This window comes from Acomys russatus, chromosome 28 (genome assembly GCF_903995435.1).
Source record: "Acomys russatus chromosome 28, mAcoRus1.1, whole genome shotgun sequence".
In the NCBI taxonomy this organism is placed as follows: Eukaryota; Metazoa; Chordata; class Mammalia; order Rodentia; family Muridae; genus Acomys; species Acomys russatus.
Genome location: NC_067164.1, coordinates 35416633 through 35521039, shown reverse-complemented (window position 1 = coordinate 35521039; position 104407 = coordinate 35416633). Strand labels below are relative to the sequence as shown.

Genomic DNA, 104407 nt, shown 5'->3' with positions numbered 1-104407 from the left:
TGTTTAACCATTTTCTTTTCTTTCTTTTTTTTTTTTTTTAATTGGTTTTTTGAGACGTGTGCCACCACGCCTGGCTCTTTTTTTCTTTTTTTTTACTAGAAAGGGGAATTGTGAAGGAATGCTTTGAGTAGATATAGCAGTTGTCAATAAAGCACTGTTTAGCCAATTAGCTGGGCAGAAAGACAGGAAGTAGAAGGCGGGGCTTCCTGTAGAGGAGGAGGAGCCAAGGGTTTACAGTTGAGAGTTCAGTTGATGAAGAGAAGCTGCCCAAGAAGGGTCCGACTGGCAAGTGCTTGGGATATGGTAGGTTATGAGGATTAGAGTAGTTTACTTTAGTTTACTAGCAGATTAGATTCTGCCCATCATAGTGCTTGCAGCTTTGAATTATATTTCAGTCTCATTGTGTCAGTTATTGGCTTCCTAGGCCAAACAGATACAATAACAGCAACACCTGTGTACCATGTGCATACCTGTTGTATACCTGTGTATCATATGCTTGCCTGGTGTATGTCTGTGTACCATATGCATTCCTGGTGTATTTCTGTTGTGTATGCCTGTGCACCGTGTGCATGCCTGGTGTTTGTGCACCATGTGCATGCCTGGTGTATGACTGTGCACTGTGTGCATGCCTGGTGTATGTCTGTGCACTGTGTGCATGCCTGGTGTATGACTGTGCACTGTGTGCATGCCTGGTGTATATCTGTGCATTGTGTGCATGCCTGGTGTATTTCTGTTGTGTATGCCTGGTGTATGTCTGTGCACTGTGTGCATGCCTGGTGTTTGTCTGTGCACTGTGTGCATGCCTGGTGTATGTCTGTGCACTGTGTGCATGCCTGGTGTATGTCTGTGCACTGTGTGCATGCCTGGTGTATATCTGTGCACTGTGTGCATGCCTGGTGTATGACTGTGCACTGTGTGCATGCCTGGTGTTTGTCTGTACATTGTGTGTATGCCTAGTGTATGTCTGTGCACTGTGTGCATGCCTGGTGTATGACTGTGCACTGTGTGCATGCCTGGTGTATGTCTGTGCACTGTGTGTATGCCTGGTGTATGTCTGTGCACTGTGTGCATGCCTGGTGTATGTCTGTGCACTGTGTGCATGCCCGGTGAATGTCTGTGTATCGTGTGCATGCCTGGTGTATGTCTGTGCACTGTGTGCATGCCTGGTGTTTGTCTGTGCACTGTGTGTATACCTGGTGAATGTCTGTGCATTGTCTGCATGCCTGGTGTATGTCTGTGCACTGTGTGCATGCCTGGTGAATGTCTGTGTATCGTGTGCATGCCTGGTGTATGTCTGTGCACTGTGTGCATGCCTCGTGTTTGTCTGTGCACTGTGTGTATACCTGGTGAATGTCTGTGCATTGTCTGCATGCCTGGTGTATGTCTGTGCACTGTGTGCATGCCTGGTGAATGTCTGTGTATCGTGTGCATGCCTGGTGTATGTCTGTGCACTGTGTGCATGCCTGGTGTTTGTCTGTGTACCATATGCATGCTGGTGCCCACCAAGTTCAAAGCGATGCTGGGTCCTCTGGTATTGGAGTTACAGATGGCTGTAAGCCACTATGTGGGTTCTGGGACCCAGACTTGGGTCCTCTGCAAGAACAACAAATGCTCTTACTGCTGAGCCACCTCTCCAGCCCTCTTTTCTTTCTTAACATAAACCTAGTAACAGTAACAAAAATATTTGCCAGCTTACCTGGAGACTCTTTGTTGAGTTCACTGACATGAGGCCTCACCCAGAAGACTCATTCTTCATATCAGCTGAACACATTCCTTCAGACTAGTCCTGTTGACTGGTAGGTTGTGCCCTGGGAACAAGGGTCAACAGGAGACAGAACACAGTCCTTTCTCAAGACTCCTGAATGCTGCTGGAGAAACATCGGATTTTGATGAGTCACCTTCTGGTATCTTTCAGGGCTGCAGAGCAGTCTAAGTTCTCTTAGAACCCAGTGGGTGTGTTCTGTAAAATACACCTCAAAATTAAAAAAAAAAAAACCTGTCATGAAGGTAGGGTATTACCTCCTCAGACTGATCTAGGGAAAGCATTGTGGCCTAAGATGGTACACAGAAGAAAATAATTTTGTTGTCTCCTCACACAGAAGAGGAGTTCATGTCTCGCCACAGAAGAAGAGGGTCCAGCCATAACCAGAAATAGCCAAACGTCTTTTTGCTCTCTCTCAGCATCTCTCAGCTTCGCCTGCAATGGCCACCATGGCGGGCACTCTTGCTATTCTGTGCTAGAGTAGGGCATGTGACATTTTGGTTCACTAGGACCTTTTAATCCTAAAGGTCACACATTTTTGAAGAGACAAGCAGAAGGTACATGCCTACAACTGTGGCCCTGCTGAGGCAGGAGGCTGTGGACAGGGCTAGGGCTGTCTCCAGTTAGAGGACCGACAGTAAATTTGGTAAGAAGTTCTCCAACAGACACCAGGGTTTTTCAGTTGTTGACTCAGGGCTATTACTGCTGTGGTGAAATAATGACCACAACAACCTGAAGAGGAAAGGGTTTCTTTGGAGTACACTTCCTCTTCTCAGTCCAGTGAGACATCAAAGGCAGCGAGAGCAGGAACTCAAAACTGGACAAGGGCCATGGAAGAACGCAGCTTGTTGGCTAATCTGTGAATGGCTTAGCCTGCTTTCTCAAGCACCCAGGACCACAAGCCCAGGGGTGGCATTGGTAGATTTTTAATTCAGAACATGGCTGCTCTGGCAAGAGATCACATCCCGAAACCTTCTAGGTCTGTGTGATCCGTCTGGAATACAGACACAGCTTTAATCTCAGAAGAGAGAGACAAGCAGACCTCTGAGTTCTAGTCAGTGCTGCTCAGGCAGTTCAGTTGAGTCAGTGAGCTGAGAGGCTGTGCAGTGGTGCTGAGTTCATGGCACTTTAGTTCGTGGAGTTCAGAGGCAGTTTTTACCACCAGGAGAGTTTTACATTTTACAGAGACAGGTTGAAGAGAGAACATCCTAGACACAGGTGAAGATAGAATGAGTCATCAGAAGGATCCAGAAGAGTAGAAGAGTCTTCTAGAGTTAGTTTGAGACCAAGCAGAACGATTTAGTCAGGACTGAGAGAAGCCAGATTGAATCAGTCCAATCGGAGAGGAGTTTGAGCCAGAATAGCTGAGTTGAGCCAGCCAGCCAGCGCTTAGAAAGAGCTTATTCAGCAGTAAGTCTCAGAGGCTAAAAACATTCTAGGCCTAGGTTAAGTTGTACCCAGGCTAGAAGCTTCCAGGTTAGCAGGCCTTGATTAGCAGATGGAGGCAGTGAGCCTCAGAGATGACAAAACAGGTAAATAAAAGTAACTTTTGCAGGCACCACTCCTGATGCCTGAACTCTCCCACATTAAACACTAATTAAGATCTAATGGAGGCATTTTCTCAACTGAGGTTCCCTTCTCCCAAACGACTCTGACTTGTGTTATATTGACATGAAACCAGCCAGCACAGAGGTCCACCTGGCACGTAGTCAGAGGAGTTTCTAGAGGAGAGACGAAAAGTCTCAAAACTTACCCAATTATGACAAATCAGTCAGTGGTGGATACGTGAAAGCAATGGAGATGGTATTTGTTGGAAAAGGAGTCTGGGGAGTTAGTGCAGGGGTGATGAGGAAAGAAAAAGAGGAGGAGCTCCTAGGATGGTCCACATTCCCACCAGTAGGGAGAAAAGACAATGGATGTTGGAGTGATGTTTTTGTGCACCATGTTAAGGTTGTCTTTGTATGTTCAAATGCTGAGTTACGAACCAGCAGAGAGCTGAGCGCAGACCAGGACTTTGGTGTTGTAAAGCATCATCTATCTCAATGTTTTGAAATCACTGCTCTCTGGTTGAATAAAGAACTGACTGCCCTATAGCAAAGGCGGGACATGTGGAGAGACAGGAACTCAGGGGAAAGAAAGAGAAGTGAAAAGATTCACTTACCAGGAAGTCAGACAGTTGAAACAAAGGAAAAGTAAAGAACCACAAGCCAGCACATAGATTAAACAGAAGTTATAAGAGCTAGTTGGGGAGCAGGGCATGGTGGCTTATTCCTTTAATCCCAGCACTTGGGAGGCAGAGGCAGGCAGATCTCTGTGAGTTCGAGGCCAGCCTGGTCTACAGAGAGAGTCCAGGACCAACCAAGGCTACACAGAGAAACCCTGTCTCAAAAAAAAAAAAAAAATCTAGTTGGGAACAACAGTAAGCTAAAGCAGAAAGCTATTACAAATAGATATAAGTCTCCATGTCATTACCCAGAGCTGGGGCAGACATAAAAAGTCCATACAGTGTAGGTACCACAGCCTGTCATCAGTCACAGGCTGCCGTCTGGTCACAGGAAGGGGTTTTTGAGGTCTGCAAAGGGGAAGAAGACGGGGCTGGAGATTTCCGCCTTTAGGGCCTACAGTTGATCGCTGCTAAGGGTAGTTAGGACATAGGGTGTGTGGTGGAAAATTTGGTGGCCTGTAATCATTGCTTGTGGCGCCGGGCGGTGGTGGCACTCGGGAGGCAGAGGCAGGTGGATCGCTGGGAGTTCGAGGCCAGCCTGGTCTACAAAGTGAGTCCAGGACAACCAGGGCTACACAGAGAAACCCTGTCTGGAAAAACAAAACAAAACAAAAAACAAAAAAAAAAAATCATCGCTTGTGGCCAGCCATCACATGGAAGGGAGAACAAAAAATCCAGCTGCACAAGCTGCCTTCACTTGGGAACTGTCATTGTTCAGCCAGAACCGAAGAACGTCTCAAAATGCTGTGGGCAAAGCTAATAACCGCCCTCCCCGGCCCCCCCACTCCCAGCATCTTTCCTTCACTCCTGCTTTAAAGCCTTTCCCCATCCATATTTCTTAGACTGGCATCTCATTGACACAAGGGAATTTGGTAAATAAAGTTTTTCCTGCCACAGATGGTGTACAGGCACTAGCGGAGCCAAACAACGGCCATCTTGTGGAGTTCAGCTATGCCTGCTTGAAAAAGATCATCCTAGCTGGGTTTGTGGGTTGTTCACATCCCTTCATAGATGGGCAGGGTCATGAGCCCCTCGCCAATGTGTACAGCAGTGCTGCCTTAGGAATGTGCCATATAGAATGGGGGAAAACGGGAGGGAGGGGGAGAGGCCTCACCCCCGCCCCCAGGACTTTGTGGTGTGGCCTTTGGGGTAGGGGAAGCACCCACACTCCATAGGTAAGTCCTCATCTGTGCTCTGTAAAGAAGCTCAATAAACTCATTGGCTCCCCAGAGTGAGCTTTGGTGGGCTTGTACCTCGGTTTGTTCATTGAGACCACAGGAGGAGCGGTTGGCACTGCTTACGTCTTCCCTGAGCAAGAATTCTAGTTTACATTAGGAAACCAGGAGGGCATTAGGAAAAGACTGTAGTGGCTTCTAAATACACCAGTGTGCTTGGAGGTTGGATGGTCCCTTCTCTCCCTACCATGTCCTTTCTACTGAATGGTTCTGAGGGTGTCTCAATAGTCCATATCCATGGTTTACACGCAAAGTGCACGGGAGAGTTGAAAGACTTCCTGCTAACTTTGAGAAGGAGAGCTGCTGACCTGTCGCCAGTCTGCCCTGGAGCCAGTCCCATTCATCGTGATAGCCCTGTGGACTGGCTAGCCTGGCCTCCCCCGCTCTTCTAACCACTCAGTCCAGGCAAGCACTTGTTAATGGAAAAAAGCCAGCAAGGTGTCACAGTGTCACACAGCCACTTGTCATGCTACAGAATATCCTGCTAGATTCAGAAGGGATGGGTTCCTGGCATCTGCTGCTGCTTGCCCTGAGGCCTACTGAGCTGGGGCTTCAGCCCTTAGCCATGTTTTCTCCATCCAAGGAAGTGCTTACTTTGTTTTTATGTGTTAAACAAGCCTGTTTTCAGGCTTGGTGGCACACACCTATGATCCCAGCACTCTGGGAGGCAGAGGCAGGTGGATCACTGTGAGTTCAAGGCCAGCCTGGTCTACAAAGCGAGTCCAGGACAGCCAAGGCTACACAGAGAGACCCTGTCTCAAAAAACCAAAGCCAAAAGCAAAACAAAAGCAAAAACAAGGCCTGTCTGTATCATAGGTATTTGGAATATTTTCATTGTAGTTTTATCTTCTTTGAGTAGAGATAAGTTTCTTTTGGGTGCAATCTACTTACAAACATTATTTTTAATACAGAAAAGGAATTATACTCGGCCAGGGAGACAGCTGAGGCAGTAGAGGTGGTTGCTGAACAGACCTGTAGACCTGAGTTTAATCTCTACAGCCCACATAAAGGTGGAAAGAGAGAAGATGGAAGGAGGCGCAGTGGCTAAAAGCACTAGCAACCCTTCATAAGGTGGCAGTTCCCACCTGCCAGCTTCCTGTCATCTGCAGTGCCAGTCCCCAGACACCAGATGCATGTGTGCAAAGGCATACAAGCAGAGAAAACACCTATATACATAAAATAGGAAAAAAATTAAAGATAGAGAGAACCAATTTTCCAAAGTTATCCTCTGCCCCCCACATGCATACAGAGACACATATACTCTCCTCCAACAAATCATTTTTGTTTTTGTTTTGTTTTTTTGAGACAGGGTTTCTCTGTGTAGCCTTGGCTGCCCTAGACTCACTTTGTAGACCAGGCTGGCCTTGAACTCACAGTGATCCACCTGCCTCTGCCTCCCAGAGTGCTGGGATTAAAGGCGTGTCCCACCATGCCCAGCTCTGGCTGTCAATTTTTATTGAGAGTTTAGTGTGAGATTTTTCTAATACATTATTGATCCAGTGGACTTGTGGGTTTTTTCTTCTTTCTTGTGGCACCGAGATCTGCCTCACAAGGAGTTTATAGACGGCAGGGGCTTGCCTTCTTCTCATTTGGATTTGCAGTCCTTTTACAAAATGAAAACCATTCCTGCAGCAGGGACAGATGAATTTAGGAGGTTTAAGGGCAGATGGGTGATTTTAGGGGCGATCTTCTTTCCAGTGTTCAGTCTCCCCACATTTAGAACACTTTGAATTAGACCTTGTTGCAACTGCAAAGGCTTGGGCGAGAGGGGAGACAGTGCCAATGTCATTTGTCATAATGTTTGTGTTTTAGTCACTGGCACGCCTGCCTGTGCTCTGGGGCTGCTCCTTCCCAGATCCAGTTGTTTATGAGCACGGCTGTTGCTGTAGAGTTAGTCATTTTTCTGCCTAAACTGGCTTGCCCCCTTGATATAAAATCCGGGAGGGTCTCCGTTGGTTTTTGTTTTAGGAAGGTCAGTAACAAGGAAGTCTTGCCAGGGCCCTGGGGACAAGGGGTCAAACTGTCCCAGGCCTGAAGTCCACATAAGGGAATCAGCTCAAAGCAGCCAGGAGGAAGTAAGGAATTCCTGTGAAGTTACCCTAGCCAAACAGCTGGTCATGATTCCAGCTCCTAAAGTATATGGGAGGGTTTGGCCCTTGTGGTCCTCTTTGTTGATGATGCAACTCATTTTCCTAGCCTGCATCTGACATTTATCTGTAAACAGGGCTTCGCTCTATGCAAACTGAGGGCTAGGGAGGGTGGACCAGCATGTATCTCTCCAGTCTTGGGGTGCTAGAAGGTTGCTATTGAAACTTTGTAAAATAGACTTGGTCCCAGGGGCATGAATTCCGTCCTCACAGACAGAATGACGTTCTGCCGCTGGGAGAGAATACCACACCAGTGGATAGTGCCTTGTTATAAGTAGGTTAATGAGAAGCGTTCCCATGGGTGGAGGTTTCTGGATCCCTGAGTCATAGAGCTGATATGGCAATTGTTTCCAGTGTCTGGGAGATACAGAGTTGCTACATGGTTGTGGGGGTGGTGTATGGACATTCTTAGTTGGGGAAAGGCTTATCTGGGCATCTTTAGGACCTTTGGTCTTAATTTCTAGGCCTTTATCCTCTGTAGCCAATGAAGGTTTGTAGGGGGCGAGGAAGGGAGGGGGCGGGGATGGGGATGGGGTGGGGGCGGGGAGAGGGAAGAGAGGAAGAGGGGGGGATGGTTGTTGTGGGTCAGGGAGTAACTTTTCTCTGATTACATCAAATGCCTTTTCTAAAGTGGCTTAATCAGCTCCTGGGCAATCCTTGGGGTCTGCCTGTTATATAAATAAAGGCCACCACACACTATATATATGGTACAGGGACATTAATCTGATGGAAGGGAAGGGGTGTTAGGGCCTGGAGAGGGAGAGGGAGAGGGAGAGGGAGGGAGAGGGGGAGAGGGGGAGAGAGGGAGAGAGAGAGAGAGAGAGAGAGAGAGAGAGAGAGAGAGAGAGAGAGAGAGAGAGAGAGAGAGAGAGAGAGAGAGAGAAGGCTGGCAGGTCCTTTTTATCCAGTATACACCTGGAGGCGGCAGGTGATGACATCAGAGGTTGCTAGGCAACCCAAAAACAGAAGACATGGTAAGGAATGAGGACACTGTGTTCAAAAATGGCTGCTTCCTGCTGACTTGGGGGGAACAACATCTTTGGTGATCCTAAGAGAATTGAGGGGGTGGGCTGGCGAAGTCCTGTGAGAGCCAGCTGTTTTGCTGCTGTCCAGGATCTGTGAGAACATCTAGAAAGTGCAGGCCCAGTTGCCGTCTCTGAGGTTAGACTGAGTATCTGAGGGTAGCAGCTTCAGTGCTGTCCTGGATGTAGGAAACACCTGGACCTGACAGGGCACTGGAACATATATATATATATAAAACAATGTTAGGTGGGAGAAAATTTTTTATTTTATTTATTTATTTATTGTGCACATTTGAAACTTTCAGACCCATGGTTTTGTTAGTTGAGGGATGGGAGTCCCAAAACTAGGGAAAGGGGGAGAAACCCCACCTTCCAAAATAGGCAATAGTTGGGAAACCTAGGCTGTTGATTGGCAGCACTTATCTGGAGTCCATTTGACCTGAGAGGTGGGTTTCCTGAAGCTTACAAGAGACCTTTGTAAGTTTACAAAGAACATAAGTTTTAAACATGTTTCATCACCATTGTTTGTAATCTTCAGTGGAATACACATTGTAGAAAAAGGCAGTAGATATGCGTCTTTGTGTCATGGCATAGCAGAAGCTTGGTGTCACAGACATGAGGACAAGTCATAGAGGCCTTGCTTGGCAAAGTTCCAGAGACCGCCAACTGTCCCGCACAATCTCTAGACATCCAGAGCAGCTGTTGAGGCTTTGCTTGACAAAGTTCCAAACATTTCCAACTGATCACCACTGCCCCCAAATATTATGTATGGTCCAAGTGTAATGCTGTTTAGAAATCTGATATTTCTCCTAAAACTGCGTTTTCTCTTTATTTCTCAGCCCTGAGGAAAATGATACAGGGAAAACTTTTTCCCACAGAGAATGTTGGAAGAGGGCATCTGGCCAAAGGCTTGAGACAATGAGACAATGATAGAGTTTTTTGCTCTGACTGTGAGCATCCAAGCAGAAACTGCACGAGACAAAGTTAAGACCTGGATGTAACAGTACCTGGCTAGATACTGTTAGCTGTCGAAACACTTCTCTAGGATCTGCTTTGAGAGCAATAAAAGGTGGGCTTGGAATGTCATGCTTTACAAATATTTTACAATTAAGGACCCCTTGACAATTAGCCTAGGCTTGGAGAGCACACCTATTGGTTTGGGACTGGGAGTAAGTCAAGTGTTTTTCTTTAGAGAATATTTAATTCAAGTCATGTTGCTATGACAATCTTGTAAACACATTGGCTTTAGCCCGGGGAAATTTATGATTAAACATTCCTGTGTATTGCTTAAAAAATAACAATCAAGCCTTTAATCCCAGCACTTGGGAGGCAGAGGCAGGTGGATCACTGTGAGTTCAAGGCCAGCCTGGTCTACAGAGTGAGTCCAGGACAGCCAGGGATAAACAGAGAAACCCTGTCTCAAAAAAACAAAACAAAACAAAAAACAACCATCAGCAATGACCATTGCTTGAAAATTGCTTGATTTCTGTCATATGCCTTGTTGTAGGTTACAGAACTTTTTGTATTTCCTTATTACGCTGTTGATTTTTTATTGCCCTAGTGATTGTAAAAGATGGGCTTAAAAATCATGATGTAATCTGTAATGAAAAAAAACTGAACCTCATTTCAATAAAATACTGATGCTGGCCCAAGGAGAAAGAGCAAGCAAGTAACAGACATGAGAGAGTGACCTAGAGTGAGATGGGGAGCAGCAAGAGAGACCGAGATAGGGAACAAAAGTTCTCCTGGGCTTTCAGACCTTCAGCTTGTACCACAAATGCCTGAGTCTCCGAGTTTTTCTTCTTCCCCTGTTCCTCAACGTCTCCTCAACAGCTAGTCCCTCTAGCTAGTTGTTCAACCAACGGTTGGTTTCCCTTAACCAACTGTTCACTGCCTGCTCAATTCTCCCTACCGCGGATCCACCTCTCTTCTCTCCTCTTCACCGGTCCTGGGGGAGCGGCAGCTTGGGAAATGATTTCGGGTTAACAGCATGAACACTCTTTGAGGTGAGTTCAGGCAAGACAGAAGCCCTCCGTGAAGCAGAAAGAGCAAACGTTCACTTGATCTTGATTTTCAGTATGATTTCACATCATGATAGAGGGGTTTCTTCCTTCTGTCCAGAAGACTGGATGTATATAAATTTAGCACAATGAGAAACATTTTAAAGTCCATACTTAAAAGACAAGTCAAAGGAAATTTAAACTCTTGATCTTGGAACTATGACAGTGGATCATACAGTGGATTTTTTTTTTTTTTTACCAGAGTCAGATTAATAAATCAGGGCTCCACTTATTAATGTCAAAGCTCTGAACAGTCTCAATACAACAGTTAACATAGATAGCAACAGGGAGAGATCCAAAGCATCACCTTCTTATAGCAACCTAGGCTTTCACTTATATTTGTTAACCTTGAAATACCTTCTTAGACCCTAAAATACTTTCTTAGGTCCTCACAATTTAAGCTTCCGCATCCTTAGGCCTTATATAAGCTTTACATCTTTCTTCCTTTCTAGTTATTTACCATGAGACACAGGTGAGATTGCTGGGAGCAGTCACCGCCGCTCTGATTTCTTTACACTCTGCTCTCAGAAAATGATAGCAGTGTTATGATCTTACTTTCTGTTTAACTTTGAAAACATGTATAGGAGTCCAAATGAAGCTTAGCCTTGTAATTAATCACACTGGTTTTTAGCATGACTTGAGATATATTTCTGACCATGTTTAAGGATTTGATCATTTTAAGATGACTGTTAATTTGCATTTTTAGTCATTAAAGACTAGGATTTTAGGTCTCATCCCTGTTAAATTGGAGCCTTAAAAATCATAAACAGGGGCTGGAGAGATGGCTCAGAGGTTAAGAGCACTGACTGCTCTTCCAGAGGTCCTGAGTTCAATTCCCAGCACCCACATGGTGGCTCAGAACCATCTATAATGTAATCTGATGGCCTTCTCTGACCTGCAGGTGTACACACAGACAACATTGTATACATAAATAATAAATAAATAAATCTTTTTTAAAAATCATAAACATAGTCCATAAAGAGACTGAGAACCTTTTTGACCATTTTATGGTGTGCCAGTGTAGAGCATAAGAGTTTCTTGTACGATTTAGTTTATAAAAAGTCTATAGCTTATAAAAACCTAGGGCTGGAGAGATGGCTCAGAGGTTAAGAACACTGGCTGCTCTTCCAAAGGTCCTGAGTTCAATTCCCAGCAACCACATGGTGGCTCACAACCATCTATAGAGCGATCTGAGGCCCTCTTCTGGACTGCAGGTCTACACGCAGATAGAGCACTCACATACAGTAAATAAATAAATTTTTTAAAAAAATCTAAAGCCATAGTATAGATTAGTAATATTAGCAAAAACAAAGATAAAAAATTTTCAAGATTTATTTATTTACTTATTTATTTATTATACAGTGCTCTGCCTACCTTTACACCTGCCTGGGAGAAGAGGGCACTATATCTCATTATAGATGGTTGTGTGCCACCATGTGGTTGCTGGGAATTGACCTCAGGACCTTTGGAGGAGTAACCAATGTTCTTAACCTTTGAGCCATCTTTCTAGCCCCCAAAGGTAAACATTTTAATGCAGTGATTTTTAACGTTTTGGGAGTGAAGATAAAACATAGTAACCAAGCTCTAACACTGTAAACAGATGACTGTCTCTAGAATTAGTGTATCCCAATTTAAAATTATTTTTGGAATCACCCATTTTCAGAGTCAACAATAGAGTAGAACATTATAAAACAACTTTCAAATTAATTTTGAATTTATTATATCAAATCCATTGGCCAGGAAGCCTGAAGGTGAACCCTGAGCACAGGCAGCTGGTGACAGGAGAAACAGGATTCATTGATTTATGCATCCAAGAACTAGTAAAGCCAGGCGTCGTGGCGCACGCCTTTAATCCCAGCACTCGGGAGGCAGAGGCAGGCGGATCGCTGTGAGTTCGAGGCCAGCCTGGTCTACAAAGCGAGTCCAGGACAGCCAAGGCTACACAGAGAAACCCTGTCTCGAAAAACCAAAAAAAAAAAAGACACCGCACACCTGGGATGAAAGGTATAAAGCAGCCAAGCTGGAACTAGGCTTCAGACCTTTGCCTGTAGTTCATAGTACAGGACGGTGCTACACAGGCTGGGAGGTCTTGTCCAGCTGCGGACTTCATGAAGTATAATTCCGGGTATGATATTCACCTTGGCGCACCAATATCATGACTTTTACTGGGGAAGCCAACTGTAGGCATAAGGTTATTGTGTAATTGAAATGCTGATTTCTGCACTCCTTCCCCGTATCTGGTTGCAATCCTTGTTCAGGGAATCTCCTGTCTCAAAGTTGTGTAAACACTGCTGCCCAATTCTCCCCTGATGTGCCAATAAAGCAGCTACAGCCAATCACTGAGCAAGGGGAAAGAACAGGGCTAGACTTCCTGCCAGCCAGGGGAGGCAGAGTTATAAGTGGAAAAAGGGAATTGAGCCAAGGGCAGAGGTCCAGGAGGGAGGAAAAAGACTCCACTGGAGCGAGAGTGCCATACAGTGCAGGTACCTCAGGAATTTACTCTGGAAGGAATTCAGACTAGCTTAGAGGGTTAAGAATAGTGTTAAGAATAACTGCTCAGTTATTTGTGCTGTGAAGCTGTAAAGTCTCAATTTTTTGTTTGTTTTTCTGGTTTTCTCCATGTGTAGCCTTGGGTGTCCTGGACTCGCTTTGTAGACCAGGCTGGCCTCGAATTCACAGAGATCCTGAATGCTGGGACGAAAGTCATACACTGTCACTGCCCAGCTGATTCTCAATTACTTTAATGCTAACCAGAGTAAGAGAGAAACTGGGAAACAAACAAAATCATATAAAAATAACTATAATAGCCAACCAGTGGGTGAATGTATTTGAGCCCACTCTACAAGTGAATCCATCCCTAACGCTGTAAACCTGGACCCAAACATATGACTGGTGAGAGCCCGGGTCCTAGGGGGGATCCCAAGACTGCTGCTGCTCAGCTGAATTGACATGGCCTCACACAACCTTCTAAATATCTGTTCGTAAGCACAGATAAAGGCTATTGTCAGGATTAGCCAGAGGTGTCTCTTGTCACCGTGAAACTGCAGTGAGTGCCAGGACCTGTGGCTGCACAAGATGCTGAGAACAAGTGGCTGAGGCTCAGCCCTGAGTAAGCCTGCCTCACCGTAAGGCTCAGGGAACTTTGCAGAAGAGGGAGGGAGAGTTGGAAGACAGGGAGAAAGACTGTAAAAAGCCAGGGCCACCATAAACTCACGGCAGCTGAGCCTGCAGCAACGGGTCCACACAGGTTTTTTGTTTTTGGTTCTTTTGTTTTTTGTTTTTGTTTTTCTGCTATTGTGATAAAAATGCCCTGACGAAAAGCAACTTGGGGATGGGGAGGAAGTGGCTTGTTTCTAGGTACCAGTCCATGACTGAGAGAAGTCAGGGTAGGAGCCAAGACAGGAGCCATGTATGAAAGCTGCTTCCTGGCTTGCTCCGTCTGGCTCAGGGTTGTACAACGAAGGATCTCACCCACGCATGGCCGGGTGCCCACAGAGGGCTGGACCCGCCCAAGTCAATCAGCAAGACTGTTCCCCACAGATGTGCCTACTGGCCTGTTTGATATTGGCTACTCAGTTGAGACTTCTGTTGGAGGTTGTTCTGGTGCCTTTGTGTACAAATGCTGAAATCTGGGCCTCCAAGATCTGGTTGCAGTCCGGGAGTATTGCCATGTACTCTGACCGGTGTTGTGTAAACTTTGCTTCCCGATCATCTCTGATTGGGTAGTTTAAAAAAAAAAAAAAAGCTGGACAGCCTGTAGCTGGGCAGAAGAGAGGTAGGCGGAGCTTGTGTTCCCAGGCCTGGGGTCTCAGCTAGGGACCACAAAGGAAGGAGGGAAGAAAGAGAAAGGATGTGGCCTGATGGAGCAGATGCAGCCCAGACAGGACGGATATTTTCTTGTTGTTTTGTTTTGTTTTTCGAGACAGGGTCTCTGTGTTATCTTGTCTGGCCTGGAGTCACTTTGTAGACCAGGCTGGCCTCGAACTCGCATCAATCTGCCTGCCTCTGCCTCCCGAGTGCTGGGATTAAAGGCGTGTGCCACCACGCCCAACTCAACAGGACCAATTTTAACAAGTAAATTGGAGCATGTGGCTGGGAAGTAGGCAGACTGGCCTAGAGAATTATTATAAAGCATTATCTGCCCAGTTATTGAGCTTATTATTATTAATATATTTATTAGTAATAAATATAAGTCTATGTGTCATTTATTTGGAAGCTGAATGGGTGAATAGAAAAGCCCTCTGAAGCCAGGCAGTGGTGGTGCACTCCTTTAATCCCAGCACTCAAGAGGCAAGACAGGCAGATCACTGGGAGTTCGAAGCCAGCCTGGTCTACAAAGTGAGTCCAGGACAGCCAGAGCTACACAGAGAGACCCTGTCTTGAAAAACCAAAACCAAACCAAAAAAGCCCTCTGAGTTATAAGTTTTCTACACTAGACTTCGTCCTAAGTGACTTTGTTTTTTGTTTGTTTTGTTGGTTTTTCGAGACAGGGTTTCTATGTGCAGCCTTGGCTGATCTGAACTCACTTTGTAGACCAGGCTGGCCTTGAACTCAGAGATCTGCCTGCCTCTACCTCCCAAGTGCTGGGATTAAAGGTGTGCATGACCACACCCGGCTGTAACTTTGATTTTTTTGTTTGTTTTGTTTTTTTGAGACAGGGTTTCTCTGTGTAGCCTTGACTGTCCTGGACTCACTTTGTAGACCAGGCTGGCCTCGAACTCATAGCGATCCACCTGCCTCTGCCTCCTAAGTGCTGGGATTAAAGGTGTGTGCCACCAGCGCCCCACTGTAACTTTGATTTTTAAAAAAGATTGTGTGTGTGTGTGTGTGTGTGTGCATGCTTGAGTGGTTTTGTGTAAATGTGTGTATATGTACCACATGTGTGTCTGGTGCCTGTACAGACAAGAAGAAGGTGATGGATACCCTGCAACTGTAAGTACAAACAACTAGATGTGGTACCTGGGCGGGAACAGCACTGAGGTCCTCTGGAAAAGCAGCCTTAACCATTAAACATTGAGCCATCTCTCCAGACCCAACAGATGACCTTCGGCTGGGTCAAGTTGGCAATAAAAACTATCAAAGACAAGATTCAGTGGCTTTTCCTTAATGGCTTGTGTTTATTTATTTATTTATTGTTTTTTTGAGACAGGGTTTCTCTGTGTAGCCCTGCCTGTCCTGGACTGACTCTGTAGACCAGGCTGGCCTTAAACTCACAGAGATCCACCTGCCTCTGCCTCCCCAAGTTCTGGAATTTACAGGCGTGTGCCACCATGCCCCACTTGATTTTTTAATTTTTTAAAAAAGATTTATTAATTTATTATTATGTATACAGTGCTCTGTCTGCTTGTACACCTGCAGGCCAGAAGAAGGCATCAGATCACATTATAGATGGTCGTGAGCCACCATGTGGTTGCTGGGAATTGAACTCAAGACCTCTGGAGGAGCAGTCAGTGCTTTTAACCTCTGAGCCATCTATCTCTCCAGCTGACTTTTTAATTTTTAAAAATTTTTTAGATATGCTCTATCTATCCCTGGCTGTCCTGGAACTCACTATATAGACCAAACTGGCCTCAGACTCAGAGATCCATCTGCCTCTGCCTCCTGAGTGCTGAAATTGAAGATATCCATCACCTTGATAGCTTTTAGTCGTCTCTGCAACATTTATTGCAAAATCTATCTGCAGCACTCTCTGCCTGTTATTTCTGGTCTCTCTATCACTCCCTTCCCTCCTCTTCTGTCCTCTGTCCTCCCCTCTCTTCCTTTCTTCTCCCACAGAGTCTGGGTAGTAAACTGACCTGGTACTTGCTACAGAGACAAAGCTGTTCTGTTGTGGCAATTCTTTCACCTCTGTATCCCCAGCGTGGGATTGCAGGCATGAACATCATGCCTAGCTTACATTGTTTTAATTACTATACATTTATAACATGTTTTGGTGCCTGGTATATTAAATTCTCTCTCTCTCTCTCTCTCTCTCTCTCTCTCTCTCTCTCTCTCTCTCTCTCTCTCTCTCTCTGTGTGTGTGTGTGTGTGTGTGTGTGTGTGTGTTCCAGAACAAAGGAGAGCCTGGGGGACAGTGAGGCTCTATCCTGGCCCTCCCCCTTGTTTGAGACAGGTCCTCTTGTTTGCAGCTGTTTATGATAAGCTGGCTGGCCTGAGAATCTCCTGTCTCTGCGGCTTACCTCAGTGCTGGGTCCTGGCATCTGGGTATGTGTTAGGATGTTATAGGCTCCCATGTGACTTCTGGGGATCTGGACTCAGGTCTCAGACATGTGTGGCCAGCACGTTATCTATTTAATCTTTCAGTCCATGAACACAGGCAAATGGTGTTATGCTGTGGATTGTGCTGTATATCAAGATGAAAAGAGCCCATCACAACATCCTAAGTTTGGAAATTAAAGACGTAGTTCTTAGACTCCAAAGCTAAAGAGGAAATGAGCATCTTTTGTCTTTTATGTAGGTCTGGTTACTGGCTGGAAATAGAGCTTTATAGTTCTCATCCAAGAGATTTTGTACAATTTTGTTGGGTATATAGACACTTTGTGTTTTTATGCCTTTGCAACTAGCATCTTTAGCATTTAACTGTATAACTTGCTTGTACATAGGAATGTGATTGATTTTGATTTGTTTTGTTTTGTTGTTTTTGTTTTCGAGACAGGGTCTCTCTGTGTTAGCCTTGGCTGTCCTGGACTCCCTTTGTAGACCAGGCTGGCCTTGAATTCACAGTGATCCGCCTGCCTCTGCCTCTAGAGTGCTGAGATTAAAGGTGTGTGCCACCACGCCCCATGTGATTGATTTTTAAAACTGTTCTTTTTAAAGTTTTATTTATTTACTATTAATGTGTGTGTGTGTGTGTGAGAGAGAGAGAGAGAAAGAGAGAGAGAGAGAGAGAGAGAGAGAGAGAGATCCCCTGAGTTTTCCAAAGCGGTTGTTGTTTCGGCCGCCTAGCTCACGGTAGGAATGCTGGGATTGAAGGCGTGCACCACCATGTCTGACTTTACGTTTAACTTTTGCTTTTGCAGAGATGTTTGGCTCATGGAGGAGGCTTTCCGGGAATCACACTCGAGGCCTCGTTCACGGTAGGCCAGGGTGCGACCACTGAGCCACACTTCCATTTGCAGTCTCAGAGGAAGGAGATGGTTGTTTCAGTGTCTCCACTGTAAGTGTTTTCACAAATAACATCTGCTCCTGTGTCTTTTTCACTGTTGTCACTCTTGTGGGTATATGGCGGTATGTAATTGTGGTTTGGATAATAACAACTTAGAGAATAGAACACCATGAGTAACGAGCATTCCATCTACCTGCTAGAGATTCATCTCGTTTGATGAAACAGTTGTTCAAATTTTATTCAAAAACTGAAAGCAGGAGCCGGTGGCAGTGTGCAGAGGCAGGCAGATTTGTGAGTTCGAGGCCAGCCTGGTCTACAGAGCCAGTTCCAGGACAGCCAGGATTACACAGAGAAACCCCTGCCTCAAAAGAAAGGAAAAAAAAAAAAAATGAAAGCAGGAACTGTGTGCCTTAATCCTAGCACTAGGGAAGTAAAGGCAGAGAAAGTTCCAGACCAAATTGGGCTACATGGTGAGATGCCCCTCCCCATATCAAACAAAAGGAAAGTTCTGGAGAGATGGCCCAGCAGTTATGATTCCAGGAGACCCAAGTTCAATTCCGGCACCCACATGGTGCCTCAGGACCATCAGTAGCTCAAGTGCCAGGAGACCCAGGGCCACAGTGTAAGCTTTGGTCCTTCACCAGAGCAGCAAGTGCTCTTTGGATGAGCTACCTCTCCAGCCCCTCTGCCCCTCCCTCATCATCTCTATCTCCATCTCTTCCTCTCCTCCTCACCAACCAACCTCTCTGGGACCTGTGCCGGTCACCCAAAGCTTTAATTACATCTCTCTATCCATCTATCCATCTGTCTGCCTATTAGAGCGTCACCTAAGTGCCACTGCACAGTGCGGAAGTCAGAGGCCAACTTGCAGGAGTTGTTTCTCTACGTGTGCTAGGGGATCCACATGGGTCACCAGGGCTGTCCATAAGAACCACTTCCTACTGAGTCACCTCACCAGCCCACCACACTTAACCTTTAAAGTTGTGATTGGCTGTGTTCTTTCCACCTCTTGACTCCCTACACCATAACACATAGGCCTCTAGTGTTTTAAATTGTGGTTTGTGGCCCAGGTGGATTAGGAGTGCGAAACAACTACAGAGCTTTTAACTAACGGCTCCCTGAGCATTACTCACCTCGCTGGAGGTAGGATGCTGTGAATATGGTGCACGCCCTGGGGACCTCAGAGGTTTTTAGATCTCTCCAGATAAAGGAGTGCCTACCTGTTTGGTGGATGATGAGGAACTAGCCCTATGCGACCCAGAGATACCATGAGGTGCACGACATGCTCCCCACCCTGCTGGGGATGCCCACCAATATAATATGCTGGGAGAGACTGTGGTAAAACGGTTTGATGCTGTGCAGACCCATGTGCATCCTGGCAACGCTCTTCCAACCCATCTGCCTCTGCTCAGAGCCTGTAGGTGCCGTCTCTGATCCGATTCTACAGACAGTTCGGACCCCTGTGTGTCCTCAACATGTACAAGGAGCAGCACAGCAAGCAGCATTGGGAGTCGTCCCTGACGGCCCTGTGGAAGGAGCTGGCCATCAGCCCTCCCTGGAAACACAGCCAGGCCCTGCCCTAGCCCCAGCTGCTACACAGGGTGGGCTGGACCTGCTTCTCCACACACTGCCTTCTTGGGATAAAGGAGGCCCTTCCACTGCCTTTGTTTCTTCTCTTTGAGTCTTGAACTCAGAGCTTCATTTATCATCATTTGTATAGTCACTGCTGTCACGTGCCTTGAGGGCCAGCCCAGGAGAGAGCAGGCAGGGCAGTGGGTACTATGAGCTATCCAACGAGAGAAATATGCGTGCTTGGATCACACTGGATCGTTCAGGTCTGAAGCCCCTCCTCTGGGCAGTTACTCTGACAGGACATCTATGTGTCAAACCCTGTCTTTGAATGTTTGATTGCTACATCTTGTTCCAAATCCCTGAGAAGAGTGCCGGGGCTAGAAGGTGTCTCTGCTATCTGAATGAAGCTCCCATCAGGCCGAGGGGGGAAAACTGATGTTTGGGAAGCAAGTTGCTGTGAGGTGGATTTGTGGCTGTTTAAATTGTCAGTTTAGGCTCTAGAATCACCCTGGAGACAAATCTCGGGCATGTCCATGAGAGGTTTTCTAGATTACTTTAGCTAAGGTGAGTCATCTCATGGCTGCGTTAAAAGGAGCCCAGGCTGGCCCCAAACTCGTGACCTCCCTGCTCAGCCTCCTGTGTGCTGGGACAGCAGGCATTCCTTCCTCCTGCCCCCTTCCCCTGTCTTCCTCTTTTCCCTCCCTTGTCTTCCTCTTTCTCCTCTTCTTCTAGATAGTGCCTCACACTGTAGCCCAGGCTGTCCTCAAACTGCTGGAATCCTTCTGCCTCAGTCTCCCAAGTGCTGGGATTATAGGATGAGCCACCGTACCTTATTTCTAGTCTTTACTTCTGTAGACTCTTTTTAAAGATTCCACATATAAATGAAAACAAATAATGTTTGTTTTCCTATGCATGGCTTATTTCATTTAACATACTATTTTCCAGGTCCCTCCATGTTTCTGCAAATGACACTTTAATTTTTTTTCCCTTTTTCTTGGAAAAAAATGTTTTCATAATATATATATATAAACACTATATTGAACATTAAGATGTGCTCTCTCAGGGGGCTAGAGAGATGGCTCAGAGGTTAAGAGCACTGACTGCTCTTCCAAAGATCCTGAGTTCAACTCCCAGCACCCACATGGTGGCTCACAACCATCTACACTGAGATCTGATGCCTTCCTCTGGCATGCAGGCAGAACATTGTATAAATAATAAGTTAATAAAATCTTAAAAAAAAAATGTGCTCTCTCTACATAGCCCTTAGTGTTCTGGTGCTTCTCATGTAGCTCAGGCTGGCCCTTACTGTTCTGGTGCTCCTCATGTAGCCCAGGCTGGCCTTGAGTTTACAGAAGCCCACCTGTCTCTGCCTCCAGAGTTCTAGGATTAAAGGTGCGTGCCACTGCACCCAGATCATACAGTATACTATACCCATGCCTTCTCTTCCCCAAGACTTTCATCTTTTTTTTTTTCAAGACAGGGTTTCTCTGTGTAGCCCTGGCTGTCCTGGACTCGTTTGGTAGACCAGGCTGGCCTCTACCTCACAGGGATCCATCTGCCTCTGCCTCTCGAGTGCTGGGATTAAAGGCGTGCACCACCACCACCCGGCTAACTTTCATTATTTTTATAACTAAATACTATGCACTAAACTTTCCACCACCAGCTGATAGACACGTAGTTTAACTCAGTATCGTGGCTATAATGGACAGTACTACAACCACCATGTTGGCTGAATGTCTACACCACACCTTCGCTATTTCTCCATGTTAGCCAGGAACTGAGACTCCTAGGTCCTAGTCCAGTTAACAGTTTAAAGTATTTCACAAAATAGCTAAGTATGGGCTTTACTTAGGACAGCATGAAGCAGATTAAGATCACTTGTCCGCATTCCTCAACTTTGAAAATTTAAAAAGAGATTTAATGTGTGTGTATTGCCTGCGTGTATATATGCACACCGCTGTGCGTGCCCGGGGCCCTTGGAGGTCAGAAGAGGGTGTCAGGCTCCCTGGAACTGATCATAGATGGCTGTGAACCATCTGACTGCTGGGAACTGAATGAATCTGGGCCCTCAGCAAGAACAAGTGCTCTTAACTGCTGAGCCAGCTCTCCCTCACCAGCACCCCATTTGTTTTCTTTACTTCATTCTTGGGGGGGGCGGTGAAGAGGGAAAGGGGTGTTGGGGGGGGGCTTGAGGGAGTTTATTTTGGCCCTAGCTTTCCTCAGCATTTTGAAATCACTTTGCTTGGGTTGAAAAAAAAAAAGTTATGGGAGCCAATTTATATCATTTTCGGAGATAATGTACTCCTTTCTGTTGGTGGTGACAACTGGGAGACAGGGTAAACCAGTTTTCTGAATACAGAAGGAACAAAGGCTTGCATGAAATCTTACTTAAATCAAACATTTAAAATGCAGCAAATATTTATTCAGTGTCTATTTTGTGCCAGGTACAGAATGTGAACTTTTGATAAATATTATTTGCTTTGGGTTTTACAACTACAGGAAGCAGGGACTTTTGAACAAAATATTCATTTTGTAGGTCTAGTGAGAGGAGGGGGAGAGAGAGAGAGAGAGAGAGAGAGAGAGAGAGAGAGAGAGAGAGAGAGAGAGAGAGAGAGAGAGAAAGACAGACAGACAGACAGAGACTGACTGACTGACTGTCTGTCTCACCATGTAGCCTGGCTGGCTGGCCTGGAGCTGGCTATGTTGACCAGGTCACCTTTCTTGCCTCTGCCTCCTGAGTGCTGGGATTAAATGCTGTTCCACCAACCCTGCCTGCACTTTACTCTTCATGTGTGTGGTTCTGGGTTTTTTGTTTTGTTTTTGTTTTTCCTGTTCCCCTTTATGCAGTTCTCTATTGCACTTTGCGCAGTTTCCTCTGACTTTTATTTCATTAAGCTTACCTTCAGCTAAATCTAAACCACCCTTGTGTTTTCCAAGAGTAGTAGAAACAAAGTGAAAATTTTGATCTGAGACAGGTCCCTCACATGTAATATTCCCACTCAGGAGGCTGAGGCAGAAGGATTACCTCGAATTTGAGGCCAGCCTGGGCTACATGGTGAGTTCCAGGATAGCTTGGACTATAGAGCAAGAAAGAAAGAAAAGAAAGGAACAACATTCCAAGGTACAATCAAAAGTAAAATATAAATAACCCATATCGGCTATCACCCGCTTTCACCATGGTGAGAGTTTTAATCTTTCTTCTATGCCCCAATACGCCCTCTTAGATGTCTACAGGATTGTTCTCCTGACAGGAATTTCCTCCTCCTCAATCCCCTCCCAGTCTCAGGAGCTCATTCTTGCCCTTAACAAATCTAGTTTGCCTTCCAGGCATTATACTATTTAGTTGATAAGGCTATATTTAAAAACCTCAACCATAAGCCTGGCATAGTGGCACTAGCCTTTAATCCCAGCACTTGGGAGGTGGAGACAGGCGGAGCGCTGTGAGTTCGAGGCCAGCCTGATCTACAAAGTGAGTCTGGGACAGCCAAGGCTACACAGAGAAACCCTGTGTCCAAAAAAAAAAGAAAGAAAGAAAAAAGAAAAACAATCCCTCCCTCCCCCCAAAAAACCTCAACCATCATAGCTAGTACTGCATCTTGACAGTGTCAACTGGTGGTTACTATGTGTTGGTTACCCAGCGGTGTTCAGAGAGTTGGGGGGGGGGGGGATGCCACACGCCTGTAATCCCAGCACTCGGGAGGCGGAGGCAGGCAGATTGCTGTGACTTCAAGGCCAGCCTGGTCTACAAAGCAAGTCCAGGATAGCCAAGGCTACACAGAGAAACCCTGTCTTGAAAAACAAAAAAACAAAAACAAAACCCAGAGTTCCTCAGTCAACTTACGAAGGTCAGTCCTGCCACGCATTGCATTTGGTTGATGTCAGCAGAGCTCTCTTAATCTGTAACATTTCTCCTCGGCTTTGTTACAAGCGAGGACATTGTTCTTGGTCGCTGATTACATGCTTGCCTTGTCTTTCAACACAGGCATCTACTTCTCATATTGCCTGGAAACTGACAAGTTATTTTTAGGGTGTTTTTTTTTTTCAAAAGTGTTCTTTGCAGATTATCCTAACTCCCTTTCCTATCACATTACAGGCCGTTCCTTTCCCTTCCTCCTGTTGTTTTTGTTTTGTTTTTTTTTTTTGTTTCTGGTTTTTTGAGACAGGGTTTCTCTGTGTAGCCTTGGCCATCCTGGACTTGCTCAGTAGACCAGGTTGGCCTTGAACTCACAACTCACAGCGACCCACCTGCCTCTGCCTCCTGAGTGCTGAGATTAAAGGCATGCGCTCTGTTGTTTTATGTACATAGTATACTTACATGGTGTCAGCTGCACATGCTCTTGAGCCTCTTCCTCAGTGTGTTTGGCAGGCAGTGGTACCTAACGCTAGGTCAGCCTTTCATGAGGATTGGGGAATGGTGAAAGTACAGGTAAACTATAATGAATTCCTGAGTCTAAAACCTGAGATGCCCTGAAATACAAAACATTTGGCACTAAGTTGTCAATTCCACAGAATTGAAAAATTCCACAGATAGGGGCTGGAGAGGTAGCTCACTGGCTAAGAGCACTGGCTGCCCTTATGGAGGTTACAGGGTCTATTCCCAACACCCACACGGCCATTTACAACTGTATGTGACTCCCAGTTTCTGGAAATCTAGTGCCCTCTTCTGGCGTCTGCCGGCAACACAGACGTACATACAAGCAAAGGTTGATGCATATAAAATACAAATAGATTTATTTTTTTAAGGAAAAAAATTCCAAAAATGGCATTTTGTGAGGAATTGAAGTCAACATGTAGATGCAGCCAGTCATGAAGATATACACCTCTAATCCCACTACTTGGGAAAAGGTGGGCAGGGCTCTGAATTTGAGGCTAGCCTGGTCTATGGAGTCCCAAGCCAGCCAGGACTATATGGCTAGACAACAAACCAAGGGAAGAGGCTGGAAAGAGTATGCACTTCCCTTGCAGAGAGCCCAGCTGCCATTCCCAGCATGCATGCGGGGTGGCTCACAGCTACCTGTAATTCCAACTCTAGGGCATCTCAACTCATATGCGCAGACACACACAGGCGCATGCAGACACATAATTTAAAACAAAACAAAACAAAACAGGGCGAGGGTGCCTCAGAGCCAGCACAGAACACAACTGGACATCAGGTTCCTGCACAAAGGAGATTTATTTGTTAAACAAGAAGGGGGCTGGGGGAGGCTGAACCTGAATGGGCTGGTTTAGCAGGGGTGGTTTTAAGGAGTGAGTTGGTAGGTCCTGATTGGACATGTTAGTCGGGACAGCCAAATGGGGAATTTTGGTGGTTGGACCTTGATGTTTTGATAGTTGATCTTTGGTGACCAGACTCAGGAATGAACCAAATAAGGAAGTGGTTTAGCACAGATAGAAGATGGGAAGGGCAGGACTGGCCAGGGCCATGTTTGGGCCTGTTAGAGTTCTTCACAGGGTGCTGGGGAAACAGCTCAGCAGTTAAGAGCTTACACCTGAGCTGGCTTCCCAGCTTGAGACTGTATGCTTCTAGCCTCCTTGGGTACCGGCACATAGGGGCACATCCCACACATACACATACACATACACATAATTAAAAACACTAAAACACATTCTAAACAAAGGGAAAAACATCTTTAAAAAAATAAGAAGAGGGGTCCCGTTCAAACTAAGGCACCAACCAAGGACAGTACAGGCGGTAAACTTTAAACCCCTACCCAGATCTAGCCAATGGTCAGAACATTCTCCACAGTTGAGTGGAGAGTGGGATATGACTTTCTCACGTACTCTGGTGCCTCACATTTGACCATGTCCCCTGGAGGGGGGGACCTGGTGGCACTCAGAGAAAGGACAGCAGGTTACCAAGAAGAGACTTGATACCCTATGAGCATATACAGGGGGAGGAGGTCCCCCTCAGGAACAGTCATAGGGGAGGGGAATAAGGGGAAAATGGGAGGGAGGGAAGAATGGGAGGATACAAGGGATGGGATAACCATTGAGATGTAACAAGAATAAATTAATAAAAAAAAAAATAAAAAAAAATAAGACAAAATGTAGGTGCACAAAAATATTGTAGAAAATTATATTGAGACGTGTATAATACATATGAAACATATAATACATAGTGAACGTCATGTTTTAGACACAGATCTCATGCCCAAAATATCTCATATTTTCAAACATTTGAAAACCTGAAGTCTGTAATACCTACAGTTCCAAGCATTTCGGATGAAGGACAGCTGCTCCTACATTAGCCCTGCTGCCTGTATTAGCCAGAGCTGTCCTGGGGAGAGTAATCGCCGTTTAAACTAATAGTTTCTAGTTTTTTGTTTTGTTTTGTTTGCTGCCTTTTTGTTTGTTTGCTTATAGAGAACTCATGTAGCCGAGGCTAGCCTCCAATGCCTACATAGCTCAGGATGATTTTGAACTTCTGATCCCCCCTGCCTCAGCTTTGGGAGTAGTAGGGATTACAGCCGGGCACCACCACATCCACCATGCTTGGTTGTGTGATGTTTTATAATCTAGAAGTCCTTGAAAAAGAAGCTATTATTATTTAAAAATTTCAGAATATTGGCTTAATTACAAAGGTCACTAAGGGGAGCTAGAAGCTACAGGTGTCACTCTGTGTACTGAGGTGGCACTGCCCCATGTGAGTGACACACTATAGGCCTTTTCTATTGTCACTTTACTCCCCATGAACTGATAAGCCTAAGGCTGTCCTGACCTTTTGTTTTTTCAAAACAGGGTTTCTCTTCGTAGACTTGTCTGTCCTGGAACTTACTCTGTAGACCAGGCTGGCCTCAAATTCGGGGATCCTCCTGCCTCTGCCTCCTGAGTGCTGAGACTAATGGCGTGTGCCACCACCTGGCTTGACTTTTTTTTTTTTAAGATTTATTTATTTATTACATATACAGTATTCTGTCTGCATGTATGTCTGCACACCTGAAGAGAGCACCAGATCTCATTATAGATGGTTATAAGCTACAATGTGGTTGCTGGGAATTGAACTCAGGACCTGTGGAAGAGCAGGTGGTGCTCTTAACTGCTGAGCCATCTCTCCAGCCCCTTACTGTTTTGTTTTGGGCGTTTGTTTTGTTTGTTTGTTTGTTTGTTTTGAGACAGGGCTTCTCTGTGAGACTTGGCTGTCCTGGAACTCGCTCTATAGACCAGGCTGGCCTCGAACTCATGGCGATCCACCTGCCTCTGCCTCCCAAGTGCTGGAATTAAAGGCAGGTACCACCACCACCCAGCCTCCGCCTCTAACTTTTTTTTCCTCTTGGTTTTTTCCTCTAGGAGCTTTTAAAATTGTTGTTGGTGTTTGTTTGTTGTTGTGTTATTGGTGGTGTTTTTTGTGTGTAGTTTTGTTTTTTTGTTGTTGTTGTTCTTTTCTTTTTCTGGTTTTGGTTTTTTGTTTCTTTCAAGACAGAGTTCCCCTGTGTCCCTGGCTGTCCTGGAACTCACTACCAGGCTGGTCTCAAACCGGAGATCTGCCTTCCTCTGCTGGGATTAAAGGCATGTGCCACTATTGCTGGCTTTAAAATTGCTATGACCTATGTACAATTTTTTTTGAAACAAGGTCTTGATTCGTATTCCTGGCTAACCTGAAACTTGATATGTAGACCAGGTTGGATTTCAAGTTACAGCAGTTTTCTCCCAGTATCCCAAGTAGTGAGATTACAAGCACTCATTGCCATACCCTTTATGAAACATTGTTTATTTATTGTGTCTGTGTATCTGTGTTCATGCACATGCAGGCCTGTGCTAGTGCCTATAGAGGCCAGAGGTTAAGCTTTGTTGTTCCTCTAGCCTGAGCCCTTGGGTCTTTGTGTCAGGGTCTCTCGCTGGCCTAGTGCTCATCTGGTAGATAGAGTGGTTGGCTGGCCAGAAAGCCCCAGGCGTCCTTTCCCCACCTCCTCAGTGCTTTTACTAACAACTGTGCTGCTCTTGCCTGCTAGGATCACAAGTTTCTGGGCATAAACTCGGGTCCTCCCTGTGCATGCCTTCACTGACTGGGCTCTCTTTCCAGCCCCAGAACTACTTCCTTCCTTCCTTCCTTCCTCCCTCCCTCCCTCCCTCCCTCTGCCCCCCCACCCCCGAGACAGGGTTTTTTTCTCTGTGTAGCCTTGACTGTGCTGGACTCGCTTTGTAGACCAGGCTGGCTGGGAACTCACAGAGATCCACCTGCCTCTGCCTCCCGAGTGCTGGGATTAAAGGCGTGCGCCACCACCGCCTGACTCTTTCTGTTTTTTGAGACAGGGTCTTTCTAGGTATTTGAGGCTTGCTCCTCTGATTAACAGATCTGCCTGCCTCTGCCTTCTGCATACTAAAATTAAATTCCCACCACTACACTATTTTTTTTTCCCCTGAGACAGGGTATTTCTGTTTAACAGCCCAGTCAGTCCTGGAACTTGCTTTGTAGACCAGGCTAGACTCAAACTCACAGAGACCCACCTGCTGCTGCCTCTGGAATGCCAGAATTAAAGGTATGTACCGCTATGTCCAGCTTTAAAAAAAATTTTTTTAGATTTAATTTTTATTGTTTTGTTGTAGAAATGTTTTGTGCATGCATGTGCATTTGTCCACCAAATGTGTGCCTGGTGTATGATGAGGTGGTGAGCTTCCATGTGGGTGCTGGGCATCTGAACCTGCATCCTGCTGAGGGTCCAGTTTGCAAAAGCATCCTTTGCGAGAGCAACAAGTGCTCTTAACCACCAAGCCAACTTTCCAACCCCATACATTTCTTTGATGTTTTCCCTCCTGGTTGTCTATTCTTTCTGGAACTTTCATTGTTTACCCATTTGACCTTCAGAGATGATGGTCTATTGTCTATAAATTGTTTCCTAAAGTAGAGGAAATTTTTATCTTCAACTTTATCCTCCAGTCTTTCTATTGAGTTTTTATTTCTTCCATCACAATTTGGATTTCCAAGAACTCCTTTTGTTCATTTGAATGGTAGTTACTTCACAAGCAGCTTTTTGGCTGGAGAGATGGGTTCAGCAATGAAGAACACATACTGCTCTTCCAGAAGACCTGGGTTCGATTCCCTAGCACCCACATCTGGCTGGTTACAGTCACCTGTAACCCCAGCTCTAGGGAATTCAGTGCCCCCTTCTGGTTTCCTTGGGCACTCGTACGTGCATGTGTCTGTGTGTGTGCGCACTCACGCGCACATGCATGCACACACATGTTCATAAATACACAAATTAGCCGGGCGTGGTGGCGCACACCTTTAATCCCAGCACTCGGGAGGCAGAGGCAGGCGGATCGCTGTGAGTTCGAGGCCAGCCTGGTCTACAAAGTGAGTCCGGGATAGTCAAGGCTACACAGAGAAACCCTGTCTCAAAAAACCATAAAAAAAAAAAACAAAATAAATACACAAATTAATAAAATAATAAGGCCAATAAGGCCGGGTGTGGTGGTGCCATTAATCTCAACACCTGGGAGACAGAGGCAGGCGGATTGCTATAAGTTCGAGGCCAGCCTGGTCTACAAAGTGAGTCTAGGGCAGCCAAGACTACACAGAGAAACTCTGTCTCGAAAAACCAAGAAAAAAAATATAAATAAAATAAACAAAATAATAAAAAAGACAAAAGACAAAATAACATTCTGAGTACAGGACTTGGAGGCTCGGGACTGATCACAGTGCCTGGAGGTGAAGGAGAATGAATTCCAGGCCCCTAGAGCTAAGTACCACCACCCTTTCGGAAATGGGGATACTGCAGTGCTGAGCATTTGCCTGTCACATACAAAGCCCTGGGGTTGCACAGCTAAAGGTTAACAGTGCAGTGCTGCTCTTTTCAGATTCGCTGTATTATTTCACTGAGGATATTTAGCTGTTTTCTTCCTGTGCAATCTGTTTCCTCTAATTTGCTTTAACTTTTTAAAAATTTGAATACGTGGGGTCTGCATGTGTGTGTGTATATGTGTGTGTGTGTGTGTGTGTGTGTGTGCACATATGGAGGCCAGAGATTAACATGTTGCTCCCGGTTGGGCTGGAACCCCTGTTCTCCCCTGCACAAGCCAGGAAACCCTGTCTGTCTGCTTGCTTTCCTTCAACACCATCCAGACACGTCATCATCTCTTGTCTCTTTCCCGCAACCCACCGAGGACTGCCTGCCCAGGGTTTTTTACATTCCTCGCCCAAGCTCTATAAAACCCCCTTACTTTAGCCTGAGTGTGTGACTTCATTGACCTGCGCCTATGAGACCAGTGTGAACTCATGTGAGAGCTGCCTCCCAACTAACCTGCCTTTATACACTCAATTTGGCTTAAAACTAGCTTGTTACTTTGGCAAAGAAGCCTATTACTCCCCACCTTAGATTTTGAGGTAGGGTCTCAGGTTGAAGCTGGGGCATGCCAATTTGGCTAGACTGGCTGGCCAACAAACTCCCAAGTGTCAGCTTGCCTCTGTTTGTCTTAGGGATACTATTGATGAAACACAGTGATCAAAGCAAGCTGGGGAGGAAAGGGCTTGTCTTCCACTCCCACACTGATGTTCATCACTGAAGGAAGTCAGGACAGGAACTCCAGCAGGGCAGGATCCTGGAGGCAGGAGCTGATGCAGAGGCCTCAGAGAGGCCTCTTACTGGCTTGCTTTCTTTTCTTTTCTTTTTTTTTTTAAAGATTTATTTATTTATTATGTATACAGATTTTGTTATAGATGGTTGTGAGCCAACATGTGGTTGCTGGGAATTGAACTCATGACCTTTGGAAGGGCAGTCAGTGCTCTTACCCTCTGAGCCATCTCTCCAGCCCCTGGCTTGCTTTCTTATAGACCCCAGGAACACCAGGCCAGGGATGGCCCCGCCCACAATGGGATGAGCCCTCCCCCATTGATCACTTAGGGTTTGCCCACAGCCTCATCTTGTGGAGGCATTTTCTCAGCTGACCTCCCTCCAATCTCATGACTCTAGCTTGTGTCGTGTTGACATAAAACTAGCCAGCACACTGCCTCGGTGGGCTGAAGTTACACACTGTTGGCTGAGTCTGACTTTCCCAGAAGGAACAGGTTCTCACAATTGCACAAAAACACTTTCCCATCTCCCCTCCCCCAGGCATCTCTCTAAGCCTCCAATGTGCTTTTTCCTTTCTAGCTTGATTGTTTTGGTTTATTTCTTGTATATTAAAATTTTTTCCTTGACTAGATAATGATGTTTGGTTTTCTGTGTATTTAAGAGTGAGGCCTTGTAAAAAGCTGGTTGATAAGTCTGTGTGCGGGCTTCAGCGCATCAGCTGAGGGGTTCATGTCTGTTTCATTGGCAGAACCCTGAGGAGAGTATTCCATTTTTCCCTTTTAAGATTCCCGGCCTCCCTTAGGTGGTGAGCTTTCCCACAGAAGGTTTTCCAAGGGTAAATTATAGCCCTCACTTGCCTTTGTTTAGGAATTAATTTTCTCAGAGTTGTTAAACCAGCTACCATTCTGTTTGTTTTCCAGTTTCCAAAGTATTCCGTGTCATTTCCCTTTTGCTTTGTTTTCACAGGTTTTCCCCTTACAGGCTGAACAAAACAGAGGCTTTCCTCAAGTTCCCAAGGCCTAACACAACCTTAAATGGAAGATCTCTTTATTTTATTGCCTCCTTTCTCCTTGCCTACGCCTGTTTTCTTTTCTTTCTCCCCCCCCCCCCCCCCCCCTTCAAGATTTTGCTGTGTATAAGCTGGGCTGGCCTCCAGCTGTTCATCTTTTTGCCTCAGCCTGTAATTATAGACAACCACCACCACTTTGGGCCCCATTATTATTTCTTCTCCTTTTGAGACAGGGTCTCATGTATTCCAGGCTTGGAGGGAACTCTATGAAGCCAAGGATGATGGCTTGCATTTCAGGTGTACACCAGCATGCTTGGTTTATACTGTGCTGGTGATTGAACCGGAGAGTTACACATGATAAACAGTGTCTGTGTGTATTTGAGACAGGATCTGATATCTGATGTCTCAAACTCACTATATGGAAGAAGATAAACTTGAATTATTGATCTTCCTGCCTCTGTGTCAAAAGTGCTGAGGTTACAGGTGTGCACTACCACACTCACCTCCATGACATAATTTTATTGGAGGACAAATTCAGGTTTTGATACAGTTATTTGTTTGCCCTAGAGTAGCATACGTACATATATGTATATATGTATATATGTCAATGTACATATATATGTACACACATATGTATATTTGTGTACATATATTAATGTGCATATGTTCACAAATATATGTGCACATATAAATATATAGCCAAATATATATATATTCAAATGAAGAGGTATGCTTCTGTATTAATTGTTTTGCAAAAGGTATTAACTTCCAAACACATCTCCCACACCCACCATCTGTCTCAATATTATGCCCGATGGGAGCGCTGTACGTTGCAAGAAATATATGAAAAGGTAATTTAAAGGGAAAAAAAAGCGCCATGCCCACAGATGGGCGAAGCAGAGACAAGCAGCAAAAGAACACAGCCTTGGACCACGCCTCTCAGGAGCAAGGAGCGAAGAGGAGGAAGAGGAGGAGGGGCTTAATCTCGTTGCTGATTGGTTGTTATCCCTGGCCAATCACGGGCAGCGATTGATATTTTACTACCAGCGCGATCCGCCTCCCTGGAGGCTTTGACGCCACGTCTACAAATGAGGATGGGTTACGTAAGAGAGATAGACGCAGTAGCCAATGAGAGCTTGGGGGCGCTAATGGGCGGGTGAGGCCGCTGCCAGGTTCGGGGCGGAAGGAACATCTCCAGCTAAGACGGAACGAAAGATGGCGGCGGAGACGCTGCTGTCCAGCCTGTTGGGATTGCTATTTGTGGGGCTCCTGGTACCTGCGCGTCTGACGGACAGTGTCGGGAGCCTGAATTTGGAGGAGCTGAGTGAGATGCGTTATGGGATCCAGATCCTGCCGTTACCTGTCATGGGAGGGCAGGTGAGGGGGTGTGGGGGCGAAGGTCCTGTGCAAGAGGAAGGGGCACCCGGTACAGCAAGGGCACCTACGCATCTGGCGCGGGAGGTTAGGGCGATAGGGAAGATAGGTGGTGCTCCTACCATCGTGCTGGGAATCGCAGGTAGACGCGTCCTCTGGGGACCAGGCACCGGCTCGGGTGGGTCCCAGGTCTCCGGGTGGGGAAGTGTGAGTGCCCTCTCCTCCGCTCGCCCGGCCCCTCACCTGGCCCGGCGAGTGCCTGGAGGACTGTGGCTTATTCTTTCTTGCACTGAGCACTTCCCCAGGGTCCAAAGAGGGATCCCAGCTTCTGTCCCCCTGGCCCCCTTCCCGACCCTTCTTTCCCAGAGCCAAGCTTCAGACGTGGTGATTGTGTCTTCAAAGTACAAACAGCGCTACGAGTGCCGCCTACCAGCCGGAGCTATCCATTTCCAGCGCGTGAGGGAGGAGGAGGCACCTGCTTACCAAGGGCCTGGGATTCCCGAGCTGTTGAGCCCCATGAGAGATGCTCCATGTCTGCTGAAGGTGAAGGGAACTGGGTTGGGGTGCGGTGAAGTCTTGAGAACTGGAGTGGGGGACCGGTGGGAGTTAAGAGGCCATAGGTGTACCAGATGGATTTACAGACACGAACCAGGGGACAGAGCAAAGACTCTTTGCTGAATGTAGGCAAGGGTTAGGATAGTACATTTCAAAATAGATTAAACGAAGATCAAAGTGAATAAAGAATGGACGGTGGGCAGGAGGAATGGAGCCCACCTATGAAGTCGCCTTCTTTATTTTGTTTGGTTTCTCCAGGCAGGGTTTCTCTGTGTAGCCTTGGCTGTCCTGGACTAACTTTGTAAACCAGGCTGGCCTTGAACTGCCTCTGCTTCCCGAGTGCTGGGATTAAAGGCATGCACCACCACAGCCGGCTGAAGTCACCTTTCTGTTGCTCTTTACCTCAGGCTTCCATTGTATTCGAAGAAATTAAATTATTACTTGAACCTGTGGGAGTCTCTATCCCATTGCTTCAAGGATACCCTGATTTCTTGTGTTTATGAAGGCCAGGGAAATGGCTCCTGTCTGTGATCCCAGACCAGACCGCACAGCATGGCCCTGTCTCTTCTCTTCCCTGGCCCACTCCCACCCCCAGGAAAAAAAAAAAAAAAAAAAGAATAAAAAGGGCACAGGTGCGAAGCAGTCACACTTCAGATGTGGGTCTCCATCTGTGAAAGGAAAATAGCTGTCCCTTCTCACGAAGTCTGGAGAATGCAGAGAGCTGAGAGCTGAAAGACAGGTTATATATTCTGGAGCCAGGAGTGTCTGGTTTCCAAAGGAGACATATTTCATGCCCCTTGATTGTTCCTTTTTTCCATTGTCAGACCAAGGACTGGTGGACATACGAATTCTGTTATGGACGCCATATCCAGCAGTACCATATGGAAGGTGACTCGCTCCTACCTTTTCCCTAAGCCTTCACCATCCTCCCAGTCTTCCCTTCCAGACCTCATAGCTAGAATAACGTGCTTTATCATGGGTTTCCCCTTACAGACTCAGAGATCAAAGGTGACGTCCTGTATCTCGGCTACTACCATTCAGCCTTCAACTGGGATGATGAAACAGCCAAGGTGACAGGGGTGTGCTGGTGGAGTGGGGACGGGCAGAGCAGCAGGCTGAGAGCTCAGGCAACCTGGAGGGTCAGACTTAGCTGACGTGTGCTGTGGAGACCAAGTCCCCTGGGATCTGGATTCCTGTGCTCTCCAGGTTGCTGGGGGAGGGTGGTGCCATCCTTCCTCCTCGTTTCCTTTCTCATGCCCTCTCCCTCCTGCCTCATGCTCTCTCCAGGCCTCCAAGCAGCATCGGCTGAAACGCTACCACAGCCAGACCTACGGCAACGGGTCTAAATGCGATCTCAACGGGAGGCCCCGAGAGGCCGAAGTTCGGGTGAGTCTTAAAAAGAAAGAAAATGCTCCCTTAATTGCAGACTGCCTTCTAGGGGAGGAAGACAGCTGTGCCATGCAGTCAAGGGTGTCTCTTAGCCGTAGACCAGGGTCTCAGGCCCATATCTAGCTGCCAGCTTGATGCCACTGTCGGGCGTAATTCAATTCTGCATTTCCCATAGGCTACCCTCGGTGCTTCTGGCCATGCTTAGTCTTTTTTTTTTTTTTTTTTTAATTTTTTTTTTAATTAATTTATTTTTGTTACATCTCAAAGTTTATCCCATCCCTTGTATCCTCCCATTCCTCGCCCCCCCCCCATTTTCCCATTATTCCCCTCCCCTATGACTGTTCCTGAGGGGGATTACCTCCCCCTATATATTCTCATAGGCCATGCTTAGTCTTAACAGCACTTCTCCTTTCTGTCACTTGAGCTGTAGCTGCTAGTGTCTGTCTTTGGCTCTTCTTGCACTGGGTGGAGCATGGATGTATTGGTCTTAACTCTTCCGGTAAAGTGGGAAGCAGACAGGAAGCCCCTGCATGGAAGCCCTGATGTAGAAGGGAAGACGGCCTCACACGAAAAATGAGTCTGAAGGGAGCCACTAGGTCAGTGTTTTCTCAGCCTTTGGCTTGAGACCTCCCCCCCCCCCAATAAGGGCCACATATCAGATACTTACATTATAATTCATAACAGTAGAAAAATTACAATTATGAAGTAGTAATGAAATGATTTTACGGCTGTGGGTCACCACCACGCAAGGAACGCTATTAAAGGGCCACAGCGTTAGAAGGTTGAGAGCCACAGCTAAGGAGTGATGGTGAGAAGGAAAGAAAGAAGTCTAACGCTGGGTGTGGTGGCACACGCCTTTAATCCTAGCGTTCTGGAGGCAGAGGCAGGTGCAGCTTAAAGCCAAATGTGGTCTACATAGTGAGTTCCAGGACTGCCTCAGGAAACAGAAACCTCTGTTCATCCGGGGGTGGCAGCACCTACCTGTAACCTCAGTAAGTTGGGGGGCTGAGGTGGGTGCATTGTGAGCACAAGGCTGTTGTGAACTACATGGCAATATACTGTACTAACTAAAATACAAACCAGAGAAAACCCTGCTTTGTTCTGTGTATGGGACTCTTAATTCTCGCCTGCATCTCAGCCACTAGCCTTTTGTTGTTGTTGTTGTTTTAGTTTTTTTGAGACAGGGTTTGTCTGTTTTAGCCTTGGCTGTCCTGGACTCACTCTGTAGACCAGGCTGGCCTCCAACTCACAGCAATCCACCTGCCTCAGCCTCCCAAGTGCTGGGATTAGAGGTGTGCACCACCACTACCCAACTTAATTCTAATTTAAAAAAAATATATATCAATTTTATGTAAAATAGTGGGTTTCATTATGACATTTGAAAATATTTTTAAGAGAAATCATTTTAAAGCTTTCTTAAAAAAAATATTTAGGTGTGTGTGTGTGTGTGTGTGTGTGTGTGTGTGTGTGTGTGTGTAAATGAGCTTATGTGTACCGTGTGTGGACAGCTGCCCTCAGAAGCCAGAGGGAATCAGATCCCTGGAACTAGGGGTGCAGGCAGTTGTGAGTCACCCACTACTGTGGGTCTTGGAAACTGAACCTGGGTCCTCTGCAAGAGCAGTGTGTGCTCTTAGCCACCAAGCCATGTCTCCAGCCACTCATGACATCTCATACATGTATGTCATTGTACTTTGCTTATGTCAGCCCCCACCACGCTGGAGACATATTCTTACGGTAAAGCCAATAGGATTTATTGTTGGGTTGGACATGGGGCAAGTTAATTATGATCATGTCAAGCCCGGTGGTGGTGGCCCACGCCTTTAGTCCCAGCACTCGGGAGGCAGAGGCAGGCGGATCACTGTGAGTTCGAGGCCAGCCTGGTCTACAAAGCGAGTCCAGGACAGCCAAGGCTACAGAGAAACCCTGTCTCGAAAAAACCAACAAAACAGGAATGATTATGCCCATTGTGGCTTCAGTGGCTGCAAATGACAGAATTGTCCTTGCCTACAGTGCAAAAGTTTAAAGAAGGAAGGTGGGTTGGCTCTGTGCAGATGAAGTCGAAATGCCTGTCAGACATCCCACTGGTGATCTTCAGTTGGCAATTAGCTCTGTGATTCAAGAATGAAATCTAGGCTGGTGATAAAAATACTCCTCATGTTTCTGTCACAGTAGCCTTGTCCTCTTGCCAGGAACAGCGTAACGTTCCATGAATGGCCGGCTCTGTCTCCTCATTCAGTTATACTCAAACGATACCTTGTGCGGATGCACAAACACAGGTCCCTTTCATCCTGGTAAAGCATTTATGTCCCTCGGAGTCTGTGTCAGAAAGTGGCCATGGGGTGGCTCACTCCTGTAACCCCAGCACGTAGGAGTCTGAGGCAGGAATAACTGCCAGGCCGGGGCCAGCCTGGGCTCCATAGTGAGTTCGAGGCCATTCTGGGTACAGAATGAGTCTGTCTCAAAAACAAGCAAGCAAGAGCACGTGTCATTACCTGAAATGATCTTATTTAATATCTGCCTCCGTCCAACTCCACTAACAAGAGGCCAGGAAGGACGGAAGGGCAACGTCAGTCCTGTTTCTTGCTGATCCTCAGCTCCTGGAGTAATGCCTGGTACGAAGTAGATGCCCAGTTATTCACTCAGTGAGTAGAATGAACAACAACCTTTTCAAATGTCAACTTCTGTGCTGGGCATGGTGGCACACGCCTTTAATCCTAGCACTCGGGAGGCAGAGGCAGGTGGATCGCTGTGAGTTCAAGGCCAGCCTGGTCTACAAAGCCAGTCTACACAGAGAAACTCAGTCTTGAAAAACCAAAAAAAAAAAAAAAAAAAAAAAAAAAAAATCAAATGTCAACTTCTTTTTCTGAGATAGGGTCTCTATGTAGCTCTGGCTGTTCCAGAACTCTTTATGTAGACCAGGCTGAACTCACACAGATTTGCCTCTCAAGTGCTGGGATTAAAGGTATGCACCAGCATACCAGGCCTCAAATCTTCCTTTGTTGACTCACCTAGAAAGTCACTTGTGTTTCCTCAGTGCTCCATAAGCAGATAGCCACATCCATGTGTGAGATCTACCGTCACACTTCACTGTACTCTGGCATTTAGTTGTGCAGCACCCCCATGCACCCCGCCCCACACCCCAACACACGCCCTGTGCCTTGGAGGAGAAAGGCGACTGAGCCTTAGTCTGGCCTGTGGGGGACAGGTGTTTACGGAAGGAGGACCAGTGTCATTCCAGATGAGGTGCACACCACGGGACAGCAGACAGGGGAGAGAAAGAGACCTTTGAACTGATACCTGAGGGAAGTTTGGCCCAGCAGGTTTAGAGGGGCAGGAGAGAGGAAGAAGAGACGGCATGGTGTGGGGGGGAAGGGGCAGTCAAGTGCAGAAGAAGGCTTGGAAGTGAAGAGGCAATGGTGTGATCCGGGACCTGAGTCACAGGGATGGGAAGGGTTACGCATAAGAAAAGGGCGTAGGAGATGGAAGTGGGCAGCTACTGGGCCAGGACCCAAGCTGTGAGGGGCCCACGAGATAGTGGGGAGTCAGTGCAATGTAAAGAGGGTGCCTGCATGTTCACAGGTTTACAGCTGGCTTTGGAGGCTCACTCTGGCTTACTCCCAGTGACTGAAGCATCAGTCGGGTCATCCAGATGAGAAGCGAAGGTGACTGAAGGGTAGAGAGTAAACTTGCAGAGAGCGGTTTAGAGGGAGAGTCTGTAGCATAAGAGGAAAGATTTGCGAAGGATTCTTGGGTAGATGGTGGGGAGAGGAAGGAGCTCGGTGTCGAAAACGGTGAGTTGGGCTTTCCAGGTACTTTTAGTGACTCTGGGAGCAGAGAGAGACCACACCACAGCCAGAGGCTTATCCTCAACTATTGAAGTCAGGTACGTGGAGAAAATACTTCAATGAAAGTGTGTAGTTGAGAAAGTCGGATAGAAGCTGAATGTGGGAACTCATGCCTGGAATGCCAGCACCTGGGAGGCTGAGGCGGGAGGATGAAGAATTGGAGACCAGCCTGGGACAGATCTTTGAGGAAGCCATCATGGCATTCTAGAAAGCACGTAGAAAAGGGACTTTCCAAAGGGGCCACAGAGGCGTTACTGTGACGTAGGACGCAGGAAGGACAGGGCCATGGTGTTGACTGCATCTAAACTTTCAAAGAAGAGGAAGACTGGGGGCTGGAGAGATGGCTCAGTGGTTAAGAGCCCTGACTGCTCTGCCAGAGGTCGTGAGTTCAATTCCCAGCAACCACATGGTACCTCACAGCCATCTATAATGTGATCTGATGCCCTCCTCTGGCCTGCAGATGTACATGCAGGTAGAGCACTGTATACATAATAATAAATAAATCTGAAAAAAAGAGGAAGACTGAAAACTGCTGCGGGTGGTCACAGGCAATTTGGTAAGGACCAGGCCATCACACAGCAGGAAGAAGGAAGTGGGTTCTTGACCCGTGGTCACCCCGACCGTCAGTGCAGTACAGTGGGGGTCATTATGATCTCTCCGTGAGCAGTGTCAGCGGCGTGCCTACACCATGGAGTGAGACTATCTCAAACAATGAAATAATTATAAAAAAGTCGACTCAGTGGAGCTCAAGACCAAGTTAGCAATATGGGATTAAATGAATTTAGATCCCTCTCTCAGGCATTTACAGGTATTTATGATTCCAGCAATGTCACAGCTTTGTTTTTTCTTAATTGTGACAAGCCTCAGATACAGAGAAGTCTGCTTCTGAAAGAATCCATGTTGCTCTTTTGCCACATTTGCTTTGAATCTGCTTCATTGTTGCCATTGCTGTGGCCTTGGAGCTGGTGTTTAAAACAGGGTCTTGCTATACAGCCAACCAAGCCTGGCTGGGACTTGTGATCCTCCTCCTCCTCTGCCTCCTGGATGCTGTGATTATAGGCATGCACCTGTACACCCACTCTATTTCTGTTTTAAAAAGGGAGTTTTTAAAAAAAAGGGGGGGTTAATGGGCGTGGTGGCGCACACCTTTAATCCCAGCACTTGGGAGGCAGAGGCAGGCGGATCGCTGTGAGTTCGAGGCCAGCCTAGTCTACAAAGCAAGCTCAGAACAGTCAAGGCTACACAGAGAAACCCTGTCTTGAAAAACTAAAAAGAAAAAAAAAATGAGGGGACTACGATGCTAAAACACAACTAAAGCCTGACCTCTCACTACCTCCTTTCTTGGTTCTAGAAACCACAACCATTACCTTGGCCTTTTCTTTGTATTTTAAATATAAATACATATATCATAGAAAGTATACATTGTTGGGGTTTGCTTCGTTTTTGTTTTTGAGACAGGATGTTGTCTAGCTCAGACTGGTTTTCAACTTACTATATAGCTGAGCCTGGCATTGAATTTTTTTTTTTTTTTTAAGATTTATTTATTATTTTATGAACCAGCAAGCCAGAAGAGGGCACCAGATCTCATTATAGATGGTTGTGAGCCACTATGTGGTTACTGGGAATTGAACTCAGGACCTTTAGGAGAGCACCCAGTCCTCTTAACCTCTGAGCTTTCTCTCCAGCAACCTGGCCTTGAATTCTTAGCACCCTGCCTCCACCTCCCACTTTGGGGTCACATGCCTGTACTGCTACTCCTGGCTATATACATTGTTTCATTTGTGGTGGAGTGCCCTGAGTTCACCATCAGGACCACAAAAAGTAAAAGAAAGTATCCAGGAGTGACAGTGCATGCCTCTCAATCTAGTACCCAGGACACTGAGTCAGGAGGGTTTGAGTTAAAGGACAGACTACTTAGCAAAAAACAAACAAACAAGCAAACAAAAAAGGAAAAAAAAAATCCTCCAGTACATTACTTTGCTTTTTTGCTGACGTCCTTCTCATTCCGGGAGGTGACATAGAGCTCTAGCCTGTGACTGTAAGAGCTCACCGCACTGCACTACACCTGCACCACACCTGCACCTGCACCACACCTGCACCTGCACCACACCTGCACCTGCACCTGCGCCACACCTGCAGAGAAGCAGTTTCAGTTCTTCTGTTTGGTTTTGAGTATGTTTTGAGTCTCAGCATGTATCCCTGGCTCTCCCTAGACTCTGTAGACCAGGCTAGCCATGTACCCACAGAGATCCCCCTGCTTCTGCCTCCCACATGCTCAGATTAAAGGCGGCTCCACCACATCTAGTTTGCTGTTCTTACACAGTACAGCCATCGGTCACTGACAACGTGCAGGATCCCTAGAGAAAAAAGGGGAAGCAGAGCCTTGCGCTGTGGGAGCGCAGGTTTTATTCATTACGGCCACTGCCCCTTTATTCGGTGATGGATCTTTTGGACACAGAGGTAGCTTTGCTTTCTTATTTTTTTAATGTGGGAAAGAATTCATACCACCTAAATTACCGTCCTTACACTCAGGTGCGCAGCGTGGTAGCAGAAACACACCTCCACAAGGGGTAATTCCCTGTCTCTCCCTTCCCAGCTCCCTTCTGTTTTCTCTGTGTGGATATTGCCAGTCCTGTGTACCTTGTGTGTCTTAGTTAGGGTTTCTATTGCTGGGATGAAACACCACTGGAGAGGAAAGCAACTTGGAGAGGAAAGGGTTTATTTGGCTTACACTTCCAAACAGACAGGAACCTGGAGGCGGGAGCTGAAGCAGAGGCCACAGAGGGGTGCTGCCTACTGGCTTGTCACGGCTTGCTCAGCCTGCTTTCTTTCTTTTTGGGGGGGTTATTTTTGTTTGTTTGCTTTTGTTTTGTTGAGACAGGGTTTCTCTGTGTAGCCTTGACTGTCCTGGACTCACTTTGTAGACCAGGCTGGCCTCGAACTCACAGAGATCCTCCTTGCCTCTGCCTCCCAAATGCTGGGATTAAAGGCATGCACCACCACTGCCTGGCAAAACGTCCTTTTGCCTCCGTTTCCTTCATCAAATCCTACTGGCGTGCACCACCACACCAGCCCTCTTTGTTTCTTGGCATAGTCTCACTATATGTAGTTGAGCTGGCCTTGAGTTCATGATGCTCCTGCCTCATCCGACTGTGTGCTGGTTTCCGGGCATGTCCGCCACACCTAAATGTCTTTCATTTCTGTCAGCTGCAGGTTCTTGTGCACGTTTTTAAGTTGACTCGGGACTATGTAGCCTTGGAGGGTCTGGAACTCACTATGGAACCAGGCTAGCCTCAGACACACAGGAGAGCTAACTGCCCCAGTCTCTTCTTGGGTGCTGGCATTAAAGGTGTGTATTCCTACACCTGGCCTGGGTTCCTTTTTAACCCTTACACATTTCATTTTTCTTATGGCTCTGAAGTAATAGAGCCAGTGCTAGCGGACACCCTTTACTTATTATTCCTGATTTAATATTTTCATAGATGTGTGTGTGTGTGTTGTATGTGTGCATATGTGTGTGTGTGTGTGTGTGCATGTGCACAGAGGTTGATGTTAGCTTTCTTCCTCTACCACTGCATACCTTAGTCTTTTGAGACAGGGTCTCACGATGAGCTTGGAGCTCATCAGTCAGGCCAGGCGGAGCTTGGGCTCCAGAAATCCACCAGTCCCAGCCTCCCAGGGCTGGGCTCGCACATGTGTGCTGCTGTTGCCAGCTTTTTTTTTTTTTTAAGTATTTATTTATTTATTTATCTGTTTATTTATTTATTTATTATTTGTTCAGTATTCTGCCTGCACACCAGAAGAGGACACCAGATCTCATTATAGATGGTTGTGAGCCACCATGTGGTTGCTGGGAATTGAACTAAGGACCTTTGGAAAAACAGCCAGTGCTCTTAACCTCTGAGCCATCTCTCCGGCCCAGCTGTTTAGGTGGGAGTTGGGAGTCTGCACTCAGTTACTCATGCTTGCACAGCAAGCACTTGAGCTGCCTCCCCAGCTCTTTCCTGACTCTGTTAGATTTATGCATGTGTGTATATGTACCATGTGATTGCCCAGTAAGACAAAGGTACTGGAGCCAGCACATGGATGCTAGGACAAAGTCCAGGTCTGCAGACCAAACAAGTGCCATGTCCCTCTGCTCCTGTTTCTGCTGTCCAGGTTTTGCTCTTACTTGTAAATGCCCTTTCACACTGTTCCTGATTGGCTGGTCATTTTTATGATGGATGATACAGAATTTTTCATATCTATCTCTCATAGTCATTAACATGATCATGTGTGTTATTTTTTCATCTTTGATTCGTTTATATAGTGAGTTGTTATATTCTAAAGCTCTTTGTTTATTCATTATATTTCTGTAGTAATGCACAGTCATAGTGATGTTTAAATACACATAAAGGGCCAGGCGTTGTGGTGCACACCTGTAATCCCAGCACTCAGGAGGCAGAGGCAGGTAGATCACTGTGAGTTCAAGGCCAGCCTGGTCTACACTGAAGTCTAGGACTGCTAAGGCTGTTTCATAAAAATAGCTAGTATTGTTAGATAAATAGATAGATAGATAGATAGATAGATAGATAGATAGATAGATAGATATAAGATTGTATACACTTATGGGTACCATGTGATGCTTCAAGATACAAAGACTGAATACTGTTTAAATCATGAAAGACCTATCTGTCTCCTCAAACATTTATCATTTCTTTATGGTGACACATTCAAAATTCTTTCTTTGAGCCACTATTTTTAATTTTAATTTAATTTTATTTAATTCAATTTTTTTATTTTTGTTTTGTTTTTTTTTCAAGACAAGGTTTCTCTGGGTAGCCTTGGCTGTCCTAGACTTGCTTTGTAGAGCAGGCTGGCCTCGAACTCAAAGTGATCCACTTGCCTCTGCCTTCTGAGTGCTGGGATTAAAGGCGTGCACCACCATGCCCAGCAATTTTATATATATATATATTTTTTTTTTTGGTTTTTTTGAGACAGGGTCTCTCTGTCCAGGCTGTCCTGGACTCACTCTGTACACCAGGCTGGCCTTGAACTCACAGCGATCCACCTGCCTCTGCCTCCCAAGGGCTAGGATTTAAGGCATGCACCACCACACCCGGCCCTTATTCATTTTTTAAAAAGATTTATTTTGTTATTTTTAGGTGTGTGTATGTGTGTGTGCACACGCATACGCATTGTGGGTGCCCTCAGAGGTCAAAGATCAGAGGTATTGGATCTCCCCTAAAGCTACAGGTCTCTGTGAGCTGCCCAGTGTGGATGCTGGGACTAGAACTGAGGTCCCCTTGCCTACTGAGCCATCTCTCTGGCTCCTTATTTTATTCTCTAATAGTGTTTGGGTTTTTTTGCTTTTAGTTTTTTGGTTTTTCAAGACAGGATTTCTGTGTGTAGCGTTGGCTGTCCTGGACTCAATTTGTAGACCAGTCTGGCCTTGAACTCACAGAGATCTGCCTGCCTCTGCCTCCTGAGTGCTGGGGTTACAGGCATCCACTGCTGTACCCGGCCTTTACTAGTGTTTTAAGCTGATGTGTTCTCATTGTCCATGGTGCATTTCATAAGGACATTACTGTACATATGATGTAATATACTTTAAACTCATTCACCCCATTTCCTGCTCCCCCTCCTTCCACACCCATTTTCTATAGTTTGTTGGCTTTGTCCCCCTTACATACTTTTGTAGAGGAATTTTAATTCAAAACATGGCTGCTCTTTCAAGAGATCACATCCAAAGATCTAGGTCTGTGTGATCAGTCTGGAATACACACACACCTTTAATCCAGGAGTAACAGGCAAACAGATCTGAGTTCAAGGCCAGCCTGGTATAGAGCAAGTATCAGGTAAAGAAAAGCTTAGGTCCAGCTTTTAAAAAATCTTTTTTTAAAAAGTTTATTTATTATTATGTGTACAGCGGTCTGCCTGCATGTACACCTGCGGGCCAGAAGAGGGCATCAGATCACATTATAGATGGTTGTGAGCCACCATGTGGTTGCTGGGGATTGAACTCTGGACATCTGGCAGAGCAGTCAGGGCTCTTGACCATTGAACTATCTCTCCAGCCCCCTAGTACAGGCCTTTAATCCCAAATGAAAGTAAAGTTTGTAGAAGGAAGCACCCATGTTTGAAAATGCTGTCTAATTGAATGGCAGAAAAGGTGACGAATCAGAGAAGATTTGACAGACTAGATACGCCCAACTCACAGGAGAAGAGAGAAGGGAAGCTACTTAAGCCGCAATGCAGAGGGAGAGCAGGCAGTGTTACCGGGACAGTAATGGAGAGACAGGCGGCAGGGAGAGAACGCAGGTAAAGATGGAACGAGCCAGAGAATGAGAAGGAACCAGAAATTTAGAGCAGATTTCTGGAATTAGTTTGAGGCCAAGCAAAGTAATTCAGAGGCTACGAGAAAAGCCAGATTAAATAAGTCAGCTGGGAGAGGAGTTTGAGCCAGAACAGCGGAGTTGAACCAGCCCAGAGCTCAGAAAGAGCTAGAAAAGGTGAACTTATTATGCAGTAAGTCTCAGAGGCTGAAAAAATGTTTGGCCTAGGTTAGATTGTATGGAGGCTAGAAGCTTCCGTGACTAGGCTGAGGTTAGCAAACAGAGTAGTAATTCTCCCAGACAATAGTTGAAACAGGCAAATAAAAGTTTTTTTTTTACACAGTTTCACTTCTACTTTCGTGTTGTGTATACATGTGTATGAGGTCGTATATCTATATAAAATCTGAGATCCACAGATATGGTGTCTCCTCAGAAGTAGGACAGTGACTATGACACACCATAACTTTGTCCTTTTATAGCTGAAAAACTAATTCAATTGTGCGTGTATAAAACACTTTCTCTTTATCGATTCTTCTGGGGTTTTGGACACCTGAGCTTTCCCCATGACTTAGCTATTGTGAGTAGAGCTGAAATCGGTATTGGTCTGCCAAGTGTCTCAGTGTTATGTTGGCTTGGAATCCTGCTAAATGCTCAGAAGTGCTGTCATTGATCGGCTGATAAATGTATTTTGTAATTTATATATTTTGTTTTGTTTCGTTGAGATACGGTCTCAGTATATACCCTGAGTGGCCCAGAACTCACTCTATAGACCAAGCTGGCTTCCGCCTCCTGAGTACTAGGGCTCGAGGCATGTGCTACTGCCCCCCGACTGTTTTTCATGTTAGAGGAGCTTCTATTCTGACTTCCACAGTGATGGTTGACATTCACACTAGGGGCGTGTGAAGGTTCTCTTGTGTCGACATCCTTGCAGCATCTCATGTTGTTTGCTTTCCTATGGCCGTCATTCTGAGTAGGGTCAGGAACCCCGGTGTAGCTTTATTTGCATCTCTCTAAGGCTGGTGAGGTTGGTGTTTTTTCATGTTTATTGGCCATTTGTACCTTACCTTTTGCTAACTGTCCACTCATTAGCCCCTTTATATTATATATATATATATTTAAAGATTTATTTATTTATTATGCCTGCATGCACACCTGCAGGCCAGAAGAGGGCATCAGATCACATTATAGGTGGTTATGAGCCACCATGTGTTGCTGGCAATTGAACTCAGGATCTCCGGGAAGAGCACCCAGTGCTCTTAACCACTGAGCCATCTCTCCAGCCCCTCTTGTTAGTTCTTGGCCAGCCTGGTCTACATAATTAGTTCCAGGCCAGCCTAGGCTACATAGTGAAACTCTGTCTTAAAATAAGAAAAAAGAAGCAAATGCAGTGCATTGCTGCTGTCTCTGTTGCCTGCTGCACGGTAGGACCACAGAGCCCGGTTCTTCTGATTGTACAACAGTGTCCTGCCGCTGGTAACCACTCATTTACAGAGTTGGTTTTTTTTTGTTGTTGTTTGTTTGTTTGTTTGTTTTTAACACCACATGAGTGAGATCATGAAGTACCTGTCTTTATGTGTCTGAGTTTTTTTTTTGTTTTTTGTTTTTTTTTTTAATACTTAGGGGAATGACTCGAGTCCACTCACAGTGTTACAAGCAACAAGATTTTATCCTCTTATGGCAAGATAGTGTTCTGTTGTACAATTAAGCCACATTGTGTGTGTGTGCATATATATGCACATCTTGTTTGGATGTGTGGATGTGCATGTATTTGTAAAGGTCCATTTGGGTGTCATGATAGAATGTTATTCTGTCTTTCTGCACCATTTTTTTAAGTTTATTTTTTTCAAATTATTATTTTATTTTATTTACATTGGTGTTCTGCCTCCATGTATGTCTGCGTGAAGGTGTCAGATCCCCTGGAACTGGAATTACAGACAGTTGTGAATTGCCATGTGGGTGCTGGGATTTCAACCTGTGGAAGAACAGCCAGTGCTCTTAACCACAGAGCCATTTCTTCAGTCCCCTTATTTTTATTTTTAATGTATAGTCTTTAGCTGGCATGTATGTCTGTGTACCTTGTGTGCCTGGTACCTGAAGAGGTCAGAAGAGGGCATCATGTCTCCTGGAACTCCATGGTTGCTAGCTGGGAACCAAACCCAGGTCCTCCTTCCACTGTAGGGGTCACTGTAGGCCTCAAATTCGGACAGTCACTGAACCTGGAGCTCACCATAAGCCCTTTCCCAAAAGAGCTGTCCGCCCTGCCCCTTACACTAGACATTTTTGTCCACTTATTAGTTGATAGACGCTTAGACTGTGCCCACATCTTGGCTGTCATGACTATATTGCAGTGTGTCACCTCAACATGCTTTCTCTCTTCTATTTATATTTTTGTTTTGTTTTGTTTTGTTTTTTTCAAGACAGGGTTGTTATGGTTATTTTTATAAAACTGTTTGAATTTCTCTCTTAACCTGGCTATCACACCAATAATTGAGACTCTATGATATTATTTAAACAAGCTTCACAGCACAAGAACTGAGCCATCATTCTATTCTTAACCCTCTAAACTAATTTGGCTTCCTCTCAATTGACTTCCCAGAGATACTTGCATTTTGTAGCTTTTCCTGTTCAGCTCCTTCTTAATATTTCCTGGGACCTCTCCCTGTGGCTGACTCCCCCGGCCCAACCCCCTACTTCCTCTTCTAACTCCTCCTCCCCTGCCTGGCAGGAAGTCCAGCCCTATTCTCTCCCCTGCTTAGAGATTGGCTGTAAGCTGCTTTATTGGCATATCAGGGGACAATTGGGGAGCGGTGTTTACACAACTTTGAGACAGGAGATTCTTTTTTTTTTTTTTTTTTTTTAAGATTTATTTATTATGTAGATAGTGCTCTACCCCTGTATATACCTGCAGGCCAGAAGAGGGCATCACATCAGATTATAGGTAGTTGTGGGCCTCCATGTGGTTGCTGGGAATTGAACTCAGGGCCTATGGCAGAGCAGAGAGTGCTCTGAGCCATCTCTCCAGCTCCGAGACAGGAGATTCTTAAGACAACCAAATATTGCAACCAAATATGGGGTAGGGAGGGTACAGAAATTAGCTTCTCAAGTACAAAATAACTTTATGCCTACACAGGGTTTCTCTGTGTAGACTTGGCTGTAAACCAGGCTGGCCTTGAACTCTGAGATCTACCTGCTTTCCAAATGCTGGGGTTATAGGCCTGCACCACCACATCTGGTTTAGCAATAGATTTTGATTTATTTATTTATTATGTATATAGAGCTCTCCCTGCATGTACACCTGCACACCAGAAGAGGGCGCCAGATCTCATTATAGATGGTTGTGAGCCACTATGTGGTTCCTGGGACTTGAACTCAGGACCTCTGGAAGAGCAACCAGTGCTCTTAACCCCTGAACCATTTCTCTTACTTACTTATTTATTTATTTATTTATTTATTTATTTGAGACAAGTCTCATGTAGCTCAGGCTGGCCTCAAACTGTATAGCTGAGGATGACCTTGAATGCCTAATTCTCCTACATTTACCTCCCAAGTGTGTGATTACAGGCATGAACCACCGTGCCCTGTTCATGTGGTCCTGGGAAGCAAACTTGGGAGTTTTATGTGTGCTTGCCAAGCAGTCTGCCTCCTGTGGTACATCAGCAACCCACGTCAGCATGTTTTCACGTCAGTCACACAGCAGCCTTAGTTTTAATTTGTTGCAGAATCTCCATACTACTTTCCATAATGGCTGCAGTATCTTACCTCCCTGCCTCACCAGCTGTTGCTGTCTTCTCTTTTTGTTAAAACCATTACATCTGGAGTGAGGTGATATCTCACTGTGGTTTCAGTTTGCATTTCCCTGATAACTAGAGATGATCAGCATTAAAAAATAAATAAATAAACTTGCTGGTCCTTTGTCTTCTGTGAAGTAGTTAGTTTAGTCTGTTGCCTCCCTTTCCTGCTTTTTTAGCTCAAAGATGCTGCCACATTTGTTGCTCATGTTTAACCACAGTTCTCTCATTCTCACTATTGATTTGTGTGAGATTCCTGTATATCCTGGATATTAATTCCTTGACAGATGTCAAGTTTGCAGACACTTTCTCCTGAGGGTTGTCTTTTCACCGTTTAAAAAAATTATTACATCTTATTCATTATGTGTGTGGATATGTGTGTGCCACTATTACACTTTACTGGTTGTGTGTGGATACATGTGTGCCACTATTACATCTTAGTCATTGTGTGTGTGCCACATGTGGAGATCAGAGCACAACTTGTGAGAGTCAGTTCTCTTCTGCTACTCGGTGGAGCCCCAGGGATTGAACTCAGGTTGTCAGGCTTGGTGCAAGTGTCCCCTGGGGTGAGCCTGCGCACTGGCCCCTCCTCACTCTTCTTACCTTTAGTATGCAGAAGCTTTAGTCTGACGCCATGGTGCATTTTCATTTTAGTAGATGCCTATTAAGTACCCTAATATGTTAATTGACTTTTATGCAATTTTCATGAGTAAATTGGTCTTTGATTTTCTTTTTTTGTATCATCATTATTTTATTTTGGCATCAACATACAGTAACTTCATGAACTCTCTTGAGGAGCATGCTTAATTTTTTTAAAAGCTAATTAATTGATTAATTTAGTGTGTGTATGTGTGTGGGTGTGGAGGACAGCTCTCAGGAGTTGGCTCTTGTCCACCTTCTTCTGTCTCCCCACCCCTTCTCCTCCCTCCGCCTCCCCCACCTTCTCTCTGTCTGTTTCTCCCTCTGTCTTGCTCTCTCTTCGTGTCTCTCTCTCTCTGCTGCTTTGCTGCTACTCCAGGCTGCCTCCTGTTGAACCATTTCCCCAGTGTCGTCCCCACCCCCCACCCCTGCCGCCTTTTTTTATTCTCTGAAACAATTTGATATTCTTTTTCTTTCTTTCTTTCTTTCTTTTTTCTTTTTTGTTTTACTTTTTGTTTTTCAAGACGAGGTTCTTTGTGTAGCCCTGGATGTCCTAGAACGCACTCTGTAGACCACCACATTGGTCTCAAATTCAGAGAGATCCACCTTCCTCTGCCTCCCAAGTGCAGGGATTAAAGGCGTGGATCACCTCCATCCTGTAAGAAATTCTGGGGCCTGGAGAGATGGCTCAGTGGTTAAGAGCACTGACTGCTCTTCCAGAGGTCCTGAGTTCAATACCAGCACCCACATGGTGGTTCACAGCCATCTGTAATGAGATCTGGTGCCCTCTGCTGGCTGCCCTTTTCATTCCAAGTGCTAACGTCACTTCTCTTTTGTACATTTCTCTATTTGTCTTTGTTAGCCTAAAAACCCTGTTTTAGTTTTGCTTGTTTTCTCTATTGTCCATTTACTATTCCATTAACATCTTCATTATTTGTCTATTTCATATTTTTTCCTCTGTATTTATTCTGGTTTCTTCTTACCATCTTGGGTTTTGTTTAGTTTTTGCCTTTTGAGACAGAATCTCACTCTGTGGTCCAGGCTTTGACTTTATAGCAATTCTTCTGCCTTTGCATCTCAAGTGCTAAGATTATAGGTCGTTAGCTACCACACTGGCTCAATTAGTTTTTTTGGTTGTTTGTTGTTTGTTGTTTTTTGGTTTTTTGAGACAAGGTTTCTCTGTGTAGCCTTGGCTGTCCTGAACTCGCTTTGTAGACCAGGCTGGCCTCAAACTCAGAGATCCACCTGCCTCTGCCTCCCGAGTGCTGGGATTAAAGGCATGCACCACTACTGCCTGGCCATAGTTAGTTTTTTAATATAGGTACATAGACCATATATAGAAATGTTTAAGAAGTATAGACAAAGTTTTCAGGATGCTTTTTTTCTTATGAACCTGCTCCGAATCCCCGAGGGAGAGCCATGGCTGGCTTTTGATGGTGGAACCCAGGGCTGCGTGCATGCTGGCTTCTCACTCCACCACCAAGCTCTACTTCAGTTTCTTCTGCTAGCTCTGGTTTGATTTTTTTAAGTACTCAGAGTTTGGAGCCATGCTTTTGCCATTTACCCCAGGCTGCCCTCGATGCCCTTCAGCTCGATGTTTGCCAGGCTGGCCTCAAACTGTAAATCCTCTCACCTCAGCCTCTCAAGTGCTAGGATTATAGATGTGCACCAGGCCTCTCAGATTTATTTACAGACTTTTTATTTTAGGGGCTAGAGAAATGGCTCAGTGGTTCTAAGAGCACTTGTTGCTCTTGCAGAGGACCTGGGTTCACTTCCCAGCAACGACATGGTAGCTCACGGCCACCTGTTACTCCAGTTCCAAGGGACTTGACACAAAAATAAAATAAATAATTAAAAAACAAAACAGGGCTTTTTATTTGGGGCCTGGAGAGACGGCTCAGTGTCTAAGGGCTCTACTGCTTTTGCAGGGTGCTGGGATTTGATCCAGCACCCACATGGCTGCGCACAGTCACCCGGAGCCATAGTTCCAGAGAAGCTGGTGTTCTCCTCTGGCCTCCACAGGTACTAGGCCACACACGGTGCACATACACACGTGCGGTCAAGACATACACATAAAAGTAAGTGAATCTTTTTAAACCTTTCTTAGAGAGGTTGTAAGTGTGCACACACGTGTGCTACAGTGTAAGTGTGAAAGTTAGAGAACTTCTGGTAATCCATTTGCTCCTTCCACCATGGGTCCCAGGGGGTCAGATCATCGTCAGGCTGCATGTTTGTTTGGTTGGTTGGTTGGTTGGCTTTTTTTTTTTTTTTTTTTTTTTTTTTTTTGAGACAGGGTTTCTCTGTGTAGTCTTGCCTATCCTGGACTCGCTTTGTAGACCAGGCTGGCCTCGAACTCACATCAATCTACTTGCCTCTGCCTCCCGAGTGTTGGGATTAAAGGGGGTGCGCCACCACACCTGGCTCAACCCACTGATCTTAAAATGTGCTTATAAGCATTTATCCGCAAGCTTTTTCCAAATCAGTACATAAAAAGCTCCGGCTCCTTTACAGAAGCTGTTTGCCTGGTCCACATCTGCACCATCATTTATCTAAGTGGCTCCTGTAGGTGGGTGTGCAGGTTGTCTTAAATCTTTTATTAGCGTGGCGGTGCCGCAGGCCCGGTACCTGCAGAGTGTTTGCAGAGTGCATTCCTGGAAGTAGACTCACTTCGGAGCCCCGCTGCCAATCACCCTGCTTAGGAACACCGCTCGCCTCCCAGTGTGGGAGAATGCCAGTCTCCTTATAGCCCTGCCAGCCTGGTGTATTTTTAAACTTTTGGAATTTGACTAATCCTTGGCTATACATCAGATAAAGAGCTCATTCTTAGGATGGTTTTATTTTGCATTCTTCTTAAGAAAAAAAAATGTGTAAGCTCACTGGTCTTTAAGACTCTTGTTATCCCAGCACTTAGGAGGCAGAGGCAGGAAGATCACTGGGTGTTTGAGACCACCCTGCTTTAAATGTGGAACTCCAGGACAGCCAGGGCTGCATCGCTAGGCACTGCTTCAAAACAACAACAACAAGAACAAGAGTCTCTTGTTCCCTTTACACTTTTTTCATTTGGGTTTTTTTTTTTTTTTGTAAGATTTATTTATTAATTTGTATACAATGTTCTGTCTGCAGGTACACTTGCACACCAGAAAAGGGCACCAGATGTCATTATAGATGGTTGTGAGCCACCATGTGGTTGCTGGGGATTGAACTCAGGACCTTTGGAAGAACAGACAGTGCTCTTAACCACTGAGCCACCTCTCCAGCCCTCATTTTGGTTTTTTGAAACAGGATCTGTCATCTCTGGCTGTCCGGGAACTTACTCTGTAGACCAGGCTGGCCTCCAACTTACCTCTGCCTCCCAAGTGCTGGGATTAAAGAAATGCCCTTAGACGTTTTGTATGCTCAATGTGAGCATTAATCCTTTTGGCAAGAATCCTGCCTGTAACTTGTTTACAACACCGACAGTATGCTGTGTGACACTGTAGACTCCAGGTTTGCCATGGTAACGTTTATGGGGTGTTCTTGGCTGAACAGTACTTGTTCCCTTGGTGTCTACATCGTCCTTCTTGTAGGTTTGCATATAAGTGGCCAAAGGTCTATGCTGACCTGTAATGGTCCTTCCTACCTACCGCCTTTGAACTTCCCAGCTGTCCCTGTGCCATTCTGTCTATAAAATCATGCTAGCCTTGGAAAATTAATAATAAAAAAAAAGTCAGAGCTGTGAGATGGTTCCGTGGCTAAAGGTTCTTGTTGCCAAGCCTGATAGCCTTGGTTCAATCCCCAATCAGGCTGTCCTCTGACCTGCATACACACGCACACACGCACACACACGCACACACGCACACACGCACACGCACGCACACGCACACACGCACACACGCACACACATACACGCACGCACACACACACGCACGCACACACACACGCACACACACCCATACAACATCATGATTATGCACACACAGTAAATAAATGTTTAAAAACTTAATCGAATAATTTAAAAATTTTAAAGACAAATTATAAAGTCTTACGTTTTCCATACTCTCAAGACCATGTGTGATCAGAACGTTTTATTCTTTGACGTTTTCTAGAATTAATCTGTAAAGTCACGGCCTAGGATTGCGGTTCTGTGTGTTGTTTTGAAACAGGGTTTCACTATACAGCTCTGGCTGGTGTCAAGTTCACAATAGTCCTTCTGCGTCATCCTCCCGAGTACTGGGGTTACAAATGTAATCCCACACTACACAGCTCCTGATTAATTATCCTTACTAATTCTGGGAGAATTTAAATTTTCTACTTCAACTTCAACTAGTTTTATTTTTGTTTGGTTTGTTTGATTTGGTTTTTCGAGACAAGGTCTCGCTGTGTTAGCCTTGGCTGTCCTGTTCAATTAATTTTAGTAAGTTATTTTGGGGAGATATTTTTTCGCTTCATCTCATTTTTCAGATTAACATACAGCTATTCACTGTATAGCTGTCATCTTTTGTTTTACTTTGGTTTTTGAGACAAGATCTCATGTGGCTCAAGCCCTGTTCACACTTACCACAGAGGGGAAGATGACCGCCTCTACCTCCCAGGTCAGGCGCTGGGCACTGGCTTTTGTGACCCCATTGTCTCTCCACCCCTCCCAGTCACACCGGCTTCTCTGTAGGGCGGCTCAGGCAGTAGTGTGCTAGCTCGGTCAGCTCTTCTGTGGCTTCCAGGGGTTTGAACACACATTCTCACAGTTCTCTCATCTGCCCTGCTCTCATCCGCCCCGTGGGAAATCCCGCTCCATCTTCCTGCCTTTTTACTGTAAAGATTCTACTTTCCTTTTTTTTTTCTTTATGTACCCACAAGTTAGAGTAAACAAATTTCTATTCCTTGGGGGTTGTGCTTTGTCTTGTTTAGCATATTTGTCTATCTTTTAGCTGGTGTTTTGAGGCGGGCTGGCTTTGAAGTCTGGAGCTTCCTGTCCCTCACCCTGAGTGTTGGGTTCTCAGGTGTGCGAGCCCATACCTGACTACACCTGAATTCCTTCCTTCCTTCCAAGGCAGTGTATTCTAGGCCGCCCTGTCTCTACAGCTAGTACACATGTGTCTGTTGTCTCTCCACCAGGACTGTGCTGGCTGAAGCTATTTGCCCCAACCTCCGCCATGACAGAAGATTTTGTCTTATGTGTTCCCTGTAACTACCTAAGTGTGATCTGACTTGGCTTGTTTTCAGTGTTTCATTAATTTATTTTTGAAGCAGGATTTCTCTGTGTAGCCCTGTCTGGCCTGGAACTCATTCTGTAGACCAGGCTGGCCTTAAATTCACAGAGATCCTCCTGCCTCTGCCTCCCAAGTGCTGAGATTAAAAGCCTGCATTGAATAATCTTTTTTTTTTTTTTTTTTTTTTTGATTTTTCGAGACAGGGTTTCTCTGTGTAGCCTTGGCTGTCCTGGACTCGCTTTATAGACCAGGCTGGCCTTGAACTCACAGCGATCCGTCTGCCTCTGCCTCCCAAGTACTGGGATCAAAGGCGTGCACCAGCAGGCCCTGCTCTGGAAGGCTTTAAGTGAAGTTTTGGGAGTTTTATCTCTCCATGCTGGGATTGAACACACGACCTTGTGCATGCCAGCCAGGTGCTCTACCAGGAGCTACATTCCATCCAGCCTAACCTTCTAAGCTCTAATTTTTTTTCAAACTAGCTGCTCCATTTTCCAGTTCCACCAGTGTCTGTGAGGTTTTCTGTATTCTGGGCAGTGCTTGGTGTTGCCTTCCTCACCACAGCCCTTGCAGTGAGTGAGGTGGAGCAAGCGAATTTCCTTGTGGTTTTGACGGGCACATCCTCAAGAGAGTTAGGGTTAGCATTTCTCTTCCTTAGACAATACCTGTTGAGCTCTTTTCACATTTTAAAATTGGGTTATTTATCATTTTATTTTTAGAGTGACAGCTTCTTACACTGTAGCCCAGGCTGGCCTTGAACTAGCTATGTAACCCAAGCTGGCCTTGAGCCCCAGATTCTCCTCCTTCAGGCTCCCTAGTGCCAGGATCATAGCTACCAGCCCACACAGCGCTGTGTCTACGCTCACTGGTTTGACTAGTTTGTTTTTTAAAACTGTAGTCCAGGCCGGGCTTGAGTTTCCAGCCATCATCCTGCGTTAGCCTCCTGAATGGTAGACTATAGGTTTGCCCCCACCATGCTTAGACATGTTTACAGAAAGGAGAGCTTGGTGAGTGTGCATGTCATCCTTGCTCAGGGGCCACACGAGGCCCGTGTCACCCCAGTCTTAGTATGTGAGCTGCTGAGCCGAGCATCATTTTCTATTATTGGGAGTGAGGGCGCACGGCACGGCACGGCACACACACGGGTGTTAGAGGACAGTTCGTGGGACTTAGTTCTCTCCTTCCTCCTCGTGGGACGCCGGGGATCGGATTCAAGTCATTAGGCTTGGTGGCAAGCAGCTTTACCTTTACCCGAGCCACCTCACTAGCCCCAGCACGCCACATTTACACAGAACAAGGAAGTGGTATGGAGGTTGACCACCTGTCTAGAGTTGCCCAATTTCCCCTCCGTGGTCAGCCGAGCATGAGTCTCAACAGCATCATACATTCTCGCATCTCAGGCCACAAAGTGGGGGTGCCAGTGCTGTCCTTTGTGACAACCAAATAATTGAATCTTTCCAGCATGTTACATGCAGTGTACCCCGTGTCTGATGTAACAAAGGAGGTGGTTTGGTGGTTCTCACAGGCGCTCTTCCTTCCTGCCCCGACACAGTTCCTATGTGACGAGGGTGCGGGTGTCTCTGGGGACTACATCGACCGCGTAGACGAGCCCTTGTCATGCTCCTACGTCCTGACCGTTCGGACCTCTCGGCTCTGCCCCCACCCCCTCCTCCGGCCCCCCGCCAGCGCTGCTCCGCAGGCCATTCTCTGTCACCCAGCCCTGCAGCCTGATGAGTACATGGCCTACCTCCAGAGGCAAGCCGGTGAGTACATCAGAGCGTGAGGTAGCGGTGGGGATGGGGATGGGCAGGGCCGTGTCGGAGCAGGTCCCTATCCGGCTTGCACACTGTTTTCCTGGTAGACTCAAAGCAGCATGAAGAGAAGACCACAGAGGACATTCAAGGCACAGACCAGCTAGTGTGGGGTGAGACCAAGTCGGCTGGCACAGCCCCAGGGAAAGAAGGTAGGTGTGATTTTGGCCGTTCTGTGAAAGGCCACCACCACCTTCCTTCCCCAGTCTTGCTGTCCTGTGCAGACAGGCGTGGGTGGACTCTTAACCCATTGGCACTGTACAAGGGAGTTTACCCCGCCTCCTCTGCCTCCTCCTCCCTCCCCTCCGTTCACACTCCCCTCTGTTCCCCAGATGTCAGCCCAGCCAAGGAAGATAAGGAATCAGAGTTCTGGAAGATGCTTCGTGAGCCAGAGGAACAGGCTGCGGGAGGAGAGGAGGCACAGGCGGGGGTGAGATCCGGCCTCTCGGCTGCTGCCCTGATAAGCCTGGATCAGGCTCTGGGATGGGTAGGGTTCCTCGAGCCAAGGTCCATGAGGTGACATTTGTCTGTCTAGGGATGAGAGTGTGGAGGGCAGAGCAGCCCTTCATGCTGAGTCAGCCCTTTCTCCTCCTCAGGAGCAGGACCTGACCCCTGAGGCTGCAGCAGACCCAGCAGCACCTGGCCCTCCTGATGGTTAGTCATCCCTCCGTCCCCTCCCTGTTTTCCACAGTGCCAAGAAATGAAGCCAGATTCTTGCATGGCTCTACCTCTAAGTCACCCAGGCGCCTGGCCCCAGTGCGCTCACTTTACTGCTGCCTCCACAGCTTACTCCCTGGCTCCCTGCAATGTAATGTAATGTAATGTAATGTCAGGTTGCCCACCTGTAAAGTGTGAGTGTGGGGGAGGTAAATGGAACAGGATCTGCACTCCACAGTAGAACGCCTAGAACTGGGAAGTGGCTAAGTAGCTATAGAAAGCAGAATGCAGCGAAAAGCAGACTTAGCCCTGAGGACCTCCTCTGCGGTCCTGAAAGCCAGAGTTCTGCTCCCACCAAACAAGCTAGCGTGCTTTGTCACCCATGTGCCTGCCGTGAGCCCATCTGAGGACCAAGCTTTCTCAAGGGGTTTGCTTGCCTTCTCCCTGAGGCAGAGACTGGTCCTCGCCCCTCTCTTCAGGCACCAAGAGAGGACTTAAAATGTAAAAGGCCCCTACCGCTCTCTCTTTCCATCTCAGATTTTCAGAACAATGTGCGGGCCAAAATCATCCGAAGCCCTGCAGACTTGATCCGATGGATAGAGGAGTTGAAAGGTGGGGCAAAAAAGGTATGGCCCTGTTCAAGGACGGGAGGGGCGCGCCTCTGTCCCATGAGCATCTGAAGAGATATTTACGTGGGACATATTGGCCCCAGTAGAGCCCGATCCTGTGCCTGGCTCCCATCCTGTCCTTCCTGTGTCCCCCCACCACTCCACTACCATGTCCTGCCACTGTTTAGTTGTGCCCCCCACATATTACAATGGCTCCATCTCCTCCTCAATGCCTGACCCAGGGGAAGCCAGGACCAGGTCCGGAGCAGCCTGGAGAAGATGCCACAGTGGCCCCTGAGGGGGAAGCAGAGGTGAAGGAAAAGAGTGACGAGCCTCAGGGTCTTGTGGAAGAAGAGGACAGTGACGATGAGGAGGACGAAGATGAGGATGAGCAGCAGTTACTTGGAGAGTTCGAGAAGGAGCTAGAGGGCATGCTGCTTCCCTCAGACCGAGAGCGGCTCCGCTCAGAGGTTAAGGCCGGCATGGAGCGAGAGCTGGAGAACATTATCCAGGAGGTGAGCCACTCGCTGTGCCAGTGACCACTCGCTGTGCCAGTGGCTGCCACGCCTGCCTGTGCCAGTGGCCACTCGCTGTGCCTGTGCCAGTGGCCACTTACTGTGTCAGTGGCTGCCATGCCCACCTGTGCCAGTGGCAACTCGCTGTGTCAGTGGCTGCCATGCCCACCTGTGCCAGTGGCAACTCATATGTCAATGGCTGCCCCACCTGCCTGTGTCAGTGGCACAGGACAGAGTCTCCCAACATGGTGGCTGTTTCCTTAACTAAAAGGAAGAGAGTTGGCTCTCCTATAGAGCATGCTCAGCATCTCTGTCCCCCAGACTATTAACTGCTGCCTTCTCTGGGCCTTCCAGACAGAGAAGGAGCTGGACGCAGAAGGGCTGAGGAAGGTGTCAGAGCGGGAGCAGGCCATATTGGCTCTCACATCCACTGTCGACAAACTCATCAAGAGGCTGCAGGAAAGCCAGACTCCAGAACCTGTGCAGAGACACAAGAGAAGGAGAGCCGCCCCCCAAAAACCTCCCCCATCACCACACCCCACAGGTGAGAACCATCCTCGGGAGTGGCCATCTTGCTCCCAGAGGGTACAGCCTGCAGAGAACGCCTTTCTCTTCCACCTTCAAGAGCACTGTTCTCAGTGCCAGCTTCTTCCTCCTCTGTCCCCTCTGTGTGGGCACCTCAGAGCCATCCTTCTGGAAGAGCCTGCCTTGCTCTCTGGTTTGCTCTTTATGCCTACTGCCTGCATTCTGTCTGGCACATAGGCAGAAACTAAACGCCCATGACCTAGGAACTGAAAAGCACTCACTCACTCATCCACGAAGAAGGTGCTCGATGCCCGCTGCCCTGTGGGTAGGGGATGGGTAAAAGGAGACACACAGTTTGAGGGTTTCCTTAGTGAAACATGGTAGGAGATACACAGTAGCAGGCCCCGCTCTGCACCAAGAAAGGCTCCAGCAGTCGGTGTGACTAGACCAGTCCATTGGCATTAAGCCATCTGCCACCAGCTTGGACACACCTGAGCTGTTCCTTCTCCCGTCTCCCTGTGCTCATATCATGGAATTCTGCTGCTATGAAGAGATAAGGCATTCCAGCTTCAAGCCTTCCATCTGCCTTTTTGGTAAACACTGAGAGGATGTTAAGCCTCAGCATGCTGAAAACCGAGCCAGCCTTTCTAACCTGCTCCTTAAAGCAAAACCTTTGCAGGTGCGGTGGCCTGGCCTGGCTTTCAGAAAACAGCTGTTTCCTGTAGAAATTGGGAGAGTTGCAGGGTGGGAAGGTCCGGGCTGCCCTTGGAGAAGGGCATGTTTGTGAACCCTGGATCTCAGATCCCATACCGGAGAGGTAGAGTATCTACCCCAAGGCAGAGTGAGGAGACCCCGCAGCCCTTCGCCTCTGGAGTCACGGCTCTGCTTTGTGTCTCCCTGTGTCTTCCCCTTTAAGAGGAAGAGCCTGAGCACAGAGTCCGGGTTCGAGTCACCAAGCTCCGTCATGGAGGCCCCAATCAGGATCTGACTGTCCTGGAGATGAACCGGGAAAACCCACAGCTGAAACAGATCGAGGGGCTGGTGAAAGAAGTGCTGGAGAGGGAGGGGCTCACGGCGGAAGGTGGGCCCTGAGGGGCGGAGCTTAGAGCTGTCGGAAGGGCTTGCCAGCAGGAGTGGCAGGGCTGGGTCAAGGTGGACTGGAGACCTCCTCCGCTTGGGACCTGGAGGGCAGGGGACCCTCTAAAGCTCTCAGCCGTCCCCTCCTCAACACCCATTTGCTCCTTCCAGGCAAGATTGAGATCAAAATTGTGCGACCCGGAGCAGAAGGTAATGAGGACACACGTTGGCTGACTGATGAGGACACAAAAAACCTTAAGGAGATTTTCTTCAATATCTTGGTGAGACATCCCACCCAAGTCCTGGGTCCCGAGCACATGCCACCGTGGTGTGGAAATCAAGGGCTGGTTGCACCAGCCATCCTGACATTTGTAGAACCCTATCCTCCCATCCCAGGTGAAGCTAAGCCTCAGCTGCTGGGGCCATATTCCCAGCCCCCTCCCCTGTCCCCACACACACACCCGCTGCCTGCCCCGTCTCAGAGCCTCCCTAGAACCTGCGGGTTTTGCCTTGGCTACAAGGCAGCACTTCTAGCTCAACCCTCAACACCCCACCCCCACCCCACCCCCCACCCTTTCCTCACAGGTGCAGGGAACAGAAGAGGCCAATAAAGAGCGCCAGCGACAGAAAGACCTGGAAAGCAATTACCGCCGTGTGTGGAGCTCTCCGGGTGGTGAGGACACTGGGGACCTGGATGAGTTTGACTTCTGAAGCCGGCGCTACCTACCAGACCCTGCAAGGGTTCCAGCGTCTTCCCTGCTGCCTCTGCCTCCCTACCTCCTGCCCTGGGGCCCTGGAGGCAAAGGGCAGATTGGAGCTTAGCTCTGGACTTCAGGGGGCCTAGCCCTGTGGGGGTGTGAGAATGTGTGGGGTCCCAAGAGGAGAGCTGTTGCAGCTCCATCCAGCCACCCTCCTACGACCTCAGCCAGGCGTACCTATGGGCTCCACTCCCCAAACATGCCTTTCTTTGCCCCTCTGGTGTTTCCTGTCCCCTAACGTCTTAGCTTTTACCCACTGTCCTCAGAGACTTGATGAGATCTTGTGAGTGGGGCGTGGTGGGAAAAGCAGGAAGGCTGAGCAGTTTTATCAGACACCAAGAAAGCAGGACCCCCCACCCCCAGTCCACCTCACCCTACCCCTCAATGCCCTGCTTGCCTCTGGGAGCCCTGCCCCTCCCTTGGAATTCCCTCTTCCTGTTCCTGTTGTCCCATTTTCAGTGCTTCCGAGTCACCGGGAATGGGCAAGCTCACTATTGCCTCATTCACAGTCCCAGCAAAGGGGAGGATATGGAGCCACCCACCATGTTTCTCAGCAATCAGGTTTCTAAATAAACAACTGGACCATCAGCCCACAGGCCTTTGTGGGGAGGGGGCTGGGGGCGGGAGGGAGCACGTTCTCTGGTCCTGCTTGCCATATGCTCCCCAGAAAGTATCGGTGTGCCTGGAGTACAGGCGTCGATGGGGCGGCTGAACCAGGCCCACCAGCATGGAGAGAGGGGTGCTGGTCCCTGCTTGGTAAACTGAGCAGGTGCTGATGGAGACCCTGAGTGTCACAGTCTGCAGAAGACAGCAGTCATCTTATAAACTAGCGTCCCAGCTCTGTAGGGCTGAGCGTTTGGAGGTGCTGCCCTGGAGGACCCTAAAAGCTTGACTAAGCCACAAGACCTTTGATCTCTCCTCTCATCCTCCACTCCTTTCCCTTATTTCTAGGAAAGATTTTTGCCAAACTAGGGAGCCAACCTAGGGCCTCACATGTGCTTGGAGAGCGAGCACTGTACCACTGAGCTGTGTCCAGTCAGTTGCCTCACTTGGGCAGGAGCAATTCCTTCCCAGTCCTCTCCCTCTTGACATCCTGAAAGTGAAAATGTGTACCACAGAGACCCTCCCACGCCCACCCAGGGCATACTCCGGATTCCACTTGGCTGGACACGGTGTGTATGTGTGTGCGCACTTGCTCACATCCGTGTCCACTCCCCACCTACAGCCCTGACAGAGATAGTTGCTTCTCACATGCCAGCTTCATAGTATTCCAGAGACAAGTGGAGTGGGCCCGGGGATTCCATCTCTTCCTGATTGGCAAGGGCAGCTGTATGTCCCTCTAGCCCGTTCCCTCGCAGGGTAGAGGATGTGAGAATAGAGTTTCTCTCTAGGGTCCCCTAGCTGGAGACACTATACCATCTCCAGAGGGTTCATGGGATCAACCTCTCTCCATGCTGAATGTGCGTGTTACACTTGGAGTGTTCTGAGAAAGTAGGCAAGTCCCGCCTCTCACATCCATGTCTTGAGAGTGGCCATAGGGTTCAAATCCGTACCCTTTCATCAGAGCGCAGACCAAGCATTTCCTTCCTGTGCTGACCCGGCACTGGCCTCCTGGGGGCAGCAGTGAGGATGGGCGTATCATAGGGCTTGCAGAGGACAGCAGTTATCTATCTTCTAAGCCAGCCTCTGAGCTCTGAAGGGATGAGCATGCGGAGGCAAGTCTTAGAGGACCCTAAAAGCTGCTGTAGAGCAGCACTGGTGCCACGGCATGCTCAGAAAACAGAAAGCTCACTACACCGAGTCAGTTTGAACTTTGAATAACAAACTCCCTCTTCCTCTCTCTTGGCTTCTGGCAGAATTCTCACGAAGGTCAGCCAGCCTCGACTGTGCTAAGGCAAACAAAGGGCTAGAACAGCAGGTGTGTGGCAGATGGCGTCCAGAAAGGAGTGGGGAGCTTTGGGGACAAGAACCCAAGTGTAGAAGTGCATGGTCGCTAAGGGGCTGCATGAATGCCAAAAGAGCAGCAGCTTGCCCGTGCTGTTCTGCCACAGCCTGGAGGGCTTGAAGTTTTGTCCCTTCATCCCTCGCCCCACAAGACTGATGTGTGACCCATTGTAAGAAATCAATTAGTGGGCCAGAGGAGAGGGTCTGCTGGCGATCTGACCCTCTTTCTATGGCCCGCGGATCCCAACAGGTTACTTCATTCTGTCCCATGGCCACTGTTTCCTCTCCAAACCCCCTGAGCTGAGGCAGGGCGTGAGCGTTTGCTGTGTGTGAAGGTAGAGGGGACAGAAAGGAGCAAGGGTCTCGGCTGACAGGCAGTGGAGTTGGCCAGGTCTTGTCTTTGACCCCTCCTTACCACAGTCCTGCATCTTTGTCTGTCCCTGCCCTTGAGTCTACTCCTCCCTGGGTCAGGCTGACATGCTTAGGTGATTACATAGCCTGAACAGCCGTCAGATGAAACCTGTTTTCTGGAGCTATGACCAGACTCTTATCAGTTCCCTGGCATGTCTACACATGAACACTTTTAGAGGATGCCAGGGTTTAGAATCAACTCTACGCAAAGATGCCAGTACCACCAACCAACTCAAGGTAGACAAGAGCGTATAGCTATTAACCTAGTACCACCCTACATGCCTTTGTAAGGCCTGATGCTTACACTTCTACACAAGAAGGAGCACTGTGGCTCAGACCACTATGACCAGGTGACACCATAGCAATAAAAGTGAGCAAATGCCCACATCAGCAGGCATGGACTCTGTGGACACCAGGACCTGCAACTGGTTGGGAAATCTTTTACCCCTTCAGTCCCTAGTGCACCCCCCAATCAGCTGTGATGTCTAGCGGTCAAGGTTAGCGGGCTAGCCTAGGACAGCAGTCTTCCCCAGGATTTCAGCGCTTACAGGTGCCCTCTCAGTGTAGCTAGGCAACAGTGGGCCAGGTTTCAAACCAAATATGCTCCCTCTTGAACCAAAACAGTGCTACCTTCCCAGCCTACGGCTCCCCAGGTCTGTTTCTCCAACACCAGGCTCCAGCTCTTTCCCGGGCTAAGCATGGATTGGCGTCTTCTGCTCTCAGGTCCCTGCTGTTTCTCCCACCTCATAAACTCAGGATCAAGGCTGGAACTTCCTCTGTGCCAGCGAGTACTGTCCTAACGCCACCCCAGGAGCCAGCACCTCTGCCAGGTCTTCTTTTTCCCATCTATGGTTCCAGCATCAATCAAGACCAGACCTCACCTGCCTGTTCAATAACAGACCAGCATCTCACCCCCTAGACAAAAATCACTTCCTCTTTAATTGCTGTTAAGATTCACACCACCTGCTTCAGAGGTGACGGGGGCAACCCCTGCCCCCTCTTCACCCCCATCCCCAATTACCTGGTCTTTTGCAAAATATTTTAGCCAGGAAAAAAAAAAAAGAAAAGAAAAGAAAAAAAGACCGGAAACCACTGACACAGACGGCCCAAAGCCTGGGTTGACTAAGGGAGGCAGGGCTGGGCCAGGTAAGTCCGTCTGTCCCACCTCCCCCTCTCTGGGGATGGGGCCAGGACCTTGAAACCCTCCCAACCACTGCACACCCTCTCAGCCCTGGCTGGGAGGGAGCAAAGGTTAGAGAAACAAATCTGGAGCTGCTCCAGTGAGAGAGGGGCTGGACAGAAAGGAATATGGGGGAGGGGGTCCCAAATGTAGGGGTGCCCCCTACCCCAGATCACCACGGGGCGCTGCACAGTCACAGGTACGCAGTCACGGTCACAGACACAACCCGAGAGCACCCCCACCCCACCCCACCCCTGCCCACCCTTGGCTTCCCCTACCCTGAAATGCCCTCCCCTCGCCCCTACCCACCCCATCCCCATGTTGGGGAACAAAGCAATAAATTACAAGGCCCCTCTCTCTAGCCCCCTCGTGTTCCAATCCTTCTCCCCCTACCGCAAGATCGTAAGGGGAAAGACCCAGGCTCTCTGCTTCCCCTGGCTCTTTAGCTTCCATTCACAGGTGAGGGGGTATTTCCACTTCTCATGGTCCCTTTCACGGAAAGGGTTGGGGACCCCTCCACCTCCACGGGCAGCAGGGGTCCTGCCCCTCGCTGCCCTTCCCCCTCACTGGGCAGTGAGATCAGCATGGAAGGGGTGGGGTCCCCAAATTGGTCCCAAATCCCAGGGCTAGTCCTCCTTGTACTAACCCCTCCCTCTGGCATGGCGTTGCCCCAGGAGCCAGCCTGGGTTTCGGCTCCCGCCACCAGATTTTGTAGGCTGCAGGCAGGACTGGATCCCACCCCCCTCCCGCCCCCTAGGGGGCCGAGCTAGCAAGTCCAAGCACCCAGGAGCCTTTACAGGTGCAAGGGCGTGCCCTTCTACGAACACCCAGCAGGTAGACCCAGAGCAATCCAAGTAAGGAAACAGTGAAGTAGGGGCGTGTTGAGCTAGGGTCTCCATGCCTCGCTGGGGAGAGGGAGGTGAGTTTGTGTCTCCTGGGAGGCGTGCGGGACTGTGCCCACGAGGGGGTAGGAAGTGCTCCTGTGGGGCGGGGTGCGGACTGGAGAGGTGAGTGGGTGCATCTGTCCAGTGGTCCACCCGGTGTATAGTCGTGCCCGGCCCGTGCAGGGGTGGGGGGGTGTCTCTCCCCCTGCTGGGCAACTATACCAGCGCGATCGTAGTGTCCACGCGGCCCAAGCTGGCGGCGCTGCTCCGGCGCCTCGGGCTGGGCGTGGCAGTAATGCTGGGGGTGGTGGCCGCGCTGGGCGTGGTGGCTGTGCTACCGCCCTCTCCCGGGCAGCCGTGCTGGAGGAGGATGTCGGCACACAGCTGGCTGCCAGCCTGGCGGGCGTAGAACAGGGCTGTACGGCCCTGAGAATCGCGGGCCGCCACGTCCGCGCCGTACTGCAGAAGTAAAAGGCCCTGTGACCACGCATCATCCAGGGGACCTCCACCGACACGCCGCCCACCCGACACCTCCAGACCCACATCCAGGCTCCCTTTCCCTACCTCTCCGCTCACGTACCCACAACAGCAGCTGTGTGATGACAACGTGGGCGAGCTCGGCTGCCAAGTGCAGCGGCGAGCGGAGCTGTGGGTCCTCCACGCTGGTATCGAGCGGCCCATGTCGCGCGTGGGCCAGAAGCAGCAGTACGGCGGCAACGTCCTGGGCCTGGACAGCGGCCCACAGCTGGCGGCCCAGCGGCTCCTCCGTGGTGCCCAGAGGCGCCAGGAACAGCAGCTGCTCATACTTGGCACGAATCCACGACTCACGCTCCTCCCTGCAAGACCAGGGGCCAAGGGAAAGAGTTGTAGGGGACCTCTAACCAGGATCTCCTAGGAACCGTACACCCTCCACGTTGATCCTCTATCCTCACCGCGAAGAGTCCCGCGTGGGCTTGGCACGGCCCCGAGTGTCGCTCTCCCACACGCGGTTGGCTGTGTCGTTGCCAATGGCGGTCAGCACCAGGGTCAGCTCCCGCGGCCAATCGTCCAAATCTAACGAACGCACGCGGGACAGGTGTGTGCCCAGGTTCCGGTGGATGCCAGAACACTCAATGCAGATGAGTGCACCCAGATTCAAACTGGCCCACGTGGGGTCTGGAGACAGAATACAACAGTAAGACACCCCACCGTTCGTCAGACTGCAGCTTACTCCCTAGCCTGGGATCCCCAGTTCCGTCAGCAGCGCCCTCACTCACTGGGGGCTCCGCAGTCCACACAGGTAGAGTTTCCCTTTGCATTGCGGATTGCCTGGATGGCCACAGCTTCACTTTGGCTGTCAGTGCGCAGCTGCACAGAGCGGAGAGGTTAGACTGACACATCCCGGCACCTCGGACCCTCAGCCACTCCTGCTAAGCCCTCCACAGTCAAAACCTTTACCTTGACCTTGCTGCTCTCACAGCACTGCAGACTGGCCAGTATCTGACTCTCGATGGCCTGGACCCAGGCATCCCGCTCCTCGAAGCTGGCTGCCTCAAAGTGCCACGTCTGACCAGTGCTGGACACAATCAGGAACTCAAAGTTCTCTTCTGGGTGGGTGGATGGGAGAGGTCATGGGGGACAGAGTTCAAACAGGAGGCCTTCCCCAAACCCTTCCTCCCTGAAGTCCTTGGAACCCCTGGGGGGGGGGGACAGTGGAGGGAAGGGAAGCAAAGGGTAGCAAACAGCAGGAAGCCCGAGCACATGCAGGAAGAGGCAGGGCCCACCCCTCCACCCCTCTGCACCCCAGCTTAGCACCCCTCCCAGCTCCCACTTGTTACCTGCTTTATAAATATTTCTTAAACTACCAAAGGATTTTAGTTTCCACATTTTGCGCTTGGCTGGTTTCCCGAAGCGAAGGAGACAGAGATAGAATAGAAAGCACGAGAGAGAAAGAGAGGCCAGGAAAAAGGAAGAGGAGGCGATGGTGACAGAGGGAGAGAGACAGTGACGGAGAGTGCCAGAGACAGAGCAGGGCAGACAGATGGGGAGAGAAAGGAGAACTGTAGTCAGTGGCCCCAGAGCGGGAGTGGAGCGGAAGCCAAGAGCCATGAGAGTAGGCAGGTCTGGAACCCGGATCTGAGCACCCGGAGGAGGATGGGTTCAGGGCAGGGCGGTGGGGTGCTGTGGCCAGAGAGAAACCTGGTCTCTGTGGGGAGTGGGGTGTCAGAATTTGTATAACAGTAGGAAAGGGGCGAGACGCTAGGATGAGGAGCCTGGGGCTTAGACATCAGCAAAACTGGAGAGGGTGATGTGAGGGGCTGTTAAAGGGGGGGGGTGTTAGTGGGTAGGTATAGGGATCAGTAGCCAAGAGCTCTTGGCCAGTCATAGGTTACTGAGAGCAGGGGCTGGGGAAGTCTATATGGACATTGAGTTCAGGGGCTGCAGTCCTAGATTTGGGTGCAGAGGATGGAGTCAGTAGTGCAGGTGAGGGCAGGAACTAGACGGCAGGAACAGAACAAGGGCTGCAAACAGGGCAGGGACAAGAGCTGATTGGCGTCCGTCTGTTTTCCCACTCAGTTATGTGCAGTGGTAGTGACAGTCAGGCATTCAGCTCAGGCACTTTTCCTGCTCCACAGGAGCAAGGTCAGGGGTCCGGGTACAGGGGATGAGGGTCCAGAGTGGAAGTGGCAGTGCACACCGCAGCCTCACCTTCAGCCTGCACAGCTGAGCCTTCTGTCTTAGATGGCGTGGTCAACTTCTTCCTCCTCTGCTTCTTCACCATGGGAGAAGGTGGGGGTTCCCGACTCAGGGGACTCAGGTCTCCAGATGGGGTACAGTCTTAGGGAGGGGGGACACAGTGCCTCAGTTGCCCTTCCATAGACTTCTTTACATCTTGTGTCCTGCCCTGAACTAACTAGCACTTCTCCTCAGCTGGCCCTGTCCAGGAGCCCCCACCCCCACCCAGGATCATTCCTGGGGTGGTGGACAGATGAGTGAGTACTTCAGAGTCAGAACTCAGCTCTCGACTGCAACTTACTGGCCTTGAGACCTTGAGCAACTTAGGCTTCTGGGCCTTAGGTTTTTCATTCCTAAAATGGGGAGTAACAGTCTTGACCTGATAAGTTGTTGTGAGGAACATCTGTTACACTGTCGCTTGTTCATGCATATGTGTATAGTGTGTGTGTGTTTGTGTGTGTGTAATTTGTAGATATAATTTCCAAACATTTCAAACACTGAAGGCTATATACTGGTTAAGTCCCTCAGTTTTTTAAACCTTAGTGCAGAGGTTTTCACCTTCCTAATGCTGCGACCCTTTAATACAGCTCCTCATTATTGTGGTGATCTCCCCAATCATAAAGTTATTTTTGTTGCTATTTCCTTTGGGGGGTTTTTGTTTTGTTTTGTTGGATTTTTGAGATAGGTTCTCTCTGTGTTAGCCTTGGCTATTCTGGACTCACTCTGTAGACCAGGCTGGCCTTGAACTCACTCACAGAGATCCTCCTGCCTCTGCCTCCCAAGTGCTGGGATTAAAGGCATGAGCCACCACGTCCGGCTTGTTGCTATTTCTTAAGTGTAATTTTGTTATTGTTATGAATCATAATATAAGGATGTTTAGAAAGGGGTCGAGACCCATAGGTTGAGAACCACTGCCTTAGAGACACTTCCTGTGGAGTAGAAGCTGAGGTGGTGTGAAGGGGGCAAGAAACCAGGAACCTGAGCTCAGGCAGGCAGGCTGCCTCCGAGTCTAGTTGTCCTCACTGCCACGACAGACGAGGCATATGAGCTTGGTGCCAGTCACCCAGCAGACACCCCTGTGTTCCTTCCCTCACATATTTGTTCCGCTCTAAGCCTCCGCCTTATTTCACTTCCCACCCGCATCCTGTTTGGCTCTGGAAGCCAGGAGATGGAGGGTGGTCCTACTGACCAGTGCTAAGGGCACGGGCCAGATTCCGGTCTGGTTTCAGCAGATGCTTGGATGTCTGGTCTGTTGGAAGCTGCAGGGAACTGGGGCTGGGGCTGGGGCTTGGTGTGGGAGTAGATGCTTCTGTGTTAAGGCGAGAGAGAGGAGACATCAGTGACCCTGCCTCCCGGCCCTCCCTCTTATATGATACCTCTTTACCAGGCCCCACCCCACACAGCCAGGGTAGCACCAACTCCCTCTTCTCCCCATCGCTTTCCTCCATCCCTGACTCTCTCCCTGACCCCTGGTCATGGGCCCCACTCACCTGGGCCTTCACCCATCTGCACGGTGCTCATGTCCTTGACCAACCCATTGATGCTGGCTGAGGGGCCAAAAGCAGAGATAGCCCTTGGGGGCCGCTTGCCTGGGACTTTGACTGTTGTTCGTAGCAAGTCCATCTCTTTACCATGTGTACTGTGGATGTAATCCTGCAGAGAGGTACAGTACAGGGTTGAGGGTGCGTGGGTGGGTGGTTCTGGTCTTTGAGAGTGCTGAGAGTTAGGCAGTAATACAGGATAGAAAGGGGCTCTGGAGCCGGGTGGTGGTGGTGCACAGCTTTAATCCCAGCACTCGGGAGGCAGAGGCAGGCGGATCACTGTGAGTTTGAGGCCAGCCTGGTCTACAAAGTTAGTCCAGGACAGCCAAAACAGAGAGACTCTGTCTTGAAAAAAAAAAATAAATAAATAAATAAATAAATAAATAAATAAATAAATAAATAAATAAAAGGGCCTCGGGAGCTGACTGGGATGGGCCTATAGGGAGTAGACCTGTCAGACTTGGCCTGGAAGTAGTCCCTGAATGGTCGGCCAGGGACAGGCCCGTCCTTGCTACTTTCCCTCAAGAATCCAAGTTCCTGAGGACAAGCAGTTTATCCTCTGTCCCCAGCATGGGCAAGGGTGGGCTCTAAACTGGCATGATGAGCCTAAGAGAACAGGATTGGTGATGTGGGGACTTGCCAGAGGCAAAGAAAGAACTAGAGGGTCACACCCCCAAGGTTTTCCGTGTGAACCATGCCTGCTACTCACGTTAATGCTGGGGTGGTAGAGTAGAAAGCCATTACTGGACAGAGTCACATACTTCTTTTTCCATTCTTTGTTCAAGGAGTTGCCACTTCTCTTTAGCAGGAAGCTCTGGAGAACAGGAAGATATGTGGGAGACAAGCCAGCCGGGAGCAGCTGCTTTGCACCCTTTCTTTGGCTCCTAAACCTCTTACCTGCTTAATGGGGATGGCTCGCCCACTGCCTGTTGTCTCTCCTCGGCTGTCTAGGCTGCGCTTCTCAGAATCACTGCCCCGGCGGTTCTAGAATGGTTGTTGGAATTAGCCAGTGGGTGGGTGGGATACAGTGATGGAAGGATGGTGAAAGAAAGAGGAAGCGCCGGACACAGAGGTCCAGAGGCTAAGAACGATGGGCAGGCAATAGCACAGAAGGAAAAGAAGGTTCAGCATGCCCAATACCGCAAAAAGGCTGGTCCTTCGCTTGGCTGCTCTGTGCAGAGACCCTGGGGTGCTCAACCCAGCCACTGAGGCTGCCTCCGCCCGGAGCTCCCGGTGTCCAACGTTGGGTGAGGATGGGAGGGAGGAAGCATAATCGCTTGTGTGGCCCCCGTTACTGGCCTGGAAGCACACAGAGGGGTCAGCAGAGCTAGCATCCGTGCCCACCAAGCTCAGCTGACTTCCCGCTATGGGACATTCCCTCCTGTCACTGTTATCCACTCATACTGCCACCAGCAACACATATCTTCCCCAGCACCGTCACACTGCTTTACTTTTCTTTTTTTAACAAGTTTGACTTCCCAAGTATTATGCGGTGCAACAGCGCAGGTAACCTGAGTCGGGGAAGGCAACTTGCTTAAACGTCACAAATGGCACCCCAAGCCTGGCTGATTTGCTGATCTCCAGTTCAATGCTACTTTCCCCCCTTCTTTTTCTTTTTTTTGGGGGGGGGATTGAGACAGGGTTTCTCTGTGTAGCTCTAGCTGTCCTGAAACTCGCTCTGTAGACCAGGCTAGCCTTGAACTCAGAATGCTTCTGCCTCCCAAGTGCTGGGATTAAAGGCGAGCATCACCACTGCCTGGCCTCAATATTTATTTCTTTCTTTTAAGATTTATTTAAAGCTGGGCATGGTGGTGCACGCCTAGAAATCCCAACACTTGAAAGGCAGAGGCAGGCATATCTCAGTATGTTCCAGGCCAGCCTGGTCTACAAAGCAAGTCCAGGATAGCCAGGGCTACAGACAAAACTGTCTTCAAAACAAAAGAAAAGAAAACAGATTAATTTATTTGGGCTGGAGAGAGGGCTCAGCAGTTAAGAGCACTGGCTGCTCTTCCAGAAGTCCCTGAGTTCAGTTCCCAGCAACCACATGGTGATTCATAACCATCTGTAATATGATCTGGTGCCCTCTTCTGGTGTGCATGAAGACAGTGTACGCATACATAAAATAAATAAATCTTTTTTTTAAAAAAAGATTGTTTTTTAAAAAAGATTTTTTATTTGCGTATATGAACACTTTGTTTGCAGGTACACTTGCATGTCAGAAGAGGGCATCAGATCCCAGCATAGATGGTTGTGAGCTACCATGTGGTTGCTGGGAATTGAACTCAGGACCTCTGGAAGAGCAGCCAGTGCTCTTAACCTCTGAGCCACCTCTCTTCTAATCCCACCCATCTCCTAGCTCCTGAGTTTGACATTAGCCCCTGGCACCCCAACTCACCTGGCCCGCAACAGGGGTGGAAGCAGCTGAATGGCTAGGCGAGCTGGGCAGGGACTTGCAGGCGGCCAGGAGTTGTTGCTGTTTACGCAAGGTCACCACTTTCTGGGCCACTGAAGTAAAGGGGAGGTGAGGGAGTCATGAGCAGCAAAGATAACCATGTACTCCTCTAAGATGCCCCAACTACCCTGTCACTGGGGCTTCCATGACACCCATGGCCTCACCAGATCCTCCAGCCCAGAAACAATCTGGGAGTTAACTGACATTTCCATAGGCCTCCTAGACCCCTCCTGCCTCTCAGGGGCCAACTCCTGTCACTGGGAAACACAGAACCGGATACTGGGCCTCTGGAGTACCACAGGATCTCTAGCTTTTCACTGTCACCTGCTGGGGCCTCCCACACTCACCCTCCTGGAAGACCCGGTCCACGTTGAGCCCATAGGTCGCGCAGGTCTCATAGTAGCTGCAGCGCTTCATGTCTGTGCACAGAGCCCTAGCGCGAGCATCACCCACCACTCGAGGAGAGGACGCACTGATCCTGTCTAAGTGGACAGGAAAGGGGCAGGGCTGGTAAGGGCCCTTCCTCCAATGTTTGTGATCCCCTCTGTCATGTGTTTGGAGCCCAGTTAGATCTAGAAGTAGGGTGTGGGAGGACATCTGTCCTCAGGTGGACAGTTATTGTGTGAGGCCTGGGCCTAGACAAAGTTCAGTCAGCCTCTGTGTGTGTCTGTCTATATGTGTGTCTGTATGTCTGTGTCACATGTGTCTGTCCATGTAAGTGTCTGTCTCTGTGTGTGTCTATGTCGTATGTGTCTTTCTCTATGTGTGTCTCTGTGTCTGTGTGTTTGTATGTGTCATGTTTGTCTGTGTGTCTATGTCATATGTGTCTGTGTCATGTTTGTCTGTGTCATGTTTGTGTGTCTATGTCATATGTGTCTGTCTGTGTGTGTCTGTGTGTCTGTATGTGTCATGTTTGTCTGTGTGTCTATGTCATATGTGTCTGTCTGTGTGTGTCTGCATGTTTCACCAAAGCTTCCTGACGATGGCTGAGACGCACAGGTGATAAATGTCCTGAAAACTCACTGACCGTGAGACCTAAGTGAGAGGACACCTGGCCTGGGAACTAACAAGTTGAATGCCTATAGGTAACAGGTGGGCTGCTCATTCTAGAGGCAAGAGACAGGTGGGAGGCCTGCACCTGCAGCAGCATGTGCAGCCAGCCACAAGGAGCATCCCGCCAGCTGGACAAGGATGGGTAGTGGCAGCATCCCTCCTGTTGTGGAACGCTTCTGAGCCACTATGAGGAGGACTGAAAACTTTTGGCACTCCTGATTTCCTTGTTTCCTCTGTTTGCAGAGAGATGTCTTTTAAACAGTGTCAGCCTGACCCATCTGAAGGGAAAGGCTTTCTAGCCACATGAGAACTTGACATTTTCTCTGTGTCCCACGGTAATGGCATCAGAAATGGTGATGTGAGCACAAGGTAAGGAACAGAGATGGCCATTACGGCTGTCCTTCCCTCCCAGACTGTCCACTTTCCTCTGCTCAGACCTTGTCTGGCTCTTTGCTTCCTTATTTGGACATCAGGCTCCCTCTAGAGGGCTGTTGGAATCTAAAGAGCCAGTCCCGACACCTTGCCAATTTATCAACCAGGGTGGCCTCCACTTCTCCATCTTACCTTGGGTCCCAATCAGAGCCAGGGCCAGACCTCCTCGTCCCTCCCCACGAAGGGAGCTCAGCTGCCCATGGAGACGGCTCACAGCCTGGAAGCTGTTCTCATCCTCCAGGCTGAAGACGAAGATCACAGCGTCCACCCAGCCTGAGAACTTGCAGGGGATGAGAGGGCAAACAGAGGGTCATACAGGACACCCACTCTGCTTACCACTCAGAGGGGCTCCTAGCAAGGGGGGGGGGAGAGGGGGTGACCCTAGCCGGCCTACTATTGCCACTGCCTCCATGCCTCACCTTGGCATCGGGTGCTCCTGCTTCCTCCCGGATCAGCACCAGGTGGGTCTGCCCATCCACCAACATCTCCTTCTTGTACTGCTCGCCTGCCCAGAAGAGTTAAGAAGTTTGATAGGTCAGAAGGAGACAGGTCACCAAGCCTTCCACAGGCCCTGAACTTTAGCTGTTGTGCCATCCTGGTACCTGCCCCAGGCACTGGTCTTGCTGCTGGGTCCCTGGTCCCCCAGCCTTAGCTCACTGTAGCTCCCAGGAACTTACTCTCAGTCTTCTCCAGCACCTGGTATGAACCCGTGAGGAATCTGTGGATGAGGGAAGATTTCCCACTCCTGACATCACCCAGCACACCCTAACGGAGAGACGTGGAGGACAGTAGGAGTTAAGAAAGGGCCCAGCACTTGGGAGGCAGAGGCAGACAGATCGCTGTGAGTTCGAGGCCAGCCTGGTCTACAAATCGAGTCCAGGACAGCCAAGGCTACACAGAGAAACCTTGTCTCAAAAAACAAAACAAAACAAAAAAACAAAACAAAACAAAAAACCAAAAAAAAAAACAAAAAAAAAGAAAAGGCAAGAAGTTGGCTTTGCTAGTGCTAGATGCTAGAGACTGGCAGCATCAGGCCACCAAATAAGGACCTCCAAGGCTCCCAGTCTGCTGGAAAGAGAAGGGCTTTCCATGGAAAGAAACGGTCCCAAGGCCGATAGGCCATAAACTGAACAATGCCCATTTTGTGTGTTGTTTAGTAAACACATTAAACTTGTTTGTGTAGCATGGCATAAGCCTAGACATCAATTGAATGTTTTACTCAGAGAGTTCTTGGTTCTCTCATGGAGTGGAGTGGTGAAGGGAGAGAATTAAGAGTTCCGAGGGAGCCGGGCAGTGGTGGCGCACGCCTTTAATCCCAACACTCGGGAGGCAGAGGAAGGTGGATTCCTGAGTTCGAGGCCAGCCTGGTCTACAATGCGAGTCCAGGACAGGCAAGGCTACACAGGGAAACCCTGTCTCGAAAAAACAAACAAACCAAAAGAGTTCTGAGGGGCAGGCAAACCTTTCCTACAAGCCAAAAGGCTGGGTTACCTACCAGGCGAAGCTCAGGAATTGAGCGGCTCAAAGTCCATTCCTGGCTATTGACCACAGCTTCTGAAAAGAGAAAGGTACAGTTAAGGGAGACTCGACCTAGGAGGATTCTTCACCCTCTGCCACTCTCTTTTCTGAGGAGCTCACCTAACCCCTAGGGCCCTGCCTACACTGGCTAAGGTCTGAGAGTGGTCCCCAGTCCTCCCATCCCAGCCGCTCTCTGCACAGCTGTTGCCACCACTCAGCGGTTGCTTAGCAACAGAGCTAGCAAGACAAAAATACTTCAGTTTGCATCTCCCTTAAACACAAGCCGGAACGTGGGTCCTTGCCCCAGACCAGACCAAGACTTTACTAGCAACGATTGTCCTCCCACTACAGAGACTAGAGTGTCCCCGGTGACATTCTTGGGGCAGATCCAAGAAGGGAAGGCCTGGGTCCTAAAGTGGAGTGGGTCTTCTTCCATCTCCTTTTCACGGGAGAGAAGATTGGTGAGGGGTTCCCTGCCCTTTTTCAAGGTCAGTGGCACAGGTAGTCCTAACCCTTCTCCATCCGCCAAGGGGACAGAACTTGGATTTTCCTCTGCCTACATCTCCAAGGCCTCCAAAAGAACGGGTGTGTGTGTGTGGGGGGGGGGGGTGTTAAAGCTCAATCCCCTGGCAGAAAGAAATCACCGGCCTGGGGAGAAAAGATTCTCCTTGCGCCCGCCGGGTCCAGCCCCCGCGCCTGACACTGGCCGGACGTTCCCGGGGCGCCGCAGCTGCGGCGGGAACTCGGGGATCCGGAGCCATCTGCTCCCACCCGCTCCGGAGCCAAACCCCGGGTCCGCCCCCGCTTCCAGACCCGCCTCCTCTTCGGGGGAACGTGAGCGGAACCCAGTTGTCGGTCGCACCCCCCACCCCACGCGCCCGTCTCTACCAGTTGGAAAATAATAAAAGCACCCCTCCGGAGAAAGAAATAAATAAGGCTGCTTCCCTGTATGGCCTCCCAAGTCTCCCGGGGTAAGAATTGTCTTTGAAGCAGTTCCGCCCCCTGACTCACTCCGGGGTCAGCCCCGGGCGGGTTTCAACGCCGCCGTGGGGCGGGGGTGGGTAGTGCGGGAAGCCAGGCTTCCTATCTACCCCCCTTCTCAGTTCACATTTAAATCTGCACGTTCCAACCCCCGCTCACTCAAGAACCGCCCAATCCACCTTTCAGTGCTTGGAAAAGCCACCAGCCGGCTCTCAAGCCAGGAGACCGGTCTCTGGCGAGGAACTGCCTACAAGGTCACCGCCACACCACCTGTGCCAGTTACTCCGGGGAAACTGAGGTTTCCACATTCCCTGCACCTCCAATGTCCCCTCCACAGAAGGCAAACCTATATCGCCTTGCTTCCAGGATCCAACCAGGGCTGGGGTTGGGGTCTGCGGCCTCGGTGGGAGTGATTTTCTACAGTAGACTTGAACCATAGCATCCCAGGAAGCACAGACGCTACGGAAAACAGCCAAGACCTCTTCCTATCCTTGGCCTTAGCTCTTGGTAAAGGAGCGAGCCTAGCTCCTCCCCCCACCCAAGAGAAAAGCTCCCCTCATTGTTGCACAGCGTCCCCCACCCCACCCCAAGTAAACATCCAGGTGTCTCAGGCCCCTACCCTTCCTACTCACTAGGGGAGGCGCGTAGCTCTGCGCCCAGCAGCTCCCTGGACCCGCTGCTGGAAGACATGCCTTGGGGTCCGGGAAGGGGCCCAGGGCCAGGAGGCCCCCCTGTGCTCTTGGTGAAGATACCGCTGATAAACTTGAGCATCTTGCGGTCACGAGTGGAGGCTCGGCCGCCCTCCCGGCCCCTTTTCAACCCTGGAGCTGGTGGTTCCAGAGTGATAGGGGGTGCAGACCCGAGGGCCTGCGTGGAGGCGGCAGTTATAGAAGTGGCTGGAACTGGGGTTGCTGGCACGGTGAGAGGAGGAGAGCCGGCAGTGGGTCCTGGGTGCAAGTCACTATTGTCCAAGGTCTTACTCTTGCCTTTCCGAGGGGAGAGCTTCCCTCTCGCTCCAGCCCCAGTCCCGACCCCTCCAGGGGTCGTAACTGCAGAGCCCCCTCCCCCGCCGGCCGCAATGGTAGAAGCTCCAGTCCCGGCGGTGCTCTTTGACCCCTTGACCCTGGGCTTGCCCTCGCTTTCGGGCCATGACAGGCGGCTACCGGCGCCCTTGCCCCCGCCGGCTTTGGCTCCACTAGTGGTCACGGTCTTGAAAGGCTTGGGAGCCGGTGGAGGAGGCGCCACCTTGAGCCTTCGGCTGCCGGTGCCAGGATGCGGGGAGGACGAGCCCGGAACGCCGCCACCTGTCCGGCCTTCAGGTTCTGGACCCCCCCAGCTCGGGCTGCTGAGTAGAGGGCGCCGGGAGGAAGAGGGGGCGCCCCCGGGCTTGGAGTCCGGGCTCAGCCCCCCGGAGAGTGGGGGTCCCGGAGGGGCGGCCCAGAGAGACAGTCGGCGGCCCGGAGCTGGGGAGACCGGGCGAGCCGGACTGGCCGGAGCAGGGGACAGCGCGGGGGGCTCCGCGCCCCCGGCGCCCGCGCTGCTGGTGCTGATCCACAGCGCATCCTGCCGGTGGAAGAGACGCTCATGCCGCTTCTTGCCGGGTTCCTCCGCGCCTCGGGGGCTGCCAGGATCTCGGGGCTCGGAGCCTCTGGCCCCGGGGGCGCCGGCCGCGGCTGCAGACGGAGAAGGTGGCGGCGGAGGTACCGACTCGAGCTTGACCAGGGTCAGCGAGATGAGGTAGGTCGTTGTCCGGCGCTGAAGCGCGCCCGCGCCCCGGCTCATGGGGCCCGGAGACCCCCGAGCTGGGGAGGGGAGGGGACTCCCCGGGACTGCCTCAGGGGGGCCCAGCCATGGGGCCGCCCTGCTCGCTGCCCCCAGCCCTCGGACCCCGCTGAGCCCCCGGCCCGGCTCCGCTGTCGCCGCCGCCTCCGCCGCCTCCTCTTGCGCCCCCCTCCCATCACATGGGGCGCCCCCTCCCCATGCTCCCCGCCCTGTGCCCCCACCCCCTTGGAGCCCCGGGACCTTAGTGCTGCTCCAGGGAGGCGCGCCGGACCGTGCACCCCAGCCTGGGTGGGGGCGCTGAGATGGGCGGAGGAGGGTGGGGAGGACAGTAGTGGGGGCAAATGGGATGAAGGAAAAAGGGGCAGAAAAGGGGACTGGGGGCTGAGGGAGAAGCACCGGTGAGGGGAAGGCAGGGGCGGGAATGCGGACTCAATGGGCAGAGGCCGCGGATGCAGTAGGAAAGGGGGGGTCTTGAGGGTAGGAGACTAGTGAGGCTGTCTGTGCGGGGGATTCGCAGGAGCACGGAAAGGATGCAAGGGATGGAGATATTAGAAGCGGTGAGGGAGGAAACAGGGAACAGGAGCGGGTAGGAACCCACGGGTCTGGGGTCTGGGAGGGGAGGGGCGTGGATCTTGGAGAAGAGTCCGGGTGGGGGGGCTCGCCGGGGATCCGCTCGGTCCGGATGCGCGTTGTGTCCGGGCGCTCCCCTCACATTGAGGAGGAGGCGGCCCGCGGGCCCCCCCATCCCATCTCTTACCCCCCCCCCCAACCCCAGCACCGCTGTCTGCTAAGGCAGTACAAAATCCAGGACTGGATTTTCCTCCCAAAACCTGGACTGGATTTCCTGGGACTTGGATTCACCTCCGTCAACTACCTAGCCCCCGCCTTTCTCACACCAAGATTAGGGAACACGAACGTGTGACATTTAGGGACAAAGGTAAAAACTGATCTATTGGCTGGACAGGTACAGGGAACAGAGGGAACTCTCTTTTGGCCTCTGTCAACTCTGCGGAAGCTGAAATGGGAAAGTGAGGAGCCCTGAAATCCCTTCCCAGGACCCCCATTCTTTGCCTTCTGGGGGGTACCTGAATGAGTCTTTCTCATCGTCCAGTTCCATCTCCCACCCCCACTCCCACCCCATACTGAATACTTTCACAGCACTGCGACTTGGGCTGATTGTCCCAAAGTGAACTTGGAAAGTGTTCCCCAGGGATGGGGACAAACAAGGAACTTAGCAGGGTAGGAAGGGAGGGGGTTGCCTCCGGAGGGGGGAGACAACGAAGGCTTCGGAGACTCAGCTGCAGCGTGAGTCAAAGGCCCCAGCTCAAGGTGGAAGAAATACATCTACCGATTGACACACACACACCCCCATTCCAAAATGCATCTAGTCTCCATAGCAACCGTAGCTCCAAGTGTGCCTCAGAAGCAGCAGCGGGGGTAAGCGGAGAGGAGGAATCGGTGTGTAGGATGGGTGGGAGACCAATCAGGGGACGCTGGTTAGTGAAGGCAACTACTGTCACACCTGGTTTCCCACCTGCGGGGGATTTTGCTCCCTGGACACAAGGGACCCCCCTCAGTTGAGGCATCGGGAGCCCGGTCTTTAGGTGTTTCCGTTCATTCTCCTGAGCTCTATGTATTACAGCAGGTTAAAAGGGGGTTGGGGGTGACGGTGTGAATGGACAGTATTTGCGCCGTGTCCCCGCCCCTTTAGGGGCTTTGGAGTTCAAGGCTTTGTCCTCCAGAAGGACAGAGAAACATGAGCCTGTGCAGAAGAGAGACTGAGATCCCCCGTGAAGGGAGGAGGGGGGTGGGCTGGAAGGAAGAAGGTCCCTCTGAAGCCTTGGAGACCTCTGCCCGAGATCTGGAGCCTTGGCGGTCCTTTGATTTGGCGTCCCACCCTCTTGACGCGGCTGAGACTATAATAAGTGCTGCCGTGGGCGGCTCTTGGAGGCAGGAGCCAGCACTATGATCGGCCTGGTAGGGGTAAGGGTTGGGGGCCGAAGGGATGGGGAGTCCTCTGTTCTCCAGAGACCCGTACCCACTCTCTCCCAGATCCTATCTTGGAGGTCAGTGGTTTCTTAGGGAGTGCCCTTCAAACCAGATGACACCGTCCTCAGGACAGGAGACCCACCCTAGTTTTTCATGACAGAGACAATTCCATAAAGGGGAATTGTTAGCTATTTAATATTTGGGGGGAGGGGCAGCCTCAGTTTTTCTTTATATTAAGTAGGAACAGAATTCCGCCTCAGAGTAGAACAAATTACTTATGAAAAGTACTTACAAAAAGGGTCTTGCCAGGTGAGGTGGTGCACCCTTTTGAGAAAGCTGAGGCAGGAGGATAGCTGAAAGTTTAAGGCCAGCCTGAGCTACACAATGGTAGCCTGGGATAGACAGCAGGATCCAAACCCAATCTCAAAAAAAAGGTAGTGTTGGACCAAAATTGTAGAATGGTAGAGCCTGGTGTGTAGGAGGCCTGGAGGCCCTGGGTTCTATCCCCAGCAAACACACACCACACAAAACAATATGGAGGGACAGTCGCCTCGATGCCCATTCTCTCTTTACCATCGTTTGTAAGATTTTGTTAGCTGCTTATTACGTAGCCAAATCTGAGGCTGGTTTCGGACTTGCTGTGTAACCGAGGCTGCCCTAGACTGTAATGCTAGGATTGCTCAGTGTGTCCCCATCACACTAGCCCTCTCTCCCCCTTTCTAGGGCGATGGGGAGTTTCTTTGCCTGGTCCCAACCCCACGCTATTTTAGACTGAGGTGGGAATCTAGAATTTCTCCCCAGCCGGTTCTGTAGACCACCCCCACCAGGTCTCGCTCTGGAGATCAGGGAAGACCCAGGCACGGTTCCTATCAAAGGGTAGGGTGCAGGAGCTGAGACACTAGCTTCAGAAGGCTGGAGACAAGAGAGAGAGAGAGAGAGACGCAAAGGGAATGGGACTCTCCCACTGAAAAATGAAACAACGAACCCTTCCTCCAAATTGTGCCTTGGTGTCAGAAGGTATCCTTGATAGAAAGTGTTTGTTTATTTATTTTTTTTTTTTTGACGCCCCCTTCTGGGAGAAGTAGCTAAGGACGGAGAGGACTGATAATTAGACGGACCAGGATCTGAAGGAGGATGGGCTCCTGCCTGACACAACTGACAAACAAGGAAGCCTGCTGCTCTGAGTTCTTGGGCATCCAGACATGGATGAAACATAACAGGACCCCCAGGTCCTCAGTGGGCCTTGTGAATGGAGGACAGACTTGCCAGGGCCCCACCACAGGATCCAAGGCTACAGTGGGCAGGAGGATGTGGCGGATGGTGTTGCCATGACAGCACTTCCTCCCTGTGTTGTCATCACTTACTCTAATGGCACTAAGGAGGCAGAGAGGAAGGAGGTAGAGAGAAAGACAAGACCGGGAGCACAGAAGGAGAGGAGACTGAGGCAAGCCCTGGGGACCTCGCCGCACCAGAGCTGTACAAAGCATGGGAGTTTTAAGGGTTAGTGTATCTGAAAACCCGACACTCTTGGTGTAACACACACATAGGCACGCACACCCATGCATGTACACTAGACACTTTCTTAGGGGTGTAACACGCGCACGTACAGGCATGCACGTTCTCTGTGTGTTTCTCCACAGCTGGAGAACAGGAGGTCACTGATCTCTAGTGGGTCCTGGGAATGAACACAGTGTAGTGACTCCCAGAACCTCCTGCCCTGGCTGTTTCCTGTTCTAGACTCCTCAGGCAAGGACTAATGGGTCTTGTATGTCTCTCACAGTCTCTGTCCCCAATGCTATCCACTCCCTACTGCCAAGAAGGTCAGCTCCACAGTGACCTGCATTTTGTTCAGATGGAGTTTTGGACAGAGGAATAATAATACCCAAACACACACACACACACACACATGCCTTTCTCTCCATCCTCCAGATGTCTTCTTCCTAGCTCCATCTTAAGAACTAGGAAGTGGCTGCTTGAACCATGAGAAACTATGTTAAGACACAGGTAAGCATTTCTGTATCCCGTGCTGGTCCCCCAAAGCAGCCAAGTCAGGGATCGATGCATCTCTTACCTCGTATGCTGTCCAGTGAGGCCTGGATCCCGTCTCGGAGTTCAGGGTCACCCACTCTCTCTGCCAGCTTCCTGAGTCGGCTTAGAGCCTGCTTAGCCACCTCATGTCGCCTGACTTCTGCTCTTACTGTGGCTATAGCCAACTGCCTGTGGGCATGCATGTTGCGCAGACCCGCCTTGCCAGACTAACAACCACCTCTGGCCCTGAAGCCCATGACCCCACACCCCCAAAACTTCAGAAGGCCCCTTCTGCTGTTCCTCAGAACTCCTCTACCCTGCCCGCCCTTCCGTCTGTCGGCCTCACTTCCTGACTGGTGAGCTTCAAACCCACAACCCTCACAGTACTACCTCTCACACCTCCTGCCCCCTCTAGCGTTGGCTCTTCAGCTCTGACAGCCAGTCCCGGTTAGGATTGCTCAATCAAGTGAATGAAGCAACCTTAATAAGAGTTCTCACAGCCCCTGTGGGAGGTAGCTAATTAAGATAGGCATGTAGTGGCACACGCCAGTAGGATTTGCTGAAAGAGAGATAGAGGCAGGAAGATCATGAGTTCAAGACCAATCTTGCAGGGTATGGGGCCAGGGAAAGATGGGCTAATGGTATCACAATTAGAATTCCCGAGTCTTGGTGATTTTCAATTTTGTCTCAGAATAGCACAGAAATCCACGTAGCCTTGGTCTGTCACCACAGCCTTCATGTGCTTGTGTACCGTTAGCTACAGCCAGCAAAGCTACGGCTCACACTTCTAAATACCAAGAGCTTGGTTCCCAGTGATTCGTTAATCTCTCTACCCATTCCTATAGCCTCCCCTTAGCAGGATAATCACTATGATTATGTCCTGGGGTAGCGGGGAGTGGGTTACAGGGAAGGGGAGTAACCTGTGGCCTGATAAAATGATGAGCCCAGGGGATGGAGAGATGGCTCAGTGGTTAAGAGTGCCGCCTGCTCTTACGGTCCTGAGTTCAATTCCCAGCAAGCACATGGTGGTTCACAACCATTTGTAATGTGATCTGATGCCCTCTTCTGGCTTACAGATGTACATGCAAGCAGAGCACTGTATACATAATAATAAATAAATCTTTTTTAAAAATGATGAGCCCAAGTTCAGGTTCTATCACAACAGTTCGCACGTGTAACTTTCCTACATATTCATGACAAGGCCAAAGGGTAGGAAAATTTATCACCATTACGAGGAAATGGAAACAGCTGCTTAGAAAGGCCAATAACTGGTGACCAAGGATCCAATTATACTTTTAATTTAGTACGCGCACAACTGAGGTGCTTGCCAGCTTATTTCTCGGTACCACTGATCTGCCCTTGACTAGCGGACCTGAAGGAGAAGACGGATGAGGGACTGAAGGAGAAAATGGAGATAAAGCAAGTTAGGGGTTGTAGGTAAAGGATAGTTTGAAGGAAAAAAAAAAAAGGGTAGTTTGGCCCAATTATTACTATAACTTGGCGTGTGTGTGTGTTGTGTGTGATGTGCACAGGTGTATGTGTTCTAGTTTGATTTCTCTTACTGTGATACGATACTCTGGCAAAAAAGCAGCTTAAGTCAAGAAGCGTTTGTTTCAGCGTACAAGTCTACATTATGGGACATCACCGTGGAAACTTCAACCAGCCGGTCGGTCACATTACACCCATAAGCGAGAGGACTGAGCGTATATACTGAATGGATATATGTTCGCTATGCTCACCTGTTGGTTTGTGGTCAGCTCTCTTATCTCCACTCTTACACAGTTCATGGCTTCCTGCTTAGGGAATGGGGCCACCTGCCGTGGACTGGTTTTTCTCACAGGACTTCTGGCCCAATGGAGACAAAATCCTTCACTCATGCCCTCTTCTCAAAAGATTCTAAACCGTGGCAAGACCCTTAGAACCACAGCTCATGGGATGTGTGTATGGGTGCACAGGTCCACGTGTGCTCATGGGATGGGTGTATGGGTGCACGTGTCCACGTGTGCTCACGGGATGGGTGTATGGGTGCACGTGTCCACGTGTGCTCACGGGATGGGTGTATGGGTGCACGTGTCTACGTGTGACTGGGTGGTTACTTCAAGGTTGACATTGCTTGCCTTCCTTGACTGTTTATTTATTGTTTGTTTATTGAGGCAGGGTCTCTCAGCAAGCCTGGAACTTGCTGACAGGTTAAACTAGCTAGACAGCTTACCCTGAAGACCTCCTGTCTCCACCTGCAAGGTTCTAGAGAATTACATGGGCAGGCACAGCTCCCTGGCCTTTATGGACACTTTAGGATCCAAACTCTGGTCCTCAACATGTGCACAGCAAGCACTTTAGCCATTTAGCCATCTCTTATTTTGTTTTAAGGGTTAAACCTGTCTGTAGATAGCAAATTATTTTCATCCTTCTTTCTCTTCTTTTTCTTTTCTTTCTTTCTTTTTTTTTTTTTTTTTTTTTTTTTTTTTTTTTTTTTTTTTTTTTTGAGACAGGGCTTGTCTGTGTAGTCCTGGCAGACCAGGCTGGCCTTGAACTCAGAGATCTGCCTACCTCTGCCTCTTGAGTGCTGGGACTAAAGGCGTGCACTTTTTTTTTTTTTTTTAAGATTATTTATTATGTGTACAGTGCTCTGCCTGCATGTACAGCTGCAGGCCAGAAGAGGGCGCCAGATTTCACTATAGATGGTTGTGAGCCACCATGTGGTTGTTGGGAATTGAACTCAGGTCCTCTGGAATAGCAGACGGTGCTCTTACCGTTGAGCCATCTCTCCGGCCCATCAAGCATATCTTCTTGAGGATGATTTGTGAAGGGTGACTGAACATTTTTATATTTGGGGCTGCATTTGGATTATTTACTGGGCTCCATAAGAATGAAGTAAACAGTACTAGGTAAGAGCTGCTAGGTACTGCCCACTGATTCAAGCCTTTTACACACTCTAACTCAGGCCTCACAACATCCCAAAGGTTGTTGGACAAATGTTGTCCGAGGTAGATGCCCTGTCGTCCATCCCTCTTTTACAGAGGGCTTAAGTGCCTGGCCCACACAGATGGTGAGTCACAGAGTTAAACCCGTGCAATTGGACTGCAGCTGTAGGACTGGACAGGATGTGGAGTCGGTGGGGCCTTTTTTTCTGGTTTCAGTCCCACCAAGGCTGCTTCTTTGTCCAAGAGGAAGAGAAGGGTTGTGACATTTGTCACTCCCATTCAAAGGGCACTATGTCTGACCGCTTATGCAATAACGTTACTGACCAGCCACCCACTATTCACCCTTCTGGAGCAAAAGTATGGAAACTCGGGGTTGAGAGAGGGCTCGGTAGATAAAAAGCACTGCTCTTCCAGAGGACCTGTGTTCAATTCCCAGCACCCACACGGCAGCTTACGATTGTAACTCCAGTTTCCGGGGCTCCACACTCTTACACAGACATACATGTAGGCAAAACATCAATGCACCTAAAGTAAAAATAAATACAATTTTTAAAAAGTATGGACACTCTGGGATGGGGTGGGGGGCTGGAGAGATGGCTCTGTGGTTAAGAGCACTTGCTGCCCTTCCAGAGGATCTGAGTTCAATTCCCAGCATCCACACGGTGGCTCACAGCTATCTGTAACTCGTTCCAGGGGATGGGACACCCTCACAGAGACATGCGTGCAAAAACAAAACACCACCAAAAGTACATTTTTAAAAATTAAATAATTAAAACAGTATGTAGACTCTGGTTTATTTATCTGTTTTTCGAGTTTCTCTGTGTAGTCTTGGCTGTTCTGGACTCACTTTGTAGACCAGGCTGGCCTCGAACTCACAGCGATCCTCCTGCCTCTGCCTCCCACTAGGATTACAGGTGTGGGCTCTTATTCATATTCCAGATTCGCTCCCACACTTGGTGTCATCTTGTGCCAGCCCTGGATCAAGCATGTGTGTCTTCTAAAGATGTAGAGCACACCAGTGTCTGTGCCTGTGGTTTTGTGACAAACAGGAATGCACCAGCCGCAAGTCATGGTTTCTACTTGAATGTCTCCTCTACCCTGTTCACACTGCAGAGGAAGGGATGTAGAACAGAACATGCGTACTAGTAGACACTTGAAACAAATGTGTGAGGGTTTGCCTGCTGTTGCTATGCGTCACTCGGATCCTACCTAGCGAGGCTACATATGTCTTTTGGCTCCTCTTCGTGTTCCAGAGTGTGACGCATTAACAAAACGATGGCATCATCGTGAGATCATCGTGAAACACGGGAAAAGGGGTGGGGTGGAGGGGCGGGCTATCCTTGGAGGGGCGGAGCCTCTTCCTCCCACTTCCACAAGCCCCCTTTTTTCTGTTCACCTGAGTCCTCTGAGTCTCTCCCCCAATTCCTGGTCTCGCAGCTCCGTACTCAGGAATCTAGGCTTTGGAAGTTTTTAGGCTCTGGCCCCTGAGAAACTGTCTAGAAACCTTGTCCTCAGATAGTTTTTTTTTTTTTTTTTAAGTCTCGTCCAATGAAAAAACGGAGGGAAGGACTGGGAGGCGGGCTGGTGACGTAATGCAGATTGATTGGCATTGAAGTCCTGGATGTCCTGGATTAGCCACGAGTTTCGCCAATCCAGAAGCAGGGGTGGGACCGTGCAGGCGCAGAATATTGGTTTGGCTGGCTTGGATTTAAAGTGATAGAAGCTGTTGAAGCCCTACAAGACGGTCCCCCCAATCCCCCCCTCAAGTCCTTGGGACCATTTGGGTCCCCAGAACTGGGGAGATGGTTTGCGGAGGATTTGCCTGTTCCAAGAATGCTCTGTGCGCTCTCAACGTGGTTTATATGGTGAGGTTTCGGAGATAGGGAAAGCTCCGGGGAGGAAAGAATGGGAGAGTTTATAGGGGGCTTCCGGTGGGGAGAGGGGTGTGCCGGGGGTTCTGGGAAGCTTCCCAGAAACTTCCGGCGAAGAGGAAATTCCTGGGGACTTCCGTGGAAGAGGAGAGACTTCCGGTGATGAGGGGACTTGTTTGGTGGTGGGGAAGGGTAGACCGAAGATTGAGGGCCTATAGTCTGAGCCTTCAGTTCTGCTCCACTTTCTTCCCATAATAGAGGCTGAACAACGCTAAGGGTTTCGTTTGTTTCTTGAGTCGCTACGGCCCTGGCCCACTCTATCCCAGCTACTTGTGAAGCGTGTCTGGGGATGAGTAGTGCTGACAGCACACCTTAACCGGTTACCCTGCTTCGTCCACATCGCCTTTGTAATAGCCTTTGGATGTGCTTCATGATAGAATTCTTTGGCGACAACAGGGTCTCACTATGTAGCTAGCACAGGCTAGCCTCGAACTTGACTGTGCAGCGGTTGCAGATGGGAGCCACTCCCCCGGGCTGAATTATTCAGTGTAATTCTCTTTTTCTATTTCTCGCAGCTCGTGGGCTTACTGCTCATTGGCGTGGCGGCCTGGGGCAAGGGCCTGGGTCTGGTGTCCAGCATTCACATTATCGGAGGAGTCATTGCCGTGGGGGTCTTCCTGCTCCTCATTGCGGTGGCAGGACTAGTGGGTGCCGTGAACCACCACCAAGTGTTGCTGTTCTTTGTATCCTGACCGAAGTGACTGGGGCCCCTGGGCAGGCTTTTCCTGGGCAGGGGACCTCAGGCATGTCTCTTTGTTCTTATTCTGTAATCCCCTCAAGTAGATGTTTTTGTTCTCAACACGGTAAAACTGCAGTTTTGTGAGCAGAGGCGGCCCTTGAACTCTGCCCTCTTGCCTGCCACATTGCAGTTACAGTTACGTGGGTGAGATTTTAAAAACAAAAAAAAAAAAAGCGGGACCATGCTCTGTAATCCTGGCTAGGCTGGCCTTCACAGAGATCTACCTGCCTGTCTCCCTGGGTTGAGATAGTTTACATGGAAACCAGATGTTTTTGCCCTAACTTCTCAGTACATGATCATCCTTGGTTTGGTCTTCATCTTCCAGTTCGGAATCTCCTGCTCATGCCTGGCTATTAACAGAAGCAAACAGGTAAGGGGTCACCCTTTCAAGGGCATCCTTCTTGCTTTCCCCTTTAGACCTGTTCATCTGACCCTCTCATACCACCGTGCTGAGGCTCACTCCCTCCAGAGGTGTATGCTTCCTAACATGTATGCTTAATTCCCCAAGATGTAGTCAGAGACAGCCTGAGGCTTGACTGTGGGGTGACTGTGAGCTGAGTGCAGGACGGAGGGAGCCTAACGCTCCTCTGCCTACTTGCTCTAGGCAGATGTCATCAATGCTTCTTGGTGGGTCATGAGCAACAGTACCCGGCATGAATTCGAGAGAAGTTTTGACTGTTGTGGCTTGTTCAACCTTACAACCCTGCACCTACAAGAGGACTCCTGCACAGCTGTAAGTTGAAGGGTGGGAGCAGCTGTGCTTCAGGCGGAGAACTGTCAGATATTAGCAATTTCTGGGACACCCACTACAGGTATTTGGATGGGACAGGTTAGCAGCTTTGCATTCTGTGCCCAGATGTGCAAGACCAGGAGCTCTACCTGCCAGATGTGTGGGGAGAAGTTCCTCAAACATTCAGACAAAGCCCTGAAAATCCTTGGCGGCGTTGGACTCTTCTTCAGCTTCACAGAGGTACTGACCCATTGCCCTCATGGACACACACCCGCAAGCCTTGAACCCAAGTCAAAAGTAACTCCTTCTCCCCTTTCCTGTAGATCCTTGGTGTTTGGCTAGCAATGAGATTCCGGAACCAAAAAGACCCTCGAGCCAACCCCAGTGCCTTTCTATGAGACTCTGACCTCCCCATAGGGTCTCTGCAGCCTAGGCTGGTCTCAAGCTTGCTATACAGTCAAGGATGGCCTTGAGTTCTGGATTCTCCTGCCTCGGCCTCCAGTGCTGGGAGAACAGGTGTGTGTCACCACACTCGGGGAGTCCCTGGATCCTTTTGATGGCTTTGCTCTTCATCTCTCTCTCCTGGCTTCCCTAAATTTTTAAAAACCTAGGTTGGTTATCTCAGTCCCAACATCTGCCTTTTGTTTGCTTTAAAGAAAGAGGTCCCCTTGCCTCACTTCCCAAAACAGATCAAGTGATGGTTCAACTTATGTCTTCACATATTTTGATGGAACAAGATTTGGGGGGGGCGGGGGGGCAGGACCTCTCCCAGGAGGATCTGGTATGCTCCCAGAAGCCTTTCATGACTGTTTCCTTTCCTTCAATACCTTTTGCTACAAGGGAAAATCGGAGCAGAGCAGTATCAAGGGGAAACCAAGAGCCTTGAGGGAAGGCAGTGCCAAGGCTGTAACCAGGGGCCTCATGTCTCTATCCATAAACTGTAGTCCCAGCCCCACTTTGGACCAGAGCAAAGCAGGAAACTTAGACTAACTAAAACCATTTTAACCAAATATTCAAAGGATTTGAAGGATCTCCTAGGCCTAAGAGCTGGATGGTCTGCCTGGGTCCTGGCAGGGAACTTTCATGTGGCTTCTCAAATCTCCCAATGGCAAAGCCAATCAGAAAGATATTAAAGGAAAAAAAAGAGAGAGAGACGACGTTTCTTTGTCTTGTTTTGTTTTCCTGTATAAAAAAAGGGTCCCAAATATAAATCAGGGAGGAAAGACACACCCACCCTTTAGTGTAGAGAAGTCGGAGGGCATGAGGGCAAGCCTCGTAAGGAGGGATGGGTGGGGAATGTCATTTAAGGCTTAAAATATTCTCTGTAAAAAACTGGGAGGCTGCCCTTTCAGCAAGGTCCTTCCCACTCAAGTGTCCAGAAGCGTGGAAAGGCGGCCATTCTTCTCACTCCAGGTCGCCTTCTTCCTTGTGCAGATAAGGGTGCTGCAGAGCGCGGAAGGCAGAGATTCTCTTATGTGGGTTAAAAGTCAGCATTTCCTAAGGGGAGACGCGAAGGTCAGAAAGCAGTTGAAGAGCCTGGTGCCTACCCCAGTCTGGCTGGGATGGCCTCTTTCCTATATCCCATCCTGGCTAGCCACTAACTAGGTCTTAGTACCACAATGGTCTGGGCCCCTAACAGGTGTTGTTTCCTGTTTGTGTGCACCCGCTGAAGTGTGAAAATGTGGGCATGCACGTCAGCGCACACACTGGAGGTCAACCTTGCCTTCTGCCATGTTTGAGTCTCTTGTCAGTGCTGCCTTTGCTAGGGTGTTTATCTGCACCTCCCATCTTACCACGAGTGGCACAACAGCAGCCCGCTGCCACACCCAGCTTTTACATGGGTTCTGGGCATTTGAACTCAAGTCCTCACACTCATATATACCCCCTGCTTCTCGGCCCACCCCTGGCCCAGTACCAGCAGCAGCTGTGCTCCAGCCTCCTCCATCTCCGGCACCGCTGACTGCACCGGCCGAGGCCCTCTGGGGGAAAAGGCTCCTCGGGGCAGAGACACCTCTCGAGGCCAGTCATCTTCTGGTGGCAAGCCAATGAGACTGTAGGGACAGGACAGCGCTGGTCAAGAGGGTCCTTTTCCGGCTCTCAGATCCAGGGCTAGGGCCAGCTGCCATCTGGCGTTCAGTAGAAGCGGACCCTCACGGGATACTTACTCGAAGATTTTGCCCAACTGGTCCGCTTCAGAGTTTCCGCAGAAGAGGGGCCTAAGGCAGAAAAAGAATCCAAAGTGTTTATTATTTCAGGAAAAAAAAAAGGGGGGGGGTAGGTAACTGTCAAGTGGCTCACACTAGAGATTGGGAGCATGAAGTCCTTAATTTTAGGACATTTCACAAAATTTGCCTACTCTAGGCAAGGTGCTCAGTATGAACAGGTAGGTTGGGACTACAGCAGATGGATGGCAGGGGACATGCCTATCATGACTGTACATTGGCTGTCCCACCCTAAACATGCACAGGAAGAATGGCGAAGAGCAGAAAGGTCTGTAAAAGACTTGGGGGGTGGGGGTGCAGTGTAGCGGTGTAGCACTTGCCAAGTGCGCGTAAGTTCTGATTTCAACCTCTAGCACCATAAGATAGCAGTCAGCAGTGAAGAGCACTGGCTGCTCTTCCTAGAAGTCCTCAGTTCAATTCCCATCACCCACATGGTGGCTCACAACCATCTTAATGGATTCTGATTCCCTCATCTGGTGTGTATAAAAACAGAGCACTCAAGCAGTGGTGCATGCCTTTAATCCCAGCACTCGGGAGGCAGAGGCAGGCGGATCACTGAGTTCGAGGCCAGCCCGGTCTACAAAGCAAGTCCAAGATAACCAAGGCTACACAGAGAAACCCTGTCTCAAAAAACAAAACAAAACAAAAAGAGTCTTTAGTCCCAAGCCAGGCGTGGTGGCTCATGCCTGTAATCCCAGCACTGGGGAGGCAGAGGCAGGTGGATTGCTCTGAGTTTGAGGCCAGCCTGGTCTACAAAGTGACTCTAGGACAGCCAAGGCTAAAACAGAGAGACCTTGTCTCGAAAAACCAAAAAAAAAAAAAAAAAAAAAAAGAAAGAAAGAAAGAAAGAAAGAAAAGAAAAATGTAAACAGAAGTTCCTAGTCCCGTACTTTCGCCGAAACATCTCTGCAAAGATACAGCCGACGCTCCACATGTCCACGGGGGTTGCATATGTAGACTGCAGAAGAACTTCAGGGGCCCGGTACCAGAGTGTAACAACCTAGGGAGAGACAGCCGAGTCAGGGTCCTCCTCACACAAGACTCCTCTTGTTGCCATGGAAACCCGAGTCCTCCCCCCTCAGCCCTCCTCACCCTGCCCCCTATCACAACCTGTTTTGGCTGCCATCTTTCTACTGACCACAGGTGTGAGGGCCATCTGGTAGCTGTAGATTCTGGCGAGGCCAAAGTCAGCCAGCTTGACCGTCCCATTACTTGTCACCAGAATGTTCTCTGGCTTCAGGTCTCGGTGAACAATACAATTTGCATGAAGGAAATCCAGGCCGCTTAGAAACTGACGCATCAGGTCCTGGTTTGGAAGAAAGCACAGAACACTGGAAACTATGTATCGCTCTCAAAGCCCCAACAAGTTCTACAGAAACATCAGGCTGCCTCTCTCTCTGTCCGCCTCTCCCCCACAGCGCTCACCTTGATGGTCTCCACTGGCAAGCCTGGCGGGGGCGCTTTCTCCAAATAAGTCCTTAGGTCCTGGTCAATGTGCTCGAACACTAGGGTGACCTTGATGTCGCGATCAGTTCGGGAAGTAGCACAGACGTCCATCAGCCTGGGAAAAACAAATGGTGACCGACCATCTGGTCACCTCCTTTGTTCCAACGTGGCCTCTGATTTTTTTTTTTTAAGGTCCCACTCCTGACCACACCCCAGGCTTATTGTCCTCTCCGCCCCACTCCCAATCCAACCTCCTCACCGTACAACATTGGGGTGCTCAAAGGCTTCCAGCCTCCTCAGTAAGGCCACCTCACGAACTGTGCTGACGGGAAGGCCCCCTCCAGCTCCTCCTGCATTAGGAACTCTCACACTCTTGAGGGCCACAAAGTGGCCACTGTGGGGATCTCGGGCCTTGTACACCGTCCCATAGGCACCGACACCAATTTCAGCCACTGGTTCATACCGAGAGGTAGCCATTCTCGGAGCAGGGGATTTCCTACAATCACAGAGGCTTCTAACACCAAACTCTCCTCCCCAGTTAGGAGGGGGACCCAGCAGCAACAAAGGAACTCCTGCCTGAGCCCACACAAACATCACCAGCACCCCACCCCTCCACACTCCCAGGGCCCGCGCCTCAGGTAACACAAAGGCTACCCCCCGAGCCTTCCAGCCACGTGATGCCCTGGAGGAAAAGAAAGAATGCTTTCTTTGCTTTGGGAGGACATCGAACTGGGCACAAAGAAGATCACGCAATGCACAGGGTTTGCACTGAAGACCTTACACTCCACTCTCTGAAATCACACCCTCTCCCGCGACCACAAAGGCCCCACTTCCCGCCACTGGGCCACTTCCATAATCATCCAGCGACGCGCACGCGTGGGGCGCGAGATGATGGTGGAGGTGGCGGGGCTGGCCCCCATACCTGGAAGGGGTTGCACTCACCTCTCGCCCGGCGGAGATCTGAGAAGGTGGCCCTTTACCTGGGCCCGGGAGCCGGTTCCTGCGGCGCCATACACCGGGGATCGGTCCCGGGCAGCTGGACGCTACGGGCCAGACCATAGACACAGGCCGCGAGCTAGAGAGGCCCCCTCACCCCCACCCTCACCATGTGACCAGCTGCCAGAGAGGCGCGCGGAAACCGGGAGGGCGGGGCGGACGCAGGACGTTCTGGACACGTGACCTCCAACCATGCGCAGTGGGTGGCCGTGGGGGGGGGACCGCTTGGATGGGAGGGGTGTGACGGGGAAAGTGGGCGTGGGATCTGTGGCACCACGTGACCTGTTGCTATCCCACGTGACCCCTTCTCTCTGAGAAGCAGAGGTGTGGCTACGCTGCGTAGCACGTGACTGGCTGCCTTACCCCGGCTGCCGAGGGGGTGTGTGGGGGCGAGGGAGGGTGGAGCTCAAGGCGGTGCCATGGCAACCGGGCCAACCAGCTCTCAACTCTGCTCAAGGCCGAGCCAGAGCGCATCTTCTGTCTTCACTACGCATCTCTACGTGGGCGGGAGGTCGGAGTGCTAGTGGGGATCCTGGTACCAGAGATGGTGCTGTCACATTTTCACTCCACCGCCATGGGTGAAACATTCGTCTCTGCGCCTTTGTTTTACTCATTCATTCAGCAAAATTTTACTAAGTGCTTCGCTTCCTTCCAGTTGGTATGCGATGTTTTGTTTTGGTGTCTTGGGCTCTCTCCTTTTGAAGTAACGATAAGGATATCTAATATAGGCAAGCGTGGTCTTTTAAAACAGGGAGGAGACAATTTCTATCTGAAGAGGATAATAGGATTAAAAGATGGACAGAAGGCCAGGCGTGGTGGCGCACACCTTTAATCCCAGCACTCGGGAGGCAGAGGCAGGGGGATTGCTGTGAGTTCGAGGCCAGCCTGGTCTACAAAGCGAGTCCAGGACAGCCAAAGCTAACACAGGGAGACTCTGTCTCGGGAAAAAAAAAAAAGATGGACAGAAGGAAGATTAATATAGCGAGTAAGGGAAGAGTGACACTGGAATGCCCTCCCTTGTTCCCAATTTGTAAACCCTCCTGGGATTATTAATAGCAGCAAGAAGTTATTGTAAATAAGGCTACTTGATCTTAAACGTCTCCTTACAACACTGTTACCCTGTTACATATATGTGATTGTACATATGAACAGACAAAAGGGTGGTTGTGTATAGGGCAGTCACCAACACCACTTCTGACCCAAGCATGACATGTGTGCCTCTGTAAACCTGCAACTCTCCATTGGCGTCACATTCCTTTTTATTTCCTGCAGCTTTCTTAGAACTTACTCCCCCCCCCCCCCCCCCCCCCCCCCCCCGTCCCCCATGGGTCTGGAGAGATGGCTCAGTGGTTAAGAGCACCACCTGCTCTTCCAAAGGTCCTGAGTTCAATCCCCAGCAACCACATGGTGGCTCACAACCATCTATAATGTGATCTGATGCCCTCTTCTGACCTGCAGGTGTACATGCAGGCAGAATACTGTATATGTAATAATAAATAAATCATTAAAAAAAAAAAACTTACTTACCCCCACCCGAAGACAGGGTTTCTCTGTGTAGCCTTGGCTGTCCGGGACTCACTTTGTAGACCAGGTTGGCCTCGCACTCACAGATATCCTCCTGCCTCTGCCTCCCGAGTGCTGGGATTAAAGGCGTGCGCCACCACACCTGGCTTTAGAATTTACTGTCACCCTGACAGAGGTAGGTTTGTTTGATGTTCATTGTCTCACTGGCTCCAACTCCCTTCTTATTTGCCATAATTTAGGGACATGAGGATAAAGGACTGTGTTCCCATTTGTGAGAAAGTGCCTAAAATCTAGATCTATTTAAAAAAAAATTTTTTTTTTGGTGCTGGGGTTAGAGTGTTTTTTAAAATATTTTTATTTAATTTTAATTTATGTGCATTTGTGTGAGGGTGTCAGATCTTGGAGTTAGAGACAGTTGTGAGCTGCCATGTGGGTGCTGGGAATTGAACTCAGGTCCTTTGGAAGAGCATACAGTGCTCTTAACCACTGAGCCAACTCTCCAGCCAGAGTCAGTGTTTTTATACATAGTAAGCATGTGTGATTCAGTCACTGTGCTCTGAAATCATAGTTGAGACAGTATAGCTGAAGCTAGCCTCAGATAAATAGCAATCTTGTATGTTAGCTTCTAAGATTTATTTATTTATTATTATGTATACAATGCTCTGTCTGCATGTACACCTGCAGGCCAGAAGAGGGGATCTAATCACATTACAGATGGCTGTGAGCCACCATGTAGTTGCTGGGAATTGAACTCAGGACCTTTGCAAGAGCAGACAGTGCTCTTAACCTCTGAGCCACCTCTCCAGCCTGTATCTTAGCTTCTAAATGCCGCATTTACAGACATGAGGAACCAGTCTGGCTCTGTTTTATTTTTGTGGATTTTTGTTACCTTTTGTCCTAATGAAACAAGGACTCACATAGGCCAGGTTGGCCTTTGCGTGAACACGTAGCTAGACTAGCCTCCACTGCTCCGTTCTACTGCTCCCTCTCCCAAGAACTAAGGTTAGAGGCCCACACCACTTTCTTCTTTTCTTTCTCTCCTTTCTTCTTTTTTAATTTAAAAATTTTATTAATTTATTCATATTACATCTCAATTGTTACCCCATCCCTTGTATCCTCCTATTCCTCCCTCCCTCCCATTTTCCCCTTACTCCCTTCCCCTATGACTGTGACTGAGGTGGACTTCCTCCCCCTGTATATGCTCATAGGGTATGGAGTCACTTCTTGGTAGCCTGCTATCCTTCCTCTGAGTGCCACCAGGCCTCCCCATCCAGGGGATGTGGTCAAATATGGGGCACCAGGGTTCGTGTGAAAGTCAGACCCCACTCTCCACTCAACTGTGGAGGATGTCCTGTCCATTGGCTAGATCTGGGTAGGGGTTCTCCTTTCTTTTCTTTTCTTTCTTCTTTTCTTCTTTCAGTTTTGAGACACGGTCTTGCCATGTAGCCCAGGCTGGCCTCCAACTCTCCAAAATCCAAGTTCTTGGATTCCAGACCTGAACCACTGCACCCAGACTGAAACCTTTCTATCTCTGGTTTGTGGTATTATCCATTCTAATGTCTATTGTTACCTTTTTGATGGAGCATGGTGGGACACGTCTTTAATCCCAGGATGGCATTGGGAAGCAGAGACAGAGACAGGTGATGGCTGTGAGTTCAAGGCCAGCCTGGTCTACTCAGTGATTCCAGGCTAGCTGGGGCTACACCATGAAACCTTGTCTGAGGCGGGGGTGGGTGTCAAATATATGTGAGAATGTGAATGTTACAGAGTAGTTAATGGAAACCATAACCAAGTACACAGTGGAAGGTGCATCGGGCAGTTCTCTTCCTGCTGCTCTGAGGAGGTTTCCTGCTGACCAGAACAGAAAGAGAACCAAGCCGTGGTGGCACACACCTTTAGTCCCAGCACTCTGGAGGCAGAGGCAGGCAGATCAATGTGAGTTCAAGGCCAGCCTCATCTACAGATTGAATTCCAGGACAGCCAGGGATGTTACACAGAGAAACCCTGCCTCTGGAAACAAACAAACAAAAAACCCCAAACCCAAAAGAGTAGAAGGAAAAAGATGGAGGCCTAAATTGGCTAAGGGGCTGGAGAGGTGGGCATTTCATTGGCTACATTCCTAGGGGTTTTTGGGTTCTTTAGCTTTCTGAAAGCCTGCGAGCTTATTAAACTCACAGCACAGGTATTTCCTGCTCCTTCTTTTAGCTCCTTTATGAGCCCACCACTGCTTGCCCCTCCTCGCTGAAGGAGCTGTCTTCTTTGTCTGCTTAACTCACACACTTTGCCCCCTGCTTCATTCATTTGTCCACCCAGAGCACTTGGATGCTTTGCAGAAAATGACTGTCTTCGCTGCCACTTTCCATCGAAGAGTCTTAATTTGGCAATCCGTCCCTAGTTCGACTTGCTCAGTCCCTCCCTTTTCTGTTAATTACTCTTTTACTAATTAATTTTTTTCTCAGTGTCTTTGACCCAGTGGGCTCCCCGGGAATCCCTTTTCCCTCAGCTTAACAAAGGGACTGAAAGGGAGGTGTTAATATAAAGCAGAAAAAAAAAATATTAGGCTGGGTAGCAGCCCTAGAGGTCAACATAAAACAGAGATTTAAGCGTGTATGTGTGGTATTGACTTCTGAGTAGCACAGCTGAGGGCTGGAGAGTATCGAGGACACGCCCATCCCTTTGGTCGTCCTCTTTCTGCGCACTCACCACCTTCACAGGTTAGAATGAATCGCTTGTTTCTCACACAATCTGATTCCACTCCCGCACACCACCGCCTCACAGTCCCGCACGCAGCACCTTTTTACAATCTTTTGTGTGTTTTTAGGCTCCAATCCTTTGACCACTCACTGCCCGCACACCTCTAACCCCTCGCCGAGCTGTCTTTGCACACTTCCATTGTGCATATACCTCCGTGCCTCGTTACACCTGCAGCCTCTGACGCCTCACCTTCCATCCTCACCCCCACCCCGCGCACACACCTATTCTTCTATCCCGGTACACACTCCCCTTCGTTGGCCACTCCCCTCCCTCCCTCCTCCGGAGTCTCGCACACTCGCCCCGCCCCTGGGGACACCTGCTCGTGCTGGGCAGGGCGGGGATGCGCAGCCGCGGCCCCTTCTCCTCCGCTCCCCCTCCCCGCCCCACCCCTCCCTCCATCCCTCACCGGCTCCCCGGCTCCCGCCCCGCCCGCCCGCCGCTCCGGGGGGGTCTCCGCCGCCGCCGCCGCCGGAAGGAGCCGCCATTTGCCACCGCCGAGCGCACGGGCCGAGCCGAGCCGGATCCGAGAGTCGGAGCGGGACTGGGGCCGGGAGGACGACGATGGGGGGCGGCCCCGCCGCAGGAGCACCGGGGCGCATAAGCCCCGGCGCCCGGCCGGCTCCCGACCCCGACCCGCGGGGCGCGGCACCCTGAGCCCCCTCCCCGCCCCTTGCCCCTGCTCGGGCCATGCCTGCCTACCTCGCCGTCCCCGGGCTGACGGCCCTCTCGGCCCCGCGAGCCCCGGTGCCCCGGCGGTGGCAGCAGTGAACGGCGCTTGCAGGCCGCGGAGACCCCGGCCCGGTCCGGCGCTCCCGCGCGCGCCCCCTTCCCGGCCTTGTCCTCGCCCTTCCCCCCGGCGCCCGGGAGCCCCCCTCGCTCGCCGCCCCCCGCCCCCCGGCGCCCGGACGATGCTCAAGTCTCGGCTCCGCATGTTCCTGAACGAGCTGAAGCTGCTGGTGCTGACGGGCGGGGGGCGGCCCCGGGCCGAGCCGCAGCCCCGGGGGGGCGGGGGAGGTGGCTGCGGCTGGGCGCCCTTTGCTGGCTGCTCCGCCCGGGACGGCGACGGAGACGAGGAGGAGTACTACGGGTCGGAGCCGCGGGCCCGGGGCCTGGCCGGCGACAAGGAGCCGCGGGTCGGACCCCCGCCGCCGCCCGCACCGCCGCCGCCGCCCCCAGGCGCGCTGGACGCCCTGTCGCTCAGTAGCAGCCTGGACAGTGGGCTCCGAACCCCCCAGTGCAGAATCTGCTTCCAAGGCCCGGAGCAGGTCAGGCCCGAACACCTGGCTGGGCGGGGAGGGGTGGGGGCGCGCACCTGGGGTGTCCGCGGAGACAGGAGCAGGGGGCGGGGCCTGGGGAAGCTGGGCGGGACCCAGGACCCCGAATGGGAGTGGGGTGAGGTTGGCCTAGCTGGAGACTCCTAGAGTGTGTCAAGATTGATGCGGGGGGCGGGGGAGTCTGGGGTTCCCAGATGGGGTGGGGCCCTCTCCTCGGAGGGCTTAGAATCTCTCTCACCCATGATCAGAGACCGCTCTTAGTACCTGCTCCCTCACCTTAGGTTCGCCATTAGCTGAGGGAACCTAGTCTCTGGGACGTGGACAGAAAGGAAGAATACATTTGTTCGAACCATGAGGGGAGGGACCAGCTAGGACCCTGCCCAACTCAGTATTTCCCCTGGTGAGGCACTTTTTGCTCCCACCTTGCAACTTTCCACCTCATTCTAAAGAGCCTTCTTTGTTTAATTTTATAGGTAAAGTTATCTCGGTATAGTGGCAGAGGGCATCTCTGTGCAGGGAGAGATGACTGCTTGACTAAAGGGGGGCACCCTGGTACACACTCCTGCCCACAGAATGCTCCCCATTTTAGCATGGAAACCACCACGACTGGTAGTCCATCCCAGTTGGCACCAGATCTATATACTGGAAGTACTGTGGAGTGGACGGCCTGCCCCCTCCTTCCGGGTCCTAGCGAGATGCAGCCCTTTAGTATGTCTTAATCACCCTTCCAATTTCTAGGAAAAAGGAAGACAGCCCCCCCTCCCACCCCACCTTTAATTCCTTTGGTTGGAGAAGTTTTTCTCGCTCCCTGACTTCTTACTTTTGTGCCGCAGCCATAGTCTCTTGCCCTGCTTAGGGTAAAAAGCCCGAGATTTTAAGTGGAGTAGTATTACTGACATGAAGAAGAGGTTTCCTCTCCAGGAGTGCCCCAGAAGGGGTCGGGGTGATGGTAGTTGACAGGGGCCCTCCCCTCTCTTCCTCCAGGGGGAGCTCCTGAGCCCTTGCCGCTGTGACGGCTCAGTGCGCTGTACACACCAACCCTGCCTAATCCGCTGGATCAGTGAGAGGGGCTCCTGGAGCTGCGAGCTCTGCTACTTCAAGTACCAGGTCCTGGCCATCAGCACCAAGAACCCGCTGCAGGTGAGGTGCAGGGAGCCTGTTTCATCTTATTTAGTGTTTTCCCAAAGCCACCTCCCTCCATCTTTATGGCATTCCAAGACACTTAGGTTCTGGCCCTGTCCTAGGGACTCAAAACAATAGGGAAAAGTAATGTTAAGGACAGTATTGAACATGTTTTGTTTTCTGTATGCCATTTGTTGTATATTAACTCCTTTAATTTTCATAATGATCTCATTAGATACAATTACTATGTCTGAGTTTAGAAACGAGGGCACAAACACACATAGAGATTAAATACTTGTCTACAATTACTCAATTCGTAAGTGATGGAGTTAAGGTGGAGTTCCAAACTCCAACCTATGTGTTTGGGCTTCAAAGCACCTGCCCAATCTCTCTCCTTCCTACTCGCTTAGTGTCTTCCTTAGCGCCACGTCTTAACATAGATCAGGAGATGGAGAAGACAGACCTTTAGTCCTGCCTGAGCATTTTAGGAGCTGCTCCTGGCGTCTTCTCTTCAGGGCCACCTATTGCCCCACTTCCTGTCTCTTCCCATGACTTCCTGGAGCGCTTTCTCCCAAACAGTGGCAGGCCATCTCCCTGACTGTCATCGAGAAGGTTCAGATTGCTGCTATAGTTCTGGGCTCCTTGTTCCTCGTCGCCAGCATCTCCTGGCTCATCTGGTCCTCACTCAGCCCTTCAGCCAAGTGGCAACGCCAGGATCTGCTCTTCCAGATCTGCTATGGCATGTACGGCTTCATGGATGTTGTCTGCATAGGTGAGGGCACTTTGCTTCTTTTCTCCCTGTGCCCGCTTAGCATATTCCTTCACGCAGTCACCTACCTTCCCTGCTCATCCTCTCAGTTTCTTGCTCTTAATTCCGCTGTTTTGGAGACTGTTAGTACCAGCTTGGGGCCCCTGTCCTTTGTAGTTCTGTCTTCTGTCTGCAGAAATGAATGCTCAAGAACCTGTGGCCTATTGTAGCCCTGGCTGTCCTGGAACTCACTCTGTGAACTAGGTTAGGCTTGAACTCAGAGATCCAGCTGCCTCTGCCTCCTGAGTGCTGGGATTAAAGGTGTGCCGCCACCGTCCGGCTCACCCTGGTTTTCTTTCTTTCTTTTTAAAATTATTTATTTTTGTTTTATGTGCATTGGTGTTTTGCCTGCATGTTTGTTTGAGAGCATCAGTTCTTTTTTTTTTTTTTTAAATATTTATTTATTTATTTATTTATTTATTATGTATATGGTGCTCTGCCTGCATGTCAGAAGAGGGCATCAGATCACATTATAGATGGGTTGTGAGCCACCATGTGGTTGCTGGGAATTGAACTCAGGACCTTTGGAAGAGCAGCCGGTGCTCTTAATCTCTGAGTCATCTCTCCAGCCCGAGAGCTTCGGTTCTTTTTTTTTTTAGTGGGTTTGTTTTTGTTTGTTTTTTTGGGACAAGGTTTCTCTGTGTAGCCTTGACTATCCTGGACTTGCTTTGTAGACCAGGCTGGCCTCGAACTTACAGCGATCCGCCTGCCTCTGCCTCCCGAGTGCTGGGATTAAAGGCGTGCGCCACCACCGCCCGGCAGAGAGCTTCGGTTCTTAAGAGTTACAGACAGTTGTGAGCTGCCGTGTGGTTGCTGAGAATTGAACCCCGGGTCCTCTGGAAGCGCAGTCCGTGCTCTTAACCGCTGAGCCACCTCTGCAGACCCTCACCCTGGTTTCCTTGTCCCTCTGCCCAGGCCTCATCGTTCATGAGGGCTCTTCCGTCTACCGCATCTTCAAGCGCTGGCAAGCTGTGAACCAACAGTGGAAGGTCCTGAACTATGACAAGACCAAGGACATAGGAGGAGATGCAGGGGGAGGGACAGCAGGGAAGCCAGGCCCCAGGACCTCACGGACCAGCCCCCCTGCTGGGGCCCCCAGCCGGCCCCCAGCTGCCCAGCGCATGCGGACGCTCTTGCCTCAGCGCTGTGGTTATACAATTCTGCATCTCCTTGGACAGCTACGGCCACCGGATGCCCGTTCCACCTCTCATTCTGCTCGAGAGGTGGTCATGAGAGTCACCACAGTCTGACCTGGACTTCAGGAGCAGGGATTGTAAGTCAGTGCATCAGCCAGACATGAGCTGCTGGAGGTACGACCTAGACAAGGTGTGGGGGGCACAGTGGCCCCACCACTGAGGATCTCTGTGGACAGCCTCAAGCTTGGAGACATTGTCCGGCCTCTATTGCCCACAGGGTAGAGACATCTGGATGCCATTTCCGCTCCCACTGACACCGCCTCATATTCACCTTGAGGATGGCCAGCAAGGCAGGCGGGGAGAACAGCTTTTCTTCCTGGAGAGAACCATCTTTACCTCAGCTTTAGGGCCTCCAGTCCCCTGGCTCCACCACTGACTCGGTAAAGGGAGACCAATGCCAGAAAAAAAAGGGGCTGTAGACCCCCATTCCCCACCCCATGGCCACAGGGCATCTGGCAATAAGACTAGTAAACATTGACCTCCCGTTCCCTGCATGAGGGCGGGGGACTTCCCCCTGCTCCACCCCCCCATTGCATGGGGGAAGGGCATAAAGAATCATTTATATGCACGTGGAGACTCCTTTCTCACCTGGGGCTCTTCTGAAGGGCTGGAGGCTGTGGGGCGGTTCCTCCTCAGGAGCAGCAGTGCCAGTTTGCAGTTGGAGGAGGGGCTCCCACTTGCTAGAGAATGCGTCCCATTGGCTGCTAGGTGCCAGTGCTCAGGGGGAGCTGAGGAGGGGTGGACTTGCCACCTGTGAGTTACATCACTTAGGGGAAAACCCTGACCTGTCTTTTTCCTGTCTACCTCATAGACTTTGGAATGAGGGTAAATGAAGGACAGGCTGAACGCTATTACAAAGAAAATTGACAGCGGAATAGGAGAGCTCTGGACTAGTTGCCAGTCCGCTTACTTCACACAGTACGTGATATAACAAACTCCAAAACACAGTTTCTGACAGAAGTAGCCCAGAGCTTTGGGCATTCTGAGTGATGGAGTAGGTACAGAAGCCAAAGGGGAGACAGACAGACACAGCAGCTGTGCAGAACAGTGTCAGCAGTGGGAACAAGAACATTCCTGACCCTCAAAACAGTGGACCCTGGGGGGAGGCTGGAGCCACTCGACCCGTTCTGTGTTGGGTCAGTCCCTTCCAGGTACCACGTTCCCCCAGAGAAATGAGGTGAGACGGACATGACTCAGGGTCATCCCTTTGACCCCAACTGAAACTATTTCTGTGGTAGCTCAGAGCCACAGGTTTGATCCCGCTGTGCCCAGCTAGTGGTATTCCTGGAAGGGAGCATCATGGGAGAGGATGTGGGAATGGTGGGTCCAAGGGCTGGGGGTGTGGGTCAGTGGTACAGTGCTTGTCTGGTGTGCATGAGGTTAACGCCCATAACACCACAAAAAGTCTGTGGGGTCAGCTTGAAGCTTGATCCCTTTCTCCTGAAGCCTGGGGGCTGGGTGCTATATGAATGATGGTGTCATGAGCGATTAAAGAATTCCTTCATACGTTGTTAAAGTCAGGTCCAGAGGCCTTTCTTACTATTGGTCCTCTACTATTGGTCCCCTTACTATGGGTCTGCTCTGCCTCCTCTTGGGAAGGCTTGGGAAAAGAAGAAAACGATTGCCTTCTAACAGCCCGCCTACCCTGGAGCATTGGAAACCTTGCTGCGAGCCTTTCCAGTAGTGAGGAGATGTGGGGGAGAGGGCCTCCCCTCCCCCCGGCGGTCTTGGCTGCTGTCCATGGTGCTGGCATCCGATTGCCTTGTGGGTGTAGGAACCAAAGCTGTACTGGGGGCTCTGACTTAATTCCAAATGTGAAAGGGGACTGATGCTGAGCTCTCCAGTAGGACATTTTACCCAGAGACTCCCTCCCAGCTACCAGGAGTCGGAGAGGTGGATCTTATTGATTTGTCATTAACAGAAGAATTGGTGGAGAGTGGATGGGGGGACGGAAAATCAGCAACTACTAAATTAGTGCTGGCAGGAGGGACTTGGATAAGACACACCTGGGGCTTCTTGGCCAAGCCTAGGATGTTCCTCACGGTGGCTCTTCATGGCAGCTTGGGCGTAGGCAAGAACACACACAAATATCCATGTGCATTCTAGGTCCCAAAGGCCTGCTTTCCCCTCACCTCCAGCACCGATGGAGGTCTAGGCTTTGGGCTCGTGTGCATCTATCGATAGAATCTCTTTTTCCCTTTCCCTAATTTACACAGACTCTCATCTAGGAAAGGGGTCATAGACACCACTGCCTCTTCAAAGTGGCATCTCTGTCTAGGCACTGGGCAGCACGGGAGGGTTATCCTGTACTCGCTTCAGGGAGACAAGTCTTAGAGGCCAGGCTTTACTCTCTCAACTCAGCTCTGCTAAGGCTCAGGTGTTTTATGTTCAAGTTCAACTTGGTGGTGGGTGAGTAGGAGACACTGAGGGACCAGAAGAGATGGGAGGAGGAGCAAGGAATGTACAATACCCCTGCCCTCTGCACAAGGCTCCCAGCATGCCCTGCTTCTCCAGATCATGCATGGCTTGATCCCCATGGGGAGTCGGCCACCTGGCAGTTCCTGTGTGCAGGGAGCCATGTCTAGGCTGGGGCAGGGGAATTGCGAAGGAGAGTCTGAACCCAGCTAATTGGAGTGGGAGGGAGGGAGGGAGGAAGGAAGAGGTAAGTCCTGGCATGGGGAGAGCAATCTGGGGTACAGAGGGAGCTACAAAGAGTGCTGAGAGATGCATTCGGATAGAGGATGAGTTAATCTCTGTACATCACAAGGGGTGTACTGTGTGCAGCCTCTGAGGAGGGCAGAGAATGCTGACTCAGGGAGCAGGCTCTCTTGGCCCGGTCCCATCCTCCTGCCTCAGTGCTCCAGGGCTCCTGGTCTGAATAAATGAGGGGCAGGTTGAATACGATTTATGTTTTGTTTTCACCCTGCCTGGCTGACTCTGTTTCCCTGCCTGTATCCAAGTCTTTCTTTGAAGGTTAGGCCAAATGGACATTCTAGGATGGATGTCGAGGTTCCAAAAAGATCTCTCATCAGGACTCAGGCCGCCTCTGGCCATCTCTACAAAGCCCTCAGCGCCCAGACCCACTCACTGTTCTCCACCACTCTCTTAAATCTCTTCCAGGAAGCCAGACTAGACTTGGCTGTTTCCACTACAGATAGAAACATGTCTGGGTTTGTCAGAAAACACTCTTTCAGATGGATCATCCAGACCTCCCATTGTTAGGGGAGTTACTCCCCAGGAGCTAAGAAGCCAAGGTGAGTGACTGGGGTCAGGATCTTGCCGGGAGTGGGAGAAGAGTAAACCCAAAACCAAGGAACAAACGTTTTATTTTTAAAAATAAATATTTAAAAAAATTCAATATGAAAAGAAGACAGTTTGGGAGAGAGAGGGGCAAACCAAAAGATAGGAAGAAGTGGAGCAGACCTACTTTAGAGTGGCTGAAGAGCCAAGGGGAGCTTTAAAAATACCATCAGCTAGGCAAGGACAGGCTCACTTTCCTAGGGGCAAGGTTAAGAGAGAAAAGGGCAGTCTGGCGAGTGCCCATCCCTCCTGCCACATGGTCCGGATTCAATCTGAGAATGCGCATGGCGTCGCATACCGAGGGATACAGCCTGATGGGAGATAGAAAGACTGGTGAAGCTGGAAGTGATAGTTCTGCCTGTGACTCCAACACTTGGGGATTGTGAGTTCAAGAACAGCATGGACTACATAGCAGGGCTCTCTCAAAACAACAGTAGAAAGCCTGGTAGACCAATGAGCATCACCGCTCTTCTCAACAAGTCACAGGTTAGAAAGAGATGGAGCAGGTGCAGACCAGATGCACGCAGCTCGTGCTATGATAGATGAGATGCTTAGATGCTTAGAGAGCACGTCAGTGAACACCATAGGCACCAAAGGAACAGTGTTGAACACACACACACACACACACACACACACACACACACACACACACACACACACACCAGCTGCCCAGGGTTAGTTAACACCTGAGTTGGCCCTTTAAAGATGTGTTAAAATCTAAGCCGGGCATGGTGGCACACACCTTTAATCCCAGCACTCTGGAGGCAGAGGCAGGCGGGTCGCTGTGAGTTCGAGGCCAGCCTGGTCTACAAAGTGAACCCTGTCTCAAAAAACCAAAGCAAAACAAAA

General features: G+C 49.6%; 5 protein-coding genes across 8 annotated transcripts; 3 read left to right on the top strand and 2 right to left on the bottom strand.

Annotated features, from left to right (window-relative positions):
- The first annotated feature begins 31791 nt into the window (after positions 1–31791).
- Positions 31792–59782, top strand: Os9 (OS9 endoplasmic reticulum lectin). Of its 2 annotated transcripts, XM_051170311.1 has the most exons (15): positions 31793–32021; positions 32385–32561; positions 33398–33461; positions 33567–33643; positions 33861–33959; positions 55284–55494; positions 55593–55694; positions 55875–55972; positions 56139–56196; positions 56737–56825; positions 57050–57322; positions 57677–57866; positions 58764–58928; positions 59096–59205; positions 59510–59782. In XM_051170311.1, exons 1-15 carry the CDS (start codon positions 31860–31862, stop codon positions 59633–59635), a joined length of 2001 nt encoding a protein of 666 aa, XP_051026268.1. In that variant the 5' UTR covers positions 31793–31859; the 3' UTR covers positions 59636–59782. The 2 variants fall into 2 exon arrangements, with proteins under 2 accessions (XP_051026269.1, XP_051026268.1); XM_051170312.1 differs by lacking the exon at positions 58764–58928 and having other exon boundaries at positions 31792–32021.
- A 3904-nt stretch (positions 59783–63686) lies between these two features.
- Positions 63687–80895, bottom strand: Agap2 (ArfGAP with GTPase domain, ankyrin repeat and PH domain 2). 3 transcript variants are annotated; one of them, XM_051170247.1, is made up of 19 exons: positions 75426–76704; positions 73790–73848; positions 72972–73059; positions 72714–72799; positions 72427–72574; positions 71157–71291; positions 70753–70862; positions 69498–69656; positions 69255–69341; positions 69067–69171; positions 68307–68469; positions 68006–68125; positions 66790–66918; positions 65919–65978; positions 65539–65687; positions 65358–65448; positions 65034–65256; positions 64682–64937; positions 63687–64560 (listed from the first exon to the last, which is right to left on the bottom strand). In XM_051170247.1, the coding sequence occupies exons 1-19, from the start codon at positions 76573–76575 to the stop codon at positions 64318–64320; spliced, it is 3561 nt and encodes a 1186-aa protein (XP_051026204.1). In that variant the 5' UTR covers positions 76576–76704; the 3' UTR covers positions 63687–64317. The 3 variants fall into 3 exon arrangements, with proteins under 3 accessions (XP_051026204.1, XP_051026206.1, XP_051026205.1); XM_051170249.1 differs by lacking the exons at positions 65919–65978; positions 75426–76704 and adding an exon at positions 80636–80895; XM_051170248.1 differs by lacking the exon at positions 65919–65978.
- Positions 80896–85193: 4298 nt separating this feature from the next.
- On the top strand, positions 85194–87411 carry Tspan31 (tetraspanin 31). The gene is made up of 6 exons (XM_051170246.1): positions 85194–85381; positions 85963–86130; positions 86476–86556; positions 86791–86919; positions 87043–87156; positions 87240–87411. Exons 1-6 carry the CDS (start codon positions 85319–85321, stop codon positions 87312–87314), a joined length of 630 nt encoding a protein of 209 aa, XP_051026203.1. The 5' UTR covers positions 85194–85318; the 3' UTR covers positions 87315–87411.
- A 664-nt stretch (positions 87412–88075) lies between these two features.
- Positions 88076–91727, bottom strand: Cdk4 (cyclin dependent kinase 4). The gene is made up of 8 exons (XM_051170480.1): positions 91527–91727; positions 90844–91080; positions 90564–90699; positions 90277–90444; positions 90029–90138; positions 89082–89132; positions 88832–88967; positions 88076–88413 (listed from the first exon to the last, which is right to left on the bottom strand). Exons 2-8 carry the CDS (start codon positions 91059–91061, stop codon positions 88321–88323), a joined length of 912 nt encoding a protein of 303 aa, XP_051026437.1. The 5' UTR covers positions 91062–91080; positions 91527–91727; the 3' UTR covers positions 88076–88320.
- A 4566-nt stretch (positions 91728–96293) lies between these two features.
- Marchf9 (membrane associated ring-CH-type finger 9) lies at positions 96294–100827 on the top strand. The gene is made up of 4 exons (XM_051170693.1): positions 96294–97123; positions 98117–98272; positions 98834–99026; positions 99978–100827. Exons 1-4 carry the CDS (start codon positions 96767–96769, stop codon positions 100310–100312), a joined length of 1041 nt encoding a protein of 346 aa, XP_051026650.1. The 5' UTR covers positions 96294–96766; the 3' UTR covers positions 100313–100827.
- The last annotated feature ends 3580 nt before the right edge of the window (positions 100828–104407 follow it).

Coding starts and splice junctions, on each gene's coding strand:
- Os9 (XM_051170311.1), top strand. CDS start 31,860: ATGGCGGCGGAGACGCTGCTGTCCAGCCTGTTGGGATTGCTATTTGTG. Junction 32,022..32,384: donor TACCTGTCATGGGAGGGCAG/GTGAGGGGGTGT, acceptor CTTCTTTCCCAG/AGCCAAGCTTCAGACGTGGT. Junction 33,960..55,283: donor CCCGAGAGGCCGAAGTTCGG/GTGAGTCTTAAA, acceptor GCCCCGACACAG/TTCCTATGTGACGAGGGTGC.
- Agap2 (XM_051170247.1), bottom strand. CDS start 76,575: ATGAGCCGGGGCGCGGGCGCGCTTCAGCGCCGGACAACGACCTACCTC. Junction 73,849..75,425: donor AGAGCTACGCGCCTCCCCTA/GTGAGTAGGAAG, acceptor TTCTCTTTTCAG/AAGCTGTGGTCAATAGCCAG. Junction 69,172..69,254: donor GAGCCATCCCCATTAAGCAG/GTAAGAGGTTTA, acceptor CCTGTTCTCCAG/AGCTTCCTGCTAAAGAGAAG.
- Tspan31 (XM_051170246.1), top strand. CDS start 85,319: ATGGTTTGCGGAGGATTTGCCTGTTCCAAGAATGCTCTGTGCGCTCTC. Junction 85,382..85,962: donor CTCTCAACGTGGTTTATATG/GTGAGGTTTCGG, acceptor TATTTCTCGCAG/CTCGTGGGCTTACTGCTCAT. Junction 86,131..86,475: donor ACCAAGTGTTGCTGTTCTTT/GTATCCTGACCG, acceptor CTAACTTCTCAG/TACATGATCATCCTTGGTTT.
- Cdk4 (XM_051170480.1), bottom strand. CDS start 91,061: ATGGCTACCTCTCGGTATGAACCAGTGGCTGAAATTGGTGTCGGTGCC. Junction 88,968..89,081: donor CAGTTGGGCAAAATCTTCGA/GTAAGTATCCCG, acceptor CTGTCCCTACAG/TCTCATTGGCTTGCCACCAG. Junction 88,414..88,831: donor CTGGAGCACAGCTGCTGCTG/GTACTGGGCCAG, acceptor GTCTCCCCTTAG/GAAATGCTGACTTTTAACCC.
- Marchf9 (XM_051170693.1), top strand. CDS start 96,767: ATGCTCAAGTCTCGGCTCCGCATGTTCCTGAACGAGCTGAAGCTGCTG. Junction 98,273..98,833: donor GCACCAAGAACCCGCTGCAG/GTGAGGTGCAGG, acceptor TCTCCCAAACAG/TGGCAGGCCATCTCCCTGAC. Junction 99,027..99,977: donor CATGGATGTTGTCTGCATAG/GTGAGGGCACTT, acceptor CCCTCTGCCCAG/GCCTCATCGTTCATGAGGGC.